Raw genomic sequence first — 144,179 nt, forward strand, 5'->3', positions numbered from 1 at the left:
CACAGCCCCCCACCCTGAAATACAGCGCAATCACTGCTGGCAATGAGATGCGGTGTGACGAGTGGTCTATCAATACCTCCGGGCAGAAGGAGGTGGATTCATAAATCAATCCTGTCTTTCGGCTTCTGATTGTACAAGAGCACTTACAATGGCAGGACAAGAGGGCGTGTCAGCAGTTTACTGTTTTATCCAAACAAAAACAACTCTTCTGCGCAGAAATGATAAAAGTTTATGGAGCTGCTTCATTTATTAACTGCTACATGTACCAGATCTATTCTATTTTAAATAGATTATGTAATTCTCCCTGTGGATGTACAGTAATTTCAGGAATGAGAGCAATATGCTGAATGCAGGAAATACAGCATTACACCGTAAGCCTTTTTTACGCAATTTGACAAACAGATTGATGATTTTGAACAGAGGAATGACAATGATGGAACACGCCATGATATTAAACTACTGGTCCAATGAACAGTACTCGATGTTTTGGCAATGGCAACTAGAATCAATTCCAAACGGCATTAAAAATATATGTTTTCTTCTTTTTCATTCCTCGGCCTTGCTTGCTATCCCAGCGGTAATGGCATGATAAATGTGCAGGGGGAGAATCGCACGCCACTTCTGGGCTGACAGTGTGGGACGAATGATGTAGTGGCTTCTAATGCGCTTTACCGGGAAAGAACCAATCGCTTTACTGGACCACTACTAGACTAACCACAGGACGTCAAGGGTTACTTATCGGGATCACATCTATCTATCTGTCTATCTATCCATCTGCTTGCGAAACGTCCTTCGTAGAGGCTGTTCATTGGCTGATACAGGAGGCCGTAAGACATGAGTGTTGACATGTGTGGACAACGTGATATTACACTCTGTCGCCTGCTCACTGTGTACACCCTATTCCCTTAAAAGGGTGAATATCTGTGCAAGGGCACTGGGGTGTGACCTCTGGTTCCACAGTTACCCTCAGTTGGGAAATCAATGAAGCGCGTGCGCAAAAGGGCTCCCTTAGGACAGTCCACATCTGCACAAATCAGCACTGTTTTGTCACCACCATTTTTTCTCAGCTCTGTCAGATGAGATCGGAAGGCACAAATGTGCCACATTTTACGCACCTACACTGGATCTTCACACACAAATAACCAGAGGATACCCAAGGGACTGGTGATGCCGGCCATACTTTGCAGATCTCGAAAAATATTTAAAAAATGAAAGAAGTGCGCCGCATAAGTGTCAGAATGCAAGCAGTCGATCATAATGTCATCCTCACGTTGCAATTATATCATGACTAATACAATGTAAACAAAGAGCAGCTGTGGATTAATACACATTATCCCAAATCTTTCCCACAACCTCCCATGCTGCACAATCTATTTGCTTTCCAGGCCCCTTTAGCTGGCTCTGGTCTTGTCTTTGCTTGATACTGTACAGTATATGAGTTTCTTCCCTCGGGTCTCTTAGACATGCAGAATACTGAGCCGTGCACATTTAGGTTGACAGATTAGTTTACATTTGGTTTGACACCACAAGAGAAGGGCTTGGCTCGCCTGCAGTAACAACCACTGCTTTCTGGGTCGGTTTAGTGTGAAAGCATGGCATGCCAGGAGAAATATGGAGGCCCAAACCATGACCCAGTAGGACCTGCCCATGAGTTCACAGCCCCCGCCCTTGCCTTTGGAATATGAGGTGAATCATCTATATGGGAATCCATATATACCAAGTAAAGCAGAAAGAAGCCCTGGGGAAGATTCTGTTTCTAAATTAGTGGCCACTGAAGGCTGCATTACGGAAGAATGCGTAATCAGGCTTCAAGTGCGCTTAATTCAACACTGACCATCTCAGAGAGAGACACACACAGAGGGAGAGATAGAAAACAAGCCAGTCACTCATGTGCTTATTTGTAATATTGACTGTGACTGTAGAATATGCGTTGTAAGCTTAATTATGGCATAAATAATTGAGTCGGATGCTCGTTATTTCAATCTACACAACATCATTTTAATCATTTGATGCATTTAGAGCTAGGTTTAAATGAGGTCTATCATTTTTTTCTCATTTTTCAGCCAATGATGAACAGACATATCAGACTAATACAGACTGTGCCCCTTATACCTGTTTGATTCGTACCCATCTATGTGAGGCCACCTCTCTAAAAGAGTAGCGCAGCTGCTTTGAGATGGCTCAGGTCCCTTGGCTGAACCCCACCACACGAACCAACACATGCACACAGACATAGAGAGGTGCACACACAGAAACATGCGCACACACACACACACACACACACACACACACACACACACACACACACACACACACACACACACACCTCCTTTCCCCTAGAGTGGACTACGCAGCTGTTCCTGTTGGGAGTCTACGTGATTCGGATCACCGGGGCCAGAACAAAATCTACACGATTGTCGGAAAAATAGGTGCCTCAAGGAAGATTAGTATGAAAACAAATGATAATTAACAGAAGATATTCCAGATTTAGAGGACCATTCTTGTGCATCTCTACTTCTGTAATGATGCTTTTGGAAATGTCTTACAAATGAGCCAATCAGGTGCCCTTAAGCAAGGCATTTAACCCCGAGTTGCTCCACTGGAGATCCCTGGTGGCCAGTGCATTAGATTCTGGCTGTAATTGGGTGCTTCCTGTATGTGACTGTATGTAGCTGGGCATTTCTAAAGGATATCTCAGCCCTGAGTAAGTTGATGTAAAAAAGATTTTTATGTTTATTTTATTATTTTGTGTCTTTATATATATAAATATATATGTGATGTATTAAACCCAAAGTCATGCAGACAGAACAAAAAGAGGCTGCTTAACCAATTAAATATTTTTTTACAAAACAAATGTGTGTAGTTTTGTTAACGCTGCAGTACTGAATCAGGATTCTGTGCTCAGTCATTCGATGGCTTTGGAGTATTGCGGTTGGGGATCGTTCATCACAGCCAGTATTTAGTAGAAGGCCGGGATTCACATCCATTAGTAGCTAGTCCATCACAGAGCTTTATTTAAAGTACATTCAGAAACATGCTATTATTCTTAGTGTACAAAGCAATTGCACATTGTACACTACAAAATAGTGTACAATGTGCAATTGCTTTTCCTTGCTATACGCAGATGATACTCTGCTATATTTCTCTGAAAGGTTCCAGTAAATTGAAGGTACTACTTGACAAAGTTTGCTTCAACATATTATCTTATGTTCTCTCGAGGTCTCTTGGAGGACAGCCATACAAAACTGAACATTCACTTGTCTTGTGTTATTGTTGTATGTGCTGTAATACTGCATGTTCTCTCTGCACTCTTAGCTTCTTTCAACCAAGGAAAATTTCATATCAGTCTTTTCTTTTTGCTTATAAATATATATTTGAAATGTTTTATTATATCTTTTATTATATCATGTGCACATTTCAATGTGCACATGGTCAATTTATCAAACAAAGCATCACCTGCTTTGAATTATTACCATCATTCTGAGATGCTTAATTATTTCCAAATGGATGTATTCAAGTTATCTGGTAAAAAATCCCTGTATTCTTTCAGTGTACATCCCAGAGTACTGCTTTTTGGCTTATTGCTCATTCAGTAACTGACAAACTGGGAAAAATAAAACAACATTTTGCATATATCTCTCCCGCTCTTCACTAATTGACATTGGTGAAGTAAGGCCACACTGCTCAAACTGGGAATGAAAGCTAAAGTTAGCATGCCTCAAAGACAAACTGCATGTCCCAGTTCTACACTACATGACTAATTCCAAGCAGATTTTCATTACATTGTGTGTTCACTATGAAAAGTCACTGAATGACATACATGGATACTAAAGAAGGTTTGTTTTTTGAGTGTCTTGTCAATGGACAACATTCTCCCACAATGCAATGTACAAAGAAACTAGAGGAGCTGTGGAAGCATGCACATTGTTTTTGTATATGTACTGACTGCTGAAACAGTATAATAAGAGAATTAGTATGGAGTAAATCCTGGATATAAGTAGTATGCAGGATGGATATGGAAGTATGTTTGTCATTACTAACATTACTGAATCAAATAGTGCAGTTTTTACAGAAAAGAAGGGGCATGTTTAACATCCAGCCCCTCCCACACCTAATGTAGCCATATTGATCTCATCACAATCAGTGAGGCCAATGAGGCGTGAACAGCACAGTGGTTGCTGATTTCTCATGACTAAAATGACATCGACCTTAGGTCAATTTGTACTTCTGTTACATATTGTGAAGAACATACAATGTTTCACTAAACCTCAAATGTAAAATGAGTCCTCATTTTGAAATTATTTTTCCTGTGGAAAGCAGATTCGCGAAGATTCATGAAGAGAAAGTCTCTTTAATTATCTGAGCTTATTCCACTAAAAGGGAAAGCTCTGCAGCCACACACAACGCCTTTCTGTCTTACAAAAGTTGCCCGTTTTAAAATAATGACTTAATTCTATTAGCGAGGGCAATAGCTGCAAAGTGACAACATCCCATTCATTATCTACACCGACAAACAAAGGGGGAAGACAGCAAAAAATCTATAAAAAAGTGTCAACAACTGAATTGAAAGTGGCAATATGCCACTACGACTATGCATATGTTGGTGTCAACCATGAGAGCTCTTGGCACAGTTAGCAAAGTATCAAATGGGCAGACAGTGCTGGCCTCAGTTGTTTCACTGTAATTTCTATCATCCAATTATGCCAGGATAGATTAAGTGGTGAATCGGGATACTTGGATTGTGATTTGTTGAGCCAGATGATGTGCTTTAGAGGCCGGGCTTGCATAGTGATCTGAACTGCACTGTATGGGCACTGTATAGGTAAAAACCATTTAGCCACTCTATTATTAGCATGGCACCGTATATGAATGGAAAAGTTGGTCTGTTGGTCATTTGACCGCTTTGGTCCAGACTGAAATATCTCAATTATTGTATGAGTTGCTATACATTTTTTTACAGTCATTAAAAATTCCTTGATGTAAAGTGAATGACAGGATTTAAAATTCAAATGACTGGTGGTCCCCGACTTGTCTTCTCTTGCCACAATGTAGTCACGATGTCAGCCAATTCCTGCAAAACTGATGACACTCTCATCAGCCTCAGCTGTGCTTTGTCTATTGCCGCTATAGCTGCTAACAACTGCTAGCTGCTTTTTAAAACTCGTGGTTGTGGGTGGCACACATACACACAACGTGTCGTCAAGATGCCGCACCCCTGTCTTGTCCTCCTGGCTCACGGTTTTTCCATTGACATCGATTAGGCGCTTACTCCCTCCGCTTCCAGCTCAGGAGCCAAACAACAATGACCCCCCCCCCCCAGTCTGCCTTGTGACTTATATACAGACTGGTGCGGCATAATAAAGATGCAATTGTCCCACCTTGAACAGGCTAGCCTGGGGAAAAAGACCATGGTGGGAGTGAGCCTCACAGAAATACCACCTGACAGCTTATGTGAAAACAACAGTGACAGTTTTTGAAGTAGACAAACAGACACTGCAGTTTCAATACTTTACACAACTGTGAGTCAACTCCTGGCTGCAGTCTCATCTCTGCTAGAATCTCAGTTTGAACGAGCACCTGGTTGTAAATTCATCACTCCTGGGATATGAGTGGCCATGACTAAGTCAATAGCTTGTATGACGGGAAAGATCGTGTCCTTGCATGTTTGTTAATTTGCGCTCTGCTGCATCTATTGCCAGTACATGACTCAGTGTAGTGGCCAGGTAAAAGGTACCTCTCCTTGGGAAGATGTGTTAAAGCAAGTGAGACCCTTCCAAATAATTAATCTGTGGTCCACTGGCCAAGGCCGCTCACAACCCATCCTATAAGCACAGTGACCTCGTGTATGAAGGAGGCATTTGCTGTCCACAATGCACCTCACGCCAAAAGAATTGAGCCTTATTTTGTTTTTTTGTGTGTTTGATTTCAATGATTCAATAGTTTTTGGCACTAGCAACATTAGATGTAAAATCAGTGCTGTATTTCTGCCAGGAAAACTATTCTGATCTCCTGTTTCTCCAGCAGGGGGGATTTCCTCTTTGAAAGTGACACCTGCGCTGTTCCTGCTGCTGATGGGATCACAGGGCTGAAATATGAGAGAGATGCAGAATATTGTAGTACATCACAGCAGTCTGCTACCTGTGTGATTTAAGATAGTGGAGTCCAGGACGTCAGCAAGGCACTTGATGATGAATGGTGCAATTTACACCCATAGATAGATTATGAGGCGATGCGCCTGGGTGCACATGACTAAAAGGGCCCTCTGTCCTGTATGTGATCATGATGGTGTCATGATGGCTTCTATGTTGTGTGGTCTTCAATATGAAGATGTTTTTCAGAGGGACTTTTGACTCTCCAGAAATGTCAAGTGATGCTTAGTCAAAGACATTTTCCTGAGGATTTCAGTCAGGCTACTTCCCCTGGTTATACAACTTATTGATTGGCGATTAATGATTGAAGGACTTATTGATTAGTAGCCTTTTGGTAACCAGTCACCCTGTAAGAGAGAGGGTTTGGCAGCAGGTGTGAGTCAAAAGAAATCCAATCAACACTGGATATACTGGCCTGTGTGCAAAAAAAACTGCAGTTGCCAGGCAGGCTGCCTCCAAAAGTGAGTTAATCCCTATAAGATCCCATGTTGAAATGCAAACTTTACAGCAGAAATAAAAAAAAAAGGTTTTAGCTCTTGTAATTTTCCCGTTAATGTCAACTCTATGAGCTTTACATTTTTATATAACTTACTAATTTGAATTATATTAAGGCAGAAAGGTATGGATGATTAAGGTGATAGTTTGGGTCTTTTGATGTGAACTATCACTATTTAAGGGCATGGCTGCTTTAGGTTACATCTAACTGTTAGCTGTCTAGCTAACTGTCACCAACCAGGCTTCATTCGGTCAGTCTGTTTTGGATTAGCCATAAACCTCTAGGTTACGTCCACTGCATATTTTATACAGTCTTTGGTGAACAAAATAAATTAATATGGGCTTACATTTGCCAACAGTTAATTTTGTTTTGCTGGTGTAGACAGCTGAAATTTGGGCGCAGCCAGCATAAATACATGTTTGCTGTAGTCACGCTTCCAAAGTGAGGGATAAACCCAGTGACTATGTGCACTGGGACAGCTGCAGATAGTCAACTTCTGTAGGTTGTGGAAGCGATTTACAGTCAACCTGAATGGGGGCCCCTGGGCTGTCATATTTAGTTTTGGACTTGGCTGAATAGTACTTCTGACTCTGATACACTCCACAAGACATGATGGTGGTGGTTATTGTGGGTCATTATACATAAGCCATCTGCAACAGTGGCACACCGTTGTCCCTGCTACTCAATCACACATTAAAAATTATTATACTAAACAGGTCCCTGATTACAATGGCTATCCAGGGCTGGGTGTCCCTCTCTTGTGACCGACCTCTGCTACAGGTCAGCTGGTAACATAATGTACGATTGCATGTCTGGAGTGCAGCGGCTAAACTCATTGTTCTGGCTGTGAGTGTGTGGGCACGGTAATTTATCTGTCCAGCTGAGTGGCTGAGGAGTCACAAAGGCCTTCCTCTGAAGCGTGGGTTTGCCTGCTACCAGACGGTCGGCCTTGGGGGGGCCAAATAGTTAGCCTGCATGGTTTCTGTAGGAGGCTCCAGAGTCTCCATCTCATCAAAATCTCAGCCAAGGAAGGCTTAACTGCATCCTTGGGAGTAAACAAGGATGGCTTTAGCTTGCTGGCAAACTCAGGAAAAACAGGAATGTTTGTAATTGAGAAGGAAAATGTTGGCCTCTTCTAGCCATCTGTTGGGGTGCATCAATGGAGCAGCCAGCCAGGCAACATGAAAGCTTGTGAATTGAGGCTGTGCTATACAGTAGGTTATTGTTTTGGTGTGAGTTGTCAGGTTTTGGAGATATCAACCGTAGACATGTCTGCCTTCTCTTGAATATAAAGGAACTAGATGGCACTCGGCTTGTGGTGTTCGAAGTGCCAAAAAAAACCAACTAAAAACAAACAAAACAAAAAAAAAAAACACATTTGAAAAGCTCAGAAATCATGACCTGCCTACTCAAGATAATCCACAGAGCAGGGCTTTAAAACACCGATAAAAACGACTGGCATCTAGTTTCATTATTCTTAAGACGAGGCAGACATTGCTACAGCTAATATCCAAAACTCTGCAAACACCGCACCAAAACAATCTAGATGTGCGTATACATAGCTCTACAGGTAAGGGGGAAAATAAATATTTATGATTTGGCCGTGAACTGTCCCTTTAATCATGGGAAAAGAGTGACATTTCTTTACTACAGAACCTCTGTAAGGTGTGTCAACAGAAGTGGATGTGTTGACAGATTGGCGGTGATTGGCCGTTTGGGTTTTAAGGGCTTGAAGGTCAGCATGCAGCTGTGTCTGAAGACATGCCCTGAACCGTGGCACGTGCTCTTTGGATGATTTATGTTGAGGAGATGGGAAACGTCGTGTCATCAGAACATTTAAACGGTATTATTGTTGTAACTGAATGTAAATGACAAAGTGTCTTTTACATAGGATAAATATACTGACTGCTTTAGTAAAGCAAAGACAAAAAAATAATAAAATGTTGAGGCGGCACCTGTTCCTCCAGATGCTACAGACCAGCCACATTAAAAGGAGGAGATAGATTTTAATCCTGCTGAAACACAACCCATAAATTTCCGTGACATTTCATTTCAGTAAAACAGTGTCACTGTTTTATTTGAATTATTCAGCTTTATTAATTTTGGTGATACATCTTTGACGAAAATAAAAAATGTATATATAAATTTCAGGACTGTGTGCCGCATGTCCAGATATTTATAATGATGAAGTCAGAGGCTCAAGGTCAGCATGCAGCCGGAGCTGATTCAAAAGCGAATATCAGGCTAAATAATGTCCGCAATAAATAACGTCTCCACATTACTGTAAAGGGGTAATAAGTAAGATTTTACTGCCCCGTCGCACAAAATGACCATAATATATCTGCAGTGGGTTGATGGGATTATTGATCAACACAAGTGAATCAACACAACTCACAAGGTGCTGAGATCTCCTCTCTATTTTGGACGTGATGTTCTACTCCTTACTTCCATTTTCACCCTCTTCAACATGGAGGACAGCGGTGTGAACGACCAACACGCAACCCCAACTCTGTTCTCAAACCAAAAATGGTGCCATGTATTCATGCTTTATGTTACAATACCCAATCGTGATACTTTTCTTTTGCAGCTCCACTCCCAGGTGGCTTAAGTGTCTCAGAAATAATTAGGAATCCTGAAAATGTGACTCTGTCATTCACAGCAGCTGGTAGTCATCACTCTGGAGGTGTAGGTAATGGTGACATGATGACATTGTTGAGAACCTGATGGTGAGACAAGTCGCAGCAACTCCGAAAGCTGTGTAAACCTACAGTATGATTTCCTAATGAAATCAAATAAAGGTTTCTTTGTGTCAGCTGGCATCTAAGGCATTAAATGCTTAAACATAGCAGATGTTTCAAGAATGATGACTTTGATGTGTGATCTTCCTTTTTAACGAAAGTGAACAAAGTATCTCTGTTACTCTTTCACGTGCATTTTCATTGAGATTTTGAAGGAAACAATTAGTGCAAATTTCATTTTTGGGACAATTTACTGGAAGAGCAATGTCCGTAACGTCCATACAAATCCATCTGGAAGGAGACGTGCATGCTCAGTTCAAGGATTTAAAAACATATTGAAGATAAAACTTGCAAGATTCTGCAAGTTACTGAGCCCAGTAGGGATCTGGAGAGAAATATTCTGGCAGATTACAAACCATTCCTTCAAATCACTAGTGTAGTGTGTGTGCTTAATTAAAGCAATCGTTTGACAGTTATGACAATATGCTTGTTCCTTTTCTTGCTGAGGTTTAGTTTAAAAGCTTGATGCCACTCTCACGTCTGTCACAAGTAGCCGCTTAGCTTAGCTTATCCCAAAGACTAAACAAAGAGTGACATGTTGTGGTATTTCTTGGCCAGGAGCAGTGACTTTGTGGACTCCCAGCTGGTTACCTGTTAACCTCAGAGACTGTCCTCCAGAGAAGAGTGACAGCAACGCTTAATTCAGCGAATGCCCCAAAACGACATATGTTTACGTTCAAGTGACAAAGCCCTCTAGCGGCTAAGTCAGGTGGCATTGTTAGACAGCCAAAGAGTCTGTGAAGGGAGGGTAGTCATTTTTAACAGTTTGATGGCGTCGGATCAGAAAACACTTGTGTGTTCTAGAGGACATGGAGGAATAATGCATTTTGTTGTTTTATTTTTTAATGTTGTAACGTCACAGTGAACACCGGACTGACACATAACCCTTGTTAAAACCTTTACATGCTGTTTTCACACTTTTGGATGGATTGAACATGACAGATATAAACGGAGGCCCGGAGGTTCAAAATGTAACAACATTTCAGAAAACAAAATATTATTCACGGTATCAGTTTTGTAAAATGCTGTATATTCTTAAATATATTTCTGTTTCTGTGAAATGTGTTTTCTGAAATACGATCAGACACGATACAGCTATATCGTCAGTTTACACTGAAATTCATTTTGCATTCTAAGGCAGCTCCGCTCGAGAAGTTCACTCACAGGTCAGACATACATTGATATTGTGTTTTGTAAAAGGTTTTGTGAAGAAATTGTCTTGACCCTTGCGGTCACCTTAGATATGACCTATTATTTAGTGAGATTAAGAGGTGCTGTTTTTTCTTTTTACCTTTGGACATAGTCGGGCTAGCTGTTACCTCCAGTTCCAGTCTTCATGCTAAGCCAAGCTAACCAGCAGCTGCCGGAGGATTCATGTTTACTGTACCAGCATGAGAGTGATATCATGTTGTCATATCAAGTCTCAGCAGGAAAACGATCAAGAATATTCTCCAAAATGTCAACCTTTTCCTTTATTATGCTTACCTTCCCTAAATTGTATTCCCTTTAATTAGGTTTGTACCATTAGATTATCTAATATGTGCCTTCTAGTTGTGGTTAATTTTGTAGCACTGTAGTACTACAGAATCATATATGTAGTCATATAATAAAGAGTACAATATATGTACAATATATAATAAAGAAAATCTTTGGCTGTAATTAGCAACATTACGATTTTAGACCGAAGAGTTCTCAGAATTGCACCTTTAATGTCGAGCCTGCATGTCAGTGTATAAGCCTGGCGTGTAATGTGTAGCTATAAAAAATGATAGTGTCCGTCCATGGCTCATTTAGCAAATAAGATAATATCTCTTCACGTACCTGCCTGACAAAGTCACAGAGCCTCCCACTAATTTGCTTTATGACTTACTTCTCTGTGCCTCCGTGATAAGCTGTGATAGTCACCTAATCTTGTAACTTCTGGCAGCTGTGAGCTATCTCATCAATTAAAAAATTCCCAGTTGAAGATTGGATCCCAAAAGGAATTACTAAAAAATTATTATCCAATTATGATCTGCTTACAGCTGTGTAATTATACTTGACCACATTTCGTCCTGCTGTATGACGAGGGGGTCGCTGAAGTCCGTCTCCTTTTAATTAACCTGGATGAATGCGACTCAGAAACGGATGCCTCGACTGATCCCCTGTGAGCCGTAACCTGTGACAGCTCCTGACTAATTATAGCTGTTGATTGTTTATTTCTGAAAATAGCTTCCATCCATTTTTGGACACTGGATGTGACAGTATTCATATGGTTAGATTCATCTTCATCTTTTATTTTTACTGCCTATTTAAATGCAACATGATGGACATTTTCTTTGCTTCAGAGAATCTAAAAACAAATCACAATAGACACGACAGAATACAAACTCAAAATGACCAATACGAAAATAGAAGAATAAACTTGCACAAATTATTGAAGACTCAAACCAAACCATTTTCTTCCGGCTGTGCTACACTTAATCTCTGTATTGCTTTTAACGTAAAGCATGAAGGATGTTGTTGGCGTACAAGATAGTGTATGTAACCGGAAAAATGGAGCGTGCTACACACTCAACATCCAGCTTAATGGACAGGACACATGCTGATGGAATGTGGTTCAGTTCCTGGGAGACTTCCTTGCTCTTGTTTCTGATTGGAGGAGGAAGATAAAAAAACAACCTCAAGTGAACGAGAACCTTTAGGTCCAAAATGCACAGAAAGACACACAGACTTACATTTCAGCAAGTCAAAAAAAAAAGGAGAGCCTTATCTGTGTTTTACTGTTTCCGCTTGTCCCTGTTTACGTATTTTTTTCTATTTGTTTGTTTGTTTACCAAACACTCCATGCTCGCTGCCCGCTGCACCTACAGTCCCTTGCATCACCATGCCTGCTCTTCTCTATGGACTTAAAAGCTTTTCAATGCATCTCAAAATATTTATGAATCTAAACACAGTTATTTTGCTTCAGCAACTGAGTGCCAGCAGTGAATGCCGCAGAAACCAACCTATAGAGTCATATTTGCAGACTCAAGCATAAAAGTCCATTTGGGCAGTGCGAGAGACTATTGACTCACTATTGGGAGGATGGCTAATGGCACTAAACCAGCACATAGCGTACTGTGCCACCTTTTTTTTGAAAATCTTAAGGGACAAATAATTATTGCATGTACATGTGCACGATGTGTGTATGTGTGTGCGCGTCCATGCATGGTTTTAGTGTACTTGTACATTTTTGTATTGGAGAGCGTAAGAAGCATAACGGCCCTCGATCTATTCCTTCTTTTTCAGCTCAACCGCGAGGCACGTTGCCTAAGGTCTGTTTCATATTGTGAATTAATTATTCTCCGCTGGAATTGTGTTAGAGCGTGTGTGTGCGTGTGTGTGTGTGTGTGTGTGCATGTGTGTGTTTCAGTGACTGTATGTGTTTGTGTGCACTTTGTTATTGCAAAGGAAATGACAGAGCGGAGTATTATTTCCCATCTACCACATCCAGACCTCATATTTTCGAATGCATTAACTCCATGGCTATTGCAAATGCATCTCCAATGCCAATCACATTCCTTTGAATTGCAAAGATGGACAGAGAGAGAGAGAGAGTGAAAGAGAGAGAGAGAGAGAGAGGAGGAGGACCTGGGGTGAGGGTGCAAGGTGGCTACTCCTCACTCTTTGTGTCTCCGTGCTTGTTAAAAAAAAAAAAAAAAAAAAAATCTTAACTGCAGCTATGTGCACTGGAAAGCCTCTGCTCGCTGAATTTTAAAATACCTTTGGCACCATTGTTTTTTTTCCTCCTGTGTGTATACAAGCTGCAAGCAGTCACGCAGCTGTTTCCATGGCAATATCTATCTGTGTGAGGAATTCATTAACCCTTTCTCGTAGGAGTTCCGTGTAGAAATCCCACGTAGAATACAGATAGGAAAAGAGGAAGGGCTGCTACAGTGCTATTTTTGACAAAATGCTACTATTTATGAGACGCTACATATTTCTGGTGCATAGTGGTGAATCCCTGTTCGCTTCCATTGTTTCCCAGACAACTGAAGTCTGTTGCGCCATGCTTTGACATTTGAATTTCAAGGAAAACTGAAATGAGGACACTTTGAATGCAAATAAGGGCATTACATGAGTTACCCTTTTGCCAGAGGGATAAGAGAATGACCAAACGAAGCCTGTACCTCACGGCTTTAAGCCACCCTCGCTGGGAGAAACAGTGAGACTGCGTTTGATAAAAGATAAATCAATGGCACGCTGAAATCCATCCAGCTGAAAGACAGTGTGATATAAAAGATACATGGAGTTTAAAAAAAAAAAAAAGAAACGGAGAGGATTATATGACACGATACATATGCAGACAGCATGTACCTACTCACACATGCAAAGACAAACAAGCACACTTACAGTACATACACTCACTCTCAAGAGGGGGAGAGAGAGATAATGCTGTTACTGACTACAGACTTTGCCGGACGACGTATGTGTCACAGACATGCCGCTTTTGATATTGATAAACCATTGAGAAGATTAACCTCATGCCAGACCTTTGCAAACACTTAATTAATTATTTTGATTGTATCAATAAAAGGCCACGAGGGTCTGGTTAAATATGCACCACCCCAAGTGTTCTATAAATGAAATGCACTGAGAGTTGCAAAGGGACATGGGTGAGGTAAGGAACAGAATCACAGATTCGTATTAGTGTTTGTCCTCCATCAATAGCTATTTAGCATCGAGTGTTGCGCCTCACCCATGCTAATTCTGGAGCCGGTGAACCATGTGACCGTTTGAGATGTGCACTCCTCCGGTGTAGAGGACAGATGAGTGTTTCAGGTCAGCTTGTTGTGTGCTGCCTGCCGGCTGGCGAGCTTGCCTTAGTTTCCGTACTTTGAAGGATGAACAGGTAGTTGTACTGTGCGTGGAGCTGCTGGCTGGCTGTGGACTCCATATGACATGTAACTGCACAAAAATGCAAAGTGAGAATTATCTTACAGAGGGCAGTTTGACACCTCTAACCTTTGCTTAGTCTGATTAGTAATATTCAAACCCCCTTAGGACGAGCCCCCCATGTCATCATTATTGATCTTTTTAAACGGCCTCCTCATCTGAAAAACGATCATATAGGACGACTTTGCAAGCTGCTTTTTACGACCCATGTTTATGTTTTTTGTTAGGCAGCCTGTAGTGGCCGTAATAGTTATAATAACAGCAAAGCAGAGGTGAGAATAAGGAGCAACAGATTTTGCATAGGGTTGAGGAAAAGTTAGATGGGTGGATAAAAGTTCTTTCAACTTACAAATCTTGTAATGTTACATAACGTAACGTATGTACCGAAATGGAGTTACACAGGTAACGTACTTATTTTAACCCAAACCACAGTCTTTTCCTAAACCTAACCTAGTAGTTTTGTTGCCTTTACCTAATCAAACTGAAACTGTGCAACGAAGGTCAGCTACGCCTGTCAATTTTACGCTGCAATGGTCTTATTATTATGGGAGCCCTGATATATGTCATTTGGGGATTCATTGTCAATTGACCTGTTCAGTCATTCAGGTATGAAGATGTGTTGTTTTTAAAATATGTGTTACATTTTCCCTAAAGACTTTCTTGTTAACGGTCAATAAGGAAATGTTCATCAATTTCTAATTATGTTGTGACATTGGTACATCACTGAGTAATCTAACAACGATCGAACATGAAACCAGGTAGTAAATGTCGAAGCTGGATGTCTTTCCATTTTATGGCCATGTTTAATAATCATGGATGGATGCCATTCATGGCACAATGAGGTTGTAAATCACATACATCTGCCATCCTGTATCCAATATATATTGGATATATATATTACACCACATACAGTATAATGATCAATAGTGGTTCTCAATGTGATGCATCATTCTGGCTTGTTTACGTGCTTGTTTTTTTTCCCTGCTGAAATCAGAGGTGGACAAAGCGGAAGCAGTAGCATGCATTTTCCTGCTTTCTTGTGTGCAGTCTATGGTTTGAGTGTAAACAGCGCTCCTCACTAGTATCTGGAACATTGTGGTGCAGTTCAGCCTCAACGAGCAACACACTGCACTTTGATTGGGCTTTCTACGGTAGCATAGCAACAATTGCCTGGTAGCCTGCTTCGAGGTGGTGCTTCAGAGCCGTGTGCCGTGTGTTTTCAAAGCCTCCAATCTCATCTCAGCGGTCAATGAATGGCATGATGTACATTGAAGTTGAACCCTCATTTTCTGAAAGCCTGTCAGGTGCACTGTTACGCAGGGAGGAAGTGAGCCCCCGCAGTGCTGCTTTGACCTGCCAGTGTGATCAGACACAACGATGAACAGTGGATAATCATGAAGTCATACAGGACATATATACAGTACCCATATATAGATTAAGCTGATTCACCTAACATCAAACTCCTGTTTACATATACTGGCCTGCACATCAACGCCTGCAGATCATATGATTTAACTTGACTCTGACTTTGTAGGGCTTGTGTGTGGCCAGGGCCATGAGAGCTGAAAACACCTGTGTACCTTTTAATGCTGCTGGCAGACTGTGCATCTTGGCCACATACGTTTTGGTTTCCACTTTGGTATTTTGTCTTGTTGTTATTCTCACCTACTTACAAATTTTACTTTGAAGGGGTTGGACAGTCTTTCATTTGACCTCGCCATGGAAACAGCATGCCGGGTACCCAGGAAAGTTTGCATTGTCCTTGTGAAGTGACATCGTCCACTCCGTCATCTTGTCCAAGTCAGTTAAGTCTGGGTGACAGAATTCAGTAAAGAAAAAGGTTGTTAAGTTCAGATTACTCATAATCGTAAAGCGGACATATGATCAATTTACATCTTGACTTAAGCAGAAACTATGTTTAAGTAGTTATTTACTAAACCTTTTTATGACTTGGAAATTATCTTTTCTCTGAGCAAAGTGTAGACTTGACTTAAAGATATATGTAAAGATTTTGCATTAAAGTGTGTAAAACGACTAGATCTTTGTTCTACATTTTGTTGAGTTGTGTACGTACATTAACCCAAATGTTTCCAACAATGTTAAACCACAAGTTTACTTGGGCTAACGGTGCATGTCATTTGGTCGCCCATTGATACATCTGTAATTGGAAGGAAGCAAACAAGACTGAACTTAACATGAATAAAACTTTAAAACATGACCTCGTCTGTGAGCATTTGTGCCTGAGTCACGTCAGATCAATTTTGTTTATGGTGTCCCTTAACCACCAGTTAAGGAACTTTGACTGTGGGATCATTTATGTTTATCCATGTTACTTGCGAAGGTGTTTATTGGCCCCAAACAGCTGGATTAGTTCACTGTACACTAGCCTTAAGCTAACGAGCAAAAGCACACATCGAGGGCATGTATTTAAATTCAGGTCAACTCTGACTTGTTGGTGTAGTGAAATAAATGTCCTCTCCAGCTCCAGTCAGTAGTCACCACTACAGTACAGAAAAAACAGACAGTGAAGGTCACCTCTGCAGATTACTGCTGCAGTCAGGTTGATTAACAGGACTGAAGATAAATCCACTCTTTCTCGCTGGAAATGATGTTCAGACTTTAAGTACAAATGGAAGAACGTTTTTATAAACAAGGTCCCTGGTTTGCTTTTCTAAACCAAGGTGAGACAGCAGCTATACCAACTTGATTCAGCACAGTAACAGAGACCGCTATCACAGTTAGGTTGACCAAACATGAACTTGAGCTGTTAAGGACTCCGTTGCCGTAAATGAAACTTCTTCGTGAGAAGCCTTGATTGCGTTCTCTAATCAAGGGGAGTGCGCAAAATCCCACAACACATTAACATTAAGTGAACTCTCATTAAGTCACTCCCTTTTATAAAACATATATCCGCCTCTGTCACACACTGACGGTGAAGTTGCGTGAAGAGAGGGTGAAACGTGTTGAAACCTTTTTAAACACATCGGTTAGATATATCGTCTGTTACTTAGAGTCGATTGGGGTGTTTGACAGATATGAACAGCAAGAGAAACAGGGAGTGACTGGAAGGCACCAATGCATTAACCATGTGATACTATTTATATCAGAGGAGCAAGGGTGACCCAGTAACTCACATGTGTTATGCAACATATGAATGGAGCAAAAAAGAGTATGGTACATGCACATCTCAGGGGCCTGGATCTCCTTGTCATAGATGCCAATTAGAGTTTATTGCAGCAATCAGAGAATGCGGTTAATGGGAGCACTATTGCAAGAGCGACCAACTATGAAGGAAAGCACAGACTGAGCATGCCCAGATAATGAAAGCATCACACAGGTTCCAACTCCGTATTACTCTACATCCGTACTGTACGGCCACTACTCTGGCTCTCACCAGCATAACCTATGGGAGATGAACTGCCATCAGTGAATAGATATATGGAAATGTCTGCTTTTTCCTCATCATTTTTATTATCCTGCGCACAATTACTTTTGGCTTGGTTTCTGTGTCTGAATACGAGACCACAGTACGTTAAGCAAGTTTATTCTCAACTTGTCTGGTGAATAATTTGCATTTAAATCACCATTTTGAAAACAGAAACTAGTTAGGTAAAAGATCCGGCACAAATTCAAAGGGGAAAGCTCACTGATGACTAGGTTTACAAGGTTACAAACAAATGCAGTATTTCTCTCCAGGGACTGTGATAACATTTATGGGATGGCGATGGCGATGTATTTTCTTTGTAACCTTCACTACATAACCCAAATCATACAGTAGGAGATTAATTACTAATTTCCAGAATTATGGAAGCCATAATAAATGGTGTGTCCTGTTAACCGAGCATTCTGGAGCTGTTAAATGAACATTATTGTATTCAGTGACAGTCATTGTTATGACCACTGTCCCTGAATAAGTGAGCGGGGGGCAGGTGGAAGCTAATGAAAAAATGGTATACCGTTAAGAGAGATGATGCTTAATCCCTACTAACTCTGAAGATCCACATACTGTTTCTAAAAACTGATATACTGTAGCTTTTTCCAAAGCTGTCAGCCACATCTTGTGGTCTTCTTCCGCTTATACATGAACTTTGAGTTAGGATTCATTTGTTTGTTGTCAACACTGAGTTTCACACACTAAATATACTGCTTTAGTTTCTGAGAATTTTACAAGGGATTTACAGCCATCAAACTATGAAAGCTTGTAGTTAAAACTATTCACTCCGGTGATGGAACAAGTATGAACTATGAAAGACCGGTCTGTGTCTTGCAGCTAATGGTGAGTTGATTACTCACCCCTGGGTGCCAGGTCATGGTCAGTCATGGTGTTGCCCTTTGATGTACAGTATGTAATTGCAATGTCATTCTATCTGAAATGTCTGCACTGTACGTCAGTCTCGTGAAGACAGCCCAGTTAATTGTGCCATGCCTCTTCAGAGGCTGAGGCGAAGAAAAGCCGAAAAACAAATATACAGTTTTAGCTTGACAATGACGTTCAAATCCAAACCAGCATCACCGGAAAATCAAACAGAGTTGTCGTTTTTTTTTCTTCTTTGCCAATCCATATTCTTTGCTGAGTGCTGTGACATCACCTATGGGAGGGACAAACTGAATTTTAATCTTTTTCCGGATGTGATGGACAGCTGAGAGTATTCAGAAGCAACAAATGACTGCTGAGTATGAACAACGTATGAAAAACTGAGGCTACAGACTGTGGACATCGCAGCACTTGTGGCCCTGACAACGATGGTGATGATGATGAAGAGGACAATGATGATGAAGCAAAAGTGAAGTGTGACACCCCTGACACGCCGCATTTCTGCTCCATGTATGATTATAAATGGCATTTCCCCTCCATGTCTACCAGAAACGGATCCATGGCTCTGTTGCTGTCTGCTTTTGTCCCACTGACACCACAGTGGTGACAGCATTGGGTCTACTCCTTTAAATGAGCCTTTGCGCATAGCCTTCACCACAACTGCATCAGTGCTGGCTGGGTTGCTTAGCAACTGGACAGCACAGAGATCCCTGAAGAAAACCTCCTCCTCCTCCTCCTCCTCTGTATAAAACACAAGCTTGTGTGATTCTTGAATTGTGATGTGCGCGTTTGCGATTTCCAGCAAGGATGTTTGTGTTTCAACGCACAAAAGAGACTCGTGATTAAAAAAATAGGAAACAAAGAGAGAGAGAGAGAGAGAGAGAGAGAGAGAGAGAGAGAGAGAGAGAGATTGTGCGTGTTCATGTGGTGTGCGCGCACGTGTGCCATGCCATGTATGTATGATTGTGTGTGGGTGCGTGTCTCTCTCTCTCTCTCTCTCTCTCTCTCTCTCTCTCTCTCTCTCTGTGTGTGTGTGTGTGTGTGTGTGTGTGTGTGTGTTTGAGTTTCAAAAAAGTGGAAGAAATGCACGAAAACGCATCGGCACACACTCGCAGCATCCTAATGGGTTTCAGAGAGAATAGACAGACAATTCAGCGCATGAACAGGCTGTCGCTAAGGAATTCACCTTAGGTGTCCCCCCCACCCCCCCTTGTCTCTCTCTCTCTCTCTTGGTCTCTCCCCCCCCCTCCCCAGTAGGACATTATTTTAATTTCAAAACTAAGAAGTCAAAAAGAAATCGAGAGGAAATCAGAGCGGAGGTCTGCTCATCATGTCTCTCCGGACTGTTGATTCTCAGTCATTTGTTGATTGTTTCCAGGAGGAGACGAGCGGACCACATTAACGTGCTCAAACGCCATTTAAGCTTGGACAGCGGAGGCAAGTGGACTTTTCAAACAGCATCCTCCGATATGAACCCCGGCGTTGTGATACATGCACTGGCGTATTAGTTGCCATCCATATTTCTCGGCATCAAATTTTTTTCTTTTTTTTTTCTTTTCTTTTCTTTTTTTTTTTTTTTTTTTCTCCCAGCAGAGGAGTGATATAGCCTGCTCTGACGTCTGCATCAGATATTACCCAGTGCTTTTTTCAATGTGCATTTTCCCCTCAGTGACTTTGCGCTGATCTACATCATCATCAGCAGCAGCAGCAACGGGAGGAAAAAAAGAGAAAAAGAAAAAGAAAAGGGAATGAAGATTTCATTTTTCTTTTCCCTGCGCCCACCGCTCCCCTCCAGCCGACCAGCGTTCCCAGCTCAAACAAATATCTTTTAACAACATCACGTTGTGGAATAGTCTGGCGCCGGAGCATCGCTGGAACCATGCCTCTTCTGCAGATTTGGACTGGGAAATTTCATCCGCCGATTTGATCATTAAGAGGCTGCTGCTCAGTCATTCATGCCAGTGTTTGTTTTTTTAAGGGGGAGAACACTTGTCATCACTTTTAAAAGTATTGTGTATGCTGTTTTTTGAGCAAGATGTCTGATCTTCTGGTGTTGGTCGAGGGGCTCTGTGACCTGCACGGATTTCCATAGCCGGGGAAGAAACAAACAGAAAAAGAGAAACCACCCCCCCCTCCCCAAAAAATAATAACAAAAAAGAAAAAAAACAAAGAAAAAAAAAACAGCGGGGGCCAATTACGAGATTTTTTTTTTTTTTTTTTTTTTTTTTTTAAAAGCGAGAAGCTTATTCTAATGAAGACATCGCATGTGTAGATGTAGGCTAGTTTATTCGGCTTTTTTTTTTTAAGAGAGGCAATTATCATTTTTTTTAATTGCCTGTTTTTTACTTTGTGCATTTTCTGGAGGACCACTTGACTGGTTGGATTATAGAAACTATATCTAAGGATTTGTGGAGATGTTGGGTCGTCAAGAAGATAAATTATGTGGAATTTCCTCTGCTCTGGCGGCTTTGTCCTTCTTCTGCTTTGTTCAAAGGTAAGAAAACGTCGCTTTGGGAAGAGAAAACAAATAAAAATAACAACCTTTCACACCAACAGATGTGATGAGCGCTCAGTGAAAAGCTTGACATGTGGCAAATCGCATTAAAGGGGTACCCAGGCCCACTTATTAGGGGCATTGCTGCCGATATATGCTCTAATAGACGGAGCTGTGGCGCGCGCGAGCGTAAAAACATGCGCGTGCACTGGATCAAGCCTATTGTGAAACGTAACCTACTCCCGATATGAAAATGGGGATACTATTATATGTACTGGACGTGGCCGCTGTCAGTGTGCGCCTACCTAAATGACAGCCCTACAGTAGGCTCAGCCGGTGATTGGATGATGGAATCAATCAGCCACGGATCGATTGATTACGCTGTGGTAAGCAGCCAGATGTATGAGTCTACACCGCTGGAGACACTCGGCCTGCAAGCCTGCTTTTTTATTCTATAGGCGCAACATAATATTCCCACTCATATCATCATCTCTTATTGACCAGAACCAAAATCAATCAAAATCGAAAAAATAATCCCAGCAGGTCATCATCTGCTGTAGCGGTCAGGGTGGTGTGAGATTTACAGTTTCAATAATCTCCTCTCTAATGTTTACAGTATGAATTATAGCACAAGCCCTCTTGAGTCACAATCTCCTGATCAATCCCTTTATTGTTTTATTGTGAAAGGCACTCACAAATATCCCCTGTGGCCTCCTCCTCCTGCTCCTCCTCCTCCTCCTCTCCCCTTGTCTGCAGTAACCTACAGCCTCACTTATGAGATTTAGGTGCTCACACAGAACTGGGTCGCACTTTTTGTGACATTCTGATCCCATTAGAATAGCCTGGAAACGCAGCGAGAGAGAAGGGGCGTAATCTTGTACGCGTTCCAGGTGTCACTGGATGTCCCCTCGCAGTGATGCTCTCAGGTGTCGAACCCACAAGTCCTGGAAGCGGCCAGCTTGATGAACAGCTGCACTACCTATGAGCTAATTGAACAGTGCTTCCCTGGCTGAGCCGAGGGCTAGTGCTCCTATCAAGGGAGAAATTGTAACCCACTTCCCTCCCCTCGTGCCCCCTCCACACACTCATCCCACACCCCGTCCGTAATAAGGAACCTCAGCTGGAGAGCTGGCCCGGCTCGGTCAGGTGATACAGGTCATGGCACCAATGTTATAGGTGTCAGTCAGACTAGAGCAGACTATATGCTGCTCCTGGGGATAGTCTGCCTCTGACTGTGCGATGGGAGGCTGTGTTATAACAGAGCTTATTTAAAAACATGAATAAGACTGGGCTCTCGCTGTAGGTGATGACACTGTTCTGAGGGACCGACATCAATAAAATGCTTGACAAGGTGTATCGTCATTACATCTCCTCAGATGATTAGATGGATGTACTGTAGGTGGGGCAAAAAGCGGGACAGTGCATACGCAAGGCAGAATGCTTTTAATGTCATATAATTACATTGTAACATAAAAAAAAATGACATCTACTAACTGTAATTCTCATTGTGAATATTACATTTTCATTTAAATTGTATTGTTCTGTGCTTTTAAGTTGACAAAGATAGAAAACAAAATAGAGAAAATATGACAAATTGATGCTCACTTCATTAGGGTTCATCGGTGTATTGTAAGTGTTGGGTGTTGTTTAACGCACCCTAACTCCTCTTTTCCTTTGTCAAAGCCTCGCCGTGTTGACGTAACCTATCCAAATGTTCCATTCATGTTACAAATGTTCAGAAAAAGACTGTGTGTGGTTTTCATTCGCAGCCTTCATGGTTCACTTCTCTCTGCTTCCTCTCACACTTGTGGTTTCTGCCCTCAGCTCCTCCACTGGAAGCTCGGGAATGTCTGTGGCCAAGACTACCGTGGACAAGTTGCTGAAGGGATATGACATCCGTTTAAGGCCTGATTTTGGAGGTACGTGCTGTGGCGGCGCTTGTTTTCGGGGCTCTCGGGCTCTGTTGTCGAGGGTGCTATTTACGAGTCAAGGTGTGCACACAATGATAGTCATTCCCCTGGAATCCTTCATAGAGTTGGCCTCGTGGCAACGTATAGGGAACAGCTTTGATGTGACTGCTACCATGTCATTACTATGCATCTATTCACATATCGAAGATGGCTGCTCCTCGAGGAAGTAGGGCACACATGGAGAAGAGCAGTCAAACACTATGTTTTTTAAGAGCAGTACTTTTCTGATTAGAGACGTTTTATGGCCTCTGTGTATCACATAGAAGTGTTTCTGAGAATTTGATTTGCAAATCAGGAAAAGCCCTTCTGCCCCATTAACTTTGATTGGTTATTTTGATAATTGCTGAAAATAGAAGGCGTGGGGGACAGTCATTCGTGTATGTCATTTGGGTTGATTGTTTTGCTGAAACTATTAAATCGCAATAGATGTTAAGCAGATTTAAAATTGTTCGATTTCTGAACAGCACATCATCTTGTTGCTAAAGGTTTGGCTAAGGATAGGGAGAAATTTAATGTAATAAATAATATGGCACCTGAACGTACGACGTATAGGCTCAATTTAAAGAGGGTGTTTCTTGTTTTCAACGTTTTGACAATACCATCTGGGGCCTGGTCGGTGCAAGGCCACTCGCTGATGACGTCGTAACTCAACGCCGACTGACAGCCATTGTGACGGCTCTGATTCAGTACGGTGTATTCATTATAGCACCAGATTTATTATGCCTGCTGCACACATGTATTCAAAAAGTTTGTATTCCAAAAAGCTTATGGCCACTTACTACAGTCGCTGTCTGAAAAACAAAGAACAAAAGATGCTTTTTTACTTCCAGGGCATGTGTGATGTTATTTTAATGAGAGCGAGGAGCACAATAGAATGTCTTCGTGTGTGTGTCGCCACTTAAATCTGCTCCTGCTCCAGTAGCGTTGGCCAAAAACCTAGCACATCTTCAAATGCTAAAATCTAAAATGTTAAAATGTGTTTTCACTGAAACATGTGTACAGGCGTGACATTTAACTTGTTGAAAAACATAAACTTTAATGAATGGAAGGTAGAGACAATGTGGCATGACTCACCTAAAAAATATCTGAATAATGCTATGCAGCCGGCTTATGTGTAACAAAAGCTAGACTGCGTTAAATGAAATCATGTAATGATTACATGATACATGTTGATGGCCATCGCCTGAAGAAAGTTACATCTCCTAATTCACTGTGGCAGTTTGGCTTTTGTCTGTATTGCTAAATGATATAATATGTTTAGAATAGAGTAAGTTTCGATTTAATTCTAGATGTAGACATACATAAATTTACATTTTGTACACATAATATGGCCTTTAAGTTTATGCAGCAGATACAAAATATTTTATGTCTGTTAAGTATATATGATTCTCCAGTCTGTTTATAAATAGGCTGCAGGCAGCAGCTTGTCAGTCCTGAGACCACACCACACTTGATGGGAATGAGAGCAAGCAGTGAAAAACGTATAGCAGGTGCGCCTCCTCATATAACCTTCCACTGGTCGGGTGCACTGCCAAAAGCAGATGCTCTGATGGAGGCTTATGTGCCAAAATGCGTTAGCCTGATGTTAGCCATTGTAAAAAAATATGTTATAGTTGATATAAGTCTTCGTTCTGTGTTTTGGAGTGCTGCCATTCCAGAGATGTATCATTGATTCAGAGGAAGCTGAATGAGAGCAAGCAGCAAATAAATGTCACATTTTCTTTGTTTCTGACAGTTGAATCAACTTTATAATGCTCAACAGTAGTTATGAACGTTTCACATTCAAGAATTTTCAATTTGCAGCCAATATGAGCTTGCAAGCCTCAGTCTATTTTAATATAAAATAGCACTTACAGGATAAGTTCACCCAAAAATGAAAATTCAGTCATTATCTACTCACCCCCACGCTGATTTAAAGTCAGGTGAAGTTCTGACATCCACAAAACTTTTCTAGAGCTTCACACAAACAGCATTGCAGCATTAACATAAACAACTGTAGTAGCTTGGGACTTGTTTTAAAACGTAAACAAACAGCCAAAAAACAAAACAGAAAATGGATGTGGCGCCCATTCAGTCACTGCTCCCCACCAGCATTCCACGCTCTTGGCCTGAGCGTCGGTGCTCTCCGAGTTTAGTCCAGGCAGAGTCAGCTAGCTGCACAGCTAACTGAGCCAACAGCCAATGGCACCTACTGTTAGCAGGAGTTAGTAGTTAGCAACAAGTAAAGCTTCCTGTCCATCAGGAAACTCAGTAAATCACAGAGGGAAAACGATACTATATGATCCACTTTCAACATAGTTGGTTGTGTGTGACTTTGTTCTGTAAAGCCATACTAAATTCTTGCTTTGATTTCTGGTTTTAGATTAAATAATTTTTTTGAAGATGATTTCAACAACCATCTCTACTTGGAAATGTATGTTGATGGATGCGATGATGGATGCTTAGATATTGGTTGGTTATGGCCCCCTATTGTCTAGCAGCCTGTAAATGTGCTGGAGTGGGTAGGGCAAGTTTCACAGAGTGAGTATCCCAGGCAGAGAGTAGCTGTGCTTCACCCTCAGGCCAGGGAGCTGCAGTCCATCATGTCTTGATATTTCCAACATCAGTCAGCTACTTCTGTCGTGACACAACTGCTGACGACCTTCAGCTCTACAGATTCAACAAAGAGGGTTTTAATTTGGCTCAATGCTGGACACTTACCGTGGCTCCTAACTGTCGGGCCAACACCCATATTTGAAATGAAAACCAGCTGAAAGGTACACACGGATGGAAACACAGATGTGGTCTGAATTGTTAGAAAGAGGTTGCCGAGAGTGATGCTGTAAGATTTTACTGATGCATTGTGGCCTTACCACCAGTATATCCAGATGAAAAGCCTACACAGACCCGAAGCAGCAATCATATTATTCTTGAATTTCCGAAAGAGCTGAAGTGCAATTACATACACACACATATAGTGAGTATGTATATATAGTTTTGCAGATAAACTTGCAACTTTGTGATATTTTTTCCACACTAATGCATCATTTACGAAAGGTTTATGTATCTCTTCTTCTCATTATGTTTTTACTTGGATCATAGCTGTTGGATGTAACTTCCAAACAAATTGCCCATGGTCATAGAGCTGAGTCATAGACCGCAACCCCCATATAACCTGAATGATGCATTACTTAGATTTTGATTCAGCAAGGTTACCAGAGCATTGCAGACCCAGCTAAGAAAGTATGTTTTTTTTTTTTTTTTTTAGGATGGCACCAAAGTTTTTTTTAATTTTCTTTAAACACATTTGCTCTTTTTGAATCAGTACACTTCTATGTGCAATTGGGTAATTCTGTACTTAAATCGTTTTGGAATAATTAAATGTATGCACACTACTATTACTGTTGCTGCACTACTACTCAATCAGACAACTGAAATGAAATATTTTCTTTGATAAGAGAGAAGATGCATGTGTTTGCATCACACACTACCTTTGTTATCAACATGAGCTCTCTGTCTTCTAGTTTCACTTTGGGGATGTATGTTGACCTATATTCAGGGTGGAAACCCATTTACAGAAAAATTGACAAGTCTTTTTCAAAATGCCTTGTTGATCGCGTCACTTCAGTCAGTGGCATTTTAGCAGTTCCTATTATCAGCACACGTATGTTTGCTACATTATCTGCTCTTATTAAATATTCAACACCAATGGAATAAGGATGAAACACATTTTAGTCCTAGTTTCTCCTAGTTACACTTTCCCATTCACCCCGCCAACAGACTATAAAATGTCCTTGATGGTTGTTGATATCTCGTGATATGGCGGGGATACGGGTGGTCTTTTCCTGGTTTTAAAGGCTGCATTACAGTAAAGTGATGTCATTTTCTGAACATACCAGACTTGTTCTAATATCTGCCTTTACCCACTTGGTCATTATATCCACATTACTGATGATTATTTATCAAAAATCTTATCTCTTAGTCTCTTCTGGTCATAAAACATGGTCATATTGGAGTTTGTGCCCCAGTCCTAGCATTTATGAGGTGCTTTTGAGGAGATTTCAAAATAACTTCTTAATTTATCGCCATATAGCCATAAAATATCGCAATATTAATTCAAGGCCATATTGCCCAGCCCGAGTTGAGATGAAACATTTTATGTAGGGGTTCAGGATCCTGGAATAGCATCAGTAAAGCCGGTTGAGATAAGCACAGGTAAGTGTAGTTTGAGCTTGGCCATGATTGGCTCAGAGGCCCTGTTTACACATGGCATTAACATGCATTTTGGGTGATCAGATCATAAGTGGGCAGATAATGAAAGTAAGCTGTAGTCTTTTTATCCAACTCACAAAAGAATATAACATAAATTAATGAATAAATAAAAAGTTGGTAGTATTTGTGGTGGGACGAAGAATTAAGGAATCTTATTACCTGAGGAAATAAGCTACCTTTGTAGTTTATTGGTATGACCCTGGGTACTCCTGTATCGCTTGTCAGACAGCAGCAGGGTGAAAAAGCTGCGGCTGGGGTTGGTGTTGTTTTCTAGTGTCATTAGTGCAGACTCCTCACCTCACTGATATCACTAATGCTCAGTAGATGGGTACCAATGATGCTCTGGGCAGTTTTAATTACCTGTTGCAGAGCCTTCCTGTCCTGAGCCATGAACAAACCATGATGCTTCCCACAGAATGGTTTCTATTGCTCCTCTGTGAAAGTAACTAAAAACGCATTTCGTCTTTCGGATGGAAATTATATAGATGTTTATTTGTATATAGAGCAGGAAGTGAGAACCAATCACAAGTGGTCATTCTAGACACATGTGGAGACACATTTCTTTGCCAGGTGTGAACTGACGTACTTACTGTAGATTTGACTGAATTGGCTTAGAAGATTTTAAGGAGGAGCCAGGCTCCATCAAGGGTCTTACTGAGGATGCACATGAATCCAGAGGCTACCTTATACTTTCACAAGCCGAGATTGTTCTTCATGCCATAAATTGGAAAGGAAGAGATGGAGTAGTCTCACAGACTGTGGATCATAGCACCCATTATATGAGCCCAACAATAAAAGGCACAAGGATTTCTTTCGGGTACTGCTGCCCAGTGCACAGACTGCCTTTTTTCCAGCCAACCAAATAATCCTCCCATGGATTTCTACTCTTCACAAGAAAAAAAGTCATCATCAAAATCACCTGGTGAGGTAATTAGACTGTTGGCCCTTCATAGCAAATGGTTGGCCACCTTTGGGTTAGTGTTAGTGGTATCCTGCCACACCATTTTCCAGTAAACAATAGACAATCTGCTGCAAGATCTTCACGGTAATTTCATCCGAGGGTCACAATAGCAGGGAAGAGTCTTATAGAAACTGGGCTGTACCTGAAAAAAAACAAGCATGTGTCCCAGGCACCTACTGTAGTGTGTCATTGGGAAACATAATTGTTGCATTGGCAAAATCTGCCTCAAAGAGGCCTCCAATCCTAAGGCCTTTTTGGAGCTCAGGTCATGGAAAACTCCTTTAGCAAGATATCAGATGCCTTTTTGACAATTCTTACTTCTGTACTGCCGTCCTCCGAACGATGCGTCTTGTGAACTGGGCCAAGCTTTGGAAGCTTTTCAGGGACTGATGGTCTTCTATTTAGCTCAGCTGCCTGCATATTACGCTGCAGATAATGAGATAGTCTTGTCCTGCATTGCCTCCTCCTATGGTGTCAATGCAGTAGATGGTACAAAAACCCACAAAAACCCACAAAAACCCACTGGTAGACCTTTATGATAAGTACAGACTGTAAATGTGTGATGAGCTTGTTCAATGAGAGTCATTGCATCCTGTCCATGGCCTCTGGTGGGATAGAGCACCGGGCTCTCACAGGCGTACCAGTACAGCTATATGTACAGAGCGAGTAAAGGGATTGCAAAGACAGATGCACTGAGCCGCTTACTTCTGCTATATGCACCTGCTACAATGTGTATGCCCCTGAGACAATGTTTTATGTTGAAAACTGTCACATGAGCTTAAACAGCACAGCTGTTTTTCAGACATTGGATAGAAGAGGACCCAATCCTGTCCTATATGTCCAATGTTGGCACAAAACAGTGTTTGTAGTGATGCATCCTTTGGGGAATGGTTGTACCTCCCTGTGACTGATCATGGACAAAACCGGGTTGAAACCTTCAGATTGAAAAGATGTTCCCAGTCGTTACCAACATTAACAGAAAGGAAGAGAACAAATTGAAATCACCTTGTATTTGGCCAAACAAAGAATGGTTCCACCAACTCCTTACATACCTGTGTGGCCAGATTTCTTGTTGGCTCGTCCTGGCCTGACTTTGAACATGATTCAAAAGGCAGATGTTCCTTATCGGTCCCTTGAATTGTGGATGCTCCCTCAATGTGGAATGATGACCCTATCACAACAATGTGTTTGCCACCGATGGCCTGCTCAATACAGCAGTTACAGGCAATGGGACAACATTAACCTGTGACCTTTGTAGTAAATACATGAAACAGAATGGTATTTGTTACATGTGTACAGTTTGCCTGGGAACATCCCGGCGATCTTCTATTATTTTATCAGAGCTTCCAGTGGCAGCACCAGTCACTGTCGGCACTAGTGGACCTGGTAGACTGGAGACCAGCAGTCAGTTCTGTCACAAACCATATAAGCTAAGAAAATAACAATAGCCTTGTCCTTTAGCATTTAGCGTTTTTCTTGGATTGTTTTTGGTAAGAATTCGAATTACTGTATGTATTTGCACTTAAATTGAGCTTTTTACTACAGGGTTAGGGTTAATAAAGAGAATGATTAGAACCAGAACTATTTATTCTATAGCTGAGTCTCATGTCAAACTGGCTAACAGCCTGGCTCTAAATATGTATTGTGTGTCCAGGGTGCGTGAACAAATATGCATATATGTTTAAATTCATCACAAGTTAATTGCAGTTTAGATAATCATTGTGCTTCTTAACAAAATTTCACTGCAACTTTATTTTTGTTGTAAGCAAACAGATTTAATTCTCTGCAAAAAATGGTGCACACGCACACACGCAGGCATTCAAGAGTGATTGAGACCTTGCATCAAATGATTGTCGAGTTGTCTGCCAATACACTACAACTGCAAATACTGCCTCTCCTGCATAACTCAGCCCACCTTCATACACGCCCTCTGAAATACATGGTGCTGTTTCACTGACACACGGCTTTGACGCATACATGTTAGCACGGTGGGCCGTTCTGCTGTATGATGAAGTGGTTTTCCTAAAAGTGATGACCCATAAAATGTATCTGAATAAATTGATAAAGTAGAGTAATGAAATACATGACCTAGCTAAATCTGTTTTATAAGAGGCCCATTTAATTATTAACCAGTCTTTCAATACATTTACAAATATGCTGTTACCTTGTAATAGATGATTATTTGAATAATTCTAAACATCAACAAAATGAATGATTTATGGATGTTTATTTTAGACTGTGGCAGACAGGCATGCAGCTTTGAGCACTTAAACACGCCTAATATTTCAAGTTCTTCTTCGGACAAATTGTACGTTTTTTGTATCCGCTGTACGCAGCTATGATCTTCTCTGCATCTCTTATTACCTCTGTGTGCATGTAAAGACTTCTGGAATACTTTTTTTTTATGTAACCACTCAAAATATGCAGTTATTTCCAGAATTAAGAAATACTTCCCATGGCCATGAAGCACTCACAGTATTGTTTGTTTGTCACAACAGCAGTGACGTCTGTTCTTGAGCAACGTTTGTCCACATGTATGTATTTTTACTTCTTTCTGCATGTGAGCTAGTAAGATATTATTTTCTGTCTGCGTACTTCTGCCATCAGGAGTCATGGGCTGTGTTGAGTAGGGTTTGTACTGCCGTCCGAGAAAAAAGGGCAGGGTGATCTGACAGTTTCTTATGCTATTACTGATTTGTGCACAGGAACTGGAATCATATGGAGTACTGGGTCACGAGTGTGCAGGCTTTTGCAGTTTCGATCTCAATATTAAGGAAAAATCAAAAAAACACATGTGATGTCCGGTCAGTTGGAAGAGATAACAGCTCAGTTCTCACCTCAATCACGCATTCGTCCTTCTGGAGGACATATTTCAAACCAAGCTGTCATCATCACGAGAACGGGTTTAACCAAGCTGTCATCAGCACGGGAACGGGTTTTTATGATCTCAGCTTCCACAAGTTACAAAGCATGAAGGGTGATATATCACAAATACTGTGAACACGCCATTCTTCCTGCTGAGCTGCAACCAAGTGTAGGGCATTGCTGGACTTCAAAGAACCAAATGATTAACATGCACTACAGCAATCATGGATACATACGTAGTTAAATGTGCTTTGGACTTATTGTGTATATTGCTGGTATAAGGCATGGCAAAATATGTGTTCAGATACAAGTGCTGATCATGAAAAGCATAGAGTGAAGTTGAACCCCCCCTTCCTCTAAATATAGTTGACAAATGTCCAGGGGGTAGTCTGAGGCAAGCACTTTTGAAATGGTGACTTGAGGATGAGCTCGTAGTCACAGACAGAATGTATTTAAAAACTGCCAACTCAATATAGGCTATGCTTTAGTCATTTTGATAGTACATTAATGCACACAGAAAATAATATACTATATTTCTGACATGAAGAAGCCACCTGAATTTGATTTAAAAAAAGATTTAAAACACTAGAAATCATTACAATCATTAAATGGGAGTTGATAGACTGAAAATGTATTCTCCCCATGATGAACACAGTACATACCACAGTGTTTACTGTGCCTACAGAAGAGTACAACTTGCACTAGATGCAACCTCATAGGGAGGATGACTCAGCAAAGGGTTGAGTGAGAAGGCCGTTTAGCAGAACATTTGTGGAGCAAAACAGTGTTGCGTCGATCGGGACTTTTTATAATTTGTACTTTTACAATTTATATATAATTCTACGTGAAGCTCAACTGTCATAATCCAAGTCTCCGAAAGCTGTCCGGTCCTGCCGCCTAGCTGAGTCACTCTTCTTACACCGACATCGACTGGCCACTGTTGCTGCCTCCACTGCTGACTCGGAAGAACAGATTGCAACCAACTGAACACCCCTCTTCTTATCCTCCCAAGGCAGACTCATTCTAATAAAAAGAAAACACAATGATCCTTAGTTTCAGGTGATTATACCTTAAAACATAATTATGAATATTATATTCCATTTCTGCCCTTAAATCCCCCATAATCCCACATACTGGACCTTTAAGTAGCCGAATTTTGACGGAAGCATTAGATACAGTTTTGTTAATATTTCCTCACAGTATCTTACAATACAAGAGGAGGGTACACGTAATACAACACATAATAATTGAATCACTATTTATGAATAATGCTGTTTAGCGCTTCTGATTTTGAATTCCACATGAAGTCCATGTATAGAGTGTATGGCTTCTCTAGAAGTCCTATTTGTAGTTTATTTAATGTATTGGGCTGCTTCATACTATTCAGCTTCTTTGCAGTCGTAGTTGATTATGTCAGCATTTACAGTGTCTTTCTCTCTTTCCCTATACTGAACATGGAAAATAATTTAGATTATCAGCACAAATACAGTTCTCTGGTGCTTTCCTAAGCTACTCTCCTTCCTTACTTTGTCCTTGTCTGGTGTAATAAACAGTGAAACTGGCTTACTGTGTATTAAATAGCACTCTGTCAGTTGTGCAGCAGAGAGAAAATGAATTTCCCAGAGCATATTGTAGATGTGCATAAACAGGATGACAAAGAAACTGGAGAGCCTGTAAATGTCTAACAGAAGGTGCTGTACTGGGGTAATTTATGAAGTGTTGTCAATTGGTGGAGATGGCCTTGCAGATTTTAGAAGTCCATGTGACTGCTGAAAATTGCAAGTGATAATGTGTTGTGTGATTATTTTGGATAAGCTTCAGCGGTGCATGTGGAGATGGAAAAAGTTTCTGTACAACAAGTATTAATAAAACTTTCGTATTAATCACTTGCGTGTCTTTTAGGCAGAAAGGACAGACAACAATGTGTCCTTTCCTAGGAGTGTAATGTCACAGCAATGTATAGCTCCACTGAGAGTCAAACAGGAAGGATGAACGTGGTGATGGAGAGCATCCCCAGGGCGTCCTCTGGGGTGTTGTGGGGTGAATCTTCACAGTGGTTATCAGTAGAGATGTTCCAATAGCATTTTTTCCTGATACCGATTGTGCTACCTGAACTATTACAGTTTTATGGCCTGGCTCAGGTTAAATCCTTCATAAAACATGAACAAATATATACAAAGAATGAACATACACTAATGGAGCTGTCTTTTATTATCTAGTTTGACAGTCACTCATAACTGAAAATGAACACTGTTGCTTGCCGTTTATGGATGTTGGCTTCTTGTGCTGTAAAAAAAATCTGTTGCATAGTTGCATACAATTGTACAGGACTTTGCTTAGAAGTAGCAGGGTACCGTTTCTAATAAATAAATGACTTAGTATCTGAAAAAATACCAGTTCTAAATGACTTTTGTTGAGTACTCATATGCAATTGGACTGCCGACATGAGATTTGGTTATGTACTAACATACGTATTTTAATAGGTCATTTTGCCCTCAGTACTTTTAAGTTGTTATTTTGTTCCATTCTGAAGAGGTATCTCATTAAAAATCTTACATTTTGAGCTGTAGGTCACTGGAGTGACCTACACGTTCCACAATTTTATCAACGTTTAACAAACTGAAACATACAGTACATATAAGGTACATACCAATCTTTCAATTCACAGTCCAGAATGAACCAGACTGTATTGATTTTTACTTTTGTATTGACTGCTGCAGCATCCCACACTGTATAAAAAGGTGAATACGGTGTCAGCTACTGCTTTCTGAAGGAGCTTTTTGTAGGCTGGACTTGGGCCAACAGTTGCTGTTGTAGCCAAACATACTCTTCTTCTTCTTCTTCTTCTTCTTCTTCTTCTTCTTCATTCAAGATCTTAAAATATATGTTGTGGTCAGGATTTCTGTAAATATGAACTGAATGGACAAAAAACTGGAAAACATGACAATATAACACAACACGGTATGGCCTAAAAAAACATGGAGAAGAAACACCTCTGAAACACAATAGAGCAACAAAAAATACTTTACATATGAAGCTGAACTACTGAATTACATACATACATAATACTGTAAAGTTGCCCCAGCTGTAGAGATGTGTGAAATCAGTAAACTTGTTTATTTGTTATCGTTTCCAGGTGCATTGTGGCTAAGGAAGGCACCTCGTTTTGAAAAGCAGTCCATTGGTCTCGCATTGCACTCTTATGACACTGTTGGACTCTTTATGGACAGTTTAAAAACAAATGACATTTTTCTTCCTTTTCAAAACCTGGCATTATCCACCATGCAACCTAGCCACTGAGTGACATCACTGGAGGCAATTCATCAGATTTCCTTTGGAGCCATAAAAGGCTACCCAAGACCTGTAAACACGTTGATGTGTAAAATTATCCTTTAATTTTACGAGTTCAAATGTGCAAAATATGTTGATTCTGGGAAAAAATAATATTATTAGCATTGTTTGGTTAGATTTGCTGTTGTACAGATTGTACATATACACTAAATTGTCCATTTACATGCTGACTGTATGTACTGGCAACGTCAGCTCACGCTCAAATACCACTAATGCACAGTATATTGAAGGTCAGGTTGCTTCCATAACTTCTCATAATGCCATACTCATACTTCACCACAGAACAGCTGTCTCTCATGGCTCCGCTATGACTGGGCCGAGTATCCATCACAATGTATTGTAAAGGAATTTGACAGGAGCCTTTTAATGGTTCCAACTGAAGCAGCATTAGCGTACATTCTGCAGTTTAACGATCTAGAACATTAAAAGGCATCAATAGGTGCCAGGACCACAGGAATGGGAGAGTCTGACTCTATCAGTAAGGCAGCTCGTGGCCATAACTGTAAGCACCTGATCTCTGACTATAGACGGCTTTCATTTTACCAGTCTGATGCAGCTGTGTCATCAAAGTATGGTCACCTGTCCGCTGTCTGCTGTATACGCAGCCTGGGTTTTACTGATCTCATTTCCCATTGACCTAAATGAGTCCCAGCTGCAGCTTGATCTTGTTTGTAATGGAAAAGCAGTAAATGTAGCCATGAAACTGCTCAGCTCAGTTGCAGTGAGAATGGTGAGTAGAATAGATACTTAATTGACCAAATATGGGGCGGCTGTGGCTAGAGTCAGCGTCTTGTTATCGGAAGGTCGCTGGTTCAATTCCCCTGGTCTCCATGTCGAAGTGTCTAGATACTGAACCCCAAACTGCTCCTGATGTGCTGGTCGGCACCTTGCATGGCAGCCACCGCCATCAGTGTATGAATTACTGTAAGTTGCTTTGTCTGCTAAATGCCCTTACTGAATATGAAAGGGAGAGTGCAGATGTATGAGTAAAAGCCAAACATGTCACTTTATATTCACTTTCTAATGTACTACACTATATGTAATGTCAGTGTAATTGATCTTAGGCTATCGTTTGAGTCTCATGAGATAACAGACTAAATATTTTTAACACATGTGTGTGGCTATTCACAGAAATCCTGTCCAACACTATAGATCCGCCCTCTGTAAGCATGGCCGCTGATTGATGTGTGCGTGACTTCAGCTGCAACCTGCATTTTGGCAGCTGCAGCTATTAAGTGATATACTGCAGCTGTTCTGTCAAGACCAGTGGACACTTTTGCAATACTGAGGACAATCTCTTAGTCTGCCTGCCGCCACATGTCAAATGGCGGGCTGCTTTGCATAGGGGCCGATAGCACAGGCCATCGTAACTCAGCCTCAATGTAATGCCTATTCAGCGCAAAACAGCAGTGTGTTGTCAGAATCCCAGGATGGATGTTGGGCCATGTACAAGTGATATCTATCCTGATGAAGAGGGAACGCCTGGTGATTTATTTCCGAGGAAACACAGGGAAAATGCTCAAGCTGGGCGCTTTTTCCCTTCTCCCTTCACTTAGATTTTCTATTTGAATTAAATGAGGTGTGTATGTAGGCAGGCAGAGGGGGGCAAGGGTGGTGAGAGATAGCATGCAGGAGAAAGGACATACTTCATCTTCCTATTCAAAGTGTTGTTTTCAGCAACTTTGAAATGAAGGAGAAAAATGCTGATAGAATTGCACCAGAATGTATCGCAGTGGACTGCAAAGTACAAAAAGCCTGGGTCAGACATTGGTGAGGCATCCTGCATGCGGGGCATTTTTTCTCTCTCCCCTTTTTCGACTCTGCTCTTCAGGTCCCCAGTGACTCACTTTTTGAACCTGCGGTGATTGATGGGAGGTGTGCCCTTGACAGGACCAGGATTGGCTGGCCAAGGGCAAGATGCAATTGTTTCACATAGATAAACACGGAAAGAAATGTCATTTACAGCATCTGGAGATAGATGCTGTCATCCGCTTAAAAGTCCATCTCATTATTGAACTCCAACAGCCGGCCTTGTAAAACGGGTTTCCACATTAAAAAAACAAGATGAGAGAGTGTAGATATAGAAGTCCACAAAAAATTTCCATAGGAATATAAAAGCTTTATGTTAGGCTCATGATCCACTATTATTTATATAAGGTCAAAGATCTTAATGATAATTGGCCTTGGAAGTTGCATCCTTTCTGATGTTCGGCCGACTGTGTCGTCTGCCAGACTAGTATCTATCTATGGTATCTGCTATTCTAGACAAGCTCGAAATTGTGAAGTAATGCATGTTTAAGGAGATGAGGAACTAAGATTAATATGTTGTCCAGCCACATGGAACAAGATGACGTCATCTAGTATTCAACAAACCAAGCCGTGACAAGCTGTAACTGGCAAATTTGAACCCAGTGAATAACGGACTCAATAGGTATTTTACATACAGTAGAGTCAAAAAATCTGACACCACTCATCAAAAATACTTTCTTTCCACACAAAAAAAGTGAAAAGTTGAATATTTTAAAAAATGTCCATGAACTGCCAAATATCTTGTTTGGTATGTTCCTCTTTATGTCGAGCTGGCATGGACTCCGCAAGTCTGTGAAAAACCTGATGACTCATGTTATGCCAGCACGATTTGACAGTGATGTTGTGTAGATACTGCAGCAGGATAATGACCCCAAACACACCTCAAAACTCTGCAAAAAACTACTTGAAAACCAAAGAAGACCAGCGAGTCCTGACCATCATGGACTTTCCTCTCACAGTCACCTGACCTCAACTCAACTGAACATTCATGGAGGACTGAGAAAGCCAACAGCAAATACGATATGACAAGATATTCTGAAGTTAATGGACATTTTTCAAAGATTCAACTTTTCACTCAAACTGTTAAGCTGATTTCTCATTTGTATAAAACAAAAAAATTATATTAAATTGGAAACAAATGCAAAATAGAATTACTTTTACAAGTTTTCTTAGAGCTTTTGACCCTACTGTATAAATGCAACGTATACTGACACTTTCACAAAAATTAAATCTTAACAAAATCTACTGTCAAAATATGTTTAACGGTAGGTTTTAAGCTTTGTGCTACGTCAACCATGGTATAATCATGATAATGCACTCTGATGTGTTCTCATAAAAAGATAACCTGAACACCATTTTGTGTATTATCACTTACATCCAACTACTCTGGATCAATAATTACCTGCAGCGCTAATCTTCAGTGTCAATGCAGGAAGTAACCAAACCTTTAACACTTCTCACTCTAACATGTAACAGACATTTTAAAGTTAATATATTGAGACACTTCTGGGGCTGTCATGTTGATTTAGCAAAGATCCGTACAGCACCTTCCTGTTATATGATCTTCCCCCCGTAACCACCCGACAACAACAGCTGCGTCGCACTCATGAACATTAATTTAGAACAAGGCCGGAGCACAAAATATTGAGCTTTGTCATCACAAGAAGTAAAGAACTGGAGTAGCTGGCTGTTTGTTGGCACTGTTTTTTAAGTGCATGCTTTCAAAAGACGATCCATTATTCAAGATTTTTTTTTGTTGGCTGGGAACACTCATGTTGCGGGTACACTGTGGCTGCTCTTATCGAGTCATCAGTTTCAATCAAAGATGCAAACCTTTAGGAATGATTTAAACGTGTTGTTGTGGCAACCCAAACCAGTGTGGGTCACAATCAGACGGCCTATACTGTATATGATCTTAACAGCATGAATGTATGTGTCAGCCGTATATTTATTTATAATCTGAGACATCGACTGGACTATCTTCATTTACTACCGGCAAAGTGCTCATTTAGTTTATAATTCATATTGTCTGGTCTCCATTAAAGGCAAGAGGAGCCCATCTGGAATAGATCTAAGGTCACATGCCTCTATAGTTCAAATATAGACGTACGCACTGTATCAACTGACACACCGTCGCTATTTCTCTCCATTTCCTTCATTCTTCCGTTGAGTCTTTGAACAAACTGTCACTTCCAGATTTTTATTAGGTCTACCTGAGTTTATTTTGTTTCCCTAACTTTACATTTATTCTTTTAATAGACTGTGTCTTTGACTTGTTTTTGAGTCTGTCATTTAGAGTGTGTTATCCAGCTCTGTTGACTCCTGTTTGTCACTTTGTTTTTTCTTTGTTTTCTTTGAGGTGAGAAGGTTTTTTTTTTTTTCTCACCTGCACAATGTGACTTTCTCTGTTCCTTTGGTGTATCATCATTTCATGTGCAAATAAATGAACTCTACACTCTAGATGGCAGTACAGGAGAAGCAAAGAGCATTAAGTAGTGAGATTCATATGGGTAAAAAAATAAGTCTATTGAAGCACACGTTTTCACACACGACTTTCTAATAACTCTCATATTTACAGGCTATGAGGTGTGTTCTTGACACCCGATTGTTTGTCACGATAAGGTCTGTTTTGGCTTAAATCCTAAAACATTCTTTAGTCTCTGTAATTGCCGTAACAGCTTGAACAAAAGAGTAAAAAGACAGCCAACAACATGATCCCTTGTTCCCTTGCATGCGCACCAGAGTTAGTGTAATGGTCACAAATTAATATATTAAAAAAGAATTAATTCATGAATCCTGCCCTCTTGGGACATATTAGCCGGGATCGTTGAGCAGATCCGCACGTAATTACCACAAGTTAATATAATCATGCACGCAGCTTCAGCAGGGCCTACCAATGCACTGCATACCACTGAAGCAACTGGGGTTTGCTGCACGTGTAGGAGATGAACTTTGAAACATGACATCAATTGGAGACGCAAAGACTATTGTTGTTTCAGAAAAACTTAGCAAATAGCTAAAAGTCTTTACCTGTCCCAAAATGTTCGCTTCAAATTTATAAAGCGACATGGAAATAATGGCATTGATTAAATCTGTCAATGTGCTGCTCGCTGAATAAATTAGGCCGATAAGTAAATAAATTATAAGTTGGACCATAAAGGACTATTAAATGAATTATATACTTCTTTAGCCAATAAGTTTTTTCATGGCTTCAGGATAAATCCTGCAGTAGGCACACTCTGTCCTCAAGTGCCTTTCTGTTTCACTACTGATCAAGAAGTTAACCTTCAAGAGTCTTTATTTCTCTTCTTTGGATATTTTTTTTAACAGAATCATGACTCACACCTCATCTTGTGTGTCATCCTCCGCTTGCACACTACCAATTAAATCACCAGAATAAATGTTGGCAGGTCACGATTCTGTGTATGTTGCAGGTTTACGTGTCAGTAGGTTGAGTTTATAATTTTATCTTGTGGCAGCGCTGTGCTCATGCTCTGGTTAGGTTTAGGCAAACAACCACTTGGTTAGGGTTAGGAAAAGACCTTATTTGAGATTCAAATGCCTGTTTTTGTAGCCAAAAACATGGCTGGAGATTACCCAACTTCATGTCAAAAATATCTGTTTTTTGTAATCAGAAACGTGGCTGGAAATTGTCCCAAGGTCTACTCAGAAGTATCCAGTAGTTTCACACTTATAGATGTTGAAACGCAGTCTTGAACTGCGGTCACTGGCTCGGCAGCCTTCTAGCCTGTAATTCCACCTCCACCCCCTCCACCTCCCCATATAAAAGTCAGGTCATAAATATGTAATATGAACATGACATGAAACGTATTGTAGAATTGTCAATATGGTACATAGCCTCTAACGCGTTCAAATGTGAGCATATCGTGGGTTTGCAGACACATTAACTGCCAACATTTTGTCTTAGTGACTGGACTGATGCGGTACCATCGAATCCAGCTCTGCATCCCTTTTGACCATACAAAGCAATAGTTTGAGATATTTTTATGTAATGTCTGATTTATTTGCATTCATTAAATAATTTTGCTGTTTCTAGTAAAGACATTATGGGTTAAATCGTGCTGTTTGAACTAAACTTACAAGATTGGGCATACATTTTTGATATACCTTCACGTTTGGATGTTTCTACTGACGCACGACAGTTAAACTTAACATTTACTTTAACAATATTTTACTTTATGAGTTCCTTATTACACTAAAATCTACTGAACTAAAGGAAGCCAACCCTTCTACTGTAATTCACTTGTTATCCCTTTGGACTACTTTAATAATGCTCCTCATGGGATTGTAATTTATGAGTGGGAGAGCAAGGCAGTATTATGTGCAGCGTTTCATAATTCACTGACAAAATTTGTGTATGTAAGTAGGAAGTATTGTTCACGTGCAGCTTTTTAGTGTGGAATCTAAGTAGGTTTCATATATCAGGAGCGAGGTTTGTGACAGGATAGGACGATAAGATGAGGCCACCTTTACTTATCCTCTGTCTCTCTGGCTTCCCGTGATGTACTGCCTCTGCTCTCCTGCTCTCCCTCATCATTTTCTTTTCTGTCCTTTCTCGCTCCTCGTGCTAGGGCTGCTCTAATGATTTCCCTTTATTCACCAGCTATCGCTAATCTTACCTGCCTGTTTCTTTATCCATAGTTGCCGTAACAGCCTACTTCATATTCATAGCTGTTCAGCGTTAGTGCTGGGAGCTAGCTTTTACAGTTAGATTATATCCTCAGATGATTGCGAATGCTGCAATGGTGCCATGTAGCTTTGATTTGATCAGGAACGTGCCTTTGAGATTGAGCTGTCATTTTCAGTGAAAACATAAGTATATGTAAAAAAAACCAATACAAGGTACTGACTATAAAGAAAGTTCAAGACTGCGTTTCAACACTTGAAAGAGGTTTCTGTGAGGATGGACCATGGTGTTTCAACATTTGTAAGCATGACGCTACTGGGTATTTTTAAAAGGGACCACGGGACAATTTCCAGCCGTGTCTGTGGTGACAAAGACTGAATATTTTTGACAAGAATTTGGACATTTCCAGCTGTGTTTGTGGCAAGAAAACGTGGTGTTTTTAACATGAACTCGGGACATCTCCTGCTGCATTTGTGGGGGCCAAAACAGGCATTTTAAGCCAAAGCATGATCTTTTCCTAACCCTAACCAAGTGATTTTTTGTGTCCAAACCAAACCAGACCATAAGCACAACATTGTCACGACATAAAATCAAACATTTAACTCAAAGAAACACAAAGTTTGCAACATATCCATGGTTTGCAAAAACATACATTGACAAGATCTTTTGTGGTGACTGGATTGAAAAATGCTGTTCTTAGGTTAAGGCACAAAACCATGTGGTAATGGTTAAGGAACGATCATGCAACATTTGTTTAACATATTCAGTGGTTTCACACTAACAAATGTTGAAATGCTGTCTTGAACAGAGGTCTCTTGCTGGTAGCCTTCTCGCCCCAACTTTATATCCCAATATGAAAGTCAGCTCATGTACACATAATGGTATTGTATCTGTGGTTTGCATAAATGTATAATGCAAATATTTTATTCTGGCAACTGGGCTGAACATTGTCATTATATTTCAGGCATGTGATCTTAAGAACAAACCATATCCATAGGGCCCATACCATCAGTGAGGGTCCTTATTAAATATCTTCATTACATAGTTAGGATAATACAGAGAAGTCCAGTGCAGAGCTTGAGGAAAGCAGATACATTATGATCAATGAGTGTTCAAGGAGGGAACAATAGCAGTGGAAAAAATAGGTAGGTAGGTATAATCTAATATCTAACCGGCTAAAAGACAAATAAAAAGTGACTTGATTCCTTTTGAGTCATTTTAAAGGAGGGCAGTTTCTGGCTTTATTGTCTCTGATTCCAGGTTTAAATTCCAGGTTAAATGACTGCAGTTGGAAATATATGTCACAATTATATATTAGGCCTGAAGAAAAAACAATGAGCAGAACTGCAGAATGAATTGCAGTGTCAAGTCAGTGGGTTTCCTGTTGGGCAATAAAACCGAACAGCGTGGCTTGGAACAAATCACACTGGGGATATTCGTACAGTTGTGCTGAAACATCTAGTACACCATTTCCTTGTTCCTTTTTCATCAGGGTCTGACCACTGCCAAACTAGTCCCAAAATAAACTTTCCACTTCGTCAGCCTGCTCTTTGGCATCCTTGTGTAACCCCCTTCTCAGCCTCATCAGTCACACAAAACCTTAATGTGGTGTGAATTTGAGGCTAATTTGAGTCTTGTGTAAGTGAAGGCAGACCTCCTCTGTGATTAAAATATCAAAGTTTAGAATATATGGCCTTGGCCTCGATAGTAACCTATTAAATTGCATCTTGATCATGTTGAAAGCACAAACCTCTTAACCCGGTGTGCGCACGCGTAGAAGGCAAAAAGTATGTCAGTCTTTTAAAACTGGAGCAAAGAATATTTTTCTTCTATGTCTATTTTCTGGTAAAATGCTTTATAACACTATGTTCAAAATGACATTAGCTTTGTGAAAACAATGACTGCTAAATGGGAATGGTTATGAATAAGAAATACACAAACAGTGTTGCATATTGTAAACAAACAACAGTGGAACAGTCATGGCATACTTTCCCAGTGTTTTACCTGCTTTTCTGAAACGCAAAAAAAGCAGCATTTTATTTTGAAATATTTATCAAGGCCACATGCTGGCTGAGTGAGTAAGACCGTTGCCTCACAGCGATAAAGGTCCTGGGTTCAGATCTGCCAATCTGTTGGAAGCTGTGATCTTTCAGTGTGGAGTTCACATGTTCACTCCATGTCTGAGTGGCTCTCCTCCGGGTGCTCCAGTTTCCTCCCACAGTCCAAAGACAAGCAGGTTAGGTCAACTGGAAACTCTACATTGCCCGTAGGAGTGAATGTGTTTGTCAGTCTATATGTGTGTGTTAGCTCTGTGATAGACTGGTGCCCAGGATGTACTCTCTCGCCCAGTTCATGCTGGGATATACTATAGGCTCCAGGTCCTTGTAGAAAATATATCAAATCAAATTTAAACTATGGTTATAAAAAAATATGAGGTTAAAAGGCTGGTGTACCTTAAATTATGGCTTAAACTGTTTTATATTTTAGATGTGAAATTCATATCAAAATGTTGATGGTTTTTGGAGCGCTGAATTAAACACAGCACACTCAAATATTCACATTTTGTGAACTTGAAGGTTTATTTAAGGTCTTGAGGGTGCAGGATGAATGAATTCGGCCAGCACAGGCAACTACAGGAGCTCCCCGTGGTGACCTAAATAGCTTCATTCATGAAGACATCTACATTCACAACCTTGTGGACTAATGTATAAAACTGGAAAACCACCTTTCTATCCATGTACTCTCAGTGTATACATCTCATTGATGTAGATAATGATAATGACCTGTTTTAATGCAATACATACGCTGCAACCAGACTTTATGTGAATACTTTTTAAAAAATATATATAGTCACTATAATTGCACAACCATTGTTTAGTAATCTTTGGTCAAAGTTTGTTGTTTTCAATTGTGCTCTAGAAATAAACTTGACCTGATTTATAACTCATGTACACTACCCAAGGATAATGGCAAGGATGGACTTTAAAGTCTCCCTCCAGGCAAAAATGTGTTTTTCTTGTTGTCTGTTGTGTGTTTTTTAGCTTCACTCCGTAGGATGATGTATGTGCAGAGTTTGACACTAGAAGGCTGTTTTGCTGGAAGTGTAAATTTCCTCTGTGATTCAAAGAGGCGGGACAGCGATCATGATTTGTGACATCACAAATAGTTTAGAAGCCAATCCTGGTCTAATATTCATCAAACACAAGTGTGACGTGGAAACTTGAAGCCTCCAGTGCACGAACACTGAGAATGGAAGTTCATTTTAAAGTGAAGGAGGAGATATCTCATGTCCATCAGCTGAACTTGCGAAATGACAAATATTTTGATGTTCGTACTCATTTTTGATGAGGGAGGAGGAGGTGCCATTTTAAGGGTATTAATGTGTAAATTTTACATTTTATTTCCAGCAAATATCATGTCGGACAAATATAAGAGAATTTTCATGTATGCCTTAATATATGTATGGACTGATCTTTAAGTGTGTTATTAATGTTGATGTGGCAGAGTTTGGCTGTAATGTTCACACACATGACAGTTGTTTTGTTGAATGCTTTCACAGTCATGCAGAGCTCAATTGGAATAATTTAAACCTCTAAACTTCATCACAGCCAAGAGTTGATGTATTTTCCTGAGTGTTCACAGTACTCCCTTTTAGAAAATGTACATAATAACATGAAAAAAAAGGTACAATAATGTATTTTAATTCCATAGACCATAAACACTGTGTTAAATGGTTGTATTTGAAGGTGTCATTGTCACATTTTAGATCGTATGCATTTGGTCACAGTCAGTGCCTGTTAAGGACGTCCTTTGCTTTGTAAGCGACGGTTCATTTTCTGCATTCGTATTAGTCACTTGGAAAAAGGAAATAGTTGATGAGGCTGCTGTGTGTAACGCAGGAGAAGAATTTGTAACATATTGTTCTATTTGTTGATTTTTTGAGAAAAGGGCTTCATGAAAGCAGCAGCCATTGAAAACAAAAGCAAACACAGACTTGACTGGCTAAATCATCATCATGCTCCTCTTGCAACACTGTAGGGAAAATGCTGCACAGTTGCTATGGAGCCCTCTGTTGCTAGGCAATGGGTTGATTATCAGAGTTTTTTTTTTATATAAGAGGCAGAGCAGTGTTTTCTTTGCCGTCCAGCAAATTTGTTTTCAGAACTGACAGGATCTGTGGAATAACATGACAACGACATCCTCCATTTAAATGTAATTTATCCAGTTTGATACGTTTATACTCTGAATGTTGAAACACTGGATATTTAAATGAAATGTAATCATCATGGAAGGTTACACTGTGGGGGAGCAGCGCCCCTCCTTCCTATACATACCATACAAAACCATATCGAGCTTCTTCCTTGAGCTTCTTTTATCAGATTTCATCATGTACTAATGCCGAATGAGGTGCAATGAGACGTCTTCTCGACTGCTGAAAACCCTGCCTTCTTGGCACGAGTACAGAATCAACCCAGATATGCCAAAAGACTTAACTCGGCCCCTAATCTCAGCACCTGTTTGCCTGTAATTTATGCTGCTCCATTTGTCAAAAATATCCAATTTATTAGCAGTGGATATAGTGAGGGAATATCATTATGTTGCCCTCTTGTGGTTGCACTTAGATATCAGACTGGTTAAGCCTTTTATTAGTGCAGAAAGTAATCCATCTTTTTTCTAATTGTTGCCCTTGCAGTGCACCTTTCCTTTGTTTTCATACTTGTCATGAGGTTGAAGGGCGTGTTGAAGATCACCGCAAATCCAAAGCAGACATCGTTAATGCTTACAGTCCAAGAAACCACTCATGTAATACCTTTTTGAGGTTTGCCGAATTCAGCAGGGAGGTCTGACTCTCTGTGCAGCTCAGTCTCTGCCTTGACAACATGCACACATGATTTTTCTCCATGTAGTCTTAACATTGGCCTGCTGAAGGATTTATATAAAAGCGTGTTCATCTCTCTTATGCACAGCGGCTGGACCCCTCTCACCTGATGTCTGATAAAGCCTGCAATTATTCAAATGGCAGACATACAGTATCTTGTATTAGTATCTAAAATTAGCACCGTTAACCCGAACACATGCCAGAGTAAGCAATAGCCTAATGTTCCCCGTACTTTAACCTCGTGGAGAATGCTATGCCAAACTGCATTTAAAAATGCCACAATTTAATTATCCTTTGCTCATCCATAAAGGAATATACTGTATGAGTAACAGTGGCAAGCATGTGAACCATCAGTGTTTGATTGTTTATTGAAAACATTTTAATAAATGTATAGAAACCAATATCAGACTCTGCTTATACATACAGTACATATTTTATCTTTGAGGAGCTCCAGTAAAAGCTTTGGCTGACATTGACAGTCCATAATGGAGGCCGTTTTTGCTAATTTGGCAAGCACCCAGCTGGTTACTCTCTGACACACGAAGGGAAACCGCATTGATGACGAACCATTACAGCACTCGTTACGGTCCAGGTATAGCTGCCATTACATTGACATGGACCGACAAAATCTGTGATTCTGTGCAAAAGCAAGAATGATTTCTTCATTTTTCAGATTTCAACCCAACTGCCAGAATAAATGTTAACTAATAAAACCACTGATATGTTAACTGAACGCTTTTTGTATGTCGCGACTTTAGTCCACAAAGTTGGACTATGTACAATTTAAATGTCTCAAATTGTGTTATTTATAGGCTAACTGAAGCAATTTGGCTGCCTAAAGAGACATTCTGCACTGCCTTCAGCTGAAGTTGAGATATATCTTTTAATCTTATGACCATTCCTTGACACTGAACTTATATTGTTATGAAATGAGCTGCCATTACCAAGGAAAACATTAAATAGGGCAGCCTCACTGCCCACAACATCACTGTAGCTCATCTGCCCCGAGGCTAGATAAGACTGTCAGACTGGAAGCTGAATGTGGCGACACATTGTTGGAGTTGAGAGGACAGCATACTGCACATACATAATAAGCAAAGGAGAGGAAAGCTAAGCAAATTTTCAAAAAAAAAAAGAAGAGGCAACTGTCAACAAGCTGGGAAAACACGATGAGCACAGTGAGATGCATGACTGGCTGGTTTTTGAACCGTCGAGGGAATCTAGGCGACGCAGCAGCTGTCGTCATCGCAAAGTTCCCAGCCCTGCTGATAATTCCCTCTGCCATGATCCAGGTCAATCATCCGATACCGAAACACGATTCAGGTGTTGTGAGGATGATGCACTAATTGCAAACGGTTACCATGGGGATCATCAGGCGGGGATCATAAGGCAGGCATCACCATTTAGTAACGATGTAATGTAAATGTTACCAATTTAGTTTCAAATTGCACATATTTTTAAGGAGGCTTTTTCACTTAAAGATAAGTGGGATTAGGCCCATGATACCCCAGAGGGCTCAGTGTTAGTTTTGACAACCCAGAGCTGCCCTCACACCACACCAACCAGTGGTAATGTCATCCACATTAACACTATTCCTTGTCTTTCTGGTTACTTATTATTTAAGATTTTTAGGGGTTCTGAGTGCATAATTTATGCTCTAAATGTAAGGATGTATGACGAGGTAGTAATATCCATGAAGGCCAGCAAATACTGCCAACCAGTCAGTGATCGATCGTAAAAAATGTTTTGTTAAAGGTATAGCTGGATGTTTTGGTAAGAGTAAGATGAGAAGATCAATGCCACTGTTATGTCTGCACAGTAAATGTGGAGCCACTGGCAACAGCTGGTTAGCTTGGCTTAGTTTGTTTAGATTATCTTATCTTAGCGCACAGACTAGAGATGTTGCGAGGCAGATATTGTTAGTGTTCTCATCTAACTCTGGCCAAGAAAGCAAACAAGCATATTTTCCAAAATGTCAAACCAATCCTGTAAAAACAGCCTGTTTGATAAAGGTGTGAAAACCAGAAATCAGATAATTGTTGCTAAAATATTGACATCTCAGGTGCAAACACATAGCATTGCCATAGTCAAGAAAGTTGGAGAATATCTCTTCTTTAAGATAGCTATATGGCAGTTTCTCATTCATTTTGCACTCAATAAACAATATCACATTGGCAAAGAAGCGAGGTGTGAGCATGGTGGTCAGTGTTTTTAATGAGAAAATATTTTTGCTGGTTGCTCTGCTCTATAGGAATGTTCTTCATGACTTGATTGATTTGCTCACACTTTGATTTCATAATAATGACCTCTGTTGCCCTAGTGAAAGCTGGAGGATAAGCTGTACCTCCTCTCTCGATGCCCATCTCCAGAAGCCCCGGTGCTGCAGTGCTGTAGTAAATACTGCCATTTGGAGGAATGTTGGAATATCTTTTGGGTGATGGCCGAAGCTTATAAAGTCTTTTTCACACATTGCTGAATGCAACAGAACAGTCGAGAATCAAGAGCGTTGAACACCCGACTTCCCAGTGAGGACAAGATTTCTGTCACCGCTCCTGGCCAAGAAACAGCACAGCATGTTACCCCCATACGGCCCAGAAAGGCTCTCTGGCACAAAAGGTTTTCCACATTGAACGCTAAGTGTACATTGTGTGTCTGTGTGAGACGCCAAGGGCCATAACTAAGTGGCGCTGGTTCTTGACGACCTGGGATGGCAGTGTGTGAGGCAAAACTGTTTTTCAATTGGAGCTTGCGTAATTGTTTTAATGTAACAGATCTAATTTCAGCCCATCATCAGACACTGAAAACTGTTTCTACTGTGATTATTGGCTGACATTAGTGTAAAACTAGAAAGCAGGAACAGTTTGACAGACTCGTATGTTAATTGTTTAGAGACAATATGGTGCTATGGACGGTACAATCTCCTCCTCACTCACTCCATCCTTTCGGATGAAATCCTAAAAAGTTCTCGACTAAAAGAGGACTGTAGTGAGCACTTTGTTCATAAGTTAATAGTATTATTTTTAAAACAATTTCCAAGTATTCATTGGAGGAAAAAAAAATCAAGCATTTCATAGACAATGTTGGTAGACAATTGATGGAGAAATGCTTATTTAAAGATAAAAAGGTTTGCTCTACCAACTTGTGAAGTGCAAGTGCAGGTAGCGGTTTTATTTTGGGAGAGCTGTGGTGACAAAGTGAGTGTTTCTGTTTCACTAAAGCAGGGTCAAATATGCAGAGAGCGAGTGGGAGAGAGAGAGATTGGTGCTTTCTGTTTTCATCTAGCGAATGAATGTACTTTGACATCTCTAGGGAAAACTGTTACTGGTTGCCTTCGCAAAGTGCGATGGAAATGGTCCTACTTTCTCCCCTTTTTTGTCGAAAGAGATGGGTCAGGGAATATGACAAAGCTTCGGGGCATTTAGTGTAGTGGGAGGAGAGGTGGGGGAGAGGAAATAGGATTACAGGATGTAAGAGAGAGGATAGATGGGCCTTTATAGCCAAGTGGTTTGCTGGTTAATATTTTAGTACCAGTATTTGAAGAGAAACATGGTAATTAACCAATATTTGCAGGAAGGGGCCCAAAGGAAGGATCTTTAAGTCATTTAGATGAATCAGAGTAAATCTCAACAGAGGTTTCATACCATCAGAGTTTAGTTTGGGTTGTTATCTGATAGACCTACTGTTGTTAATGTCCCCTCCAATGGTGCATTCAGTAAACAGAAACACCCAAGAGTTTTACATGAGAAACTCTTTGGACTCTGTGATGTCATATATGAGTACAGTCATTCACCTTAATCAAATCAGCAGGTATCGCCGGACTTCTACTTTGTTCACAAATGTGTATCTACTCCGTCCAATCTCCTGATATTGAGCCCAGTTAAAAAAGCAGTGACTGGTTCAAGTGTTTCTACCAGCTTCTGGTTGACTGAGGCCACTGGAGAACACCAGTAACTGGTTCTGCATTGACTTGTTAACGTTTGCATAAATTGCCCACTACACAGCTGCTGCATGGTTTCCCAGGCATTTAGCAATGATATACGCCCAGGTGGCGTTCAGCACATGCATGTGTGCCAATGCAATCATACTTGCAAGCTGCACCACAATGGTTGCTTATAGTTCAAGTGGATTCATACATTGAAATGTGTTGATTAAGTGTAGTTAGGGATGGTAATGTATGTTCATTGGGTTTTGGGTTTTGACAAAACGGGGAGTAAGACGCATAATTATTTAGTGAAAATAGTTTTGGTCCTTGTGGATCAGATTCTGGCAGTGTGCCCTGCAGGATTAAACTTTACCAAACCACCTGTTTAAGCCTTATTTAATGTGGGTCTTGGCTTCATGAAGCCATCATGCATGATAGCTCCTGGTCAATTAAAGGTTTTGAATTGCACGGGGTGTTTGGGCCCCATTTCACTCTAATGCATTTCTGGTTTGTATTTGTTCTGGAGTGTCTGGATACACTGAAGCTTTCTTATGAACAATGTTCAATGAATTTCTTATTAAAGTGGACAATGCTTTGGTGAAGTCCAATCTCAGAACCTTTCAGCTATTGTCTGATGACAAATTAGCCTCTGGAGGCAACATCCAATGCCAAGACTTTCTCCTTCATGTGGTGGTCATTGTTTAGAGTCTGATTGGTACCCAGAGACATGAAAATGGACTTGTAGTTGAGATACAACTAATTAAAGCTAATAAAAAATCGTCATTGGAAGATAGCAGATGGGTCCTGAGAATGCATTTCGTCAATGTGTTCCGCCTCAATTGCTCTCCACATGGACTGCTTACCTGCAAACAACAAAAGCCTGCTCAATATTGATTGGTCAATACAACTCAGAAAATCAGACAACAAATGTTTCCCTTGCCCATAGACTCTGCATTCATACACAGATGTCTATTATGCACCTTATTCCTAGCCCCCATGATACCTCGTGAGTAATATGGGCACGACTTCTGGCTTGTCTATTCACTTAACCAGGACCAGCGTTTTCCATGCTAACAGAGTCTCACTAGTATATAAAAAATCACAGATAATTTTCAATTGTTTCAACAAAGCAAACTTCCATGTGATTGAAGCATACTTAATGAAGTTCTTGCCATCAGTGCAGGAATTTCAACGGGCTAATTGGTGATCAAATTAAATGCCAATTATTTTTATTAATATTTTTTGTTCAGACAAAATATTTTTAGTCAGATGTGCTCATTCCGCTCTTATTTCATACAATAGATTGGTACAATAAGCTCCATGCTCTACGTAATTGAAGCCCGACAGACAATTTGTGAGTCTATGCTGTTATTAGAGTGACAAACACTATAGTTAGAGAGGGTAAAGTGCAGACTGACAGCTTTGATTGAACTGTATTTTTAGCCATCACCAATAAAAAGAAGTATAGGCGTCTAGCCTTTTCATGCACCCAGAGTCTTTATTTCAGTGTCGTGAAGCTATTTGGACAGATGAGGGTTATATTAGCAACTTTAATACATTGTCAAAAAAACTTTATGGGCTCTGAACTGTGCAAGTCTGCAACCCATAAACATCCCCATGACTCCAGCTGTCTGCGGTAACTGTCAGGATCTGTTATCCATCTCTTTGGTTTCAAAGCATTATATTTTGAGAGGATTCTGAAGAAAGGGTAAGTTGTAGATCTGTTCTAGTCAAAGAGAGACAAAGCACAAAAGTCATGATTGTTTTTTATAATCTAAGTCTGTTTTGTGAACTTGTGCAGGTCATCCATCAGCTGAGTTTAGAAATTAATCACTCGGTCCTCTGTGAGTCACACTGGCTCATTACTGCCTGTATCTAATCCCAGAGTCTTGATATAAAACATGCTAATTTTATCACATTATTTTAAAAAAATGAATAAATGCTTATTGATTACTTAAATGTTACTTAAACTTCAATAGTATGTTTAACGCTTATGCACTTGAGGTGATCAATTGTTGTTAGCTCATGGCTGGCCCCATTGTGCAGATACTAACGTGTAGGAAATGAGGCCTGGCAAAGTTTTAAAACAGAGAGGACATGTGAAAACAACTGATTCAAACAGATGTGCAAGGACAAATCCGATGGTACCACAGCAAGATGGTTTGAGAACTGTTCAGTACGTTTCTCGTCATTGGCGTCATCAGTTTTGTTCTTAATTAGTGCAGTGAGAGGACAAACAGAGTGGCACAGAGAGAAGGGGTGTGCGAAGACTGTATGATAATGATACACGTGATAGAGTACATATTGTAGTACATCTGCTTTCTGCGTTGTTTATGATCCGTATGCTAATGTCATTTCCACTATAATACCATGGGGCATTATCTAAATATACTGATTCAGCACTGCCACATGAACCAATCACTGGACTGTTTCTGCTGTTTCTGTTTTTCGTGTCAGCAATTCATATTTTGTGGCCAGATCATTCTCACTGGCGCAATGTGAAGCTGACAAGGCTCGAAGAGGCAGAAAAGGGGGGGGAGGGTGTTGAGGTGTTGAGGATAACATTCCCACTATAAATCTATAAAAAGAGAAAGAATTTGCTAAAAAATAAAATGCTGAGAATCACTGTCGACAAATCTCTTCCCTCCCAAAATCCAATGCCTGGGGTAGCGGCTTCTCAAGTGGTGGGTGACAGTTTTCTATTTTTATGCTTACTAGAAAAGGTTAAGAACACAGAAAAAAATAGAAAACAAGCAACATTAAATAGACTCTAGACTCTAGTCCTCTCTGCAGTCCAGCGTCTAGCTTCTTCAGCATTGCTATGTTGACCACAGAGACATGGCTGTACTGATGCTAATATTCCAGATTTTGTTTCAATAAAACGTGATATGAAAAATAAACTACAAATGAATGAACTTGAGGTAGAAACTAACAAGAGCAAGCCCTCCCGTCAGGCGCTTGCTGGCAAGATGTGTTAGTGGCTGGTTTGCTACCGTCAGCAAGCTCTTTTTTAAGTCTAATAAATATATAAATAAACAGCTGTTAAATTTTTACAATCATATATATACAAGCAAAATAACCGTCACAAGCCTACCTCAGTATGAAAAAGGCCAGCAGTTAGTCCTTACGGCTGTGGCTGTGTGCTTTGTGCTAACGTTAGCCGCTGAACTAGTATGTTGCTGCTGCTGCTGCAGCACTATTCTTCAGTTCAGGGACTGTGTACTTTGTGCTACTCACTTAGCAGGCAAACGATATTCTGTCACTGCCACTGAAGCTGCCTCGATCTTTTGCTCAGAGGCTGTGTGCGTAGTGCCACCGAGTTAGCCAAGGTAGCTGCTAAACAGCAGGCTCATTGGCTGTGTACTGTGATACTCTGATGTTCAGAGATTGTCTACAACTACAACAAAAGATGCTTTTGGAATAAATTTCCAACCCTAGCTTTAAAAGGAAATGTTGAGGCTCAGGGAATACGCTACTGTAGCATGTGGAAGATGGTAATTAATCATTGCAGTGCACACAGTATTTAAAAAAATGTCCCTAAAGTGAGGACAGTGCTGTATATAGATGTCTCTGTTTGATTATATATAACATACCCAGAGTATGTCTGAAGTCACCTACCGCTGCTTACAGCGACTGTGGCTGCATGGGCACTGTGAAAGGATACTCCTTGTAAAGCTAAAGTTGTGTGAATATTGAAGTGGGCTAAGTGTTTACTGTACATGTAAGGGAGTTGATGCACATGGCTGTTTACATGTCTACAGTGTGTGCTGTAATCATATAAATGAGGCACAGTTTGCTCTTCCTGTTCCTTTACATGAACTGCCAGCCTAGAAATTAGTATGGGTGAGTGCATTTTCTCAGTGTAGTTTCATAAGCTTCTGAGAGCAGCTGATCTATACATTCTGTTTTACATACACTCTGTAAGCAGCAACAAAACAGCAGACTTAAATGTGCTTTGTCGCTGGCGTACTTTACACTACAAGAGTAGCCAATGCATTTGAGCAGTAGTTTGCCTTAAAATGTAAAAAAAATAATACATAATGCAAATTATGCAATTATTAGTCTGATGTTGGTCTTTTTATGAGGAATATCGCTTTCTGATGTGTGGCTGAATTCCAGTATTCTGAGTTACAAAAATGTCCCGTCTTGCAAAAATCTGATGTGAGTGGGCTTGTTTTAAAATCAATATAAAATTGAAATATGCATTTAAGAACTTTAACATTATCACCGCTCCATCAGTGTACTTTGCTTGGTCCAGCTGAAAGCGCTTTCAAAAAGTGCAGTAGTTGCATCTTACTCTTTATGTTCTTTTTTAGTGACAGCACTTTTTCTTTGTTCCCTCAGGTCCTCCAGTCATCGTAGGAATGAGCATCAACATAGCAAGCATCGACTCCATCTCAGAAGTAAACATGGTAAGTTACACACGTCTTATGTCCTATGTCTTTGGTTTTAGGTGCCTGCCAAAATGTGTCCAGTTCCTCCTCACAGTGCAGTCCTTATCACTGCTAACTACTGTTGTGGAGCCACTGTCTTGCTGCCAACAGGGTACTTCACAGTGAGGGTGGAACACACAAAGGGTTCATGCTAATCTCCCCAGTTCCCACACATCTCCAGGCAAGCACCCAGCTATAACCAGAGGGAGGTACCAGTGTGTCAAAAAAGGACATGATCCCTCACCGGCTTCCCATCAACAAATGCTGCTCGTTGTGAATGTTGAATGTTTTATTTTTTTACTTGAACATATTTTTTCACTGTAATCCTTACACTACGCCTCGAGACGGCACGTATTCTTTTGCTCTGGCAAAGACTTGAGAGCAGTCAGGAATGCAGGCTGAGGAGTGAAGAAGGCAATATGGCCGATGTCTGAGTGATGACGTCATTGTGTCTCTTAGCACTCTGTCTTTCACTCAGCTTGACATCGTCACTCACAGTGCGGCTCACTCCTCCGATATGGTGAGGCGGAATAGAAAAGCTTTTCTGTTTTGTGTATTTTTGTGTTCTTTCTTTCTTGCTTTCTTGGTTGAGATATCATCGCTCTTGAACATCTTCGAATCATGAGTTCAGAGTGAGAACATAGGAACTCTTAATTATGACAACAGATATCGCGTAATAAAGATAAGCATGATAAACGCTTTCATTGCTTTATACAAAACAAAAAAAAGCACACAAAAATCACATAAAATCAACTAATGTTTGCAACCATTTGGTGTTTTTGTTGATAGACACGTGTCAAAATAGGTTTGTCTGCTTTTGTCAAACCAATTTAAAACGCTTTTCCCCAAATCTGCATTTGAAAAAGCTGTGTGTGCCAATGTCCTACCAATGTGTCACATGTCTCATGAGTCTGACTGTAGACTACAGTACTTTGACCAGAGGGCCAATGATGCATTAGCTGTCAGAGCATATATCTCCACTTGAGCGCTTTTCCAGTTAGATACAGTACTAGCACAGCTGTATTTATTGGTTTGCTGCCCATGTCCTATTTTTGCTGAGCAGTTTCTTTTTTTCTTATTGTATTAAAAAGCTAAACAATTTTCATGATCCGAGTGCATAAAACAGTGTTGTTGTGCTCTCCTAGCAGATTCATTTTATTGCTGTTTTAGCTGTATCAAAGTTGCTTATTCCTCTTTTTGCCCTTCATTGAATTACATCATGGTAAAGCTGCATGGAGGGAATTTATTTTCATGTCTGTTAGTGTTTGTGTTCCCCACATTAAACTGTTCCTACTGTTTCTTAAGCTATGTCTACATTCATCCGCCATTAGTAGTGAATAACAAGACCAACACAAAAGCAAGAAGTAAATAGTCATCGTAGCTCCTTACCTTATGCACGACTAAATAGTTTTTTGTCTGTGACTTTCTTCTCCGCAGGACTACACCATCACAATGTATTTCCAGCAGAGCTGGCGAGATAAGCGTTTGGCCTATGGTGAGCTGAAGCTGAACCTGACTCTGGACAACCGTGTAGCAGACCAGCTTTGGCTCCCTGACACCTACTTCCTTAATGACAAGAAGTCCTTTCTTCATGGTGTGACAGTAAAAAACCGTATGATCCGTCTGCACCCTGATGGCACTGTCTTATACGGGCTGAGGTATGAACAGTTTCTGCTTCGTGTCTCATACGTCTCCTACCATGTGCATTCATTTCACTCACTCTGTATGGCTCGTCTGAACTTTCATCAGAATTTCTTCTCTCCAATGTGCGGCTAATCGATACGCTGTACATTTTTTTGTCATTTGGTTTAATTTTCTTCAGTTTCCATTTCAACATCTATCTCCTGGGTGAACCTGAACTATTCGTACAAGTTGCAACTTACAGAGAAGATAAAAAGGAAAAAGAACGTTAGGCCGTCAGAGATCTTTGTAAAGAAAGATTTAATAATGCAAGATGATTAAGCCACAGAGAAAAATATAGATATACAGGAAAATTGCTTCATCCATGCTGGCATAGGCTTTATCCTTTATCCTAAACAGGATGAGCACATGAAGAAAATAGATGAATGGCATCACCAGTATTTAGAAATCTAGAGCAAAAACAAACAATTGATTAAATATTAGACCAGAAAAAACAGGAGCACTTAATTGACATTTTTTTGCCAACAGTAGACTGCTGAAGACCCCATCATGCTCAAGATAACTTTTAATTAGATAACTGCTGCTTTCATCATTTGCCTCAAGAAGTGAAATTTTGAGAGCTCGCGATCATATGTAGTGAGAAAAACAAGATCAACACAAGGTTTTGGTCCTGTGGCAGGATGAGTTATGAGAGATTTATTTTTGGCAACAATGAATAAACTTTTAAGCTTTATTTATAAAGTAAATAGTACAAAGTTCTAAGTATGACTCAGGACAAACAATAATAATACTTTAGAAGCAGACAGGTTCATTAAATCCAAAATTCATCAACCCAAAAGGGCTAAAAAAAGGTTCAAAATGCTCACCACCTTAATGTCCCAGATCGCTGTGACAAACTAGACAATTCAGTCAACAGTAAATGTGCACAGAGGGACCCATCTAAAATCCCTCAGGGACGTCTAAAAGTAGGAAAGTGTCCTGAGGTTTGTTCAAACTGGGAATGGATTGCTGCTTTTCTTAACACAAGTCATTAAAATAAAGCAGTTTGATGGAGGCAAAGAAGCTGGAAACGTGTTTTGTTCCATGAATAAAAGAAAACGTCAGTGACGAGGTGTAGATCATATGAAGTGATGAATTATTAATGCTATAATCAGTATTCAGAAACTCTGAATTACTGAATTGGTCCTGACACAAAGGAAGATATGATGGGAAAAGTTTTTTCTTTTTTCTTTTTATGGCTGTTCACAAGGTATCAACATGGCAGAAATGCAATCTCACTGCTACTGGAGAGCAAACAATGCAAATGTCTACCTAAGATGAATCGTTGGGTTTGTTTTTTACCCTCAGTGACAATTGCACATGGACCTGGCAATGTAGAAATGTAATCTTGGAGCAGCTTGGTGCCACTCTGAGAAGGGTCCAGAGTAGGATGAATATATTATTTGCCAGAGGAATAAGTTATCAGCAGGTATCATAGGGGCGTATTTCAATAAAGGCCAATCGAATCACTTTATGTCTTCCCTCGTATGCTGCAGCTTTTCAGCTCCATTTTCAGGTCTATACTTCTTTTTTGTGCATCAACAAGAATGTTTACATGCTTTGATATTCAAAACACAGTGTTTTTCTTATGCTGTCCATTGCTGCAGCACCTCTGTACACCCTATGTCTGAGCATTTTAGTGCCAGTCTCTTTAAGACCCGCCTCCTGAAAAGCCGATTCTGTTCTCATTCGTCAGCTCTCACAGGCTTGAGCAAGCTTGCGCATCAACTTTGCGGGTGTTTAAGTAGACCATTCTCCTTCTCGATGTGTCAAATATAGCAGCCTGGTCAGTGGCACTATGCTAAGTTTAACGCTGTAGTTACCACCCTCTAGCGCAGTAGTATAAAGAGAAAAGTCTGCATCAGAGGGGGGCTGCGGTGGTGGATTGGTCATACAGTGGACTTACCTCCTTAGATGGGGTTTCACATTCCGTTTGAGATCTGAAGTCAAGAGTGAATGTAGTTATTTTACCCAAAGTTTGATCTTATTCTAAACCTAACCAAGTAGTTTTTATGACCAAACCTAACCAAGTATTCATGAAACCTAGACCTAACCAAATAGTGGATTTGGAGCCTAAACCTAACCAAGTAGTAGTTTTGGTTCCTAAACCTAACCAAACCGCGACCATTTGAAAACTTTAATAATTGCCCAAAAGATGTCATGATATGTGAAATTTAAGTTGTAAAGCAAGTTTTATTTTGAAGTCTAGCTGGATGTAACATGTAGCATATTATTGTTAACTTGACCGCTGAGCCATTCACATTCAAAACTGACACTAGAGAGGTAAGTAGAGCATTGTAATTAGCTTAAGGCCACTGACCAAGTCTAGGTATTTGACGAGTAGGGAGTGAGAATGTGTTGGTTTTAGCAACCACAGCCATGCTGGGGGTGTGGCTGAGGGCAGTGACTGTATTGTTCTGACATCACAAGCTTGTGAAAGCCTTGACCGTTCGTCTAACGTCACAGTTTCTGAATAGATATAATACATATAATAGCACCTAGACCTGCATTATTATATAAAAAATAAAAGATTGAATCTCACTTTCTACATTATGGGACCTATGGCTACAGGAAAATACTGAAATGAAATAGAAGGACATCATACATCCTACAAGTAGTTGTGTAAAGGATAAATTGGCCTTAATCAATAAATTACATATAACTGTGATGGTTTCAGTGTTTAGAACATTAAAAATGTCACTTACGTGTGCCTCCACTCAATAGAGCAGGTAGAAACGTGATCAGTTTCATGCCAAAATGGCACCGACATTACACTGCACCACCTGATCTGAATAAACATTCCCAGCTGCTCTGCTCAGCCTGTGTACCTCAGCACATCCAGGTTCCCTCAAAAAGTACCACGCAGACACAAGCATAGTAAAATGGACTTGTGCCAGAAGAAAATGGCATTACACCTGCATTTGCACCTCCACTGGCTTTGTGCCTGCATGAATCACAAAGTTAAGACTGTTGCTGGGGACACTAGTATCAGCCAGTCCTCCAACATCTCATCTTCAAGCACACTGCACAGGGGTTTACTGCTATCATCACCCACTGCAGTAATGGTAAAAGGCAGATGGCGTCAAGCCCTTGGATCTGTCCTCCAGACCACTTTTTCAGCAGTGTACGGAAGATTGAGGCATAATCCACATGCCAATGATGATTTCAGGACCTTTACAAGCCTCCTGTAAGCATGCAATTAAATGGCTTTGTTAAAATGTTTGACTTTGCCCAAGGGTTGTGTGGACATTTTGTTTACCAGAAGTATAGATGGAACTTTAACAATAGATGTTGTATTCTCAGTTCAGTTCGCCTCTTAAGTCTGACCATTTGAAGTTTTTGTTGTCTTAAATGCATTTTCTCGTAAAGACCGCCTGTTTGAATCCGTTCCCCGTGTTACTCTTGAGCACAGTAAAATGCAAACTGTGGACAATCACATTACACACACTACTGCACCTGGTGCTGCACTCTCACCTATCCACTCACTGTGAAATGTGCTGATACTGGTGTTTGTTCTTTTTTCTCGCCTTTATTTACCTTGATTCCTAGTGTTTACAGTGATTTTAATCTAAGCTGAGCTGATCTGAGTTGATCAACCATTTCTATTTTTGTGTTCATTTGAAGAACAGGCTGACATTCTTTCTACCTCACAACTCCGTCCTCATTTACTCGCCCACTGATCTCGTGTCGAGCGTTGAACGGTGCATTTTCTGTACCTGCCGTCTCTGTTCTGTGGCTAAACCAAGCGGACTGCGTCAACTTATTAGACGTGTTATTTTTCTGCAAACAAAAATGTACATGTATGCAAGATGCCACAAGCATATTTGAAATGTACACACATAATGATTCAATGTGACAAAATTGTGGATAATTTGGTATTTCACAAATAACACTCGGAAATGAACAATGAAAGAACTAAAATCTGATCTGATTCAGACGGTTTAGTGATAAACTTAGTTTATTGTTGATCTTATTATTAAATTAAATTTTTTGATGCACTGATAGGTATTTGGGTTAGCAGACAGAACAGAAATCAGCATAGCTTAGTCAAAGCAGGCATTCCATTAAAAAAATACTGTATTTTATTATATTTTAACTGACATTACTTGAGTATTTTTATTGCATTCTACCGTATACTGCAAAACCACTACCTTTCAGAGAAAAATATTGTATTTTTCACTCCAACCTATTGGTAAAGATTAAGCCAGTGGTCCCCAACCATTTTGGCTTGTGATCATTTATATATGGCAGTTTGGTCTGTGGCCTTAAGCTTCAGGTGATGATGCTCTACCTACCCTTCTAGTGTCAGTTTTGCAATAATATCTAAGATGCAACATCCAGTTAGACTTTCAAAATAATGTTGGCTGACAAACGGGTCACATATTTTGACATGTTATGAATGTTATTAATGTGAAATGGTGGCTTTGGTCAGGTTTAGGCACAAAAAACTACTCGGTTAGGTTGAGGGAAAGATCATACTAGGACTATGTTAAGTCACGTAACTTGCGTACAGTTTTGTAAGTTATCTCAGACTCTGGACGCAAACCCTGGTTTCCGATGGAGGATGTCCAGTGTCCGACTCAACAAACCACCCTGACCGCCCCCCACTCAGATTTTTCTTTTTTCTCTTCATACTACTTCATTAGAGGGGCGCTTCAGGAACTGACACTATAGGGGTAACTACAGCATCAAGCTTAGCGTAGGGCCACTGACCAGGCTGCTGAACGGGCTGCAGTCATTTAGTCTTTTTTTGCTCGGGAAAGTTCCTCATTGACTGAAATGACCTGGAAGCATTTAAGTGGTAGCCATATTAAGAGCTGGTTGAATTCTTTCAATACTAAGGAAAGGTGCTTCAGTGCGTCCTTTCTCATCTCCTTGAAGACAGGATACACTGGACCGTCCTTTATGAAAGAAAAGGAAGCTATGCCATCCCACAATTCATTGCAGCTTTAGTGTAAGTGCAGTCTGATTCTATTAGCACTGGTGTCGTCCATAATTCTACTTTAACTCTTTCTTTTACCTCATGACATTTTCTGTCGAGGCCAGGGAAACTTTTTAGGATGTCATTTTTTTAATATTTTACCACAGCCTAGTTCCACCAACTACACCACTAAAATACTGCAGGCTTATGATTCGATGAAGTAATCCAATATGTCATATAAATTATCTCTGACCAGGCTATTTCTGTGCAGACCAAGTTCTTTTAACTTTTGATACCTGAAGACTTTGAGGAAAATACTTTTGTACTTTTATTTAAATAGGATTTTTTAAAAACATTACTTTTTTAACATAGGTGTCCTGATACTTTTACCCACGTAAAGGATCTGAGTCCTACTGCCAATGACATGTAGATAAAGTAGATTGGAGACTTATTGTCCATAAGTATGCAAGAGTGCCCAATTGTTCATGGATTGCAAGAATCAAAAGTTGGAGGAATTATGGTGCATTTGTACCGTAAATATAATTTTAATCTTACAGGGAAAGCTGCCCCCACCAACATTGTTTTTGGAAACTTTGCTTGAATTGTCGTTTTTGTCAACCTGGGATATACTGTAGCTGATTTTTTACCATTTTTATGTGTAGAGGAGGGATGAGGGCCGGGTCTGAAGACTGCTGAGCAGTGCAGGAGAGCATTTGTGGTGTTGCAAACAACAGAGTCATTCCAAACATCAATAAAAGAAGTCAGAGTCAGGAGACAGTGTCCAGCCGGGTGTCTGTGATAGAGCACGTTTGTCTAACTTGCCAGTGAGTTGAGGGGCTGAATCATCGTTAGCAAACTCACAATCCGGTTTGGTAGTGCACTGGGTCCTGAGAGCATTGAGGGCTTTGTTGAACTAAGCTTTCGCCAGATGGTGTTTTCTCTCTTCCCATTCCTGTGAATCCGCTCTCTTGTGTTCCTGTGTTTATTAAACCGCCTTGTAGTACTATGATCTCCAAGCTACCTCACAGAGGCAGATACAAGAGTAGACTGTGTAGGTGTCAAAACTATTGCTCACATATCTGAAAGCCTCTCGCTCTGAGCCTCTTGGATCCACCTCCAGATTGCTTGTAGTTGCCATGTGATGCTGGCACGATGCCTGGTCTGGGAAAATTAGAGTGGCCTGTAAAAAGGGGTGGAATGCACCTTTAGTTGTGAATTGAAAGTTTCTACTCCCTCAGGCCTTACTGTTGGCCTTCCAGTAGGCTTGTAGTGTGGTAGCGCTTTATGTTAAGGTCCTTGTAATAACCATTAAGTAATAGGTAATAAAGTCCTCACATATCCTTATAAGATGCTCATTAACATTATATATTTTAATAACTGCCAATAATATAATCATAAACATGTTAATTGTCAGATTATTATATATATGTATAAGCACTTAAACGTTTTAACAGTTTATAGATTACTTAAGAAGGTTAATAAAAGCCTCACAAGTTTTTATTTTAATTGTTTATAATGGCATCACAAACATTGATTCAGTTCAAATAACTTACCCATTATGTAATTGTTAAACATTACCATATGCTTTATATGCAACATATCAACAAAGAATCACTAAGAAATAAATAATAATGAATAAGTAAAATCTGGATTAATAAAACAAAGCTAAAATCATGTAAATCGTGTTAAAAGCAGCTACACATTAATGTGTTTTAGTTCCCAAAACCTAACCAAGACTTGCAGTTCCCGCAACCTAACCAAACAATAAAAATAAAAAGTGAGCAGTATAATTATATGTTCCAGGATTTCAACCACAGTCTCCAGAGTGAGAGTCCTTTTCAGAACCCATTCAACCACAGCAGCTTGTTCCAGATGTGGTTTTCGTTGCTTTTTCAAAAGTTGAAGTGACGGTCCTGGAACAACATCACTATGATGCTGCAGAAACAACAGCAACGCACTGATATCAGATATATTTTGGCCTTTACCCCACACAGGTTAGCCTCAAACTCTTTAGAATTTGCCTATGTTGTTCTTCTCACAGTCTGATCTGTACAAAAAAAAAAAAAATACAAACCAACCAATATCGCACATCGTCTTGATCTCTACTAAGTAAACAGCCTGCTGAGTGTCAGACTGCAGTGTCTGCTCAGGTCTGCTGACCATCTCTGGTGGGAATCCTAAGTTGCTGACCTACATCTGCTGACATTTCCATATCCCGGCCCCTCGCTGTGAGCCGTCCCGACTCGTGCCTACTCAATGATGATTCTCTCCTCACTTGTTAACTGTCAAATATAAAGTCAATTTTATTCGTAGTGTTTTTCCCCCTCTCTGCCAAGGGGTAAAAAATTCATATCTGTCCAATACTCCAAGCTACTGCTGCTGCTGCTGCTGCCATGGTTTCACTGCTTCACTATACTACCGGGGGTATTGTCTTTTAAGAACTCTAACTGTGTCTTGACAGGGTATGTCTTCCTGTTCATGATCACAGAGGACTCAGGACCTTGCTACAGCCTGAGGTTTCAGGCAGCTCTCTCCACATTTTAGTTTGTTCTACTTTCCACTGCATGCAGTAGGATACAACTTTGGCATACATTTTTTTTTTCTTTTGCTGATGTATTTTAACACTATTTAACTTATGGGCTCAAAGTGGCTTAGTAGATCTATAAAAGGCTGCAGTTAACATGTGTTGATGGATACCAACTTTCTTTAATTCTCTGTGATTTGACTTGTAGGCCCTAAAAACATTTTTTTTTTAATCAATCAGCCTCTTGCTATGAATGGTAAGATGCTAAATTAAGACATTATCTATTTCACATTCGAAATTTCTGTTTTTCTTCTTTTCTCATTACTCTTGTTACTGGTTTGAAGTGGCTGCAGCTCAGTTGGATCAGGATCAGGATTTGGCACGATATTTAATCAAATCTAATAAGAGGCTCAGAGTTTCTGAGTGAAAATCTATGTCTTTTGCATTTGTCATCTTTTTTAGTTATCTATGTTGAGAAATACTTAAAAGAGCAACATGTAAGATAGTTAATTAAAAGATTTTGCTGTCTCAGTGCTCCCTCCCAGGCCCCCAGCACCTTTGTTTTGGGCCCATATATTTTCTGAAATTCATCAGTATCTTTATATATACTGTATATACAGAATATAATATATTCATCATTTGTAAAATGCACTTATTATAAAGTGAATGTGGAGGTTTCTGTGAGTTGATTGCAGCCAGTTTGCCACAGCTGCCCCATCATTGTCGCATGTTTAAGTTAAAGTTAGCGTCTTCATTTAATAGCATTGCTTGAGGGTATCAGGTAAAATACGATCCAATCACAAACCTGCTCCCACAAATATTTAGTTGGGCGGCATTCCCACGTCACATGCGGGAAAATCCAGAACAGATTTATTGACAAAGATTACAACATTGAGACACTGCCAGCTTCATCAAGTGTCGTTCCTTTGTGGTTAAGTAAAGTCTGTGAAACGCACCAGTTGATGAGTCCAACAGTGTGAAGACATTCCTCCATTTATTTATTTTTGCCAATTTTTATTCCATGTCTGTAAACTGGCCAAATATAACTGAACAATGTGAACAATTAAATTAATTCCTTATGTTGTCTGTTCGGGATTGCTTGTAGTTTATGAAACAAACATGTTAAAGGATGCGTAGTTGGCTGAGTCTCACAGGAAATCCCCGAGCTGAAGAAACAGAAAAACAGTCAGCTACAATATCGAAATCACACCTATTTATTTGTATCAAATGGACAACCGCTGCACGGAAGTGAAAAAACATTGAAGGAAAAACAACGCTTCTCTTCAGTGATTTGCCTGGGAAATCATGATTGCCAAGTGACCTTTCCTATTAATGTAATTAGGCATGATGTTATCTCCTCACAGTGTGTACCAGTGGCAGCCCCGCTGTCCGCTCAGAGCAGCGGAGCACTGTGAGGCAGCAGGGAGGTGCGGTACAGTAGAGCGGAGCAGAATGCAGTTTGAGCAGCTTAATGCTTGTGCAGCAGAATGCAGCTCAGTGTCATTGTGAATAATAAATACATAGCTGTCACACATTTTGTTTATGTGTGTTATTTTCTTTACCCTTCTGGTGCCTCCTGCTATCACCGACCCAGAGGCCCCCCACATGTGTTTAATCTGGCCCAATCAGCTTGAGCAGAACATATTTTGTTTTCCAATTACCTGCCGACAGCACACTGTTCACCCCACCATGACCAATTTACAAACTCTGAGTTCAAGCAATATATTTCCAATGCATACAGCTTATTATCTACTGTATTACTAATTCTGGGTACTGTAGATGGTTGTGCACATTTGCTCACTGCATCAATGTAAAACTACAGACTGTAGCAGCAGTGGTGGCATTGACTTAAACATGATTAATAATGTATCCAAATGTGCTTTAAAGGGCAGCGCTACACATTACTGTCATCAGGCTCTAACATACACACAGGGACGTACATGCTGCGTATCAAACTTCCCCCGTGAACGTTCTGGTGGCTTCTGACACAGAGATGATGAGCTGAAAATTAATTTTTCTATTTCATTTACACAGGAGGGCAGTAAGCGAATGAACGCTGGTATGATGAACACATAGCAGCTGGTATGAACAGCAGAAATGTAATTACTAAAATGTGCTGCACCGGTAAATATCTCAGTTAAATGCCAGAGACCCCTACATGTGTAATTTGTAGCCAAAGCTGTTTTCCTGGGCTACTGGATTTATTGACTTTAATAAACTGCAATGCATACATCTTTGCTGAAGCTAGCTGGCAGAAATGCATATCTGGGAACTAGCAATAAATAACGTACATTGACGAAGTTGCAGATGCTGAGCAGTCGGTGATCCACATAAAAGGAAATATGTCTCCAGACCACAGAAATCTAAGAAAATAAATCATATTTAAGAGTCTCCGGAAATTTGGAAAAATAGTCAAATAAAAACCAAACTCTTTTAACATGCTCCCCCTGTCCTGTGCCACGTGCACTCGGGCAACATCTCAAGCTCCAATGACCCTTAAAAGGTTATGGATAACTTCATGTTCCTTAAGTTAAGGAACAAATGTGGTGGTTCATCATATGTGCAATGTGTCAAAGGTGTTGCATAATTTCTCTCTCTTAAAAGAACAGTACACCCAAAAATAAAAAGTCAGTCATTATCTACTCGCCCTCATGGCGACGGGAAGTCTGGTGAAGTTTTGTAGTCCACTAATCATTCCTGGACCTTCATGGCAAAACGCCGTTGCAGCATTCTCCCAAAATTATCTGCAACGATGTTTTGCTGTGAAGCTCCAGGAGTCTCTTGTGGGCTACGAAACTATACCCAACTTTTTATTGGCAAAAGGGCGAGTAAATAATGACTGCATTTTCATTTTTGTGTGAACCTAACCTTTTACCTTTTCCTTCATTTGTGGGGAAAGAAACTCATACAATTATCTGTTTCTGCCATAATGATATCACCTAAGACTCTGTTCTTGTTTGTGTCTTTTCTTCGTAGGATAACCACGACCGCTGCTTGCATGATGGACTTGAGGAGGTACCCTCTCGATGAACAGAACTGCACCCTGGAGATTGAAAGCTGTAAGTAATGCAAAAGAAAATAATGCTTTTTCTTTACTTTGTTTCTCACAACAAAGACCTTCATACTGAACTCACAGCACCCTTCAAAAGCAATAAGTGCGACTGTCAGCGAACTGTCATCACTGCGTTATTACTATATTAAATCTACAAAGGTGTACCATGTAGTTTGGGAAAATAAATTCACACAAATATAACATTTGCAATATTAATAGAGTGGTCCTGCACACACCTGCCATTTATTGCCTGCATTTTTTATTTCTTGGATCCGGCTTTGGAATATGCCCTCCTCACTTTGGATGCATTTGGGTCCTCACATTTTGCAAACCATAACAGAGACGAGGCACACAAAAACGTGCAAAAAGTCACATCCTTTGGACCGTCGCAGAAAAAGAAATCCACAGTCAAATGCTTTAATTTAGATAAATCAATATCCAGGAGAAAAATGCGCTGGTGGTGTAATTAAAAATTGTATTTGCTTGATCATTTTCATTGACCACTCCATCAGTCAACCCACCTGTTCAATAAACCACATATTTGTGGTTCTTGCTGTTCAAGATAAAAGTGCAAAGTGTTTCCCCTCGGGGACATCAGTGTGCAATGAAATATGGATATGCCATGAATTAAAAAGTCGCAGGAATATCTGCTGTTTATGCTCACGGAATGCTCCGCGCTCCTGGGAGTCATGCACATTAACCATCAGTTTGATTGATTAGGCAGGCAGTTGTTTCAATTTCATGGACAATGTCACATTTCCTTACCCTATAACCCCAGAGAGAGATTTAATGGTAATGAATCCTGGTCCCTTAGTGAGTGTAATGCCATCCAGGTCTGGACATGGGGTAGTAGAATGTGAAATGTGGTTACACTTCCCGGACTGAGAAATTGCTCTGCAGTGAATGCATACTGGCCTATTGACATAAATCTGCTGCTGTGGTCACTTTCAATTGGACTGCCAGTTGGGAATGTGTGGGAGCGCCATACCAAGTGACACATGTTAATAAATATTCATGAAGGTAGTAATGCATGCAGTGATATAACTCCATAGGAGTCTGGACGGTGCCGCATGTGATTGCAGGTTGGGAAAACAACAGATTTAAATCTTAGTCGGTGAGGTTTTTTGTTTTAGTGCTGTCTTTTTTGCTGCAAGATCGTACTGAAGAAAACAGAACCAGTCCTCCAAACAATTCTCACTGAACATCTTCTCCAACCACTGCAACTCTTACTCAAACAATAGCTGATAAATTATAGATATAATTAGAGTTATGGCAAATGGTCTGTAACATTACATTGTATTAAGAAATGAATGCTACACATGTCGGTGTGATGTTAAATGACAGCACGTAAATACTGTAGCGCTGCACGTGTTATTTCACGTTGTCTACATATTTCTACATTTTCTGCATTTTGGACCTGCAGGAATTAGTACGATTCTTTCATTTTTAAAATGTTTTATTTTTATTTTTTTAATATATTTTCGATTAAAGGACAGGCTAATCAAGTTATCACTGGGTGCTACTAATGAGTCAGAAGACATATTTATTGGCAGTAACAATTGTGGAAATTGACAAATCTCACCTTTATTACTGAGTGCCATGCAACACCTTACCCAAACAGTATGTTGAAGTGTATAGGAAATATTGATGGTTAGACAAGTCAGCAATGGTTTATAGAGAACCAAAAAAAATGTATATAAAATAATAATACCCCAAAACTGTTGTGCTGTTGTGCTCACCACATAGACAGTTTCATTTAAAAAATGTTTCTTGTTTGTTTTATGTAAAATGTCTTATTTCCCTAGTGTTACACATTGCTGTTGTCCATATAAAAAGATGCATAACAACATGTCTTTCGTTTCACTTTAGTAGAGAATAAACATGCAAATTATGCAAGTGCACTTTGACTGGAAATGGACATCTGTACCATTTGGTGGTGGCTCATGACTAAACAGTTGAACAGTGGTCAGTTAAAAAAGAAAAACGTTGTATAAATAATAGACAAAAATGTTGTTCTTTGTGCCCAAAGGAAATCAGAATTGCAAAAATATATATTTAAGGGAGGCTTAACTCTGAATGACCTTAATGGAGCATAATTGTTTGATTTGTCAAACTCTTACTTTAAATAGTAACATAACTAACTGTAGTGGCTGGTTCTTCATCACGCTCACATGTTTTATTTCCTCTCTCCTCCCTCCTCTGAATGTGCCCCGACCTTGACACAGATGGATACACCACAGATGACATCGTATTCTTCTGGCAAGGAGGGGACAACGCTGTGACGGGCGTTGATAAGCTAGAGTTACCTCAATTCTCCATTGTAGACATCCGCTTGGTGTCCAGGGAGGTCAGGTTTACTACAGGTGAGACTGTTATAAAATAATGCTTCAAATCTAATTTGGCCGAAGTGTCTACTGCTGGGTGGACTTGCATATGTACACAAAGCGATGTGGAAACGAGTTTAATCATACTGTGTAAAGATGATTTTAGACAAGTTGAAGAAAAAGCCTGATGAAACAACCAAAAGTGACGTGTTAGTAACAGAAATGAATAATCTCGTTTCAGTTGAACCCAGCGCCCCTATAAACAACCTTCCTATTGTTAAAGGAAAACAAAGGAGATATTTAAGGGTAATTCTCATGTTTGAGTCTAATCAAATCTGTGAACATTTGTTGCCCTCATTAATCTCGAATGTACTTGGGAGTTCTCAGGCATTTGCCTCAGACTTGATGAAGTATGTATTCTCAGGTATTGATTCATTAAAAGATTTAGAGGAACCTGGCGATGATGAGGTCATTCATCATTGTGTGTTCTCCATAGCAAATGGCCTTTTAGATTAAAACCATCATGCTTATCTGAAGCCTTTTTTCTTTGGTGACATGTTGGAAATAAAACTGTAGATAGGATACACAGAATGGGGTTTAACTATATTTAGAGAAATTTGTTTTGTCTCCTACCTTGTAAATATAATGCTCTAGCTGAAGCACTTGATGTTTATATTCCCCTCTGCATCAGCATTGCATTGTTGTGGTTGTTTAAATTAAGTGCAGTCAGAAGACCAATTAATGTCTTGGCACAGCCAGCTGATATTTTCCTGCAAAATGTGCAGTAGAATGACTTGCCGCCTCGCATCCACACACTGTATATTTCCCTTCCTCTTTTAGTGTAAAGGCATGCGTTGCAATTATGCACCTCTAAAATGCCCTTTTGGTAATGTTTAGAGGACAGGGAAAGTGCGAAAGAAAAGCAGAGCAGCTCTCTGTGACAATTCTCAGAGGGATGCTGGAGCTGCCTGCTGAGATAGGGGGTTGCAGAAAAATCTGCCGTGTTTGCGACTTTCTGCCATGTTTAATTGGAATCGAACTTGTCCCTGGAAAGGAATCCATCGCTTTGGGGAAATTAAGTGCTCCATCTGAACAAATGGAGAAATGACTACCCTGCGCGTTGTCAAAGTGCAGACTTTGGAACTCTTTAGTTGTGCCAACGTTTTCTCTCCCTTTTTTTCCTCCCCGCTGATGTTTTTTCACTCTGCCCTGCTCTTTTTCCAAACTATCACTCCATCCTTTCTCCTTACAGGTTCATATCCAAGGCTTTCGCTGAGTTTCAGGATTAAGAGGAACATTGGATATTTCATCCTGCAGACGTACATGCCCTCCATCTTGATCACCATCCTCTCCTGGGTCTCCTTCTGGATCAATTACGATGCCTCTGCAGCTCGGGTGGCCCTGGGTAAGACACAGCCCCCGCTGCATTATTAAACTTCTACCTGTCTCCATTAAAATCCAGTGATTATCACAGGAACTAACAGCATGTTTAATGATGCTGTGTACATTGTCTGCACTTACAGGCAGATAAAACTACATTTAAATTTTTTGTTTTTCAGTGAAAAAATATCAGTATCCCAGTTTCCTGTGCTCACTTAGAGTCTGTTCTGCTGCTGGGATGTGTAAACACAGAAACACTGATGTACATGTTGATAATGTGGAGCGATGAGTAGTCCTTACATGTATTATGAGTAAGACTGAGAGACATGCTTACTCATAATATGATAAATGTGTCCCAGTTACCTTAAAGTAGTGCACAGAATGTCACAGTATCCAACAAGACTTAGTTACACCATCATGATGCTAATGAAATCTGACAAATTCACATTTTACTGTGTTCAGATGCTATGACATAAACATTTTTTTTTTGACAAGAGAACCACATATGCGAAGGATAATTACATTTACATACGTGTTGTCTTTTCCTGGTTTTATAGCTGCATTACAGTGATGTCATTTTTCAAACATGTAACAATCCACTCACATATGGCCTATAGAAAAGTGATTAAGACATGTAAATTGCTACAAATTGTGACACAGACCCCCTTTAATATTTTTGAAAGTATCAATAGTCATCCCTAAAATCACGTCACAATATCGATATTGAGGTATTTGGTCACAAATATCTTGATGTTTGATTTATGAAGTGCTTTTGAGGAGATTTTTTCATCACCATATAGCCCAAAAGTATCACGATATGCTCATATTACCCAGCCCTAATATGATGTATACTAATATTGTGTTGACAGGGGCCATTTTGTTGTTTTTTTTATTTTATGTATATTTTGCTGATAATAATTTTGAACTGTTTTTACAAACTAAGTAAATGCAGGGCTTTACTTTAAATGTGGTGTTTTTAAATTGCAGTATTGTTACTTGTACTAAAGTAAATGACCTGAACACTTCTTCTTCCATCACTGAACTGCAGTAATGTTGTTCAAAATGAAATCTAACTTCATCTTCTGACGATGAATCCTTTGTTTCTGTGTGTGCTGCTGTGCTCAGGTGTGACTACGGTGCTTACCATGACAACAATTAACACCCACCTTAGGGAGACTCTCCCAAAGATTCCGTATGTGAAAGCCATCGACGTCTACCTCATGGGCTGTTTTGTGTTTGTGTTCCTGGCCCTGCTCGAATATGCCTTTGTAAATTACGTGTTCTTTGGCCGGGGCCCTGCGCAACAGAAGAAAATCAATGAGAGGCTGAACAAAGTCAACAACGAGCGCACAAGATACGAAGAGAAGCGCCTGAGGGAACAGGTTTGCATCCTCATCTGCTATCTCTCTAGTAGTCTCTGTGTCAGTCAGAGTTCAAGTACAAAACAACTATGTTCTGCACATTTCTAGCTATAGTCATTTTATCCAAAGACACACATACAGTATTCCCTGAAGTAATCTTCCAGGAGCATACTAATGCCACTACGGCCCAATATGCATTCACCTACCATCATCCATTGCTTCTCCCTCAAGCACTGACTGCATTTTATCGAGCATAGCCTTTTTCATCGAGATAGCGATTCATCTAGCTCAACAGTGGTGTTAACATTCTCATTTCTTATTTAGGTTGTTGTCTATGTTTATGCTGTAGGCTTCATTCATTCTCACTCTGCTACCTCGTGTTATAAACATGGATTTTCCACTTAAGTGGACACGATATGAAAATGCAGAAAGAGAAGTCATTGACAGTTTCACAATTCGGCCCTGGCAGATTGATTCAGACTGAATGAAGCCCCCAACCCTCGTTTTTTTTGTGTGTGAAGTACTAAATGCTAATTCAAAGTTGTTCCTGTTAACTCGATGTCTTAATGCATTGTGTAATTTTGAGGAAAATGTGCTTATTTGCCAGAATTTTTATAGCCATTTTAATGTTCTCTTCATTTTTCTTTCACATTGCAAGGACTCCATTTCCGTGCCGTTTCAAACCAACACCTTCAGGTCATTTACACAGCGAAGAAATCTGTATCTCGAGGAACAAAGAAAAGTTGGGGTACATGTATTTAGAAATCATATCAGCTGTAGGCTAGCCTTCACAGTATAGTCAGATGATTAAGGCTGTTCAAGTTATTAATAGATGTCTGTTTAAAGAAACTCTTTGTTAACTATTTCTGTTGCATGCAAGAAATGACGTTCCATATCATCCCTACATTTTGCTTTAGCTTGACAGCTTTGGGGGACGGGAGGGGGGTTAATATAAGTTTCACTATTACGGGAATTTGGGGCTACTGCTCGACACGTTCACGTTTACTGACTCTGGTGTCTTTCCCTTCTCCTCGCAGGTGGATGCTTACGGAAACATCCTCCTCACCACGCTGGAGATGAACAACGAAGTGATGCCTTCTGACGTGGGGAGCAGCGTCAGTGACTCTCGGAATTCAGTCATGTCCTTCGACAGCTCCGGGGTCCAATTCAGGAAGCCCATGGCGCCCCGAGACGGCTTCAGCCACCACTCGCTGGACCGGAGCGCCATGCGGAGCCGGGCCAACTGTCGGCTACGGCGACGCTCCTCCAAGCTCAAGTTGAAAATCCCAAACCTGTCTGATGTTAGCACCATTGACAAGTGGTCCCGGGTCATTTTCCCTATCACCTTTGGATTTTTCAACCTAATCTACTGGTTGTACTATGTGAATTGATGTGCATCCCACCAGGAATCATGGGCCATATTTTGAGAGCACATTAAATTGGCTTTGATACAGTTCCAAAATATGTATACACATATACAAGTTGAACATATGTATATGCATATTTCTATATATTATATTTATATATACACATGTGAAATCTGAAGGACCTTTCTGCTGTACAAAGTATTAATAGGATGACTTGAATGTTTAAGAATATTTGTGAGCGAAGAATTTCAAGGCTTTGAGTTTCTTTTTTCCTCCTGAAAGAAACAAACAACAAACAACAAACAAACAAACAAACAAACAAACAAACAAACACGAGATCCCACCAGGGGTTTTTGGAACTAAAGACTGCATGATATTTTTGCTAAAAAAGAAAACAAGAAAAAAGAGAAGGTGAAAGCTCTTGGGAGAGAAAAGATGTCTCAGAGTCCCATCGACTTTTTATTGATACTTATTGTGATCAAAAATCCTCTACTGCAGCTCATGAAATCAGTGGTGGCTGGTCTGTTCAGGCATCAGCTGAGTGAGATCCTTGACAACCCCCCCTCCCAACCCCCCCACAACCCCCAACCCCCAACCCCCACCCCCACCCCATTCGCCCATGGATAACACGCACGGAAATCTCCGGTTCTACTATGTACAGCAACCTTGTTTGGATTATGTGTTGTTCCTTGGGTTTTTTGAAGTGATATCGTTCTCTTTATCAGACATCAGCTCTGGCCCAGTGGTCTCCATGAGAGGGGCCGCGTGGATGGGATGTTTGACCGCCGCAGAGTCAACGCAAACTTGTATTCCTTTCTCTTCTCATGTTATTTTTAGAAACATGTCCTTTTGGGGGAGGGGGTCTTTTTCATTATGGTTACAAACAAGTGCTGATTATTGTAGATATGATTTTGTCTTGAAAAATACTGTGATTTCAGAGAGTGTCAGAACATGTTCTAGAGCTAGGGCATTATGAGATAAAAGAGTCAAAGGTATGCATTACTCATTTTGATTGTGTGAAAAAAAAAACATATTCTATACATTTTATCATACAGATGCTCATGAAAGTATACTTGTACTGTTTATTTCCTCCTATTGATTGATTCACATGCTCTTTAGATGCTCATTGACGTCATATCCTGCTTTGTGTTTGCTAAAAGGAAATGGGGGGGTGGGGGGTGGGGGGGGCGTCGCTTTTGTGATTCGTTTGAAATTATTCCACAGTGAAAATGTGAGGACGTGTATATTCAAAAGAGTCAACATATCAGCCCACAGTTTGACCAGTTGTCATTCAATATACAGTATTTCTTTGTTTGTTGAGCATTTCTTCAGTGTTGGAGTTTCTGAGGGCAGGATTATTTGATCGGGATAGTAATGGGCAGCCGGGGCAGAAGATGCGGGCAGACGGTTTCAACATTTCACAAACTCAATTGGCGCCGTTACACATAAACGCTCCGAACCCTTAAACATCAGTCTAATCAGTTGTGATGCAGTGATTCTTTGGGAGAAAATGTGCAACAAATAGCCATGATTGAAATGACGACCAAAAAGGCCTATAATTCATCTGAGTTATTGTTTACTTTTCCTATAGCACTCACATACACTGCATTTCCAGTGCTCAGGTTAATTCACAAATGAAAAAAGTACTTTTGGACCTTGGCTTTTTAAAAATATATATATAAATCAGACTGGATAATCACACCTTTTTAGGTCTTGAAATCCACAAAATAAAAGTAAAAGGTGCAATATGTAAGAATTTGCCACCTCTTGAATTCATATTCCAAACTAGTGGGGGGCAGCACCAGAGTAACTGCTAGCTAAAGCTGTTGTTAGCTAGTTAGCTCCGTTAGCGGTCTGGAATAGAACGAGCTGGTGCTAACTGGTTAGCATGCTAGCTTCAGGAGATATCTCTGTAACACAATAACATCTTTGACATGACATCAAAACTCTTATTTTTTCACATTCTTTGATAATTTTAGTTGTTTTTAAAAAAAATTAAACTAAAATTCTTACATAAAGCACCTTTAAAGAAATGAAGTTAAAGTCAGAGGCAGATGGACATTGTGAGGAAGAGAGCAAAAAGAAAATAAAAAAATCCTTGATGGCCTGTTTAGCTTCAGCCGTAGCGTAGATCAGCATCCTCCTCTGTGTTGTCTTCCCTTCAGGCACTCACAGGCACGGAGTGAATCTGCCATCGTGCCCTGTAGATAAAAAAGAAAAGTGATTGGCTCATTAGATGATGCAGCGCAGTGTAGTCCCTGAGAAACATACGAATGCACAAAAAGGGGGAAATTGTCATTCACAAATCCATGGGGACAAGAGGAAGATGGCAGGGCTGCAGAGTTATCAGTTTATCATCAGAAACACCCCCTCTGGAAAGGTGTAGTATGCACCAGATGTCTTCAAAAAGGAATGCTGACGAGAAACCAATTTGTCTCCGTAAGTCATAGTGAAGTTTGTACAGTGACGTGGCCCGAGCTGTGATCCGAGTTTAGTATTTCTTTTCATTTTAAATCTTATGCATCATTGTCGTCATTGTCCTATAGAAGAAAAAGAAAGAAAAAAATATATCCAGTAATCCATAAAGATATACAGAAGGTGTCTAAGGTGGTGAGAGGAACAGGAAGACATACTGAGCTGAGGTTTATGTTTCTGTCTGCAGCTGAACAATCTGTCGTTTGTCTCTCAGTCAACTGTGAGGTCCAAAGGATTTCTCGACCAAAACATAGTGATTACTCTTAAATGTGAAGGGAGTTAAGTTGTTGTTATTTATGAGAGAGTCAACAAGTGCCAAAATGAACTAAAGTAGCAGTGAATATCGTGGGAAAATGGCCTTTGGAGCACGTTCTATTGTGTTATATGGAGAATACATATTCAGTATTATACTGTGACTGGTAAGAGTAACGGCTAGAAAAGGTGGTATATGTTATAGTGCACAAATACAGAGTTCTTCAAAAGTTGCCAAACGGATGGGAGTTGAGACTGAAATTCAATGAACTTGAATACAGTAGCATCAATTGTTTCAACATGCAATCTTCACACCTTGGTTAAGAATGCCCAATACTAGTTTTTAAAGAGTACTCCACCGATTATATTGGACTCCTAAAAAGTTGTTGCACAAAAGGGTCAAAATTGATGCAGCAGAACCAGAGAAAAACGTCAAAAAATCAATCTGATGCTCAACACAAAAATGACTTAACGGGTAAACTGTGAAAAAAATGGATGGCAGAAAAACTTGCCTATTGATATATGTACTATAATACAAATGTAGCGCCTCTCGTGCAAAGAGCTGGTCGACAGCGAGGCATTCTACTGTAACAATATGCCTTTGAAAATAAGTTTTAGAAATGCAGGCTACTAGCTTGCAGTTAACATTAGCTAATATTGGGCTACACACACAACAGTTCACTGTTCTCTTTTATTTATCATTTTGGTTGATTCACCCATCAGTCCGCAGTTGGTACATTTAGCTAGGACTGCCATTTCAAATGTTCATGAAACACTGACTGACTGACTGCATTCTTCCTTATCAAAACTGGCATCTAAATTGAGGTTTGTTATGCTGTATGCAGACCAAACACAAAGCCTTTTTTGCATCAAGCGATCATTCGCGTTAGTTGGAAATATTGAACTCAAGTAAAATGTTTGCATGACGGGGTTGACGTTCACACCGACATCATGACGTTCATGTCGCTGATGTTCATGAACAACAATGGAGGAGAGGATAATAAACACTAATTATGGCCGTTTGTGGACACCCAGTGCTGTCCGATAGCACATCTTGTCCAAGACAGGATAAATAAGGAGCTGCTGTGGAGGAAAGTGAGCTAGAAAGTACGACTACCTGGTAAGTTTTGGAAATACGTTTCAGCACAGCACAACATAGCTCTTATCGATCCGAACTCCATTCAGGGAACAAGCATTTTAAAAGTTGTTTGCTTGTCTTCTGGCCGACAGACCTGACGAAGCATGAATTCAGGCTTTTAGAGAAAATTTTTAACATATCCCGTAGCTCTCCTCGTGACCTGTAGACAGACTTTGGTGTGTAAAATCGGTGGAGTCCACTTTAATTCGTCCCTGCAATTCTAACATGAAAACTGTTTTCATTTGATGCATCAAATGTTAGATTTCAGGGGGTATTCGGGCATTTTTTAGGTGGTGATTACCAAGTGCATCACATTCATGTTTGAGGTAACTTTGTCCTTTTTGAAAACATAAAGGAAGGTGGTAGAAGTTGGTGGATAATGAATGCAAGTTCATTCAAATATTACGCTTTACAGAGTGTATTTGTTTTATTTAATTATTTTGGGTTTTTTGCATCATTTCATCCCAGTTTGCACACTAACAGCTTGTCAAACTGTTACAAGGCAATATGATGGATCTCTACTAAGAGTTGAGTCAGACTGTGACGCCAGAGGATACTATTTGTTCCAGTGCAAGACGAGCACATACTGTTTGTAAAAATGTGGGACTTACGGCAACTTTAAGTGTTATTTTAACCAAATCAATGGATCATGTTTGACCAGAAAGAAGACTTATCCATCTACTCTGTGGTTTCAATGAAATGCACTTAAATTTTGTAACGCAAATTCTCGTTCAGGTCACTTTACTCCCAGAAATGAATACGAACATGCCTATTCAGGTGTAAATTCTTTTTCAGATAGTTGATCTTTAATTAACTAAAAAACATTAGCAGCCCTTGCATGCTCGCAGTAAATATCACTCATTTCACTCAGAACATGTATTACCTGCTTTCTGGACATGAAATCAGCACATTCATCCCAAAAGCTGTGAGGATCTTCTGTTCTATGCTTTTTCTTTTAGGATATTTGCTTCTACAAGAGAGAAAATAGATTTTCTTTTGACACATATGTTCAAGGAGTAGAGGAGGAGGAGAAAAAAAGTGTTGAACTGATTTCAATGTGAATTTTCTTGCCTCTAGTGTATATGTGTAATTACATGTGAATTGTACTGTAAATATGATATCTTTCACTTAATAGTTCTTAATGCATGAACAAAAACATGGCAGTTCGTAATACCAGCTAGCCTCACTGCTAATGGCATGGACAGCTTCTCTAGCATTGGCATACTTCTGCAAACGAAACCTAAAAAATGAAACACAAGAAATACATGGTGTGGACAAAATAATGGAGAAATCGATGCAAAGTCCTCTCACAGTGACGGAGTTTCCTGGTGGCTCTGAGCTTGTACTGGTTCACCTTTTTAAGGCTAATGCTAGTGCTGTTGAAGATCCCTAAAAAATTACAGTATGCCTTGGTTCACTGTCAGCGGATGGGATGGTGGCCCCATTTACCATATCCTAGCTTAGTATTTACGGGAGATTTCAGCACAGTATAGCTGCAGTGTTTACCTCAGTCATTGTTCATGAATCTGCTAGAAAAAAAAAAAAAAAAGAAGGGCATGATCGGCTAGCTGGCTTATAGAGGCTAGAGGAGCAGGATGGCCTTAAGAAGGCGAGAGGGATGTTCTTTCCTGCTCCTCAATAAGACAGTCATGTGTGCCCTTGAGCAAGGTACTTAGCCAATTGCCCGAGTGCAGCTGCTCACTTGCTAACAATAGAAGTCTGTGCGGGCGAGCTCCCAGAAGTAAATATCTTTAGCTACGTTGAGGGGAATTCATGGAAAATTGTTCCCTGGATACATGTAAAGATAGAAAACAGTTCCTCTAATGGCCCTTGGTTCTGCACAAGTCAATTACACCCAGAATTATAGTGTGATGATCATGACATTTTTTGTTGACTCCAGGCTCCATGTTGGAGTGTTTCATCAAGTGATGGGCTGAACCTGTGAACACAAAACTGTAGTGTGACGTAAGAATAAGACGGAGGCCGACCTCCAACAAAAGACCGGATCACAACCATGCAAGACGATCTCATCCACCAAACACCAGAACATGGCTGACAGACTCCTCACTGTTGGACGAACTTTTGCTGGGTGCATTCATTATTTTGTATGTACCTTGTAGGTTTTGTTTTGCATGACCTGAGTTTTGGAAGGTTTATTTTCATATATTTTGAACTCCACGCCATCTGATTCATCTCCACAGCCAGGAAAAGAAAGATCCAGTGTTTACATGCTCAAATTGCACTTGTTTTACAGCCAGCTCTATAAAATCTTGTGAAACAAACTGTTCGAAAACTGGAAAGGAAAATGTCAAGGACGTACATCATGTGATTCATGTGAATCACGAATATGTACTTCTATACAATGTATTTACTGTAAATCACGCAATTTGGAATAGATGCACCAAGTGCATGCTGTAGTTTTATCAGGTTCAGCATAAGCATTGACATCAGTCGCCCTTCAACTACAAAGGATGTAAAGGATGCTCACCAGTAGCATCTGAACGTAAGCCATGTGATTGCACACTGAGTGGGTGTTCCCTGTATTTTCTCTTTAATAAGTTGCCTCTGGTTATGGTCTGTTGTCGATTACTGTATGATGATCCTTGCAAGAAGCTGTGCTAATTCCCAGTTACACACATCAGTATACCTCCCTCTTTGGAAGAGCATAGCAGGGAGACTTTCTCATGTTTAACCAGTAGGTAAGAAAGATTTTCCAACACTTTATAAAAAAAAATTTAAAAAAAATTGGCAACTAAAAGAAAGAAACCCACAAAAACCAACAGCCCATTTATTTTTCAGTATGAATTAGTAAATGATTTTATTCATTTCTGTGTTCATTTCTGATTTATTGTATTTGTTGCATTTGTTATGGATTGTTATTCTTACTGTTGTTGTTGTTTTATCATATGAAGGAAATGTAATTCATCTGATATACTGGCACTGGAAGAAAAATGCATTTGGTTTTTTGTACTGTAATTGTTTTGTTCACATTGGGCGCTTATTTGATTCAGTTGTTTAATAAGGTGTTTGATTTCATTTGGAGTCTGAGTACTCATGGAATCAACATTTGTGTAGTATGAAGTTGTATTTTTTTTGTCAGTGCAAATTAATGTTATAGTGTCAATCAGCTTTTTTAGGTGTTTGAACAAAATGTGTTTTTTACAAATACAAGGTGTTCAAGTATGTGGTATCAAAAGGGTTATCATTCAAACAACAGACTTTTTACAAATAAAGGCTTATACAGTAAAGAACACTAATGTCTTTTCATTTGCCCTTTGAGGACTAATTCAACATCGTTTAATCTGACTTTTCATCAATTTATTTTCTGCTATTAGTCCCCAAAAGGTAAATAGCACACAATGTTGCAAAACGAGAGGATAAAATCAGGTACTTACCGTTGCTTTTGCAGGTTGTTGTCAGAGCTCTCACCTCTTAGTCGGTGTCTTGCTTGTGATAAGGACTGTTGGATATGAAGACAGTCTGAAAACAAAATTTAAGAAAACTCAAGAGTATCTTCTTTTGATTTGGTTACAAAACATTGCAAGTTTATGAGAATATACCTCCTTTAATACCTTATTTCCTGAATAAAGACGCTAAGTGACTCCTGCTGACAAGTGTAATATTTGCCCCATTTTGAATTCAGGAACTATTACCCTTATGCAACGGGAATATATGTTGATTTAATATAAACATTCTAGGTTCTTTATTCACTATTTGTGTCAATTTTTTCACCTTGTAATTACACTGATATAAGGAGTTGACACAGGCTTATGTTTAAATTAGTGTCATCTTCATATACATTGAAAGATTAATATATTAATAATGGACTTACTGAATATATCATAAGATGTATTCTCTATATATTCACAAGTATACAACAACTAAAACATATCTACTAATATATGTTTAAAATATTTAAAGTAATAGCAAAAATGATAATATATTGGCATGTATTGTCAAATAGCCCGTTCCCACTCCCAACAAATATGGCAGCCTGGCCAGTGGCCCTAAAGTATGCTTCTAAGTTTGAGCCTGGTACCCATCTAGCGTCACTTCTTAAAGCGCCTACTCCAGTGTAGTAGTATAAAGAGCAAGAAAAGTCCAAGTTGGGGGGTGGTTGAGTGGGTCATACAGTGAACTTTCAAGAAGTAACAAGTAGCCCTTGGGCCTAATCCTAACCAAACCACGACCGTTTGACAACATTGTGAATATTATGAGTTTTGGACAACACAGTCCAAAACTCATAATATTCTATGTGAACTGATTGTGCTAATTTGACTGCAGAGCCCTTCACGTGCAAAAATGATGCTAGAGGGGTAGGTAGAGCGTTATAATTTAGGCCACCAACGAGACGAGAGTGTATCGAGACTGAGACAAGACTAAGACTTTGGGGAATTGAGACCAACTCAAGACCAAGACCGAGTCAAGACCAACACGCAATAAAATGTGGAGCATACAAACCACGGGCATTCCTAAAATTAATCTAATCCACATTTGCATACAAACACCCACAGAAGACAAATGGAAATTCCTTTATATCCACCTCTTTTATTGCCATATACATATACTGTATGTGTGTGTGTGTGTATGTATAAGTGCACCATGAGAAATGTCTTGATAAAATAATCAAAAAGCATTGCAGGGTTTATTTTTATGTGTGGGACTTCAACTTTGTCCATGAGCAAACAAATACAAACACAAAGGAGCTGAAATCAACATAAACATCTTTATTCAACACTCCTTTTCTATGGTTTAACATCTACCTAACACAATACAACTTTTTGTGCAAGCATCATTTGCAAAGTTTCCTGTGTGACATAGTCTCGAGCACTACAACACTACACTGACCAAGCTGCTGTATCTGAAGAGTGGGGAGTAAGAACATGTTGGTCAAATATATCTGAACCCCTTCCATATATTCAATTGTAATTTTAATAGTTTACATTGTATTCTATATGTCAATATATGCTTGTTCTGTAAGGGTAAATAGTATCTTATTTTACATTGTTGGCAAATATAAAATGAGTGAAAGTTATATACTGTAGTTCAGGTTGGATAAAGTAATTTTGTGGTCTACAAAGCACTGATAATTTGTTTAGTCCAGAGGACATATGCTGTTGAAACTCTTTGCCCAGAATTTTTTGTCCTCTGGTCAAGAACACAATGCTATTTTTGGTAGCGCATTTTTTTTTTTTGGATGCACTCTTGGCTTGAACCACAGCAAATGTTTCGGTGGTGAAGGTGAAGTGAATGGCCTCTGAATGCCCCTGAGCACAGAGAACAGTAATGATCCAGTGAGACATTTGAAATATTATGTTGCACATAGGCCTCTAAGCATTAGGAAATAATGCATTGCTGTCCAAAGCAGCTCATTGATGTTATAGATTCAAAGCAGAGGTGGTGTGGGGGCTTTTGGGTACAACCTCTGCCCCAACTTTTGAGTTTCACGTGAAGCAACAACCTGATTAAAAGCACAATCTATGCTCATGAATAGAAACAAAACAGTCGCACCTACCACCAAACCCTATAACAGCTGCTAAGCACAGAAATCTTATCTCTCACATACACTATACAAACGGATGGCAGGTTCCTCTCTGTGTGGAGTTTACATGTTCACCCGTGTCAGTGTGGATGTCCACTGGGTCCTCCAGGTTCCTCCCACAGTCCAAAGACACGCAGGTTGGGCCCACTGGAAACTCTACATTGCCTGTAGGTGTGAACCTGAGTGTGAATGTGTCTCTCTACATGTGTGTTGGCTATGTGGTAGACTGGCAACATGTCCACGCCTCACGTCCAATGCATGCTGGGACGGATTCCAGCCCTCAGCAACCCTCAGCGGTATAAGCGGTTCAGAAAATGGATGGCTGGTTGGACTCTGCATGTCAAATTCAATGCATACCAGAGTGTGTTGTTAATCGGAAATTGATGGCTTTAAATAGTCATCAGTTCCAGGATTCATTAATGATTTTTGAGCAGTGACATCCCCAGACACTCATGCTTCAATGTCGTCAGGAGCAGGACCTGGGGCCATGTGTGAACGGTGTACATGCATACAAATGACACATGCAGGTCGGTGTGCAACATTTACAACCCATTATACAGAATAAATGTTGTCCATTTACATTTCAGCAAATCACAGATGTGTTGAATTTCTTTCTGGGGAAACATTGTGACAACACTGTGCTTATGGTCTGGACAGGTCAGGGTTAGGCGCAGAAGTCACTTGGTTAGGCTTCGGAAAAGATCATATTTACTCCTGTTCCCTGACATCTTCAGGTGGTTCAATCCAGTGGTTTCATCCTACAAATGTTGAAATACTGTCTTGAACACTGGTCTCTGGCTTAAACGTGATTCTGTATGACAAGTATATCTGAAATGTAAATATGGTACATATGATGTGTACAAATTTGAACATTTCAATGGTTTGCAGAAACATAAAATGCCAACATTTTATTCTAGTGGCTGGGCTGACATTCAGGATTTACAGCATAATCTACACATTATTTAATTTAGGAAGGGATTTGGGTGTGGGATGATGAAGGGGATGGGGATAATTTACCTCTTTTATTACAGTACAGTAAGTGCACCGTACAAAATATTTTTCTAATAGCCACTTATGATGTGGAAATATTACTTCACTACACAGTCCAAGAGATTAAAGATAAAACTGTGTTATATAACCTACCCTGTTGCTCTAGAAATCCTGACTCACATGATAAGTATTCAAATTCCAATTGATTCAATATAATCATATTAGACTCATGGGAGAATAAACAAGACTAAGAATCTACAGCCATGCTCGCAGCTCTGTGGTGTTTTGAGCTAAACGCTAACATCAGTGACAATGCTAGCATGCTGATGTTTAACAGGTTTAGCATGTTAGTATGCCAACATTTGATAATTACCACCAAACACAAAGGAGTTTTGCAGGTATTTAACCATAAACCAACGTTTGGGGAAACATTTAAGTTTTGACCACCAAAGCTATCAATGATTTCAGATTTGATGTTGCCGACAAACTGCTAACACTGGCAGGTTAAGAGAGCCCAAAAAGGTAATATACATTACAGTGAACCAAATGGAAATCAGACAGTATGTAATACATTCTGCCTGTTCTTCTTCTTGGTTCGCAGAGGACATCAGTTGAGTAGGCGGCCCTGCAATGTGGCCCAGGACACATGTCTGCATGCATCGCCAAAAGAATGTGGCAGCCTGCGGCCGAGACTACTTCTGAATGTGATCTGAGTGATCAGATATCAAATGTGTCTTCAGTGCGTACCTGTAGAGCTGTCCACGTGTGATCCTCAGGATGCATGTTGATACCAGGTCTGAACAGCCTCTAGGATTCATCCTGTGGTCACCATAAATGTGTATACAAACGTTTGAGGAAATCCATGAAATAGTTATTGAGATGTTTCAGCGGTGCTATGCCTACAGCCATGGCTAAAACAGTGAAATTCTTATATAAAAATGATATTGTGATGAAGGGAGGTTTAGCAATTTGAAGAAAATAATTGTGGTTAAGATACATATAACTGCAACATCTCCTCTTTTTGGGATTTTGCTGTCAGAACTGGTACTGTTTCACATGTTTCCGTATGATGAAAGCCGCATTCGTGCAAGCCAATCAGAGTGACGTCTCACTGAAAACAAATACTGATAACCCGAGGCCAGTTATATCTGCTCGTTATTGTCAAGGGATGTGATGTAGCGGGTTTCGCTTGATGCCAGGCCTTTGTTTCTGCCTCGTCACAGTAGGGAAAGCACAGGTGTTAATAACAACAGTAGCAACTGCTGTGTTCCATTCAAGTGTCTCAGTAACTCACGACAATGTGACAGTGAGCCAGCATGCACAGCCGAATGGAATCTGGCCATTGTTCATGTTGTTAATCACACATGTCCTACTGTGACAAAATGTCTATTGTAAAAGCGGCCTGTTGAAGCCTAATGAATTATATTGTTTTATCTTTTACATTAAATGAAGACAAGGAATGGACACCAGACACCTTCAACTGAACAACCTTCAGTGGAAAAAAACAGAGACGATGGGTTAATGATGTTAGGATTCAACTCAAAATGCCAAATATTTGGAACTTGGTTTTAGGGTATTCAAAAAAGAGTTTCAAAAAGTTGTTAAGCGTGTTGGTGTTTTGCCCTGGTAGGAAAGCTAGCAGCTGGATAGCAGCTGTAGGCCTAACCTCCAACATGCAAAACACCCACCTACAGTAGCAACCATTAAAATAATAGCTATACAGCCTACCTTGCTCTTGTTTTTCCCCACTTCTGCTTTTTTCTGCTCTATATCACTCCTTTTTAGAGACATAGCTGTTTTACTATAAATAATGCATAGGGGCAGGAAAGGGAAATGCAGCAGCATAGTTAAAGGAGAGAGGGTCATTCTTAAAGTTCCCAATGTATACAGTATATACAGTAGTATGAACCAGTGTACGTTATATAACATCACAAAATGTAGGCTAAGATGTAGCATTACAATTGGTACATCATGTAGTCAAACTTATGATGATGAGGTGTTTTAGAGTTGTTTCTCAACACAGAACTTAAAAAATAAAATTATATGCCCTATGAAAATGTCAATGTATGACTGAAAATTCCCACGTTAGAAATTTACATTTTCACATGTGGGCCTAGATAACATACATTCACATTTAATTGCTGATTAGAAAATTTAACATGCGGCAACAAAACATGGCACATGAAATCTGCTTGTTCACATGCTAATTCCACATTTTTTTTACAGACTTTCAAACGCGATTGGTTATCCTTACATGTGAACAAATATTTTGACATAAAAGAATAAATAAATAAATAATGCCACATTCATTCACAAGTGATTTGCTTCTTCACGTGTGAATGAAACTTTTCACATAAGAGACTGACATGTTCACATGTGACTTACTCATGTTTATGCACAAATTGCTTTTTCCCCACATGTAGGTTGGAATTTCAACATGTGGAAACAAAACATGGCACGCAAAGTCACGTGAACTTTGCCTCTTCACATGTAAATTCAACATTTTCACACATTTTCATATGGGGTTGACTATTTTCACACGTGAGCTTGTAAAAATGAAATAATGTCATATGTAAACTGGGAATTTTCAGAAGTGATTGGCTTTTTCACATGTGAATTAAAAATTTCACATAAGAAATTGACATTTTCAAAAGTGAATTACTTAACAATTTGCTTTTTCCCCCACGCGTGAAATAGAATTTCCATGTGTGAAAAATTATGATACTTATATGGCAGTTAAGAATTAAATTGTCAAGTCTGAAATTCAAATGTGTTACATATTTGTTTACATAGGAAGGAAACAACGTCACATTTAGTGAAGTAAAATGAAAAGTATTTAAGTATGATATTGAACGGTTTTATTTCAGGAAACAACAGTATGCTTTTACACACCATGTGCATATGGTGTGTATTTAAAAAATCTCTAATGTCAAACAATTGATCAGCAGCTACAATTACTCTTCTTCTTAATCTTCTTAAGAGAACTGTTATTGCCAGTATTTACACGTATTAACAAGACTGATTTGAGGTCAGACGTCAAATATTGATTCCAAAGAATGAGAAACGTCAGATAGATAACCAGGGCGACCTTCATACTTGGACAGAATCAATGGCACTAATATGCAAGCAGGTCATTAAAAGCTCAGGGAAAACAGGTTGTTTGGCGTTTACTGTGACAACATCACCAATAGAGACACAGTAATGGAGCTTTAGATTAATTATCTGGACCATCTGAAGGCATACTGTATCTGTTTGAAATGTGATCGATCACCATTCTTTAATTGATTAAAACAGATTCAAGTCAAAGTTAAGATGAATTAGATTGATTTCTTCTTACAGTAAGTGGTCGATAGGTTTGTCGCCAGCCACATTTAGACGGTCGTCTAACCTCTTTTGTTGTTGTTGTGTGTTTGATATATTTCATCATGGTTATCCTCCTCTAGTTGTGACCTGTATAATGATCCTCTCCCAGCGCGTCAGCCTTCAGATACAAGGCAGATTTAATGCACAGGTTTGTCTCACCTAATTGATTTCTTTTAATTTACTCTCAGTCGCCTCTACCAAGCACTTCGACAGTTGATTACACTGCTAAGAGAGTTCACCTTGAGAGGAGGTAAGGTATATAAATAATCTGTGCAAGGATGCAAAGAGATCAACCTATATTAAATCACGATCAAATTATACCTTTTACAACTCATCACGAAGCACTGTAATCAGCAGTTGGAAAACAATGTCAAAACAAGGATGCACACTACTAAATACAACTACTACTAAATACTACTTTTGCCTTTCAATACACAACTGTTTTGGCGGGATTTCTCTTGCTGAATTAAGCCTGTATTTTCATCCTTCTTTGCGTGGATTGGCTCTCTCCGCATTGGAGTGCATAGCTCTGTTGAGAAGATGGCTACAGAGCTGGTGAAGCAGCTCGGCAATATGTGCCTTCCATTTCTGCGTTCTATTGTCAGCACTCCATATAAAAACATAAAATATTGAAAGGGTCCATTAACATGGGTCAGGAATTGATGGTTGTTCCTCTGTAGGGAGAAAAAAAAAAACTGAAAGTGGTCAAAAAGCAATGAATGCTTTGGCTTTGTGGCCCAGAATGGCTGCTTGTGCTTTCTGCCATTGACATATTTTTAATAAATTGTCTTAAATGATTCCAACTGATGCATTAAAGGTGACCTGCAGTCTTTATGGAGCATGAAACATTAATTGTAATGCATAGATATTATATATATATATATATATATATATATATATATATATATGGTCAATAATGACTTTAAGAATGAAGTCATGATTGGTCAATCAAGCATTTCAAGCAAAGCTCATGTGAACAAATGCTTATTACTGTAGACTTGACAACACAGTGGTCCTGATTCAGGGAAAAGATGTGCCGTTTTCAAGAGATTTACTGTAGCTGATTTCTTCCTGGATCGGCTGGCTAGATAATGTCCACTTAAAATCATCAATTATTCACCCAACAAACAGTTAAATCTGCTGGCGGTTTACCCCAAACAAGAATCACAAATTCTCTGAGCATCTTTGACATGATAAAATGTCAAGCAGCAGTGCGGTGTGTCCATCTCTTTTTCCTTTTACAGGATGTTCATCTATGTGTTGCCATGGAGTTCTTGTTTGGGGGTTGAAAAGAGAGTGAAAAGATGAAGACGAGTGGTAACATAATGTGTCTAATAAAATATTAAGATACATCTCTTTTATGCAACGTGGCCAGGCTGAACCACTAAACCCAACCCCCCTAGGGGCATCATGTAGAAAATCTTAGGGTATAGCGGCAGAGGCGGAAAGGCTGGTGGTGGTGAATTGTCAAAGGTGAGATTATACTTATACATATGTGCGAAAAGAGAAAATGTAGACACTGCATATCGAATGATGAATGAAACTACACATAGCATCTTTGTCAGAGGCAAATTTCACAATTAACTGATACAGTGTGGCTAACACTGGCTATGTTTGAGATTGTCATTGCCCTTCAACATTTGCATTATCTCATGAATATCATCAGCACACATAATCTCATTTCAAGACATCATTGGCTTAATCCCATTTCCATGTGCCCCCATGCCCCTCACAACAGAGTATCAAGGGGTATTGGTTGCAATCTCCCCCTAAGAAACCGTGATACGTCATCAGTAGTCATGCCGTTAATGTAAACAGATGTGACTAGACATTTCCAATATGCGATCTTCAACTGGCAATTCTAGTATCATCACAATGCCATTTATCTGATGGAGATAAGAAGAAGAAAAAAAAAGCATGGACGCTTGCAATTTGTTTATGCTATCAATCAAGTCATCAAATAAAAAAGATAATGCTTCAGTGGCCACTAGCAGCATTGTATAAGCTAAAATTAGCAACCCTCTCCCATGCCAGTCTACTCTAATATAAGAGGAGTGGTGCCAAGTCCAGCAGAAAATTTTGAGTCGCGCTGGTAAGGGGAAACATATCAACAGGGGGACATACTTTGACGTAACACCAGAGCTTTCTCCATTGAATGAATGCCGGTTCGTTCACTCTTGTTTTGTTTCTGTTACTCTCCCTCTTTGCCCTCTTGGCCTCCTCCATCAGCTGGGTTCTTTTTCTTTTGCAATGTAGAGTTTCCATAGTTATTCCAGTTGTTCCACCGTTACCTGGGGATAGCAACCGGGTATTCCTGTTTTGGTTGTGCCATGGTAAGCGTGCTTCCTTTGTGCTGCAATGTACTGCGGCTTTGTTCCAGGTTGCAAGTCTTATGAATGTAGGTAATCTGACAAATTGTTGTTGTTTCACTGCTGAAAAGATGATGGATAGTGAAAATCTCAAGGCACATTTAGCCATATTTCAAGGTAAAGCAACATGACAACAAACTATTTACTATTAACATTACCATTTGATTACATCCTGTGTGTTTCACTTCCAGATTTAGACAAATGTCTCCAAGATGTGTGTTGATATTTCTGAATACATTTTACGCCTTTCCTCATTGTATCATAAGATTAGCTAGAATGCAGTTAAATGCTAACACTAGCTGCTGCCTAATGGAAGGTAATCGGTTATCAAACCTGTTGTTTTACCATGAAATATGGTCCGATGTCCCTCTGCATAAAACTATCCATTTGACTTTACAGTTGCAAATCAACCAGGTACCAGTGAAATCATAATTTGATAATTTGATTTGATTTATAAAACCTGCACCCTGGAACACAGCGGTACGACAATTGAGGTTCCCAGCTTGAGTTTAATGTTAGTAGAAAATGGCTGCCATGTGAATACGGTCTATTGCCTGTTTAAATTTAAAGCATCATATGCAATCAAAGGGGTGGAGTGCATCAGCAATAACAATGTGATGTTAGCTAGTTAGCTACCAAGACATAAACAAACTAGTAGTGATTAATTTATGCCTTTAATGAAGAGAAACATTATACAAAGTCAGACAGTCCTCGTAACTTCGCCCTACCTACCTATCCCAACAAGAATCAAGACTCCCTACCCCTTGACGTGAATGCACAAAATGGAGAGTTAGGGCTAAGTCGTATGGGGAAGGGGTGTATTGGGATTGAGCCATCGAAATGTCTTTTTTATTAGACATACAGAAAGCACCGTGAGACTTGAAAACATTACGTTAGTATTCTGCACGGAAAACACAAACTTCCTCCAGCCAAGTGAAATCCTTCAGTTAAATTTTATTGAGATCACAAGTCAAACACATAAAATGAGACTTTTCTGGCAAATCTCAACAGCCTGCTTCTCAATTTATTTTGGCATTTTCCCTGGATTGAAGTCAGTCACTGAAGGACAGATTTTAGATGATCAAAAATGCCATTAGACAAAGTGGATATGGGAACATAATGTGTCTCAGGGAAGCATAATGTTTCTCTATGCCAATGAGGGTCAACTCCTTTTTTTCTTTTTTCTTTTTACTGCGGGCTCTTTATGAAAGTTATAGCTTAAATGCAGCACTGACAGGCTGTCAATTAGACTGTTTGCTGATATAAACTCTCTCCCTTCCTCTGGCCCTTGTTTCATGCTTTTATCCTTAGACAATTCGTGATAGGTCACCTTCTCTGTATTTCAAAGATGACAAACACATCAGGAGATGTTGCCTCTGACTATCAGTGTCTCCCTTTTTTTTAGGTTTATTTGCCCAATTGTGTCAATCTCTGTGAAAGCGCTGTTTCATGTGTGCATTTGATGCCAATGTGAGCTGATAGTTCAGTGTCACTGCGTCCGGCTTTTAATGCCAAGAAAAGATAATGCAATGCAAAGGAGACCTTTACTCCTGAGTGAGTCAGATGATGTTTCACACCTCTGTTTGTGGTCGTGTGTTCTTGTTCTCGCATATAATTTGGTTTTGTACTGTTCCTATTTTTAAAAGTGGTTGCTTGGTGCATGTAGGGAACGATAGGTAAAGTCATGCTAAATGTCTGGCCCATATATTTTGCGGTTGAGGGCAGGAGAGGAGGGTGAGGGGGAGTGAGGCCGGAGTGGGGCGCTCTTGGCTCTGTTGCCAACGGCTGCCTGGTGCTCCCCTCACCCCATCAACACAGTCATGCACACACACACACATGCAAAGAAACACTCCACATCTAACAGCCTGGCCTGCCATCTGGTGGCTGACTTTTGAGATGCATCTCTGGCTTCCTTACGGCAGTTACAATATCTCGACCAAACCACAGACAAATAACATATATGCATAGATTACCGCATTAATCGAATGATAAATACATGATTAAATGCCATTATAACCTAAAAGCTCTCCTCAGACGGGTCTGTCAAACAGGAAACGAAAACACCACACCTCAAATGTGTACTCACTCTCTCTGAGCCAAAGCTCTGACTCACACCTCCTCGCAGTCTGTTGACAGGGAAACACTGGTTGTAGTGGGCGGATGAATAAGTCTGTGTGGAGGTATTACACTGAAGCCTGCTGGAGGTTTGAGTAGGACACAGTTCCAGGCCCAGCAAACTTCATCTCACTGTGCGAGACAGCTCTCCACATTTGTGCACGCTGGGGGGCGGATTCGTCATCGGCCCTCCAAACTCACACTCAAAGTAGTAACTGAAGAGTCATTAATGTGATGGTGATATGATTGAGGGTAAGTATGGTATGCTAAGAGGTGAATTAATCAGATAATGACTACAATCTATTAGACTTGGGCGGATTGATCCCCAAAGTATTGATACTACCAATATAAAGTGTTGTTTTGAGTGTCGATACTAGTATCAATAGGACTGACACAAAATAAAACAGATCCATCACACGTCAGATCACATCCTGGGTACACTTTTTATAAGTCACGTGGTGAACATTTACAATTTGCCATTAAAAATTGTCTTGTGTGATGAAGTCTTTAAGCTACCACTCTAATCTAAGAACATGATAGACATAGCCGGAAGTTAGCATCACCTCGGATCCCTCGACAAAGAAGCTTATGGGATTTTTTAATTTGATTTTCTATTGTTGTTGAAAATATAATAAAACACACGATTATGATACTTTACACAGTTTGTTCAGCAAGATAATCTTCACAAATGAACATCACTTTTATGATTTTCTAAGCGTAAATGAAAGTAAAATGCTCATGTTAGGCTACACCCCAGTCGCATGACCTTAATGTCACCACCGTGTCTCACTACACAATTACTATATACATTTTCTGTATATAAATGGCTCTACAAGTTAGTGGTTAGGGTTGCCCTAACCCTAACCCTAACTGATTTTCGGGTTTTAGGTTTTTTTTTTACTACAGCACACCTTGTCAACATTAGGACTGTTTTGGTAAAATTGTGTAAACCATAAATGTAAATAGTAGAACATAAATATGAAACTAAAACCTTGCACACCAAATGGCAAAAATGTTTTTTCTAAAGAAGCTTCACAGTCATTCACAAACAGTTACAGGTTTAAAACAACATCATGTGTTCAAAATGGCAGACTTTTTATTTCAATCTTTTTGGGATAAGAAAGTTTTCTGATGCGATGAACAAGTCTGAATGTATAATCAACATTTCCAACATATAACCAGTAGTGTGGTTTTGGTTTTCCAACTCGACTTTATGGAATCAGAACAAAATGCAACATTCATTCACCCCCTTCTTATCACTTATTTACTCATGCTGGCAACTCGATTCTTCATAAATCTTTCTTGGTCTTGGTTTCTGATGAGTTGTTCATGAGTCATGCTGTTGATTTCATTTATTCAAAGACTGCCTCTTGTCGTTGCAGCATACTGTTCTGCCCGAGCTGCCAACACATGTTGTTCTGTTCAGGCCGAAGTCTTGAGACACTGACATCGTCTTGTTCCCATCCTACCACGAAAGTGTCCTCTGGATAATGAGCTCTACACGCCTCCCTCCACTCCCCACATCGCCCACTGCCTCCCTCCCTCACCCCTCCAGTCACCCCTGATCAACATTTTTCAAGTTGTTAATCACTTATGTCAGCTTCTGGTAATTATAGACAATTAATCATGTGTGATTCACTGTCTCTCTCTCTCTCCAACAGAATTGTGCTCTACGCTGCGTGAGTGAAAACGACAGAGGTGAAACTGCCTTTATTAAGTAAGCAGCAGCAGGGAGTGAACTCCCCAATGATAAGCTGCATGTTGCAGTGCTTTGGCTTACACTTCCTTGAGGCGAGCGATAAAGGCCAGGTGGAGATTAAATTACATTAATTCCATCGCCAAAAGCCCTGACCCAGAATGACTTACAAGACAAGGAGGATGGAGTGATGAGCTGTAGAGAAACTACTGCCAAAGTACTGAAAAATGAATTAGTCAGTGTCACAGCACACTGTGGTCCTAACCGGCAATGTAATGTCAACAACCTTTAACACACACACACTGCAAAAACAGGAAGGCAAAACACAAGAAATAAACACTAAATCTGAGCAGAAAATGAGTTAATACTAGTGAAATGTTCTGTCCATGTAGCTAGATCATCTTGAAATTTCATCTTGAAAGAAGTTCAGTTTTTCACCTGAGATAGGACTTTCTACAGCACAGTAATACGTTAAAATGATTAGTTACATAAAATGTCATGGTTAGTAGGTGATTTTTTTTTTTTAAATGTCTTTGAAATGACCCCCCAATTAAGACAATAGTTACTTAAAAATGTACTGAAAATAACCGAACAAGATTTGATAATAATAACCTGCTATTTTTTTTTTTCCAACAAGAGGTTAATAAATAGCTGGTGATACATTTCAAAAAACTGACAATAGTTAAAGCAATAATAGCGATAAATGTAGCAACAATAGCTACTGTACCATGAATCGCTAAATACCAACAGATACAACTTCATAATCAAGAACCAAGTGACCCATTTTAACGGTTTCATACCTATGGAGGCCTGCTGTCACACAACTCAAGTTAAATGTCATTATGTTTATATTCTGAGATAACAATACATTTGAGACTGTTGGTTGTTGAATTGGTGAGAATGTAAATGGTTAAAAAAAAAAGTAAAGTACTTTAACTGACCTGTAGAAGTGACAGAAACTAGTTGGAATTTAAAATGGCATGATCAGTAGACATTAAGCAGAAACCAGTTGGAAGTTTCCTGGAAATGTATTGAAGAAATGACCAGCTATTTATTCACTGCTTATTGGAAAAAAGCAGAATGTTATTATTAAATAATATTGGGGTACATTTGGATGGAAAGTTTTTTTGCATTCTTTATCTTAAGCACTGATTACTAAATACCAGTGGTTTGTTTTACTATTAAATTAATCAATTCTACATATTCATGATCAATTAAAGAATATACCATGAATTAAAAAAGCTGTAAACGTCGTTGTCGTTTTAGCTAACTTCCTGTCCGTTTTACAGTTACCAATCCCCTCCCTCTTCTCTACATCACCACACGAGCAGCAGTCGCCAGACATAGCAGCAAATGGGAGGATCCTGCTCTCTGTGTGTTCAGAGCAGACAGGATGCCTCTTTATGGATTTCTCTGTCCTGATTGGATAAAGTAGGCAGGGATACCAGAAAATGTCTTCTCTCTTTTACTGCATGAGCAGGTGGTGGAGACCCTTGGGTTATTGACCAAACACTCAGTGATTATTGTTGGGATATAGATCTATTTAACGCTTATTTTGATAAAAACAGATCACTTACAGCAGCTTCAACGATATAAACTAGTAAATAAGATAATTCATTGGCATAATTTCTTGGCAAGCACAGATTGTTTTGCAGTGCAACAGGCTGCACTGACTGTGACTCTGTTTGCTGTCATTTAAAATGCTCTGTATTTATTAATTCCTACAAGTATGAACAGGTCAGTGCTTTCCGTCATCTCTCATTTTCATCTGCCCCCACCCGAAACTATTAACGACAACTGGCTATTTTTGAAAAACAACAGAATCTACACACCCAGTCTGGCAAACATGGATATGCAAACATTGTGTTATCAACATGCACAGTATCAGCCAGTCCATTACCAAGCATACTGTAACCTTGCCTATGATACTCTTAACGTTTTTTGTCCTCTCTTCCGGGGTTGCTTGTAACAGTCAGTGCTGCACGGTTGAAAGTTCAGAAGCTCTGTGAGTGCACTCCTGCGAAGATGTTCTCCACGCTGCGATTGTTGGTGCTTATGAGCATAATAGGTAACCACTACTTCTAATGATGTGTTTTGGGCTGATTTTATTTTGTGTTGCTTCAAGTCGAGAGTGTTGAGCTTTGGATCAAACTGTCTTGTAACGTGATGAACGTGTTGTTTTGCAGGATGTGTGGAGCTGATCACCGTCAGCACTCCGCAGAAATATGTCAATGTTACAATGGGTGGAAGTGTCCTGCTCCAATGTATGTTTGTTTCCACTAATGAGCAGACTACCGGCCTTACCATCCAGTGGGACTATGTTTCGACGTCCGACATGACGCCTCAGCAGGTAGACACACACACTCAGAGCTCTGCACCAAGTGAGGCACTTTTGATGTTCTCAGATTTGCTTAAAATGAGTACTATTACCGACTGGGTGAGGTTTAGTGACTTCCTTCATTGATAGAAAGTGAGATAGAACAGATATATTTCCTATTAAGTGTATTGAACACAAAGAAACTCCTTTATCTCTAGATTTGGTTGAAGTCCAGCAGCTCACAGTGTTTGTTCAATGACTGCACAAGGCTTTGAGTGATACTGTAAAGACTTCAGTCATTTCGTGTTTCTTTCGGGTTTGCAAATGCAGGACAGGCATGTTGCTGCTTGAACTTAATTAACGAAAAGCAACAGACCAGTTGGACTCACACCGGGTGGTATGATATCTAATGAAAGAGCTCGACATTTTTGAAAGATATTCAAAATTGCTTGTTTTTTAAAAAAAATTACTCACAGAAAGTCGCATCTTGCGCGCGCTCACACAAACATGGGTTCCCTCCTTTTTTTCAGTGTGGCGCCCAACTGTTCGGGTCACACCTCACTGAGTCAACAAAGGCTGTGAGTGAGAAGTAAGATAAAAGCAAATTTAATATAAAACACCATCCTGAATGATTGCAGATATTAATGAGCACGATTATTATTTTTTAGTTTATAGGTAACAGGTAATCAAGTTACTTTTTGAATGAATAGAATTTATGTAACTACACTATAAGTCATTCATTTAGGCCCTGAGGACAACTTTTTAACTTAGATGTTTTTAAACTAGTACAAAGTCAAGGACATATATGTATTACTATTTTTTTTTTTTATCATCCAGTTGTTTTTTTCCCGCAATGCTAAAATAAAACGCCTTTAAAGAATTGTTAGAGACTGACAATAGTGCTGTGATGACCTATCAAACATGAATACAGCCAAACTCTGCCATGTGAATTTGAGGCTGGTCCATAGAGCCAGAGGAGGTTGCTGCTCTATTTTTGAGAGGCAAAAGGGATAACATAGTAATTGGTTGAAATAAAACATTATCAAATCTCAGTATCATTTATAATTTTTAAAAAAAAACAACTACATTTTCTCGCTGCTCCTGATCTTCCCAATTCTTTGGATCCCCAGCCACAACTAATATTTCAAAACTTAATTTCTTTAAGGCATCTCTTTTTGCTTATCTTCAAACAACCAGTTCCTGTATCTAATTCTAATTCTGGTTCCACTCCCGATATGTTCATACCTTATTTTTCATGTGCATGTAAATATATCTATAGCTTTGTATGAAGATGTGTACATTTACTGTACGAATTTTGCCGTTTTTTAGCAGATCTGTGTGTATGGAAGTGGAGTGTGAATGTTATTGTTTTGTATTTTCTGTATATTTATGTTAACGGTGCAATATGTAGGATTTTAGTTGGATCATAAAAAAAATGATCAACAGAATGTGGAGAAAAAAAAGTTCTGACGTTGTGATGTCTATGGATTGTGTTGCAGAGTTGTTGTTGCATCTATTGAGGTTAGCATGCTAACCAGCTAGCCTGTCCGGGTCAAAAGCCTCTCTGATATTGGTGTAAACGCCTACACTCCCCCTCTGCTCTGAGCTCCCATTCGTGACCACTAGCTGCACGGCTAACTGAGCTACCTAGCTAACAGCAACAACGTTTAGCAGAAGTTATGAATTCAACAGGTGGCAATAGGTTTATCCTTCTAATACTGACGATTGCAACAGTGTTACCTTATTTCGCCAACTTTGAATCACAATGGATTGAAGGTCGGAGAATGATAAACTCCAGACCTCTTCATCAAACCAGATCTACGACAATGAGGTTTTGGTATAAAATAATGTCACGGTATGAAGAAAATTTTGTGTGAAAGAAGTGTCTTCATTGTGTTTAACTTGTTGCCATGTGCTTCCAGGTGTATTTCTATCAGTCAGGAAAGGATCTCATTGTAAAAGGTTACGAGGGCAGGCTGCAGCCGCCCTCTTCTCCCACCACGACCAAAAACGCCTCAATAATGATAAACAACATGCAGTCATCAGACACCGGAGTGTACACCTGTGAGGTTCACAACTTTCCCGATGTGGACGGACAGTCTCAGGTCAACATCATGGTGAATGTTCTTGGTAAGTTTTGTTAACTCTAATAAACATGTTTTGCCCTCTTGGATATATAAAGTTAAATACACAACGTGAAACACTGCTGCGAGGAGCTTCTCAATCAAAACAAAAGAGTTAGGTAGTGTGGGATCATGGGAGGTGTTGCATTTATTGTTAAACAAGCTCTTTTGTTGATGAAAATCCATCTACGTGACTCAGGCAGAAATGCTCATGGGCGAGGTGACATTGTGTTTAGTCACGATCACCGACCAGCTTCCTCTCCCTCTGACTCTCTTGGTGGAAATGATAACAACAGGCGACCAAATGAAACGCACCATTACCTTAAAAATTAAGGATTTCTCTGGGTTTGAACACTGTTGGGAACATTTGGCAATAAAATATAGAACAAAAACTAGTTGGTTTATTTTGAAAAAGATGTTAAATATTATATGATTAAAGAAAAGTTCACGGGTAAGGAGCTTTGAATATTGCGTAAATGCAAACTTTAGAAATATTCAGGTTACTTTAAAAGTCAGAGAATTGCGTATGAAAGTATATAATTATTTATGCCAATCTGTAAAAGTCCACACAGTGCTGAGTCTTGATCTAATCAGGCAAGATAATCAAAACACTGTGATTGTGTATAGTAGGAGATTTCTCAAAGCTGGGCCACACCCGTTAGCAGTATTGGCTGAATAATTGAACTTATGGGAGAAAGCAGAAGTCGCGGATCGTGATTGTATCAGCATTGTGCTCTGATGTTCTGCTTTTACACTAACCATTAATATCTGACAGAGAAAAGAAACAAACCCCCCTAATCTGAACCTCGCGCTGGGTGTTCAGCCATTACTCTCCTGCTCGTACGGGTGTGGCTACCTGAAAAGGGAGAGCCAAAGTACACAGTCAGCCTCTTTGAAATCAGCCTCTGTGAATTACTGTACGTATGTCAAATTTTAACCAAAGCAAGAGTACTTTGCTTTCAAAGAGATGTCTGAGATTACTGTATCTGTTATCAGTGCTGCAACATTAACACATCTATTAAAACAGTGGCCCTGAATGGTGCGATTAGGGAATTAAATTCAGTTTGAATCCACTCATTCACTGAGTTACCATGCAGGGACAACCTCGCAGGCCTCAGTATCCTCCTCACTAGTTTCCATGGTTACTGCAGCAGTCTCCTCATTGTCAGTGTTGGAAATTAGAGTAGGACTGTGACTGCATCCTTGTACTGCATACAGAATATACATCAGCATCTGCTGCACACTGAGCACACACTTGGGTCTTCATGAAAATGTTTGCATATGTGCTGTATGAATATGTATGGGTGTTCTCATGCTGATTATCCAAGGATGAGAGATTTGTTTTATCATCACTGACTGTTACATAGAATTGTGGTTATATTACAGAAGAGTGAGCAGTGTATCGTAAATTACAAATATGTGTCAAAGCCTTACCACTATCGTGAAAACACAATAGAGTTAAATATATATATATATCTGATCTGAAAAGCCTAACAGACTCCATGAAATATACAGAAAGGATTCAGTCACAACTCAGAAGCAGAGAGCTGTAAGTCCTGCCTCATGATGACTAATGGAGAGACATGTGACTTCCTGTTTGATTAACAATAAGCAAACGATCCGCCATTTTAACTCTTAAACAAGATGCACACGTTATCTTTTCCCTGCTTGGTAACCCTTAATAATAGCCATCATTAACGAATGGTAAATTTATAGTAGATTAAACTTGAGTTTATAGTTAATTCACACACAACAAACAATGAAATGCTTTATAAACCATTTATAAAACAAATTGTTTATTGTAAAGTTGCAACTGATGTTTATAATATTTTTTAAATGGTTAATAAATACTGTGTAGTTCATGTGTACACGTTATTTGGATGGCCATTATAAAGTTTGAACTGATGTTTATAAGTCTTCACAATTGCTTAATAAATTATTTACAGTGTTTCATGGTTTGTTAACAGTGAAATAACTATTAACTAAAGTTTAATTAGTTATAAATGTACCTTTTATTAATGATGGCTGTTATAAAGTGATAACCTCTCTCTTAATGCGACTTTCACGACCGGTTTTGAATAAGCAAAGTGTGGTTTAAATAATGGTCCAACCATTACTACAGCGGAAAATACACAGTACGACTCCCATCTTTCATTATGGCAACAATTCTTGAGTTGTGATTACGCTTTCATCCAAGTGTGTTTTCTAACGTAACGGCTGTGATAAAGACACAATACTGTGCAAATAACCATTAGCTGGCACCATTAACAAACACAATGATTTAGTCTTTGACCAATCAAATTGTTATTGCTGCATCTGCTGCCATTACTCATGGTGAGTGACGTGTAAAATAATCAAAGTCCTGTTAATAACGATAATTTTTTTTCTTCAGCCAGTCAAATCTGATTAGCGCCATGTAGAGGTATAAAACATCACATTTCACTCTAGTTTTGGCATTTTATGTCTGATAATACCACCCAACATCATAATTAATCATGCATTAAAGAGATTGGGCAGCATTTTGTTAATGGCCACAAGGTGGAGCTGTTGGAACCGTGCTTTATTATGTGATGCACACGCTCATGAGACATTGCAGAACTCCAAGAACATGTTGGTGATAATACTTTTATATTTTTACTTAAGTGGGACTTTCAGTTTTTTTTAATTTTACCTGCGATCTAAATTATGAAACAGTACATTTCCTGAAGTAGATTTGTGGAAAGTGTGAACTACATAATCACATATTTTAATGGGCTGTGTGAAAAACAGCACTCATCAAGACTTCAAACTTCAAATTTGACTTAAATGACCACAGCAGTGTAAGTGAACTCATATCAGACTTCAAAGCTGATCAATTCACTCCAAAGCTCTTGCTGCTGAAATGATATGAAAACCATTGACTGGCTGAACATGTAATTCATAATAAAGTATTTAGCAGACATATTGTAATATAAAGTCACCTAATGAACTGATGCCTTCTTCCTGTGGTGTTTCAGAGAAGCCCTCTTCTCCGTACTGCTCCGTCCATGGTGATGTGGAATCGGGTCACCTGGTCACTCTGACCTGCCACAGTGAGCGTGGGAGCCCTCAACCGAAGTACACCTGGACCAGACTGGATCAGACCAAGACAAGGAGGCCCGTACTGGGAAGAAGTGAGTGCTGAATGTTTCATGTGTTTTTGTGATATACTCAGGGATGGAATGTAAGTACATTTACTTTGGTAATGTACTTACAGTATTGAGGTGCTTGTCTGTTCTTAAGTCTTTCAATTTTCTGCTACTTTATACTTCCACTCCTCTATATTTTGGAGGCAAAGTAACATTTTGAACAATATCTTTGCTTTTACTCAAGTATGACTTTTGGGGACACATAACTGTTAACACGTATGCATTCAACCTTTCATAAACATCTGTGTACTTTCTGCAGCGACCACAACCGGAATCCTGGAAATCCGAAACATCTCAGAGTTTGAGTTTGGGGATTACCAGTGCAACGCTACAAATGCTGTGGGATTTTCAATTTGCACTGTAGAGCTGAGCCCTGGTATGTTTATAGTGTTTGTTATTGAGAATATGTATGTGCAACAAAAAACACTTTATAATGGCCATCATTGATAAATATAGCATTCATAGTAAATACCTCACCTTCATAAACAATTCATTCAGCAGCTGTAAAGGTTTACAAACATCTGTTGCAAATGCATAATGTCAATCCTAATAATGTTTATAGACGAACATACACATTACACAAATACATTTACCATGTTTTAATGATGGTTATTATAAAGAAATATAAACCCAAAAATACTTAAAATGCTCCTTTAACGGTTATTAAAACGTCTGTTTGTGTAGAAGTGGGAGATGGAGTGATTGCTGGTGCTGTGATCGGCGCGTTGCTCGGCTGTGTCCTGATCCTGCTGGTCGTGTGGTTCATCGCTCACTCTGTGAAGAAACACAAGTACAAAGCGGTCAAAGCAGCCGAGGGCAACGAGATGAAGTGAGACTTCAGGCTCTTGAACGTCGTTTCATCTCATCGTGTCGTCTCTGATTTGAGTGTGTGACTTCAACTCTCTCTCTGTCCACCAGGAGGAGCGCTCCGCAGGCCCAGGGAGCCTCGGACAGGGTTACCGTGGCAACCACAGCCGGCAGCCTCCATGCTGAGGAAGATGAGCCAGGAGCTTAAAAAAACAGCTGGAGCAACGTCACCATCGTGAGCAACAGGAAGTCCGTGATGTTCAGGCTTTATCATGCGTCATCCTCAAATGGAATCAGTGGGATGGAGCTAATGTTCGTGTTTGAAGATGGAAGTGTTTTCTGAATCGAGGGGGTTACCGTGCTTACCATTGATTGAATGTTTAACAGCTTTTTTTTTCATTCACAATATAGACACAATATTTTTGCTTTTGTGTGCTTTACCATTTCATAGTTAGTATGACATTTATGTAGATGAGTTGATTTTTGTTTGTCTTATACAGTTACCTTTTCTAATAAAGACAGACATTACTGTGTTTAAAAAAACAATGACAAAAGGCTGCACTCAAATTCAGTCTTTACAGTGATAAAATGACTTCAGAAAATACAATTGTTTTCTACAATTATCGGATATAACAATTGGCTCCCAGGTCAATACAATTTGTCAAGCAGCCGTGTTTGAAGTGTAACTATTTTATGTAAAACCTGATTCAATAAAACGATGTGTTTTCCAGTCGCTGAGTCATGTAGCTCTTCCTGTCCGACCATAATTGTCGATATCAAGTGTCATCTAGGTGGCAGCAAACATACACTGAAGCCTCACACTGTGAAACTCGAGAGTCCCTGAGATCTCCATGGAGATTTATTGTGTGGGTTTGCATGGCTTTCTTTGATGATATCAAATCCTATTAAAAGCTAGGTTATGTGAAATCAAACGGTCCTATAGAGCACTGTGACATGAGTCTTACTGTCTTCACATGTGTAGCATCAGCAGCCCTATCTTGTCTGTGTAATAATGTCTGTTCAACATGAAATCCCTCAGTGAAAGAGAAGCCCTGAGCGGACAAGACTGAAGTGTCAGATGCTCTTTTCCTACGGACTCGCCTTCAAAATAAGAGGCAACTTCTCAACATCTTATATCAAGAAGAGGCTTGTGTACATGTGTAGTCTTCAGATTATTAATTTATAAAAGATTAAGAGGGCAACTGTGGTGACAGCTTGCACCGTTTTATCCTGAGAGAATAAGTAAAAGCCAGGAATCATTTGGGCAGATGAATTACTGACATTTTGGACTATACAGTCATGTCATAATTTTTTATTTCACCATAAATAAATGAAAATGTTAACAGCTGAACACAGCCAAATCTATAAATCTAATACAAAACAACCCAGCTGTCCCTCTGCCAATGCAACAGTTTTATGATTATTCGACAAGCATGAAGGCAGCACAGACACCTTCAATATGTTTCCTGTGACTGAGCTGGTTGACATCTTTACGGAGCCAGATGGGGAGTTGACTCGCACCACCACAACTAAAAGACTAAACGTATTTGCGTGGATAATGCAAAGAGTCTCCGGTTTATAGCACAGCCATATTGTCCCACAATTGTCACACTTGCCAAACACCATCTTTACCCACTGAAGGCACAATATTTTTGTGATAATCAACATGGCTGAGCCCGGTCCCAGATTTCTGCGATGGTAGGAGGAAGAGAGGTGCATAAAGTAAAGGTGATTGGGTGTCAAGTTTATATCTCAACTTTTAGAGAATGCCAGGAAATTGTGTACAGACGTCCATGATTCCCAGAGGATGAACTGTACCTACTTTGGTGTAATTAGCTGTAACTGTTATGCATTATGTGCAATCCCACTCTCCATTACACCTTTTCATGAGTTTACATGATTGTATGAGCTCAAAAACGACAAACCATTCGAGAACTTAGAAGTTTTATTGTTTCAAGTAGAGTTCAGGATACATTCATACAGTATTGATTGTAGATTCGACTACAAAACAGTGTGCAATCTAAAACAATCAATATGTGCAAAGAGTGAGACATGATTGATGGTACTGAGCTGTACTTTCAGTGCAATTTTAATTAAACCTCTGTTGTACAGTGCATTCAGAAGGTATTCAGTCATATTGTATTTTTCCACCTTTTGTTATGTTGTAGCCTTGTATTAAAAGTGCTACATTCAAGGCGTTGTGTCTGGAGGAAACCAGACATTGCTCAACACATGCGCAATACCATCTCTATGATGAAGCAATGTGTTGGCAGCATCACGATGTGGACTTTGTTTTCAGCAGCAGAGACTGGAGGACTGGATTGGGTTGAGGGAGAGCTGAATGGAGCAAAGTACAGATATCCTTGAAGGAGAATTTAGTATTGTTTTTGTTCATCTGGGCCCTATATTTACATTTCATTTTAAAAATAACTACACTAATAACTTGTAGCTATGATGCAGCCATGTCATAGGAGGTAATCTCCTGGACTGATTCCAAACCTTTTAGTTAGTATGAATTATTTAGCAGGAGTAGCAAAACTTGTTGCGTCATACTCAAGAAGACTCAAGGCTGTAGTGCTTCCACATAATAGTATGTATAAAAAAAAAGTGAAGGTGTTTGGATGCTTTCTGTATTGACTGTAGGCCAAGTCACAGAAGTGAAGGGACCTTCACACCCAGGATCAGGCCTGCAGTCCGAAGCAGCGTGCAGCGCTGAGGATGTCGTCTCTGGTCAGATAGCATCCACAGAGCTGCCTCAGTCCGGTGAATGACTCCCTCCCATGCATGACACGCCAGTTGTCTATGAAAATCACCTCATGAAGACAAGGGAGGGTAAAATCCTTAGATTACACTTAATTCTCTCTGTTTGTTTTTCAATCTTGCTAAAGCTGTAAATCGATTATTTCAAATTGACCTTTGGAGAGGCATTTATACGTTTGTTTTCTGGCTTGGGCATTTCTAAATGCAAAGATTTATTGGCAACTCCTTTAAAAAAAGCGAAGTGAAGCTTACTTTGCCTGGACTGAGTTTCACCCACAGCTCGTTCTCTGGCCGCCTTAATTCTGTTGTTAACTCCCGATGTGCCACATACCACCGCTGAACAACGTCATGAGGGACTGTGTTTATCACTGAACGGTCAAAGTTGTTGTATCTGGGGAAAAAGGAAACAGCCGGGTTGTTGATTTTCAGATTAAAACATTTTATTACACTTTTAAAAGTACACAATATCCCTTTAAAATGACATAAAACAGCAAAAAATTTACTGTTCTCATTACTAAGAAACTACAAACCAGCTCTTGGGATAAGGTTGCTAACCAGCCAGCCCGTAGCCACTTTGTACCTCAAGAGGTGATAGTCCAATAGTAAAAAACACAAAACTCAGTGCTCTGAGCTCCCAGCCCGGGCACAGTCTGCCAATAAGGCCACTAGATGCACAGTTGAGTGAGCTAACTAGCTAACGGTTAGCTGTTAGGTGGCCAGTTCTTACATATTGCACCTTTAATGCAGGAACAAATCCTAAATAGTGATTGCTATAAAGCAAAAGTGTTGGTGTTTCCACTGCTAGCACTGGAGCTTTTGACTGTGATGGGCCAGGGCTAGCTGGTTAGCATTCTGTCTTCAATAGATATCTCTGCAACAAAACATCACGTCATAACATCAAAACAGTTATTTCTTCTCATGCTGTTGATCATTTTTGTTAATTTTTTGAATGTTGTCAACTAAAATTCTTACATATTGCAGACAGACTGATCAAAATGAAAAACAAACATACCGGATCAGGTAAAGTTCATTGTTCCAAGGATACATATTGAGCACAGGGCCGATCCCCGTCATGTGGTTTCGGTGGTTGTCAGTGTTTTCGACGTACTCGTGCCTGATGGGTATATTGGCAAGCAGCTCAAAGTTTTCAGGAGACTGCTGGCGAATTTTTTCAGCAGCATAGAAGCCATCCACAAGTAGTGTCCTCCCCCCTGTTCCCTCGTGCTTGAGGCAGTGGAAAACCTGGATTCTGCAACAATAAATTGTTTTGATGGAGAAAACTATTCAAACGCACATTTTCTTGGGTTTCAATTGGGATTTATCAAAATTCTGGGTTGTTTTCGAATCCCACACTCCCATGTCTCCTGCACCTACCCACATGGTTCCTGAAAGTATGAGGTGTCAGTATGACGGTCCAGAGCCAGCTGGCTGTACGCAGTGTCTCCTCTGGAAAAATCTGAGGTAAAAGACCACATCCTTCCATATGTAGTCTCCCTTGTGGATGAGTAAAAATGGCCGATTAAGATTAGTGGCATGACAATGTAATTTACAGGAGACAGAGGTTCACACAGGCCAACAAAGTCCAGTCTTGGTACCTGATAAGACTGACCCTCTGGGTGACTGCCTCTGTGGCCTCCACTGTAGCTGGGACACCATCTACAAACGCAATCCCGTACAGAATGTAGTTTTGAAGGAACTTCTTTAATTCTTCGTCGCTGCTCATAAACGTGTCCCATTTGGCAGAAGGTATGTTTGCATTTTTATAGATGTCTGAGTTCCAAAGGATGCGAGGCTGGACGGAGCTCTGCTTCGTTGCTTCATAGCTGTTGTCAGCCAGCCAGCTCAGGCTGTACTTTGACACATGACCATCCGGCCCTGGGACACAGAAATGGAAAATATTATTAGGTGCAATTGCATGAATTAAAATGCATGACCTGATGTTGTTTAGGGAAGGTTAAAGCATAATTGGGAACTGCTATTTTGAAAAAAACTAACAAAAAGCTTCTATTATTTGTATTTGTATTGCTGGGTACAAGCAATGCACATCTTAATTGATGATTAGCAAGGTTAACAGCTGGACAAAGTGCAACTGCTAAAAGCTCTGTCCTCTCAAGGGGCCCCGTGTCAAAATCTACCTTTATTGTATAAAGTTAATGTATATTTAAACTGCAAAAAACAAAAAACCCCGGGCAGAATATGTGAGTAAATGTGTGCGGTTCATGATGAGCACTCAAAGTTAGCAGGATACATACAGTTTGCAAAAAGAGCACGAATAACTGAAGGGTCATTATGGAGCCCACAGCCTAATTTCGCCCAGGGCCCCCTGGTGGGTTAATCCAGCCCTGTTAGGAAGTAAGACTTAATACTTTGCACAGTCATTTTGTCTGAATCCAACTGCTGGATTAGTATAACAACGCTAGAGTTTACTGTCGGTGACCATTTTTATGGCATTTTAGCTTAACCATACAAGTGCATGAATATAAAAAGTAAGAGCATATTTCATGCAAGTTATAAAGGATTACAGTACAGCTCATAAAAACACAACTATCTGTGTGACCTGTGGAGACAAGGTTTGGTGGATCAGGCCCCAGCCTGCTGAGTCATCCTCCAGGATCCACATTTTTCACATATTTCACAATCTTATTTTATCTGTATTCTCTTTTTTTTCCTAGGTAGATGGGGGTGTTCTTATGGGTGAGAAGATGAGTATATCTGATCTGTGTGCAACATGGGGGCCTTTGAGAATGAGCATTTAGAAAAGCAAGTCAGTGAGGGATGTGTTTGTGGAAAGATTGTGCACACCAGACTCAGCTGACCTTGAATGTGCACCACCAACAGGGAGAGGCAACGTGACAGTACACCCACAGCAGTATGTGCATCATAAACTGTCTCGGGGTTGACGGCTCCCAATTTGTCAGTTTATGTAAGGTTCAGTGCCACTCTTGTGCATGCATAACAGCCCAGCATCCAAAAAAAAAAATGCTGGAGTCCAGCAGCATACAGGGAGGCATCAGTCAGTCACATAAGCCAGACAGACAGAAAGCACAGGCCTCTCCAAGCTGCCAGACTCTGCCTGCACTGCTGTGGTATTTTAAGCTTGCAGTGATGGTATCAACCTTCCCACATGATGCAGCCTAATCCATTTTAAAAATGAAATCCTCCAGCGCTATAATTACCTTCCTGCTCATGTCAGACCTGACCCAAGCTATGTTGTGGGGTCACAAGGTAGGGGTGATGTGAGGATGCACATGAGCAGCTGGCAAGGGACGCTGTAACACCTGTTTCCTTTTCCACACCTGGCTGCCGAGGGACAGAAAGAGGGAAATTAAATCCCACATGACTTTTTCCCTTTGTGCGTAGGAGCAGGCAGCTACTGGAGACAGATTGAGGGATAGCTCCATCTAGTCGGGGGTTGGGGCTGATAAGCTAGTTCCACTCAGCCTGCTGGGGCCTCTGAAGGGAACAGCAGTGAATGATGAATTGGAAGTCAGCTTTATGGGACACAATTGCATGAGCAACAGCTTGAAACCATGACTTTCACATTTCCTTTTCGCTGTGTCCAACTACTGTTGTGCAGGGCTGGTTGCACTGGTGTGCCTAACTTATTAGCACATAATTTAGGCGTACCCAATGCATTTTAATTTAATTTCTGAACACATTATGTAACTGATTGTACTCTTTCCACCTACCTATTGTCACTATTGAAAAATGTTACCAGAGGAAACAGCTCTTAGGACCAGGGACAGGTGGAACGGGCACCACAGCATTTTTTACGACGAAAAATAATCAATAGCCCGCGTAATAGTGTACAGTGAAGTAATCTGGCTGTTTGTGGCAGAGGAACACTGCATAAACACAAATGATCCTGTGGTTAAACTCGCTTCGCGGGTGGTGAACCACCGTTGCTGATTAAAATCTATCTGACTCGACTCAGGCACAAATGTTAACAAACGAGCTGACGTTTTAAAGTTGCATTCACCTTAAATGTAGCTGACTTCTCTACCTCGTAAGTATCGACGGCGACTGTTACTTAAAGTAAATTGTGGATTCCTCTGGGTTTGAAGATTGTTGGAAACATTTGGGATAATGTAATCATGCAACCCAACAAAATATATAACATAGGTCCAGTTGTTTTCAGACATTTGAATGCAGAATTCCTACATATGATATTTTTAAAGCCAGATGTTTGTTGTGGCAGCGTGTTAACGGTGCAGTTAAGGTCATGACCACACCTTAAGGAAAACCTGATATCAAAGGGAGAGAGGGAAAAGTCCACTTTCCCCTATATGTGATGTATACTGGTATATTGTCTTGCTTTAAGTAAAAGATTAACCCCAGGTTTTATGCATATTATTATTATAATATAAATAAACCATGAAAACCATTTTAACAAAATAGTTATCACCGCTGACATATACCAGAAAAATATCATCTCAGTTGCTTTATTAGGCAACAAGGAATAACAAATCAGATTACAGAGTGTAGTTATCTTTTGGATCAAAGCAGCACATAAATGGAACGCTGTACCGGTTCACATCAGGTAACTCAACACTTACAGGTCCTTTTCTCAAAAGTTAGGAATGGTTTACAAGCCAGCCAGTTTTCTGCGTGTGAGTTAGGTTGTTGTTGTTTGGACACAAGGCCACAGGATTATGCAATACTGCAGGGCCAAAATGATGTGATTTTGTATTATTTCCATTAAAAAATTGCAATGAATTTCCATCATGTTACATGCAGTGAAGCAGGGGACTCTAGGGCCCCTGTTGGATGGAAATACAATTTGTATATTGACTTATTACTTTGTGGTTAAGGTGCATTTGTTTTGATTCTGAGGTGAGATATCACAGTGACACTCAGACCACCTCATCAACACACTCTTGCATTTCCTATATTTACAACGGACTTACATGAGAGGACCAGATGACCATCCTGCACACTTGTGCTGTCCGGCCGGATGGTGAGGTCTATGCTCCCAGTGTCCACGTTTCTCTGGTTGGTCTTGGAGTTGTATGAGGACGCAGAGCGGCAGTGATCCCGCAGCCACACGTAGTTAAAATGCATCGGGCTCCCTCCATAGTTGAGCACTGGTGAGTTCACACACAGGAGTTAACAGTCGCCCCAAGTGATGCCTCGTACATAAATCGGGTTGAAATGTGATAAACTCACCGAGACAGTCCTCAAGTAAGTGGAAAGTTGCTGACGCACACGCGCGGATCTGCGTCTTGCGACTCCACGGTGCGACAGACAGCATCTGAGCCTGTTTCAACGCAGGCTGCAGTTTTCTGATCAACGAGCCCAACATCCTGCACGTAAACGCAATCTTCTGATCAACAAACTACTTGTTAACCCTCAAACTTTCTCCTCCGTGGTCACCGCGCAGTCCTAGAAGCGTCACCTGGAGTGAGACTGGCGAGCTTCATAAAATGTGTCAATATGCCAACACGGGCCGAGATCAATGATTAAACGCAGCATAGTAGTTCCGGTTATTCTGGTGAAATGTTGTAGCCATAACACGCTCAGGCCGGGATGGTGGAGGGTTTTTGGCGCATGCGTGGTTCGCTCTACTGCACAGCCCGGATGTACTCATGTAATATTCACTGTGTATTTTTGTGACTTACGCATTAATGAAAACAGGTTATATTTATTATTAGTAGAACAACTGCTACTTTTAATATTATTATTACATATTTCATGAATGTTGTGTTTTATTATATTAGTATGCTATTAAATATCATATTCAGTTACTTGACATGTAAATTGTATTGATAATGTTTTATACTGTAGATAAAAAATAAATTATCATTCAATATATTCTGGTTAAATAACATGTCTGTGAGAAAACATTTGTGCAATGTCAATAATATTTCCCAATTAGCCACCTTAATCACAAGTTACTATTTATGTGCGTCTTAAAGTAAAGTGAGACATAACACTGAGTAGTTTGAGTTCAAAGCATTAGGTTCAAAGCGATGTCTACAGCAGTGAACATTTATTTTTAAAGCAAGTTATATAACGTAATCCTACAGAATATGGCTGGCATCTGCTACTTGTCATTATCATAAATTGATACTTATAAAGTATGAAGAAAAAAGAAGTACTCCGTAGGATGTATCACCTTAAATGAGGGTGAGCAAAAATATTAACGAAGCTAATGACTCTACTTGGTAACTACTCAGTATTATGTATGACTACTTGAGGGGGCACAAAATAGTAACTAATGAGTAATTAGTGACTACACTTGGTAACTCCTCAGTATGATGGATGACACTTGAAAGGACACAGATACTACATAATGATTAAGCGACAAGTAATTAATGACTACTTAATAACGACTCAGTATGATGTATCATTTTACACGAGGTGGCACAAAAATAGTAACTAATGATTAAGTAATTAGACTTAATCACTCTACTTGACAACTACTCTGTGATGTCTCACTTTACCTGAGTGGTTACACAAAGAGTAACTAACTAATGAGTAATTAGTAATAGTAATTAATGAGTCTATCTGGTAGCTACTCAGTGTTGTTTCACTTTACCTGAGGTGCACAAGAACAGTAACTAATGATTAAGTAATTAGTAATTAATGAGTTGTTACTGGCTTGTGCCACTCTATGGTTGGTTCTTAGTTAATGAGGAACATCTCTTGAAGAAAGTGGTCAGTATGTCGATTCACAGATATTTATGAACTAATCATTAACTAATGATTCATTAATATAGTATCTTCCAGTCCATTTACTAGTCATTCATCATTTAATATATAGTACTCGATTCACAGTTATTCAGAAATTACTCACTACTGATTCATTAATTACCAAGTCATTCCTGCTTAATTTCTCACTAGTTCCTTTGTTACTACTCACAGTTTTGTTTATGTTATTATAAAGTGTTACCAAGTTGGCAAATGAGGGGTCAGATTAAACTCAGCAGACAAAGCAATACTTCAATATAATAATAATCTTTACTTGGTGTAAACTCAAGCTTACAGTCAGCAACACATTATGATTTAAAAATAAAAATACTGCCTTTGTGGAATAGCACCGGAAGGTTTACATTTGAAGACATACTGTACCAAGTGTTTTCTGGTGGCCCACTCTGAAAGCTAAAAAATACTGCAGGAAGCCCTGAACAGGCAGAGGTGCAACTTCTGAGGGCTATTAGCGTACATGGGGAGTGACCGGGTGTGACATGACAGGAAATGTTAACAATGCAATCAGGCACTGATAAAACAGAGTAACTAGTGAGTAAATCAACTGTGACAGAAGCAGTGTTTGCTGCTCCCTCAACAGTATGAAAGGCCTTTTCTAATGTGAAGTTAATGACCTGTACGTTTAGAGGTAGCCATTGTCATGGGTTCTGCTTTTGTATCAACTTGCATTAACATGCTGATGTTAGTGTTGGATGGCAGATGGAAACCTGTATGCTGGCTCCCTCTGGAGTCACCTCTGGAAATCGGCTGTTTATCAGGAAGCTCATACCTGCTCACCTGGCTGAATACCTCTTTTCCTTTTCCGCAGTTAGAAGTCAGTTTTTACTTCCCTTCTTGTACATCATAGCATCGACCCTACTGCTGTTAGAATAAATAAAGAAATAAGTTTCAATACAAGAACATTCATCACACATAGAACATAATAGAGCATCCAAGCAGATTAAATGTTTTCATCAAGGAAGTGACATCCCTCAGCCATTATTTTCAACACTCTGAATAAGCTTTCTGATTTTGTTATGCAGCTGTCATAAAAAAAGGTTATACCGATACATTTGTACATAGAGTCAAAGTAAAGAATGCCTTTTGGCATGTACCAGACATAAATCATGCGTATGATAATGGATGATTAGGCTTTTGTGGTGTTTCAGGAGACTAAAGTGCTGGTTGTGTAAATGCATTTTTAATCTGATGTATAAGCTACAGCAAACTGGACTGGGACCATTAGAGAAGATAAACGGATGCTCTACTGTACTAACACTCTTGAGGGCTTGTTGTCAAAATAAAGTGCATACATACTTTTTATTGTTGCATCTGCACACATTAGTATATATGCTGTTCACGGGAATAGGCTGGGCAGTGTTGGAGGAAGTATTCATCCATTATTTTAGAAGTAATGATACACTGTAAACATACTCTGTTACAAGTAAAATTGGTATGGAAATGTATTTAAGTTAGTCATATTGTATATTATATATGATATCATTAGATTGCTATTTGTTATTCATGTTAATGTAATGGCAGGATTTCACTGATGTAGCTGGTTGAGGTGGAGCACATTTTAAAGCTTTTCGTATAGAACTGCAACTAAATATTATTTTCATGAAGGATTCATTTTTTTTATTTTAATACTGTTCTGTATTTTTCTGCTGTGTATATCTGCTGTGTATTTCTACTGTGTGCAGTGTATTTCTACTGTATATTTCTACTGTGTGCTGTGTGTTTCTACTGTGTATTTCTGCTGTTTGTTTCTACTGTCTATTTCTACAGTGTGCTCTGTATTTCTGCTGTGTATTTTTGCTGTGTACTGTGTATTTTGACTGTGTTTTTCTACTGTGTGATGTGTATTTCAACTGTGTATTTCTACTGTGTGCTGTGTTCCTACTGTCTATTTCTACTGTGTGCTGTGTTTTTCTACTGTGTATTTCTACTGTGTGATGTGTATTTCTACATTGTATTTCTACTGTGTGCTGTGCATTTCTACTGTGTATTTCTACTGTATATTTCTACTGTGCAATGTGTATTTCCACTGTGTATTTCTACTGTCTGATGTGTATTTCGACTGTGTATTTCTACAGTGTACTGTGTATTTCTACTGTCTGTTGTGTATTTCTACTGTGTATTTCTACTGTGTGATGTGTATTTCCACTGTGTATTTCTACTGTGTGCTGTGCATTTCTACTGTGTATTTCTACTGTGCAATGTGTATTTCCACTGTATATTTCTACTGTGCAATGTGTATTTCCACTGTGTATTTCTACTGTCTGTTGTGTATTTCTACTGTGTATTTCTACTGTGTGATGTGTATTTCCACTGTGTATTTCTACTGTGTGCTGTGTATTTCTACTGTGTGATGTGTATTTCTACTGTGTGATGTGTATTTCCACTGTGTATTTCTACTGTGTGCTGTGTATTTCTACTGTGTGCTGTGTATTTCTACTGTGTGATGTGTATTTCCACTGTGTGATGTGTATTTCCACTGTGTATTTCTACTGTGTGCTGTGTATTTCTACTGTGTGATGTGTATTTCTACTGTGTGATGTGTATTTCCACTGTGTATTTCTACTGTGTGCTGTGTATTTCTACTGTGTGATGTGTATTTCCACTGTGTATTTCTACTGTGTGCTGTGCATTTCTACTGTGTATTTCTACTGTGCAATGTGTATTTCCACTGTATATTTCTACTGTGCAATGTGTATTTCCACTGTGTATTTCTACTGTGTATTTCTACAGTGTACTGTGTATTTCAACTGTCTGTTGTGTATTTCTACTGTGTATTTCTACTGTGTGCTGTGTATTTCTACTGTGTGATGTGTATTTCCACTGTGTATTTCTACTGTGTGCTGTGCATTTCTACTGTGTATTTCTACTGTATATTTCTACTGTTTACTGTGTATTTCTACTGTGTGCTGTGTATTTCTACTGTGTGATGTGTATTTCTTCTGTGTATTTCTACTGTGTGATGTGTATTTCCACTGTGTATTTCTACTGTGTGATGTGTATTTCTACTGTGTGATGTATATTTCTACTGTGTATTTCTACTGTGTGATGTGTATTTCGACTGTGTATTTCTACTGTGTGATGTGTATTTCAACTGTGTATTTCTACTGTGTGCTGTGTTCCTACTGTCTATTTCTACTGTGTGCTGTGTTTTTCTACTGTGTATTTCTACTGTGTGATGTGTATTTCTACATTGTATTTCTACTGTGTGCTGTGCATTTCTACTGTGTATTTCTACTGTATATTTCTACTGTGCAATGTGTATTTCCACTGTGTATTTCTACTGTCTGATGTGTATTTCGACTGTGTATTTCTACAGTGTACTGTGTATTTCTACTGTCTGTTGTGTATTTCTACTGTGTATTTCTACTGTGTGATGTGTATTTCTACTGTCTGTTGTGTATTTCTACTGTGTATTTCTACTGTGTGATGTGTATTTCCACTGTGTATTTCTACTGTGTGATGTGTATTTCTACTGTGTGATGTATATTTCTACTGTGTATTTCTACTGTATGATGTGTATTTCGACTGTGTATTTCTACTGTGTGATGTGTATTTCAACTGTGTATTTCTACTGTGTGCTGTGTTCCTACTGTCTATTTCTACTGTGTGCTGTGTTTTTCTACTGTGTATTTCTACTGTGTGATGTGTATTTCTACATTGTATTTCTACTGTGTGATGTGTATTTCTACTGTGTGCTGTGCATTTCTACTGTGTATTTCTACTGTATATTTCTACTGTGCAATGTGTATTTCCACTGTGTATTTCTACTGTCTGATGTGTATTTCGACTGTGTATTTCTACAGTGTACTGTGTATTTCTACTGTCTGTTGTGTATTTCTACTGTGTATTTCTACTGTGTGATGTGTATTTCTACTGTGTGATGTGTATCTCCACTGTGTATTTCTACTGTGTGCTGTGCATTTCTACTGTGTATTTCTACTGTGCAATGTGTATTTCCACTGTATATTTCTACTGTGCAATGTGTATTTCCACTGTGTATTTCTACTGTCTGATGTGTATTTCGACTGTGTATTTCTACTGTCTGTTGTGTATTTCTACTGTGTATTTCTATTGTGTGATGTGTATTGCTACTGTGTGATGTGTATTTCCACTGTGTATTTCTACTTTGTGCTGTGCATTTCTACTGTGTATTTCTACTGTATATTTCTACTGTTTACTGTGTATTTCTACTGTGCAATGTGTATTTCCACTGTGTATTTCTACTGTGTGATGTGTATTTCCACTGTGTATTTCTACTGTGTGATGTGTATTTCTTCTGTGTATTTCTACTGTGTGATGTGTATTTCTACTGTGTATTTCTACTGTGTGCTGTGTTCCTACTGTCTATTTCTACTGTGTGCTGTGTTTTTCTACTGTGTATTTCTACTGTGTGATGTGTATTTCTACATTGTATTTCTACTGTGTGATGTGTATTTCTACTGTGTGCTGTGCATTTCTACTGTATATTTCTACTGTGCAATGTGTATTTCCACTGTGTATTTCTACTGTCTGATGTGTATTTCGACTGTGTATTTCTACAGTGTACTGTGTATTTCTACTGTCTGTTGTGTATTTCTACTGTGTATTTCTACTGTGTGATGTGTATTTCTACTGTGTGATGTGTATTTCCACTGTGTATTTCTACTGTGTGCTGTGCATTTCTACTGTGTATTTCTACTGTGCAATGTGTATTTCCACTGTATATTTCTACTGTGCAATGTGTATTTCCACTGTGTATTTCTACTGTCTGATGTGTATTTCGACTGTGTATTTCTACAGTGTACTGTGTATTTCTACTGTCTGTTGTGTATTTCTACTGTGTATTTCTACTGTGTGATGTGTATTGCTACTGTGTGATGTGTATTTCCACTGTGTATTTCTACTGTGTGCTGTGCATTTCTACTGTGTATTTCTACTGTATATTTCTACTGTTTACTGTGTATTTCTACTGTGCAATGTGTATTTCCACTGTGTATTTCTACTGCGTGATGTGTATTTCCACTGTGTATTTCTACTGTGTGCTGTGTATTTCTACTGTGTGATGTGTATTTCTTCTGTGTATTTCTACTGTGTGATGTGTATTTCGACTGTGTATTTCTACTGTGTGATGTGTATTTCAACTGTGTATTTCTACTGTGTGCTGTGTTCCTACTGTCTATTTCTATTGTGTGCTGTGTTTTGCTACTGTGTATTTCTACTGTGTGATGTGTATTTCTACATTGTATTTCCACTGTGTGATGTGTATTTCTACTGTGTGCTGTGCATTTCTACTGTGTATTTCTACTGTATATTTCTACTGTGCAATGTGTATTTCCACTGTGTATTTCTACTGTCTGATGTGTATTTCGACTGTGTATTTCTACAGTGTACTGTGTATTTCTACTGTCTGTTGTGTATTTCTACTGTGTATTTCTACTGTGTGATGTGTATTTCTACTGTGTGATGTGTATCTCCACTGTGTATTTCTACTGTGTGCTGTGCATTTCTACTGTGTATTTCTACTGTGCAATGTGTATTTCCACTGTATATTTCTACTGTGCAATGTGTATTTCCACTGTGTATTTCTACTGTCTGATGTGTATTTCGACTGTGTATTTCTACTGTCTGTTGTGTATTTCTACTGTGTATTTCTATTGTGTGATGTGTATTGCTACTGTGTGATGTGTATTTCCACTGTGTATTTCTACTTTGTGCTGTGCATTTCTACTGTGTATTTCTACTGTATATTTCTACTGTTTACTGTGTATTTCTACTGTGCAATGTGTATTTCCACTGTGTATTTCTACTGTGTGATGTGTATTTCCACTGTGTATTTCTACTGTGTGATGTGTATTTCTTCTGTGTATTTCTACTGTGTGATGTGTATTTCTACTGTGTATTTCTACTGTGTGCTGTGTTTTTCTACTGTGTATTTCTACTGTGTGATGTGTATTTCTACATTGTATTTCTACTGTGTGATGTGTATTTCTACTGTGTGCTGTGCATTTCTACTGTATATTTCTACTGTGCAATGTGTATTTCCACTGTGTATTTCTACTGTCTGATGTGTATTTCGACTGTGTATTTCTACAGTGTACTGTGTATTTCTACTGTCTGTTGTGTATTTCTACTGTGTATTTCTACTGTGTGATGTGTATTTCTACTGTGTGATGTGTATTTCCACTGTGTATTTCTACTGTGTGCTGTGCATTTCTACTGTGTATTTCTACTGTGCAATGTGTATTTCCACTGTATATTTCTACTGTGCAATGTGTATTTCCACTGTGTATTTCTACTGTCTGATGTGTATTTCGACTGTGTATTTCTACAGTGTACTGTGTATTTCTACTGTCTGTTGTGTATTTCTACTGTGTATTTCTACTGTGTGATGTGTATTTCTACATTGTATTTCCACTGTGTGATGTGTATTTCTACTGTGTGCTGTGCATTTCTACTGTGTATTTCTACTGTATATTTCTACTGTGCAATGTGTATTTCCACTGTGTATTTCTACTGTCTGATGTGTATTTCGACTGTGTATTTCTACAGTGTACTGTGTATTTCTACTGTCTGTTGTGTATTTCTACTGTGTATTTCTACTGTGTGATGTGTATTTCTACTGTGTGATGTGTATCTCCACTGTGTATTTCTACTGTGTGCTGTGCATTTCTACTGTGTATTTCTACTGTGCAATGTGTATTTCCACTGTATATTTCTACTGTGCAATGTGTATTTCCACTGTGTATTTCTACTGTCTGATGTGTATTTCGACTGTGTATTTCTACTGTCTGATGTGTATTTCGACTGTGTATTTCTACAGTGTACTGTGTATTTCTACTGTCTGTTGTGTATTTCTACTGTGTATTTCTACTGTGTGATGTGTATTTCTACTGTGTGATGTGTATCTCCACTGTGTATTTCTACTGTGTGCTGTGCATTTCTACTGTGTATTTCTACTGTGCAATGTGTATTTCCACTGTATATTTCTACTGTGCAATGTGTATTTCCACTGTGTATTTCTACTGTCTGATGTGTATTTCGACTGTGTATTTCTACTGTCTGTTGTGTATTTCTACTGTGTATTTCTATTGTGTGATGTGTATTGCTACTGTGTGATGTGTATTTCCACTGTGTATTTCTACTTTGTGCTGTGCATTTCTACTGTGTATTTCTACTGTATATTTCTACTGTTTACTGTGTATTTCTACTGTGCAATGTGTATTTCCACTGTGTATTTCTACTGTGTGATGTGTATTTCCACTGTGTATTTCTACTGTGTGATGTGTATTTCTTCTGTGTATTTCTACTGTGTGATGTGTATTTCTACTGTGTATTTCTACTGTGTGCTGTGTTCCTACTGTCTATTTCTACTGTGTGCTGTGTTTTTCTACTGTGTATTTCTACTGTGTGATGTGTATTTCTACATTGTATTTCTACTGTGTGATGTGTATTTCTACTGTGTGCTGTGCATTTCTACTGTATATTTCTACTGTGCAATGTGTATTTCCACTGTGTATTTCTACTGTCTGATGTGTATTTCGACTGTGTATTTCTACAGTGTACTGTGTATTTCTACTGTCTGTTGTGTATTTCTACTGTGTATTTCTACTGTGTGATGTGTATTTCTACTGTGTGATGTGTATTTCCACTGTGTATTTCTACTGTGTGCTGTGCATTTCTACTGTGTATTTCTACTGTGCAATGTGTATTTCCACTGTATATTTCTACTGTGCAATGTGTATTTCCACTGTGTATTTCTACTGTCTGATGTGTATTTCCACTGTGTATTTCTACAGTGTACTGTGTATTTCTACTGTCTGTTGTGTATTTCTACTGTGTATTTCTACTGTGTGATGTGTATTGCTACTGTGTGATGTGTATTTCCACTGTGTATTTCCACTGTGTGCTGTGCATTTCTACTGTGTATTTCTACTGTATATTTCTACTGTTTACTGTGTATTTCTACTGTGCAATGTGTATTTCCACTGTGTATTTCTACTGCGTGATGTGTATTTCCACTGTGTATTTCTACTGTGTGCTGTGTATTTCTACTGTGTGATGTGTATTTCTTCTGTGTATTTCTACTGTGTGATGTGTATTTCCACTGTGTATTTCTACTGTGTGATGTGTATTTCTACTGTGTGATGTATATTTCTACTGTGTATTTCTACTGTGTGATGTGTATTTCGACTGTGTATTTCTACTGTGTGATGTGTATTTCGACTGTGTATTTCTACTGTGTGATGTGTATTTCTACTGTGTGATGTGTATTTCTACTGAAGTTATCATGCTAACCTGATAGCCCTGACCCGTCCAATCCAAAGCTGCGAGCGTGGTGAATACCAACACTCCCCCTGGTTCTCTGAACTCCTAGTCCAGACTGCTAGCTGCACAGCCGACTAAGCTGACAACCTAACGGTAACTACAGTTAACAGCAGTTAGCGGTTACTCCAGCAATTTATTGCACCCTATTCATTTTGAATTTGACAGGTGGTCAACTGTTACATATTGCACCTTTAAGTACAGCACATGAGTAAATATACTTAGTTACATTCCATCATTGTTAAACATACATTATACATATAACAATAGTTTAAAGGAAATCAGTTGTGAAGCTTGAAAAATGACATGTTTTTACGTCATAAATGATTCAATCAGGTATTGAATTAAATGACAACATCTTTTCTGTCAACAGATTAATTAATTATTCAACTTTTCAATCAACAACATTCCAGTTGTACTCCTAAAAACATCATATTTTATAAGTTCTTTATATGACTTGTGCAAAAGATGAGATGCAGTGGAGTGGAAGTAAGAAGAAGAAAAGACTCAGATAATTACAGGTACTTCACATTTGTACTTAAGTACTGTAGGCCTTCTTGAATAAAAGAAGCCTACTTAGTTATGGGCCCCTGGGCTAATATTATTATTATATGTATTTGTATTTATGTGAGAAAGATCATTGTTAGTTCCAGAAAGGGTGCCCCCTGTATGAACCCTCAGGTGTATGACACCCTCTGTGCACTGCTGCACTTCATTCATCTTATGAAAACACACCCGTGCATGTTGCAACCCTGTGGCCATTTGGCTGGAGGGTGTGTGTCGCAAACGTCAGTTAGTGTATGATGTGATCCCCTGTAGACAACTGTCGTGTTACTGTGTTTAAAGTCAGACAATGTGCAGCTCGGCTCGTTGTTCTGTTCTGGACATCTTTCCAAGTGATCCGCTGGAGGCAGCGTCAGCAGGACTCCGTTATTTTGCTTCCTTGTTAGCGCAGCCCTGCTGAGCGCGCTGCGGTAACGCTGCATTCAGGTACTGTCGGAAAATACTAATGTTTATATTGAGTGAGAACAAACGTCTTGTTTGGAAGTTAAGAGCTAATATAGCTAACATGGTATCGCTTTTAATTCATGACAGAGTTGATGTATCTTTGTACGGAGATTCGTATCTATAATTAGGGTTCATGAAAATGAGATATGCGGAAAGTTTAGTAACTTTGAGCAGATTGTGTAATCAAAGGAGAAAAGGAGATTATGCTACAGATATACAATATAACAACGTGAAAGGGTAAAATAAGACAGTAAAGGCTAATGAAATACTATTATAGAGCAAGACAACAATCTTAATTACGTTACTGATTGATACATATCAAGATGAACATAAAATCACATGCTAGGCTAAAGTAGCCAGTGAACACAACAGTAGACTAGAGCTAGGCTGTAGCTAACGTTAGCCTAGCCTACATATGTAGCCTGAACGTAACGAAACACACACCTTGACACCCCTTTCACACCACCGTTACACAGCGTTTTTAACGTCTGTGTAGCCACACTTCAATGCGTGCTCACATAAACAACTGGAGTGCTGGGATTTCGGAGCCCACAGGGGGTACGTGAAGGCAGCACGAGCCTGCCCCTCTGAGCAGCAGTCAGTTACATGTTTACTTGCTTTGTCAGCGGTGTCCCCGCCGCAGATATCTCCTGAAGCTCACCTGCTGCTGATCAAAACCTTGGACTTTTATCTTACGGAGAGTTTTATCACACCGTCAGGCCTCCTTATCAGCTGTTTCGTCTCTGTGGACGCTCCTCTTGCGGACCTTGAGCGGGGGCACATCGGGTTCACAGGGTTTTTTTTTTTTTTCTAGCTACCAGGGAAAGATGACGTTAAAATCCAATAAAAACGAACCTGCCGTCATACTGGAGTCTGTGAGCAGCGTCCGGACAGCCCTCTCCGATCTGTACCTGGAGCAGCTCCTCCAAAACAAACCAAAGTCTGACAAGGTAAGGTGTCGTTTTATGTGTTTTTTTTTTTTTTTACCTCTTTCCTTTTTTTCTCCTTTTTTTTTTTGCCCCCTAGATTTTGGTGGTGGTGGACTACATGTTTGCTTCCGGGAAGCAGAGATGGGGCACATGACTGGGGTTTGTCCCTCGACAAGACCTCTAAGAATAGACCTAGATGTGTTTACATGATTCAACTTGCAGCAGCTGAATGTGTGGATCCATTAAACAAAGAACTATACGTGTAGGGCTGTCAGCTGGTCTGTGTTAGAAACCACTGCATTGCTCAGTAATGCTCACTCAGCCTCAGCTGGGACCCAGCAGACATTGCATTTGCAATTTCACTTCTGCTTTTCCCACAAAACTGCATATGGAATCATTGACAAATTGGGGAAACGAGGATTTATCACACGTCAGAGTTTCTGTACTTACAGCTGAGATCATGGGGCCTGTTAGTGAGTGGTACAGAGCCTCACTAATGGTATGGTATCAATCCATTATTAGTCATCTTAACATGTGGCAGTGAAGTGATCTTAAAGTACAATCTGCAGGTCAGATAGGTGGGAAATAAAGTTACAGTTACTCCAGTGTAGTGTAGCCTTCAGCTGTTACTGCTGCTGAGGAATTAGTGTCAACAGTAAGCTGAGGCCAGCCGGGTTGTTTACCTCAACACACTGTACCAAGCTGTTCTTTTAGGTATAAACTTCACATCAACACCAGATTATGTTACGAAACCTCTGACTTTGCCTTTAAACCCGCCAGCACCTTCCCAGAAGTAGTCAGAACAGTTGCAACGACCCCCCCACCAGGCCTCAGCTTGGAGTTTGGCAGCCGGCAACACCGAGGGAACTCTCTGTGCTAAACTTGTTCTCTGAAAATCGAAAAGTCAGCAGTGAGCTACTGGGGGAAATGGTGAAGGGAGGAAACTCCTTTCCTGACATCAGCAGTCTGCAGTTCAATAGCCCTGAGCAACAATCTTGCCAATGCGTTGTCCTGCTCAGTGCTGATATGTGAAATCAGTGCCTTTAAGTGAGGTCACGTGATTCATTCTCCCACAGTGCAGACTGCAGTGAGTAATGTTGGTCATGTGGTGCAATATGAGTGTATATTTAACACCACATCTGGCTGATTTACTGTGTCTTATGGATTCTTTATAGTGAGTTTGGCGATGACTGAAGTGAGCAGGCTTGTTCAGCTCTGTACATTTTCCAGCTGCTCTCGAGACTCCCCCACATACTTCAGACTTAACTGTGCACCAGCCCTGCATAGACGGTCAGTCATGCATTTCAACTCAAGGGCACAGCTACTTTACTGGTTATGTTAGCCACACTTTCACTGCGCGCTGCCGCTACTGGCTCTTCTGTCAGGGAACAGATCAGTGCAAAACGCTGATATGTAATGTAAAATTACTGAATAAAGGACTAAATTGAAGTCAATCAAACTAAATTCAAAGACCCCGACAAGTTCAGGTGAGCCAGAAGAGACCTCGCATGACACGGCTGACTGAATGTCACGTTTCAACAGCCCGTATAATCTATCAAAATTCCTCCAGTTTGTGTTCAGAGTAGTTGTTAAAGATTTTGAGTGTGTCTGGCTCATTACCCACACTGTGTGTTTCTTTTAGTTTCATCTGGGTCAAGTATTGATGTCCTACTGTGTTCCTTCACGAGATCAATATCTCTTTGCCTGTTGGCAGGAGATCCGCCCTGAATCCTACTGGGGGAAACTGTTAATAATGAATGTCTCTTGATCGAAAGGCAAATCATCCGAAGAGAAAGAGCAGATGAGAAAATGATAATGTAATCACTCATATTAGGTCATGATACTATTAGATTTGTATTGTCTTATCCGGAGATGCACTTATCACACTCCATTTGATCTGTTTCAAACACAACCGAACGTCTTCTTTAGTTGAGATGAGCGAATGTCCAGAACACAGGAAGTGCTCTGCTTTTTCCTGAATGCATTCTGCCTCCCACCCTTTGGCTCTTTGTTTATCCTGTTGCTTCTCCACACCCACAACTGGCATTCAAGTTTGCGACGGGGCTTCGTGACCGCTCACAGTGATTGAAACGCATTAATGCAAACCGCGTGTTTATCTCTCCGCAGTGATGAGAGCTGACGATGATGAGAGACACTTAATGAAAAATGCCTTTTAGTGATAATCTAATCAAATCAAACATTCACACATACTCCCTCTGTTTCCTGCTGTATGTGAGAAATCTGTCAGTATTCTTCAGATATCTTCTGTCCTTTAGAAGCATGTTATCACAGTGATAACGCTCGACCTTTAGAGCGAACCTTTTCCTGCCTGCTCAGTCCTGAGGGTCGGCACTCTGCTGAGAGGAAATAAAAGTCTCCTGCTCTGTGCCTTGAGAAAAACTGCCAAATGTGTGTGAATATAGCTCTGATAGTTAAAGGATAAGTTCATAAGGTCATTATCTAGTACTCACCCACATGCGGATGGAAAGTTGGGTAAATTTCATAGTTCACAAAACATTTCTGGAGCTTCACAGCAAAACAGCATCGCAGCATTCTCCTAAACAACTGAAGTGGATGGGGACTTGATTTAAAACATTGAAAAACAACCCCCCCCCCAACATGAAATGGCTCTTTTCAGTTTGTCCTGCGTAATCCTGAACTCCAGAAGTCCCAGGATCCCAAATTGGTCTGAAAATATGTTTTTCAAGCTTCTGCACCCACTTAAGATGGGTTTAGGTTAGCAGCTACAGTGAAGATGCAGCTATAAAAAAGGGTGTAGATAAGGTCTTCTCAAATCAATTGTATTACAATGGACAAGCTGTATAGAGCCATTTGTTTTTGTTTTTAATAAATGTCATTATATGATCCTCCAGCTGGTGGAATTTCATCTAGTTTATTTACACTAGTCATGTGGTTTGACAAAATTAAATTGCTGTCTTGTTATGGAGCAGCTCCAGAAGGACATGTTTTGCTCTAGGAATAGAAATATTAATAAGACACCGTTTGGATTTCAGAGATAGAAATCAGTGTGTGGTGTTTCAGGGTAAACATTATTACGTGTTGGTTCTTATCTGCGGCAAAATTGCTGTTCAGATTCATCTCCTCAGAGGATGTAATTTCATCGTTTCAGCATGGGACTCCAAACAGTCCCCCCCGGTACCGTCCAGCCGTGACATACTGTCTAACAGCATGAATCATGCTGCGCAGTAAAACAACTGGGTGACTCTCAGGAACAGGAAACAACAGGAAAATTGTATTCTTATGTTATTTATTATCTAAATAATTATTAAGTTTTCCTGAGGAGGCACTTGAGTCGACTAAGAATATGCAACTGCTTTCCTGCACGGTATGTCAGGGCTGAGGTCAAAGGCCAGCAGGAGGAGGAGGAAGGCGATAGTAATATTTATTGGTTTATTGTCGTGCTGATGCTGGAAGATAGATAATGTATTTTTTTGCTGAAGCAGTGCTGATGTGTCATTTTCACACAGAACGTTTTTTGCTGATGCGGCTCATCATATCTGATGACAGTTTAGTGGCCATTTTATGTACTTTTTCATATTGTGCATTCAATGATACATGAGTCACAGCCACAGAATGCCAATACTCTCTGGAGGGAACATTATAAGGAAGTTTATCTTGTACCGCTTGTATTTGATGATATCATTGTCTTTATTCATCAGAGGAGCTCTTTCTCATACAGTTTTAAAAAAATACACGGATCTTTTTTTCTGACGGCGATCTGAACTAGAGACCATCTTTGGAAGTGGCATGGAAATCTTCTGAGAATGGGGATTTCCTGCTTTTGTGTTCATTCAAGTGTGAAAGCACAGTATGAATCCACAAAGCCAGCCGCTGTGCTCTTCTTTGATGTCTGTAGCAAACTTAAAAAAAATCATTCAACACTACACTTGGTAAGATTGCCTACAAGAATCATCTTCCTTTCATCTAGTGCTTTTCTTTGACGTGGTCACCTGATGAGACTGGTGGTATCCATGACCACATGAACCTGGCGGAGCATATCACTGGATGTGGTTAATGAGGTGTTAAAACACTGGGTTAATTTTCAACCTTGAACATATGTTGAAACTACAAATGAAACGTAGCTGTTGGCAGAAGGCTTTCACTGCTGATATTGAAGATACCAGTGTCATAATGATCTCATCAGTCCGAATGATCTGACTCTTAATCTTTTGAACAATGAGTTTAAATATGTGCATAAAGGAAGGTTTTAACGTCATTTTGAGCATTTTTTTCTGAAATAAAACATAACTGTAGCATCTTTTCTTTTTTCGCAGGCGGCAATGCAAACCTATGAGAATAAGGGGGCTGAAGTATACACCAACGGGAGTGCTGGACACATCAACGGCGCAGAGCTGACCAAGATGAAAGAAGTAGAGTTTGAAAAGAATCCCTCCGAGCCAATGGTATACCATCTGTTTCTATACACACACACTTGATGCTTTTCACATTTGTGTTGCAGGTTCTTCCTCATTGACTGTGTTCTTTGTCTGCAGGGGGTCACTCTGAAGCTCAACGACAAACAAAGGTGTACTGTGGCCAGAATATTGCACGGGGGCATGATCCATAGACAAGGTAATAAATCACACATTGATCCGGGTGTTAGTTCTGACCTAGTGTGTGTGTCTCTGTGTCACAGTGTTTTAGCCTAGCTGGAATAAACGGGCAAAACGAGGAACAGGCTTAGCGTTGTGTCGTTTGCATTGCACACTTGCTCCACCCGCACTGTGTTTCTATTGGTCAAATCGGCAATTACGAAGTTGAGTAGCAGCACATCCTTTTTATAAAGATTTCCTCAAAATGTTATGTTAGTCATGAATAAATAACTGACGGCAACTCTTCTGCAGAGAAAGAAATCACAAGTATATCTCATATGTTCTTAGACTGTGGCGATTATTAAAAGCGCCACTATGAGATGAAGCACGAGTCTTTTGAGCAAGCCCAAAACAAACTCAAATCCGAAGTACGAGCACAAAAAAATAAAGGCAGCTTATTAAAGCAAAATATCATTCCAGGCTCACCAATGAGCACCTACAGCACCGTAAAACCCACTGAATTTCTCACTAAGCAGGAGAAAGTGTGGGAGTTGGACATAAGAGGGAAAGAAAGACTGTTCAGTTGTTAAGATTTGTCAAGATCGTTTATTGTAAAGATGGTTGAGCCTGTTGAGGTGTGAAATATTTGGTGTTACAACACTTCTCCCGACTTCTTTTTCTCTTCAGGGTCCTTACATGAAGGGGATGAAATAGCAGAAATCAACGGGAAAAGCGTGACAAACCAATCTGTAGATCAGCTGCAAAAGATCCTGGTAAGCTGATGCCTTCTGTCTTAGACTTTGGCACTAAAGTCAATGAGACTCTTGACATAATTATTACGTTTGTAAAGCTAAAGTGTAAAACTGTGTCATCTTTACCTACAGAGAGAAACCAATGGAGTAGTCACAATGAAGATCATTCCCAACCCACAGAGTCGATCCCAAGCCTGCGAGGTAACGTGAGCAGCAGAATACACACCTGCCTTTGGTCTTGTGACGCCTGTTCTGTGTGCATTTTGTGTTTTGTATTTGTGTTTGCCAAACGTCTTTAAATTTGCATGAGTAAACCGAGAAAATTCGTTTTCCATTCAGATCCAATGGTAACTTGTAGTGGTATGATCTACAAAGACTGGTTTGATTGCATTTCTTTCCGTTTTTTTTTTCCTTTTCCACATTATTTTTCAATTTATTTTGTTCTTTATTAGGTGAATCCTCTGTTAGTCAATGAACCACCCAGGTGACTATAAACTTGGTTCAAATCTGAAGCACCTCGCTCGCTTTAGTTTTGGCTAGTTTGACTTGAAACACTTCAGTAGTGTGTTTCACTCTGCTATCGACTGGCCACAACACATCACCTCCAGCAGTCATTCATGTGCCTCCTGAGGCGTAAAAATGGCTGCTGTTATTGATTTAACAACATATATGAATTTAAAAGAGCTTTAATTTGACGACCATTTATCTTAATACACTTTCTCACTGCATTATGTTCTGTTTTTGCTGTGGTCAGTGATGGCAGTCTACTTCAAAGCTTGTAGTCCATTAATATGTAGGCTTAGTTGTTATGCCTTTCATTCTTTAATCTTTTGCTCAGTGAACATCATTTTTGGTGACCCAGACCACTCCAGTGTACCCATGTACAACTACCACTGGAAAGACCTGGGGAAACCACAAGTGTTCATGAACTCTACTAACAATCGTGATAATTTATCCTGAGGGGAATTTACATGTGTTCCGGTTGTGATATTTGACAGCTCATTCCAACAATAAAAGAGTTATGTAGCACCCAATGATGTTATAATTTCCTTAAAAAATGTAATGAAATTTGTACTTAATATTATTAATAATTAAAATATTTTTTGGGGCCGATGCCAAAATCAGGGAGTTAAAAAAAAAATTCCAATATGGATATGTCAGCTGATACACACACATTTTTTTCAATGACCCGTTAAATGTATTTATCAAACACACAGGATATTTTGTAGTTTAACAACAAACTTTATTTTCCAGTGCACTGAAACAATAACCTTCACTTGAAATGTTCTAATCATAAATTACCTCGAGCATCTTTTTCTGCACTATAACATCATCATAACAACAAAGTTTGCATATACAACAATATACATATACAACAATACTGATGTATCTCCGATAGGCCAATAATAACGATATATGAGTAGGGCTCTATAATGTAATAACTTGACCAATAACAGACACTTGATTCAATAAGAATCACAGTTGAATCAGATGGAAAAGAACATTTCATGGAGACTGAATCGACTGTGTTTCCTTCATTACTCACTTGTGTATAGTTGGCCATCTTCTGCAGCATTTGTCATCTTCTGATGGTGACTGATTTAAAATCCATTCTGGTCTAATGGACGATCCTTCCACAATGACAAATCAGCATCGGTGTATGCAGGTTCATTTTACCACTGATGCGATTTTAGTTTAACAACATAACACTTCCCATCTCCGGTAAACTTTAAATTGTAAATAAAACCTTTTTTTCCAAACATTAAATTGGTGTTATTAAAATTTAAAATTTCAGTGTTTTCAGTAGGCTAATATGACGCTAACAGTATTATACATTTTGTATACTTGTATACTTTACATTTCCACGAGAAAAAAGCATACATTTTGACACTATTACACTATTATCTGTCAAAATTATTGCATTTTACAATTTTAAAAAAATCAAGGCCCACCTGAAAGGTATTAAGTAATCAGTAAAAGTGTCTTCAGTCTGAACATTTTATTACATTATTGGTCAAATTATTACATTATTGGGTATACTATTACGTTTTCAATCAAGTGAAGTGCAAATTTTATTACATTTTCAGGAAATTATTACATTAGTTGGTGCTTCACACACACACACACACACACACACACACACACACACACACACACACACACACATTATTCTAATATGGAGTATGAAGTATAACGTCAATTAACATCGGTTGGATGTCAACACGTGAATGGCCAACATTTTCCAGATGTTGGTTCTATAGATGAACTTCATTTAGGTTCAAATGTAGCCACAGGAAGTGAATTGATGATTGAATAAATTAAACCTCAGGCCTGGACTTTGGAGAAAATTGTTATTTTTCACAATATGAAGTGAGCTGTCCAAGATCATAACATGAACTTGTAAAGTCTGTTTAAGGGTGAATTAACATTTGCAGAATGCAAACATATGTGTTAGAAAGTCTTAATATGAGTATTTATTGTTGAACAGAGACAAACAGGAGTTCAGAGTAACTGTAGAATATGTCTGTTGTCTATATGTTTCAAAGTCAAATAAATATCAGATAATGTTTTCTCAGCTAACATACTGTAGGTCATGGGAGAGTATTGATCACACTGGTACTGTTCAAACACCAAATACAAACTGCAAATGTTTATGTGCTCTTTTTTTCCTCCAAAAAGCAAACACATCACATTCTGTTAATCTGTAGATGTACATGAGGGCACAGTTTGACTATGACCCCACCAAGGATGACCTCATCCCATGCAAAGAGGCAGGCCTGAAGTTTCAAACCGGTGACATCATTCAGATCATCAACAAGCAGGATCCCAACTGGTGGCAAGGCAGAGTGGAGAGCAGTGCTGCTGACTTCGCCGGACTGATCCCCTCCCCAGAGCTCCAGGAATGGTAAACAGCTCTGTCATATCTGATGACCAATCCCGCACTGTGATGTCACATTTGACATGACGTGCCACATCAGCATGGACCACAGAACTGAGCCCAAATGTTCCCAGCTTGACCTAGATATCTTTTGCCTTCAGGAGGGTGGCGAGTAAAAGCAAGGCCAGAGAGGGCAGCCAGTCCTGCAGCCCGTTTGGGAAGAAGAAGAAGTGCAAAGACAAGTACCTGGCCAAACACAGCTCGAGTCAGTGAAGCACTGGAGTCACGTTTCATGGGCGATGTTTTCTCAGTTGTACTGTTTGTCTAAAACGAAATCCCTTCTGTTGCAGTTTTTGACCAGCTGGATGTGATTTCTTACGAAGAGGTCGTTCAGCTCCCTGCTTTTAACAGAAAAACTCTGGTGCTTATTGGTAAGATTCTTAGAAGTATAATAAGACATTTCTCATCATCTATACCAATGCAGTTAGAGAACCACTTATATCCCAAAGTCCATTTGTTTTAGTGTCCAAACAATTAAAAGATAGTTTAATTATGTAACTAAAGATCTGAGACATGAAAGTTAATGTTTAATGAAAGTGTCATTGCTCATTTTAGGTGCGCCTGGTGTAGGAAGGAGACATATCAAAAATGCACTCCTGACCAAATACCCTGATAAATTCTCCTATCCTGCACCGCGTAAGTAGACATTTTGCTGTCCTTTAAAGAGAACAGCCGCATTTGTTACATTTGTTCTTTAGCTTAAGTCTTTAACTCTCTCCACAGACACCACCAGACCCCAGCGTAAGGACGAGGACAACGGACAGGAGTATTATTTCATCTCCAACGAAGCCATGACCAAGTCCATCTCTGGAAACGAGCTGCTGGAGTACGGCAGCTTCCAGGGGAATATGTTCGGTACCAAAATTGAGACCATCCAGAAGATCCACGAGCAAGGCAAAATCGCTGTGCTGGATGTAGAGCCACAGGTGAGCATTCACAGCTTGTTCTGGAGACAGAACACAAAATTGTATTATTATTTCATCATCACCTAGAGGGGGACTTTAGTGTCAATGCCTATTTAAGCCGTTTGAAAGTATTTACAATGGTGAGATTGACCACAAGTAGGAAAATACACCTCCAATGATAAATTATTTTGCGGGCGCATTGGCGGGAAGTCTACGAGTGCTGAGGGCTGTCCAAACCCACATCTGGTCCAGTTCACACGGACCCTCAAGCAGACTTTCTTCAGATTTACAGAGTTTGCTTGAGGTGCAGACTTCACCAGACTTCACTGATTTAATTACCCACAATTCTTTGCAAATATGCAAGTGACGCTGAACTTATTATGAATGTGTAAATATTTACTTCATTAAAACCTTACTTGAGACATGTAGGCTAGAAATAATGCATTCAACCACATCATGATACAGACATAGAGTTATCGATGGCTTAGGCTCAAAGATCCCCCGCCCAGTCTAACCAATTCTGCTTATCTTTTCTTTTACATTTTTTTATGCAGACCTTGAAAGTCTTGCGGACTGCTGACTTTGCACCTCTCGTGGTGTTCATCGCTCCCACCACCACAGCTGCTCAGGTACTAAATCTTTATCTGAATACACTCCAGTACTTTGAAGCGCCAGATTCCGTCAGCCAACACCCGCTAACCCTCTCTGTCTTGTCTCCTAGACGGAAAACCTGCAGATGATCCAGAAAGAGTCGGACACCATTTCGACCACTTATAGACACTTCTTTGATGTGGTTCTGGTCAACAACGACGTGGATGAAAGCGTGAAAGGCGTGGAGGAGGCCATGGAGCGTGCCACCTCCACCCCGCAGTGGGTGCCTGTATCATGGGTGTACTGACAGATGTCCGGCCCCAGTATAATACCTTTTTGTTTGTTGAGAAGCAGTGCAATATCACTCCTTACACAAACCCAGTTAGTGATGTCCCAGGTGTGTATGGGTTTACCTTTGGTTAACTGTCACTGAGATTTTTTGCACAAATTCATCCATAAAATAAGCAATATGTAGAATGGTTGATTTTAGAGAGTTGAGAACCTCACCAAGGGTGTTTTTATTTGGTTGTTTAGACGTTTGTGCTTCAGGCTTTTGAGGGGTGAAGGGATAGTTTTGGTGCTGTGATTGTTGGAACGTGAGCAAATGCAAAATAGGACCACAACTGTGAACGAAATCCTCACTTTTAAACGACGGGATTTTATCATGTGAAGCATTATTTCTGGGTTCATTGTTCTTTTTTTTTTTTTTTTTTCTGTTCTCGCTAGATTGTGCCATGAAATTGAGATTCTGAAACTGTTTGTTCATACAGAGAGTGCAACCCCATACAACGATAATGTCTTGTACACCAAACATTTTAGTCAGTCATTAACAACCTCACGTCTCATGTCATCAAAACTGTATACCTCATGGGGTACTGTAAAGGCACTTTTAAACAGAAAAATAAAATTTCCCAACTCTGTTGCAACTGCTTCTTTGACTGTTTCACTTGGAGACCTATTTTTCAGAGCCCTCAAGGAAAAATGTGGCAGTTATAAGTGCACACATAAGACAGGACAGCACGTGGCTGTGTCCAGAAGAACAAATCCATGTGACTTAACTGAAGTATAAAGGCTGGTTATACTATTTTATATCCTGTTTGTCCAACCCAGACTTTATTTTAAGTTTGCTGTCTGTGTGTTTCATCATGAGCAGAATATGCCACACTCATAGACCTAGACTATCGAGGCCATGTCTGCCTAACTTATTTAGAAGAAGTCATGGCCCTCGGTTTGATCAATTATAGATGAAGACTTGCGCGTTTGAGCTGTAGTACCTGTATCTGTATTCTCCCCTCATCCACAGTGTGGGAGAAGTAGTTACAGGTAATACATGACAATGAATTTGCTCACAGCTTATATCCACGACGGCTTTACACAGTTTCCCTGTCTCACTGTCCGAATGGTACTAAAAGATCAAATATAACGGATGAAAAATAGTTTATTTTTCTGTGAATTAGAATTACCTATATTTATTCTGCATTTTCAATGAGTAAAAGCAAAATAAGTAGCTACATTTAACATGGCACTTTGAGTAATGGAAGTGCAAACAAGACAGCATGGTTTTACTTTTTTTGGTGTCATGGGTTGAAAGCTTGGACATAGCTGTAATAACAAGGCACGCAGTACATTGTGATCAATCTAACTACATCTAAAACTAAATAAAGGAGCTCTATGTATGCATTCGAGGCAATTGACATGTATTAATCACTTTTTATTGGCCTTATTTGAGCAGATTGAAACATGACATGAAAAATGAGACCTTCCCCGTCTTATTTCCTGTATCAATATCAATAAAAATATCAATATGGCCTAAAATTTTAAGGTTTATTTTTACAGACCTTTTAAGAAGTCAAAGTAAAACATTTGCAGAATCAATATAAATATATTTAAAGGGCATTTATTTTGCATGAAGTTATATAGTTTCACATAATCAATGCCAGAAACGCTTGTCTGGTCACGTCTCGTATCTTCTAAAAAGTCACCAGTATCCCATACTAGTGTTAGAGAATACAGGGTCAGGGCTCTACAGATTGCAACTGAAGATAACACTAACTCAAGAATGATGACTGACAAGTGTGCTAAGTCATGCCAGCTGTGTGCATTCGCCAACATATTGAGGTCACGACCATGAGTGGAGACAGCCACCTCAGTCTGCACTTTCTTTTTTAAGGATGCTAGAAATGATGCCAAGCTGTCCTATGGCGCCACCATGTGGGTTTTGAGAATATGCACCAAGTTGAAATCACCCCACTACAAGACAGAGCATTTATCCTTGACGGAGCCACACAATGGCTTGTACACAATGTTCAGATGACAATTTGTCAATCATGTAGCAAAATGATTCAGCCTACATGTGTAGTAACTGATTTCACTGAAGCTACAGTATGACATTATATGGGTTTTATATAGCTTGTCATCACACTCACTTCTGAATGATTGTATATTCAACTGACCAGCATGTAAAGCAGCATGTAACTTTGTTTTAAAGGAACCGTATGAAGAATATATGTATTTTTCTTATTAAATAGATAAGCGTCAGGTTTATATGTAGCTGAGTCAAACTCATATGGACACATAATGTGCTTGTGGGTGTTAATGGAAAGAATAAACCTAAACAAGAAACATGAAGCTATTCTAGAAAACATCTAGTCTATCTCATCTACTTGGTCCAGCGAGAGTTCAGTGGTGAAACTGAGAGTGGGTTTACAAACTCACATGAGATTTCAGCCTGTGTAATTCACTGGCACCTGTGGGGCTAATGCTGTGCAGAAAGCCAATTGATGTGTCAAGTGAGGTCAAGTCGGGTTTAGTAGGTTCGATATGTACCTGGATGTCTGTGTGATTGGATTTATCCTGTCTAGGGATGCCTTCAGTGTTAGTTACCAGCACAACATTAAAGATCTTGGACATAAAAAAAATGATATACACAATAAAGTATCCCAGTATGAGCAAAAACCCCACTGAGGCCTTACTGATGCACAGATTGTTGATTAGATCCTGTACTACGTGTCAGGTGGTTTTTCACTCTCTTTGGATTTATGGAGCAGTAATCTGTGAAGATAATAGATCCAAGACCTATCAAGAAGGGCACTTAGGAGTGAAATACAAAGTAAACTCAGACTAATAAATAAATTAAAAAAAACATTAATTAGCTTAGCATTTGCATGTATTTTCTAATTAATAAATGCTGTTATAGGCTGCTATTGAGGGTCATTCTAATAACACATGTTAAAAAATGTTGTGGTATAAAAAAAAATGCCAGTATGAATCATCTAATTTTGATAATATTTAATTCATTGTTTAATTATTTTCTAATGCTTTAAAGATTTTGTTTTTCCTTTTGTTGGGAAACCCTGAAACCCTCCTCAGGGAGCAGGAAGGGTCCCCGGGGCCTTGAGGGGCCAAACTGTAGGGCTTTAAAAACACCCTGTGCTCACATTAATTAGCCAATATCAGACAATTTACCATACCATACTGAATGCAATGCAGATTAACTCAAACCTGAAACACAAGCTTGTTGACTCTCCCTCAGGTGGCGTCTTCTCCACTACATCACCATCCATATTTACTATGAATGATAACCAGGCGCCTACTGCGAGGCTCGCCACACCCCCTTTCGAGGAACGCCATTTTGTTGACACACAAGACTTTGCGATCAAAATAAGCCCTTTTAAAGACGCTTCAAACCCCAAGCACGACCGTGACATGTGTTGCCCGTCAATGAAGCACTCGCAGAGCCCCGTTTAGCGGCGTCTCCGGACAAAAACAGCGCTGACCCGGGCGTCAAAAAAACGTCTGTCTGAAAGTCTCCGGCCACCCATTTCAACATGAAACTCGCCGCGATTGACGTCACCGAGCCATCTTTGTCCACCTAATCCAGGCGGCTGTTTATTACACCGTCATTACCCGCACGGACCCTGACAGCGCCAGGCACTAGTAATAGCCTGCAGGTGCCGCATCCTCGTAGAAATAGGACGAGAGACGAAGGTTTTTTTTTTTTATATTATTTTTTGTTGTAAGCGAGGGGACGCGTCTCAGCGGCAAGGTACGAGCCAGTGTTCCTCCTGGGCTATATAGGCAGGGAAACGCCACAATAACCAAAAGCAAAGGGTGCCAGAGGGTAGAGAGGAGCGCAAGGAGGCACATCCACATCCATCTGCCAGCCACTTAACACGCGCTTTTACACTTCCAGTCCGGATTTCAAGCACAGCTGCCCAGCCAACACCACCAAGAAACATGTAAGTAGCCTACTGCACACATTTAAACAAATAAATAAAATGTATTTATTACTCCAATTCCGTCCTCACGACTGAATTGGCAGGGGCTGTTTGAGAGATTTGTTTCCCTGTGCGTCGCCATCGTCAAACAGCTTTTATCACACCGCTGAACATCATTTCTGTCTTTGTTGAATTTAATCCCACACCTCTCCTGCTCCCTTTCTTTGACAATACGAGCCAAGCGTTCAGAGCAAAAAGGCTAACGCGTCGGCCTAACCTTGGAGCAGGACGCAGGCTCCGGGTTTATCTCCCATTAAACAACATCATTAGCCGTGGGTTTTTTTCCCCAGGTTTACACGGTTGAACTCGCTCCGTGTTTCTTTTATTTTCACTCGTCTGGTGCTTTCCACCCGAGCCAGCACGCATTTTATTTATTTAATTATATATTTATATATTTATTTTCCAGTTTGGACTGGTTTGACCACCGTCTGCGCGATTACCCACAGGCTAATTAAAAAAAAAAAAAAAAAAAAGCAACGTTAAGGAAAACATCTCGTGCGATAAAAGCCTTCCTGTCCTCACTGGCCTTAGTTTATTTTGCCATTTTTTTGGTATTTTAGCGTCGCTTGTTGATCCGCAAGTGACCAGAAACAGCAAGGACACAATGTTGAACACACGCAGCGTCGACATTATTCGACAAATACCCCACACAGCCTCTTATAGGCGGTGGTATTATTAGCTGTGAGGCAGGCTTATAGGCCTAGTTTACGTGATATTTGCACCCTTACAGCGGGGGGTGGGGATAGCCTAGCCTCCTACTGTATGTCGTCGATTGTCGTGCGAGGGCGGACAGCTACATGTCTCACCATGTTTCGCCACCGTTTGCGTCGTTACCAGCAAACCAATCCTGTAAAAATGTCTGTCTGCCATTTCCTTATTTGTCCTCGTCTATTTCTAAGCACACATTTACAAGGGTAAGGCGAAGAGAAGACAGCCACGACAGCCTCGTCTGTCTTTTATTTTTTATTTTTTCAGCTCAAAACGTGAAAATAAGCCCGGTGCCAACACGTTTGTTCCCCTCTGTGGGCTATAAGTCACCAAAAATGTGGTTACAATGGTTTCATCCAAATGCTAAGGAGCCTCCCCGCCCTCGACGTGGTAGGCTTTCAGTGTATTTACAGGCCGTGAAACGTGATGTCTTCCAGGACATTAATGTAGGCCCGGTGGGTCTGGTAGTGTGTGTGTGTGTGTGTGTGTGTGTACGGTCAGATATGAAAGAAAGTGAGTGTTGTGGGTTTAGCTTCCAGTTAGGTAACATCACACAGAATGGGATAGTGAGGCTGGGAGCAGAGGCTTGCTGCTCTGTGGCTGCTGAGGCGCTGTCCAGTGCTGAAATGTCGCTCTCCAGTGCTCAAAGTCAGACAGCATGCCTCTTCATGACACACACAAACCCATTAGGTTTGTTAGAAATATACATCAAATGTGAAATTATGTGATCTATCTATCTATCTATCTATCTATCTATCTATCTATCTATGTATGGAGGGCGAGACTATTTTACAAGCTCTGTCATGACAAAGGCCCTGAATATAATTAGCTTTCACCCAATCTGACTTTAGGAGTGGACTTGATGTCAACCATTAAATGTAAATATATCGCCATGTATTCATTGATTTATCTGGTTGCGTCATTTTCTAAGGAGAAACAGTCAAAGTTATTTTGATTCCAGCTTCTTAAATGTGAATATTTTCGAGTTTTTTTTTACTCATCTATGACAGTAAACCGAATATCAAGGCTTATGGACAAAATAGAACATTTGAGGATGTCATTTTGGGCTTTGGGAAACGATGAAGGACATTTTTCTCCATTTTCTGACAGAAAATAAGCAACAGATTAATCAACAATTCAAGCACTTGTCAGTTGCAGCCTCAGGCTGTTGAGAGAGGAATGTGATACCTGACAGACCCATCCTGTTCGGTCAGCTGCCTCTTTCAGATCAGAGCGCTTTTTGTATTTTTTTAATGTGTGATTGCAAAGTGTTGCACTGTTCTGTTGTCTTCCTACAATACGCTCTGGTGAAACACCAATTCATCGGCAGAGAGAGACGATATTCGTCAAAAGGCTGGCATTTTTTATGGGCTCCCTATCTTTTTTTAAATTTTGAGACAAGTGAAATAGGTTCACCAGGTTAAATTCACCACAAACACCTGTTGACTGCACCCATCAAATCACGTCGAGGTTAACATTTTCACCTCAAAGTGAGGAATCGTGCACCAAAGCTGCACAGATCAGAAACAGTTGCCCCACCTGGGTGTGGAGCTGCCAGTATGTCGCTCCATCGAGCACAGTGGGATTATTCACAGGACGTGGAAGCTGGTGAGAAATCTTGTCACTGCACTAGCGATGCTTCCTAGTTGGTTTGTGTGCCAGTTCAGAGGTGATGATAGCGTAGACTTCTGGATTTATTACACCTAGTTTCTGCTTATCTTCTGTTGTTTAAGACACACAATATTAATATACAAATACAGACATCACAGGTTAAGGTTTAATACTGCCAGTTTCTATTAGGGCTGGCTGGCAGCTGATAGGGACCACCAGCACCACGAGACTATTCAAAAGGATTTGTTGTTGTTAGAGGATTAGTGATGTGTGAGCGTGTAAAGGTGACCTTTATACAGAGTTTTGCCTCACACTAACAGAGTAGCTGGTTATAATTACAGGATATTCAGCAGTAGATAGTACAACCCTAGCTTTATCATACAAGATTATAATTTCACTTTAGTTTTATTGATAAATCTGGATTAAAGATAGCAATAAAGCATGATGAATTAAGCATGCTGAGATACTCTATAAAATAATCTATAGATACTCTCATTTTAAGCCTTTAAAATGTCCTTTTTAACGTATGTGATGCTACATTATGTTCGAGAAAGTTTTAATGTTAAGACTTTTAATTGATATGGGAACAACAACATTCTTATGAAGGTCAAATGATTTAAGCAGGTTGTAATAGTCATATCTAATTAAAAGAATAGCATTAGCATACTGTTTTTGCTCTTGACCTGTGTGGTTGTAATTGTGCCTGCCCTTCATTCAGCATTTCAGAGATATGTGACTTTGGCTGAGCCTTTATTTTTCAAATTAGAGATAGTTTCCTCTTACCTTGTGACTCACAAATACAGAATAATACAAAGTTAAACACATATTAATTGAAAAATGTCCTTACTAAAGAACTAAAACAGTCCCAGTAGGTTCAGGAAGGCCATGGCTATCAGGCCATTATCTTTCAGCAATTTAATCTCTTTTATGAAGCTTATGTTCTAATGCATTTCAGAAGAAAAGTGTATTTAATTAATTTCTGTTTGTATTAAAAAGGGCTGTCAGAGAATTAGGAGAATAATGCCTATTTGGTGAATGTGGTGAAATTTGGAAATTCTGCCAGTTGTGTTTTTTTAGGTAGGTTGTGGCTCAGCTGTTACATGATGTTGTCCTCCTAGTTTTTGATGAGTCTTGTATCACTAATGATTTTCCCTGCATGAGACACACAGTTGCTCTGTAGTTTGTACCCTGAAGCTGTCACTCAGAATAGGTTTTTGTTCATCTTTTATTGCTCATCATTCTTGTGAGATTTACTCAACAACAACAAGAGCTTGGAGGAACGGGGCTAGCATTCAACTTGCGAAAAGAAAGTAATGGCTATACATTTTTGTATTTTCTGTTTTTTTTGTTCCTCTTGCTGCAAAGAGCAGAGGTACGACTACATGTTAGCATGAAGACGAGACACTTTTCATCGAGCTTTCAACGACACTCTCGCTTAAACTGCCTGTCTCTCACTGAGGTCATTATTTGTGCATAGTGCGTCCAAAAGAAAGGGTATGTAGGTCACAATACAACATGACATGACACATCAGCTTAACTTTTGCAAAGCCTACAGTCGATGGTTCTTTTGTAAAGACTCTGGACCCAATACTAAGCATATGGATTTACATATTACAACAGCATATAACCAGTAGTGTGTCCATGACTTTGCCATTATTTAATAGCTTCCAGTACAGTTCACTCTCAACATCTGAGTGAATTAAAAACAACAAATAGTCCAACAAAAATGTATAAAAAGCATAAAAAAATGACCAGTTCACATTCAAAAAATGTTTAAACATGAACATCAACAAACTCTAATAGATGTGTCTCTTACTTTCCTTTAGTTTTTCAATCCAAACTGCTGTCTTTTTCTTTCTTTCTTTTGCAAAATAAAATCCCTGTGGTGTATATACAATGTGTATGTTGTATAAGATTTAAAGTTTTAATGTTGTTTTATTGTGTTTTCAAGGCTTTCTAAACTTTTCTGAGCTTTACATAAAAACTAAATATTTGTATGTTTTTATAATTAGGTCTGCCCCAGCCGCTGGAGCCCCTGCAGCAGAGGGAAACCAACCTCCCAACCTCACCAGCAACCGTCGTCTGCAGCAGACGCAGGCACAGGTCGATGAGGTGAGTACTTGCTGCTCAGATGGAGACATTTAAGGTTCTAGCATCACTCATCGGTGACTTACTGATAACTCAGTCCTCTCTGCTTGCTCACATACCATACAAATTCTAATCGGAAAAACAGTAATCGTTGTTAGGGATGGGTTTGTCTCTAGTCATTTGTTTAATATTCAAAATAATGTTCAAACACAAAACATTTTCAAACTTCTTTCACAGTTCAGCTCCATCCTGTCAGACCCTCACTCATATGGGTCATTCTGTCTCGATAGCTGATTGCACTACATTGCTCTTGTGTGTCTTTCCCCAGGTGGTGGATATCATGCGTGTAAATGTGGATAAGGTTCTGGAGCGTGATCAGAAGCTGTCAGAACTGGACGATAGGGCTGATGCCCTGCAGGCTGGAGCCTCTCAGTTTGAGACCAGCGCTGCAAAACTGAAGAATAAATACTGGTGGAAGAATGCCAAGGTGAGGACATGCAGACGTGCTTACTTGAATAGCAAATACGTTTGTGTAAAGGCTAGATGAAACTGTTCCAGCCAGTCACAACAGTTTCTACTGAAGCATCCTTTTTCTGGTACATTAATATGACTGTCATTGGTTGTTTTGGGGTAGAAATTCAAGATATACTATCTACATCATCACGGGATTACACAGTGGCATGTTGCCAGGGGAATCATCGTGCTGCCATGATTAAAAAATGGGAGGCTGCTGGAATTTGAGGTTTATCTAACTGGGGATTTGATGAAAGTTGAGAAATTCATAATATGTGAGCATAAATAATACAGTCAGGGCAAGTGGAATTATGTCTGGGCTACATGACCTTTGTTTGGTGTGTTTTGTGCTTGAAAATGACACATTTTACTGCTTTTTTAATGACTTTTTAAAAAATCCTCTCACTACAGATGATGATTATCCTGGGTGTGATATGCGTGATTGTCCTCATCGTCATTATTGGTAAGAATCTTTTTTATTTTGCATGCATTCGTCATCATCATCTCAGGAATTAATCAATTGTAAAACAGTGAAAAATGTCTATTCTACATATATACAGTATAATATAAGGTTACTATAATATAATATATAATATAAGTTACTGAAGAACAGAATTACATTCAAGGTGTTATTGATAACATTCAATCACTAAATGTGCCATTCATGTTTCAGCACCGCTGTTGTTCGAATCATCTGTAGTTGCCAGTTTTTAACAAATCTAAGAAAGTTGTTGGAAAATGTTGGCTGATGCATTACATTACAATTATGAATTCAGCTTCATCACCTCTCTTTTCTCTGTCTTTCTCTCCACAGTGTACTTCAGCACCTAAGAAGAGTTGCTCCTACCCCAGTCTAATCGCAACTTCCTTGCTACAGAAAAAAAAAACCCTCAAATTGATTCCAAAATTAACCATGAGAAAATAATTTATTATATCTATCTACCCCTGATTAGCCTCGATATAACACCCCTAAACCCTTCAGGGCCCCATGGCTCCCCCACTTCCACCACCTCGCCTCTGGACCCCTGTCAATATTTGTCCTGTGAGTGTGTGGCCCTGTCTCCTTTCTGGGTCCTCTTGGCTTTTCTAACCTGCCATACTGAGAACCAAACACTTGTGACGATGCAACAACAGAAAAGGAAACAACGATTGGCGATTAATTGTTACATAACTGATATATATAGTTCTTTGTAGAGTTTTATTCTGATATATACTGTTTTGTAGGTGTGTGTGCGTGTGTGTGTGCATTTTGTATTTTTTAATTTTTGTATTAATTTTACGTATGCTTCAGCGTTAAATACTGCCTATTAATCAAAGTGTGTACCTTTGCATGTTATCATCATCCGTCTGTCCCCCCTGCTTACTCTCTCTTTTTGGTGTATCTTTGCACAGTGGAGTCAGTCTCCATTCAACTAACGAAATACCAGTTGGTTTTCGAGTCCATCTGTGTTACTCGTGTCCACTAAGACGGTCCAAAATAAGCCGAAGAGATCTAAAACTTGTCATCAAGTTGCAGGACTTTGAGCTCAAACTGCCCTTGAAAATACTCTTACTTCAGCTCCAGATTTCTATAACCTGATGCCATGAAGTTTTAGACTCTTTGCTGGCTTTCTGAGAGAATTCATGCTCACTGATATTGATCCAACATACAAATAATGCATGAATTGTTAAACTAACCCCTGGTAATCATCATTTCCAGTCCTTTCCATCTGAGTGTCATTTCTCTTTCTTCATCTCACCCCCCCCTAATAACTTCCATCTGTAACGTCTGTCTCTCAGCATGCTTGAACACCTCAATTTCTTCTTGATGATTTCGAAACTGCCATAGTCGGACCAATGTCTGTAGATGTTTTTTCTTTTTTCTTTAAATATTACGTAGTGTCTTATTTCGAAAACATTCCTTCATTGCAGTCTAGTGCAAATGGTCTTACCGTAGCACATGTAAGTGTAAGTATCTTTAACAAAAAAAAAAAAAATACACGCGATGAAACTTGTGTCGAAAACGTCGGTCATACAAACCATAGGAGAAAATAGTTATAGTTAATAGCTGTAAGGGTAAGTTTTGGATAGACATGATTAGACTTTCAATCTGTCCAAATGATTTTCTTTTGTAAAAATGATGTTATCCTGACATTACACTTACAGTATACTATGGAGATGTCATTAATGTCAAACTGTGGACATGGGCTTACAAAAGACTTCTAATTCCAGGTGATAAGATAGGGCCGTTGCAACAATTGACGAGTTCACACTGAAAAGCCTTAGTCTTCAGTCACTGTAGAATATTTGCAGTCAAACACACCCTCGCACTGTAAGTAAGTGCCGAGGGAGTGGCTGACTGCCAAAAAAAGAAATCTGTTGAAAATGCACAAACAAACCTTGTTTTTGATGGCGCTGTCTGGCTGGTCAATAGCCTGGCCAAAGGAGATCCTCGTGCAGCAAAACCTCTCCTCATGAAGAGCACATTTAAAAAAAAAAAAAAAAATACAATTCAGCCTTATTTTGCAAATCCAGGAACAGAGACAGAGGCTAATGAGAAAAAAAAAAGTCAAATTCACAGTTGAGTTTTTAGTTCAGGGGGAAGGCTCAGAGATGTACAGTCAAAGGTTAGCGACAAGAGACGTAAGAAGCAATTATTCAAAAAAACTGGAAGCAGAGTGTTTTGCTCGCGCAGTGGTTCTGTCTCTTAGTGTTTCTCCCTAATAGTTAAGGCCTTTTTTTCTTTTTTAAGAATAATAGATTATATTTTTTATTATAGTATATTTTTGTGTGAAACAGACAGGTGAAGAGGAAGTGTGCAATCAGTGCTGTTTGCTGCCGACAGCAGCGAGCTCCTCTTTACCTCTGTCTGGTGTGTTTTTTGTAATTCAGCTCCGTGCGTTATACACTGCCAAGCATCAAGGGAGAGGCTTCTATTGTTCTTTCTTTCATTGGTGCCCTCGCTGGTTCGGTCTTAAAACTATTCCTTTAGCTTGTTTTGGTGCATACTACCTTTTTGGCTACTTTGTGAGCAGGGGCAATGTGATGCACTTGTTTTTTAACACCCTGTCAAACTAAGGCCTTGCACACACGAGACAACATAAACCTAAAATTCCTCAAAACTGCTGATGGCATTTTGGGGGGGAATTTTACCTTCAACTTACTTGTGGTCGTGGTAAATCGAAGCTCTGAAATCAGTGGATTGATACATGCAATTGAAAAATTTGAAGGTTACAGAGCTGCATTAACAGGCTGCACTGCCACTAATGCTATAATTAACAATCCTAAAGTGTATAAATTGAGCTTTACAGAAAGCTGGAGTCACTGAAAAGATATAGAAACCACAAAACCACCCACATGTCTAAACAAGTGTGTAAAGCCTTAGTAGCCTTGTCTCTTTTCAACAACTTTTTAACTTTCCCACCAGCTGAGAAGACCAACCTGCCCCCCTTTGCTCAACTCACTGATTCTGAATCCTACAGTGTGCATGTGTGTGAGTGTGTTCGTGTGTGTGCAGGTGCATTAATGTGTGTGCGGGTGTGTGTGAGTGTGTTAGAATAGCTCTGTCTTGGGAATATCCCCAGTTTATCCCGACAGATTAGGCCGCTTAAATCTCAGAGTGAGGGCACGTTGTTTCCTTGACCACTGAAGTACACAAGCAGAGAGGTTACAGATCTGTCGGCCAGTTCTACTTAGGAAGGACCCCAACCTTAACGAACCCGCTCCTCCCCGCTTCCCCTACAGGTTTTGTCCTCCAAACAGAGCAAAAGTAAACTGCAGAAGACTACCAAAGACCAGATTTTCCATGCTTATGCTGCCAATTGCCATCAAAAACAAGTGGAGAGAAACAGGTTATCCAAACTATCCCAGTCTGTTTGAAATAGCTGATACCCTTACCCTATTGATCCACCATTACAGGACCTTTTAAATGTCAGTTTGGCTTGTGAGTGTGCCATTCTAACATATGCAAATTAAACCAAAACATAAGGACCGCATGCTTCAAATCTCAAGTACAGACTGCCCCCTGACATGTGTATCCAGGTCTGAAGAGCTTCTCTAATCGGTAACAAGTTTTTAGACACATGATCCTATAACTAATAATAGCACAACTCTTCTTTTTTTTGTGTCTCCATAGTGCTGCCAAGTTTGAAAAATGAAAAGACATAAATAGCTGTTAGACATAAACCAAGAAAAACGTTATAAAAAATCTGCATTGTTTGGTGTTGTAATATGGGGGTGTTTTGGGGAGTAGGGGGTCCTATATCCTCAGGTTTAAGGTATTAGCAATTTACCAAAATATATATATATGAGGACAAAAACTATATTATAAAATGTAA

The 144,179-nt window shown here is 39.7% G+C and overlaps 5 protein-coding genes across 6 annotated transcripts in view; 4 read left to right on the forward strand and 1 right to left on the reverse strand.

The window, feature by feature from the left end:
• The first annotated feature begins 19,984 nt into the window (after positions 1-19,984).
• gabrb4 (gamma-aminobutyric acid type A receptor subunit beta4) lies at positions 19,985-73,422 on the forward strand. 2 transcript variants are annotated; one of them, XM_084372914.1, is made up of 10 exons: positions 19,985-21,169; positions 22,994-23,088; positions 54,170-54,237; positions 55,696-55,916; positions 66,360-66,442; positions 68,661-68,798; positions 70,012-70,164; positions 71,265-71,521; positions 72,159-72,248; positions 72,538-73,422. In XM_084372914.1, exons 1-10 carry the CDS (start codon positions 21,090-21,092, stop codon positions 72,889-72,891), a joined length of 1,539 nt encoding a protein of 512 aa, XP_084229040.1. In that variant the 5' UTR covers positions 19,985-21,089; the 3' UTR covers positions 72,892-73,422. The 2 variants fall into 2 exon arrangements, with proteins under 2 accessions (XP_084229040.1, XP_084229041.1); XM_084372915.1 differs by lacking the exon at positions 72,159-72,248.
• A 21,410-nt stretch (positions 73,423-94,832) lies between these two features.
• On the forward strand, positions 94,833-101,805 carry LOC311269303 (V-set and immunoglobulin domain-containing protein 1-like; the record flags this gene model as incomplete). The annotated part of the gene is made up of 7 exons (XM_084373377.1): positions 94,833-94,875; positions 94,994-95,157; positions 97,047-97,254; positions 100,244-100,399; positions 100,674-100,790; positions 101,099-101,243; positions 101,333-101,805. The coding sequence occupies 7 exons, from the start codon at positions 94,833-94,835 to the stop codon at positions 101,427-101,429; spliced, it is 930 nt and encodes a 309-aa protein (XP_084229503.1). The 3' UTR covers positions 101,430-101,805.
• Positions 101,806-103,148: 1,343 nt separating this feature from the next.
• Positions 103,149-109,517, reverse strand: tmlhe (trimethyllysine hydroxylase, epsilon). The gene is made up of 7 exons (XM_084373367.1): positions 109,148-109,517; positions 108,889-109,065; positions 105,577-105,856; positions 105,356-105,475; positions 104,994-105,230; positions 104,234-104,372; positions 103,149-104,034 (listed from the first exon to the last, which is right to left on the reverse strand). The coding sequence occupies exons 1-7, from the start codon at positions 109,281-109,283 to the stop codon at positions 103,903-103,905; spliced, it is 1,221 nt and encodes a 406-aa protein (XP_084229493.1). The 5' UTR covers positions 109,284-109,517; the 3' UTR covers positions 103,149-103,902.
• An 11,050-nt stretch (positions 109,518-120,567) lies between these two features.
• Positions 120,568-131,588, forward strand: mpp1 (MAGUK p55 scaffold protein 1). Its single transcript, XM_084374562.1, has 12 exons — positions 120,568-120,948; positions 125,223-125,351; positions 125,442-125,520; positions 126,168-126,253; positions 126,365-126,433; positions 128,941-129,137; positions 129,272-129,375; positions 129,461-129,541; positions 129,726-129,806; positions 129,894-130,096; positions 130,630-130,704; positions 130,797-131,588. The coding sequence occupies exons 1-12, from the start codon at positions 120,826-120,828 to the stop codon at positions 130,971-130,973; spliced, it is 1,404 nt and encodes a 467-aa protein (XP_084230688.1). The 5' UTR covers positions 120,568-120,825; the 3' UTR covers positions 130,974-131,588.
• A 2,828-nt stretch (positions 131,589-134,416) lies between these two features.
• vamp2 (vesicle-associated membrane protein 2) overlaps positions 134,417-144,179 on the forward strand; it is an 11,015-nt gene continuing 1,252 nt past the window's right edge. Inside the window, exons 1-5 of the mRNA XM_084374551.1 lie at positions 134,417-134,904; positions 139,275-139,374; positions 139,679-139,837; positions 140,275-140,326; positions 140,678-144,179. The exon at positions 140,678-144,179 is cut by the window's right edge and continues 1,252 nt beyond it. Of these exons, the coding sequence (XP_084230677.1) occupies positions 134,903-134,904; positions 139,275-139,374; positions 139,679-139,837; positions 140,275-140,326; positions 140,678-140,694 (330 nt within the window). The 5' untranslated portion in view covers positions 134,417-134,902 and the 3' untranslated portion in view covers positions 140,695-144,179. The remainder of the gene's footprint in view (positions 134,905-139,274; positions 139,375-139,678; positions 139,838-140,274; positions 140,327-140,677) is intronic.

The sequence above is a fragment of the Pagrus pagrus genome (genome assembly GCF_965226575.1).
Source record: "Pagrus pagrus genome assembly, chromosome: 14".
NCBI lineage: Eukaryota > Metazoa > Chordata > Actinopteri > Spariformes > Sparidae > Pagrus > Pagrus pagrus.

What these genes read in the sequence shown, in the direction of transcription:
- gabrb4 (XM_084372914.1), top strand. Translation starts at nt 21,090, where the DNA reads ATGTTGGGTCGTCAAGAAGATAAATTATGTGGAATTTCCTCTGCTCTG. An exon ending in CCATCTCAGAAGTAAACATG is followed by an intron (nt 54,238 to 55,695) that starts GTAAGTTACACA and finishes TCTTCTCCGCAG; the next exon opens with GACTACACCATCACAATGTA. An exon ending in ACTGTCTTATACGGGCTGAG is followed by an intron (nt 55,917 to 66,359) that starts GTATGAACAGTT and finishes TTTTCTTCGTAG; the next exon opens with GATAACCACGACCGCTGCTT.
- tmlhe (XM_084373367.1), bottom strand. Translation starts at nt 109,283, where the DNA reads ATGTTGGGCTCGTTGATCAGAAAACTGCAGCCTGCGTTGAAACAGGCT. An exon ending in CAGAGGGTCAGTCTTATCAG is followed by an intron (nt 105,476 to 105,576) that starts GTACCAAGACTG and finishes CTCATCCACAAG; the next exon opens with GGAGACTACATATGGAAGGA. An exon ending in TGAAACTCAGTCCAGGCAAA is followed by an intron (nt 104,035 to 104,233) that starts GTAAGCTTCACT and finishes TGTCTTCATGAG; the next exon opens with GTGATTTTCATAGACAACTG.
- mpp1 (XM_084374562.1), top strand. Translation starts at nt 120,826, where the DNA reads ATGACGTTAAAATCCAATAAAAACGAACCTGCCGTCATACTGGAGTCT. An exon ending in ATCAGCTGCAAAAGATCCTG is followed by an intron (nt 126,254 to 126,364) that starts GTAAGCTGATGC and finishes CTTTACCTACAG; the next exon opens with AGAGAAACCAATGGAGTAGT. An exon ending in GTCGATCCCAAGCCTGCGAG is followed by an intron (nt 126,434 to 128,940) that starts GTAACGTGAGCA and finishes GTTAATCTGTAG; the next exon opens with ATGTACATGAGGGCACAGTT.